This window comes from Anabas testudineus, chromosome 9, assembly GCF_900324465.2.
Source record: "Anabas testudineus chromosome 9, fAnaTes1.2, whole genome shotgun sequence".
NCBI classification, from domain to species: domain Eukaryota; kingdom Metazoa; phylum Chordata; class Actinopteri; order Anabantiformes; family Anabantidae; genus Anabas; species Anabas testudineus.
Window position 1 is genome coordinate 1,079,703 of NC_046618.1, and position 144,179 is coordinate 1,223,881.

General features: G+C 39.6%; 7 protein-coding genes across 11 annotated transcripts in view; 2 read left to right on the plus strand and 5 right to left on the minus strand.

Annotated features, from left to right (window-relative positions):
- Positions 1-23,410: 23,410 nt before the first annotated feature.
- On the minus strand, positions 23,411-25,451 carry rpl35 (ribosomal protein L35). The gene is made up of 4 exons (XM_026342519.1): positions 25,374-25,451; positions 24,745-24,881; positions 24,245-24,326; positions 23,411-23,603 (listed from the first exon to the last, which is right to left on the minus strand). The coding sequence occupies exons 1-4, from the start codon at positions 25,374-25,376 to the stop codon at positions 23,454-23,456; spliced, it is 372 nt and encodes a 123-aa protein (XP_026198304.1). The 5' UTR covers positions 25,377-25,451; the 3' UTR covers positions 23,411-23,453.
- A 519-nt stretch (positions 25,452-25,970) lies between these two features.
- Positions 25,971-48,120, minus strand: golga1 (golgin A1). Of its 2 annotated transcripts, XM_026343499.1 has the most exons (24): positions 47,933-48,120; positions 45,378-45,667; positions 42,055-42,145; positions 41,092-41,166; positions 39,215-39,312; positions 39,101-39,133; positions 37,994-38,122; positions 37,540-37,709; positions 37,139-37,250; positions 36,951-37,034; positions 36,338-36,463; positions 36,070-36,165; positions 35,807-35,902; positions 35,167-35,262; positions 34,319-34,459; positions 34,044-34,118; positions 33,731-33,820; positions 33,475-33,577; positions 32,438-32,598; positions 32,041-32,199; positions 29,627-29,686; positions 29,004-29,228; positions 28,810-28,896; positions 25,971-28,137 (listed from the first exon to the last, which is right to left on the minus strand). In XM_026343499.1, the coding sequence occupies exons 2-24, from the start codon at positions 45,504-45,506 to the stop codon at positions 28,057-28,059; spliced, it is 2,517 nt and encodes an 838-aa protein (XP_026199284.1). In that variant the 5' UTR covers positions 45,507-45,667; positions 47,933-48,120; the 3' UTR covers positions 25,971-28,056. The 2 variants fall into 2 exon arrangements, with proteins under 2 accessions (XP_026199284.1, XP_026199285.1); XM_026343500.1 differs by lacking the exon at positions 37,994-38,122.
- Positions 48,121-48,994: 874 nt separating this feature from the next.
- On the minus strand, positions 48,995-54,817 carry LOC113151127 (serine/threonine-protein phosphatase 6 catalytic subunit). The gene is made up of 7 exons (XM_026343974.1): positions 54,669-54,817; positions 53,735-53,830; positions 53,572-53,637; positions 53,326-53,467; positions 53,138-53,217; positions 52,677-52,886; positions 48,995-49,812 (listed from the first exon to the last, which is right to left on the minus strand). Exons 1-7 carry the CDS (start codon positions 54,741-54,743, stop codon positions 49,564-49,566), a joined length of 918 nt encoding a protein of 305 aa, XP_026199759.1. The 5' UTR covers positions 54,744-54,817; the 3' UTR covers positions 48,995-49,563.
- A 3,806-nt stretch (positions 54,818-58,623) lies between these two features.
- On the plus strand, positions 58,624-82,292 carry si:ch211-158d24.2 (multiple epidermal growth factor-like domains protein 9). The gene is made up of 6 exons (XM_026343784.1): positions 58,624-59,290; positions 63,199-63,403; positions 71,009-71,148; positions 73,995-74,144; positions 78,126-78,395; positions 79,945-82,292. Exons 1-6 carry the CDS (start codon positions 58,753-58,755, stop codon positions 80,454-80,456), a joined length of 1,815 nt encoding a protein of 604 aa, XP_026199569.1. The 5' UTR covers positions 58,624-58,752; the 3' UTR covers positions 80,457-82,292.
- A 1,051-nt stretch (positions 82,293-83,343) lies between these two features.
- Positions 83,344-87,020, plus strand: LOC113151206 (lymphotoxin-alpha-like). Its single transcript, XM_026344096.1, has 4 exons — positions 83,344-83,976; positions 84,813-84,843; positions 84,956-85,012; positions 85,510-87,020. Exons 1-4 carry the CDS (start codon positions 83,722-83,724, stop codon positions 85,935-85,937), a joined length of 771 nt encoding a protein of 256 aa, XP_026199881.1. The 5' UTR covers positions 83,344-83,721; the 3' UTR covers positions 85,938-87,020.
- Positions 87,021-100,545: 13,525 nt separating this feature from the next.
- LOC113150634 (endophilin-B2-like) lies at positions 100,546-123,807 on the minus strand. Of its 2 annotated transcripts, XM_026343220.1 has the most exons (12): positions 123,624-123,807; positions 122,906-123,047; positions 121,758-121,769; positions 116,729-116,857; positions 116,172-116,305; positions 114,665-114,757; positions 112,187-112,249; positions 111,182-111,205; positions 110,930-111,019; positions 109,043-109,143; positions 107,368-107,569; positions 100,546-102,928 (listed from the first exon to the last, which is right to left on the minus strand). In XM_026343220.1, the coding sequence occupies exons 1-12, from the start codon at positions 123,684-123,686 to the stop codon at positions 102,821-102,823; spliced, it is 1,161 nt and encodes a 386-aa protein (XP_026199005.1). In that variant the 5' UTR covers positions 123,687-123,807; the 3' UTR covers positions 100,546-102,820. The 2 variants fall into 2 exon arrangements, with proteins under 2 accessions (XP_026199005.1, XP_026199007.1); XM_026343222.1 differs by lacking the exon at positions 121,758-121,769 and having other exon boundaries at positions 123,624-123,723.
- Positions 123,808-125,669: 1,862 nt separating this feature from the next.
- The window catches only part of zfr (zinc finger RNA binding protein), a 19,681-nt gene continuing 1,171 nt past the window's right edge, over positions 125,670-144,179 (minus strand). Inside the window, exons 3-20 of one of the 3 annotated variants that reach the window (XM_026342682.1) lie at positions 142,551-142,830; positions 142,031-142,169; positions 141,493-141,711; positions 140,498-140,733; positions 139,842-140,045; positions 138,188-138,503; positions 136,631-136,821; positions 136,422-136,541; positions 135,927-136,072; positions 135,145-135,310; positions 134,595-134,797; positions 133,810-133,960; positions 133,279-133,420; positions 131,043-131,140; positions 130,124-130,219; positions 128,224-128,335; positions 127,663-127,760; positions 125,670-126,899 (exon numbers count right to left, since the gene is read on the minus strand). In XM_026342682.1, the coding sequence (XP_026198467.1) occupies positions 126,717-126,899; positions 127,663-127,760; positions 128,224-128,335; positions 130,124-130,219; positions 131,043-131,140; positions 133,279-133,420; positions 133,810-133,960; positions 134,595-134,797; positions 135,145-135,310; positions 135,927-136,072; positions 136,422-136,541; positions 136,631-136,821; positions 138,188-138,503; positions 139,842-140,045; positions 140,498-140,733; positions 141,493-141,711; positions 142,031-142,169; positions 142,551-142,830 (3,100 nt within the window). In that variant the 3' untranslated portion in view covers positions 125,670-126,716. Of the gene's footprint in view, positions 126,900-127,662; positions 127,761-128,223; positions 128,336-130,123; positions 130,220-131,042; positions 131,141-133,278; positions 133,421-133,809; positions 133,961-134,594; positions 134,798-135,144; positions 135,311-135,920; positions 136,073-136,421; positions 136,542-136,630; positions 136,822-138,187; positions 138,504-139,841; positions 140,046-140,497; positions 140,734-141,492; positions 141,712-142,030; positions 142,170-142,550; positions 142,831-144,179 lie in introns of those variants that run through there. The other 2 variants (XM_026342681.1, XM_026342683.1) reach the window with 2 other exon arrangements.

Sequence of the window (144,179 nt, forward strand, 5' to 3'; positions counted from 1 at the left end):
ACATCTGACTGCCCATAAAACAAAATCATAGCTGAGCTGGTAATCCAGCAAAACCAGCTTTAAAAAAGTAGTTGTAGATTTGTGGGTCACCCTCTGCAGTAACCTGTTGCAGTACATCCACACACCCTGAACTTATTGTTTTTTCATACCTTTTGGTCACTGACATCAGGGTAAAAGTATTTTTTACAGTAAAGATAAAAGTCACCCCCACAGGTCCACCGAAGCTACAGATTACCCATTTACCAAGACACACACTTCCCAAGTTGTCACAGCTCCTTTAGATGGTATTGTGAGCATCTTTGCATGCTAACGTTAGCACTTTTCTCTAAACAGGCCTTTATTTATGTATTATTGTCTTACTTAACAAGCTCGTCCCACTACAGGCTACACTAGCTCACTGGGACAATAGGGAGCGAGACCATAATAAAGCGGCTCTGTGCTGATGGTTTTTAAGTAGACACTGAGTTGTATTTTTAGGCACAATGACAGGGAAAGGCAGAGAGCTGGCAGACATGATGTTCTGTGTGTGCAGGAGACAAGGTGAGAGGGGAGGCAAGGCACTGGGAACTGACTGGGAAACCACAGCAGAAGTTATCAGGGAAACAGGTAGGAAGGTGCTAGGTGTGTCATCTGGAAACAGGAAAGAAGGTAAAGACACTTGGTGGTGGAATGAGGAAGTACAGGAATGCGTCCAGAGGAAGAGGTTGGCTAGAAGGAAGTGGGATGTAGAAAGGACTGAGGAAAGTAGACAGGAGTACAAGGAAGCGCAGCGTAGAGTGAAGAGGGAGGTGGCAAAGGCCAAACAGAAAGCTTACAATGAGCTGTATGACAGGTTAGACACAAAGGAAGGAGAGAAGGACTTGTACAGGCTAGCCAGACAGAGAGATAGAGATGGGAAGGATGTGCAACAGGTAAGGGTGATTAAGGACAGAGATGGAAAGGTGCTAACAACCCAGGAGAGTGTGCAGAAAAGATGGAAGGAGTATTTTGAGGATCTGATGAATGAGGAAAATGACAGGGAAAGAAGAGAGGAAGATGTGGATGTTGTGGAGCAGGAAATAGAAGAGATTGGAAAGGATGAGGTTAGGAAGGCTCTGAAAAGGATGAAGAGTGGAAAGGCTGTTGGTCCTGATGACATACCTGTGGAGGTGTGGAAGTGCTTAGGAGAGACAGCAGTGGAGTTTCTAACCAGTTTGTTCAATAGGATTCTAGAGAGTGAGAAGATGCCTGAGGAATGGAGGAGAAGCGTTCTGGTTCCGATCTTTAAGAACAAGGGTGACACGCAGAACTGCAGCAACTATAGAGGAATAAAGTTGATGAGCCACACAATGAAGCTGTGGGAAAGAGTAGTGGAAGCCAGGCTTAGGAAGAAGGTGGAGATTTGTGAGCAGCAGTATGGTTTCATGCCCGTAAGAGCACCACTGATGCCATTTTTGCTTTGAGAATGTTGATGGAAAAGTACAGAGATGGTCAGAAGGAGCTGCATTGTGTCTTTGTAGATTTAGAGAAGGCGTATGACAGGGTGCCGAGGGAGGAGCTGTGGTACTGTATGAGGTCGTCTGGAGTGGCAGAGAAGTACGTCAGAGTAGTTCAGGACATGTATGAGAGAAGTATGACGGTGGTGAGATGTGCTGTAGGTCAGACAGAGGAGTTCAAGGTGGAGGTGGGACTACACCAAGGATCAGCTTTGAGTCCCTTCTTGTTTGCTATGCTGATGGACAGGCTGACAGATGAGGTCAGACTGGAATCTCCATGGACAATGATGTTTGCGGATGATATTGTGATTTGCAGTGAGAGTAGAGAGCAGGTGGAGGAACAGCTGGAAAGGTGGAGGTTTGCTCTGGAAAGAAGAGGCATGAAAGTCAGTCGTAGTAAGACAGAATGCATGTGTCTGAACGAGAGGGATCAAGGTAGAAGCGTTAGGTTACAGGAGGCTGAGGTGAAGAAGGTGCAGGAGTTCTGAACAACAGTTCAGTGTGATGGGGAGTGTGGAAAAGAGGTGAAGAGGTGAGTGCAGGCAGGTTGGAGCGGGTGGAGGAACGTGTCAGGAGTGTTGTGTGACAAAAGAGTGTCAGCAAGACTCAAAGGAAAGGTGTACAAGACAGTGGTGAGACCAGCTCTGCTCTATGGGTTAGAGACGGTAGCAGTGAGACAGAGACAAGAGGCTGAGATGGAGGTAGCAGAGATGAAGATGTTGAGGTTCTCCTTAGGAGTGACCAGGTCAGAAAGAATATGAACGAGCACATCAGAGGGACGGCTCACGTTGCATGTGTTAGCAACAAAGTCAAAGAGGCCAGACTGAGATGGTTTGGACATGTTCAGAGGAGGGATAGTGAATATATTGGTAGAAGGATGTTGGAGATGGAGCTGCCAGGCAGGAGGACAAGAGGACGACCAAAGGAGGATGATAGGACATAATGTATTAATAATGTCCTATATTAAGCAAAGTGTTACCAGAAATGTTTAAATCTACATCATATATCTATATATTTATTATATAATAACAGGAGAAATAATACTTTTAAACTTTACATCCATGTGAGCTGAGCTCACACCCATTCAGTTTGACAGTGAGTGAGTGTACTAGCAGTAACTGCCAGAATACAAATGAAAACAAAAGAACTTCTCCCTACTGACTGTGGAAATAGATTCCCCCCCCCCCCCCCCCCTCCTTACTATGTATCCACCCATATAACAGTCAGGGAATAAACATTTCACATTGACAGTGTGTTACCGAGGTAACGTCTGTTATCTGCATGCATATTGATTTTTTCTCCATTCACTGTGTCTTTACCTAACCTCACTATGTGGTCATTGCACTATTTTCATATTTTAGATAGCTACTTGAGAGTAAAGCCAAGTTCATTGTAATGGTGACACCAACATCCAAAACCCTCAGAGCAAGTTAAAGGATATATTCACTATTTTTCAAATGTGCAACAATGGGTGCCTCTATGAAGACTGAACCAGGTTTTTTTGCTGTAACCATTCCTCCTGTTCATACAGGACACTGAGAGATCCTTTCTAAAGATGCTTCCAGTGTACATGACATAGGTCAGATCCACAGTCCTCCATCAGTGCCAAAACGTAGGAAGTTCATCTGAAGACACTTAAGAGTTACAGCTCTTTTAGAACATTTCCCTTTTTTCTGTTCTTTTCCTTCCACTGCAGCTCAACAGGGAAATGCAATGAAGGAAATCTACTCATTGGAATCATTGGAAAAGATCCACTTGGCCCTTATCAGTTCCATTGAAATGGTTTTAGGAAAAGATCTGTCCATCACAAATATAAACACATGTGCACCTGACTTCTGTGTTTCGACACATTAGAAAATAAAAGTAAGCAGTAACCACCTATCCTATAACCCTTTTTTTGTGTTTTTATAAAGCATTGTGACTGCGTGGTTTGACCTTTGGATGCTGAAAGGGAAGGAACATAAATAGAAACACTGCTGATGTACCCTGTGGTGTAATCTACTATCTAATGGATTCATTAACAGTATAGTTGTTTTTATTTTCCTGATCATATATACCTGCACGTTAAGGCATCCTCATCAATCATGGCTGTGCTGTGTTTTTAGCTGTGTGCTGCTGTCTCTCTCCTGCTCCTCATACCTGTCCTCTCTTTAGCTCTCTGCACTGGACCATCTGCTGCCCATGAACCTTCATCCTTCTCCTGGCTGCTAATGCCTTATTCCAGTTGGACAGATTTTGGTCCTCCAGGACTCTCAGTCCTGGTCGTTCTCTTTCCTTGTGCTCATGTTTTCCTTTTCTCTCCTCTCCTTCATGGTTGAGTTAGATAATATGGCTCAGGTCTGTTGGCAACACCTAGAAGATGCTTGGTGGACTTCCCGATCATATTCTTCATTTAGGTATGTGCTGTAATCTGCACTGTAAAAAAGATTAAGTCGAGAAACCTTTCACATTTCAAAACTAACTTTGAATTTAACTTGATTTTAGCTTGATTTTAGCTTTAAATGTATCTATCTTAGAACTAGTTATGATACACATTGTAGCTCATCACCATGTGTTTGTCACCAGTTTTTGTCTGGAGTCTTATGAGCCACCATCTTCTTTCCTTTTCAGTTTGCGTCTTACATCTCTGCAGTCTCATGCCCTTTTACAGGCGCCAGGGACACTCTTCCCTGCTGAATAGGAACAACTAGAACACACTTTCAACAACAACAAATTCAAGGAAAAACATAGAAAGATATTGGTGAATGCTCTGCTCTGTTGTGCTCTCACTCTTCAGACTGTAGATATATTATATTGCTCTGTTTTGTACACACATCTAGTGCAAATTATTCCATCCTGGAAGACTGATCACGCCTCTGTTGCTCTTCCTGAGGAACCTCTTTTTCCCTTATTAAATGTTTTGTTGGGAGTTTTCCCATTTTAGATTTGTGCATGGTCACTCCAAGAATGAATTTATGAAGGACTGACACACGAGTGAGACAGAGAAGCTTTACCATGATAATATTGCAATAAAGGCAGAGATTGAGTGGGTCAGGGAGTCTGGAGAGAGAGAGCAGTTATTGCAGTGAACCAATGTCCCCACAGGGATCATTAAAGTTTTCTCTTATCATAATAGATCAAACGTGTTAACAGAAATAAGCAGCAGATTGGTGGTTTGAAATCGAATTACCAAGCCGTCTTCAGGTCATTTATCTCAGCTCCACATCCAACTGTCTGTACCAGTTAATAGCACTTTTTTGGTTAATGGGAGCACTGGTGAAAGGTCATGTGAAACTTTGTCCCAAAAGACTTGTAGAAAGTACATACACATGCTTTTGATTCTAATCTTGTAGATTAGAATCAAAAGCAGATTTTCTAATGTGCTAAACATAAACATCCTTATTGAATCAGCTCCAGGACTGCATGCCCTCTGTTTAGTGGTGTATTATTGCTTCTAAAGACCTGCTAACCCCACCACAATGCTACAGTGTTAATTACAGACCACAGTACAACTGATATTTCCACTATATTAACTACTATATTATTCCACTATATTATTTGCAGTTATTTCCAGAAGCTGCAAATACAGTGTAAAGTGATGCTTTAAGAAGTAATGACTCCTTGTGTAAATACCAAAAGATAATACTATATCTGATATCATTTCTAATTGTATCATATACAATAGAATGACCAATAAGGCTCTATAATAAATAACAAGGTAAGGACTTTCTCATCACCAACTTTCACTTTCTTTGTGCCATATCCTCAATTTCGTTCCAGCTACAGTTTGTCTTTGAGATCGTACTGCAGATCATAAAACCTACTCACTCAAACAGTACATTGACTCATACTGTCCATGACAGCATACGACAGTGTTGTTGAGTCCACCACTAGATATTTACAACACAACAACAACAACTACACACTGATGGTTCCCAGAAGGTGATTATTTTTTTATCAGTGCCCTCAGGTCAGATGTTCCATTCCATATGTCCAATACTTTGTTTATGACCAAGTCCCTGCAAAACTAATGACGTCCTCCTTAACCTCAGCTAGAGTATGGATCTGGCCACATTTTTCTGTCTGAACCCAACCCAAGACCAAGGGTGTGGTGGCCAAAACATGCATATTGTATTTCATATCCAAACCCAACCCCAGCCTGAGTTTGAACGGTGCTTTTCTAGTACGGCCTCTGGTGACGACCTACAGGTCCAAACTTCAGTCTCCCATGACCATTACAAAAGCAGACATTAGAGTGCTCCAGTCATCTATTTATTTGTTTGATGTAGCTATACAGTATTTTTAACTTAAAGTGAGTTACACCTAAAAACCTAGTTTGAAGGTTTTACCTGAGTAAGCATGACTACTTTTGGCATCCACCCAGGTCTGCCAATCATAGGATCGGTGGTTCGATTCCCAGCTGCCATGTCACATACCAAAGTGTCCTTGGGCAAAATGCTGAACCCCAAGTTGCTCTCAGTGAGACAGATCAGCTGCATAGCAGCTCTGCCATCGGTGTGTGAATTATATGCAGTGTAAACCATATAATGTTAATTATAATAATGTTAATGAGAGGAAGAACTCCCTTTAGAGGAAGAAACCTCCAGCAGAACCAGGCTCATAGTGGGCAGCCATCTGCCTCGACCGGTTGGGGTGAGTGGAAAGAGAAGAGAGAAAAGAACAGCAGGCAAAAAAAAAAAAACAACAACAAGCAACAAAAACAAGCAGGTGAACTGAATTCTGGAGCCATACAGCTCCAGACTGAGGATACCTGCAGAAAGGTACAGAGAGAGGGAGACAGAGAGGAGGAAACACAACTACAGGAGAGAGAAGACACAAAGTTAATGACATGCAATGGTGGCATTTGAATTGATAGAGAGAATAGGAAAGGAGCTCAGTTTATCAGTGGAGTTCCCCCAGCAGACTAAATCTACATCTATACCTGATCCATCTCTAACTATAAGCTTTATAAAAAAGGAAAGTTTTAAGTCTAGTCTTAAATGTAGAGAGGGTGTCTGCCTCCAGAACCTGAACTGGGAGCTGGTTCCACAGGAGAGGGGCTTGATAGCTAAAGGCTCTGCCTCCCATTCTACATTTGGAAACTGTAGGAACCACAAGTAAACCTGCAGTCTGAGAATGTAGAGTTCTGCTTGGAAGATATGAAACTATGAGGTCTTTAAGATAAGATGGAGCCTGATTATTAAGAGATTTATAAGTGAGGAGAAGAATTTTAAATTCAAATCTGGATTTTACAGGGAGCCAATGGAGAGAAGCTAATGTAGGAGAACTCTGGCTGCAGAGTTTAACATCTTCCACTGGGAAATAATTGCTAGCTTGCAAAGCTATGTATTCTAAGGTACTTCCCCAACACATGACGTAAAGACAGTATATGTACCCATGTCGTCAGGGTTGTATCGATGCAACTTTCAGTAGTTAAATGAGCAGTTTTAAATCGGCAAAGAGCAAATCAGCCCTGTTCCACATCTGTAGCTTTCAGTTTGTCTCCTTCATTCTGACTTATAGTGCCAACATTATCTTTGCAGCTCATCTGGATTTGGCTTGAAAAATAAAATAAAACATGGGCTTTCAAAATGTTTGTAGCCTGTTGAAATTTCAGAGAAAACCCACCAGATCCCAGAATTGTGGTGTTCAAATCAGATAAGAACACATGAAAAGAAACATCAAAGGAAAATGAGTATCTATCCAGACCATCTTATAACTCCTGGCTTGCTTGAGAAACTGCATCTTTCTCCTCATTACCCATAAAACTTTGCATTTGAGGGTAATTAAGTGCAGTTGGCTTTGCATACATTCTTTAACAACCTGTACCACAGCTCTCTTGGCAGACGATTGACAAGCACTGAAATGTGTTTATTGTGCTGCTGTCATGTTCCAGCAAAACTGTTCCCACCAAATGACCCAAAGAAAAGGAGGAAACATTCCAGAGGTCAAGTAACCTACTCTTGCTGGGTGTGAATGCATAGTGACTAAGCCCATCAGCTGTTTTTATCCCCGCTGTCCATCCTGAACTGTGGACAAGAGAGCAGGTTACATTCCCTGAGCGCCTTGTTAAAACATCATCCATGATGCCATTGTGTTACACAAAGCAAAGCTTGTAACTAAGACAGAGGACAACCACGACACCTTACCCACCGCTCAAACACCCCTACCAACCACAAACAAAGCCAGAGAGTGAGCTCATGATCCCTTAGCAACAGCAGAGTGGGTCTACAGCAACAGCCCTGCTGGTAAAATTAGTGTTTGGGTGTGGATCCATATTCAGAGGAACATTACAAAATGGGATTTCATACAACTCTGCAATCTATGATTCCCAGGGGAGCACTGCTGAAAGACTTTGACATGTGAATGAGAGCAGGTAAGAGTTGTCACAGAACTCGTATCAGTGCAGGGGAGTTGCTGACATGAAGCTTAATGAATTGTAACCCTAACCCTCACCACACACAGATGTTTTGTGTTAAAATGCTGTTAATAACCCTGCATGTCCGCTGAAACTAAATGTTCCAATCAGTTCCAGAAGTGGATGCCTTCTGTCTTTCTTTTTCTTGTCAGGTTGTGAAAATGGCCTTCTGAAAAGTGTTGCTGTGTGAACTGTTGTACAGAATTATCCCAGGTTAGCTGACATGTTTGTTTTATCCTTTAAGACTATACACTAAATTTTAATAGAGCTGTCAAACAGTTGGTGCAACTCTGTACTGACTGTTACTAACTCTGTTCAGTGGGACATGCATACAGCATGTGAGCTTTAGTTCAAGGTCAAGATAACTTTGCTGACAATCAGCTGTAGCAGAGAGTATTACCTGCAGTCAGTACAGCCTCTTCAAAGCCTCTTCATTTTATGTCAGTCCGTGTTTACAGTAGCAATGACTCTAAACTCCTCACCACAGCAGATGAGCAGAAATGAAAAGTGACATTGTTTTTTGTAAGAACCCAAATAAAAAGGTTTAAACTGATGACTTTCAGGAGTCTGTGCACAGGCTTTGGAAACTGAGACTTAAGCAAGACACACAGTTAAATTACTGAACTATTGCATACTTATTATGATTGCTCAATACCAACAATTAGGTTGTGTGAAATATAACTTTTATTATTTTCTGGGTAAAATGTTGCTTTTTTTGCAACCAGACAGGGATTTACCAAACACACTCCCACACACAGAAAAACATCTGTTACTAAATGACAAAAATAGTATTTGTTATTATGAAAGTGATAGAAATGATTTGAGCAATTATTCACAGCCCAAACCAAACAGTAGCCTTTGCACACAAAACAATACACAGTAGTCTAAATGCCTTTCAATCATAAGTTTCATTTACCCCTTTTTAGAGGTAAATGAACATTATAGGAAGGACTCCAAGATAACTAAGATAATCAGTCTCTGATGATACACTACGTGGTGCCTGGGTTCAGTGTTGAGCTTTTATATAACCTGTGGTTATCATTAAATTGACCATATGACATTTCATTTAGGTTTACTATTTTGTTTTTCAGTGATATATAATATTGATTGCATGATTTCTTAATTCAAATTACCATGTAGTTAAAGTGCAAATGCATGTTATGCATGTCTTTGGGCAACGGCTCTTTTGGCGTGGGGAATGAAAAGCCCCTTTATCGTGTTATTAAGCCCCTTTATCATATTTTACTCTGTTTTGATTGGCCAGCTTGTAGAAGTTGGAACAGCAACTTAATGGGTGTATTAGCCCAAGACAGATGCTGTGGGCCTATGACTGTGTGTAACATGTGCAGCAAACCCTACAAAAGTATACATTTAAAAACTGAACATGAAAAGTATAAGACATGTATGACCCGTTTAAATTTGAAATCACTTTAACCAACCCATTGACACAGCAAATCAGTTATTTAAACTGTAGTTTGGGTAGATAATCTGATTGAAATGCTTAAAATGAGAAGAGATAGGAATGATATGGTGACTGAATGGTTTCAATGAATGGTTTCACTTTGATGCAAACAATGGCTCTGCGTGTAAATCCAATGCAGATGAGGCATTTGTCTTTATGTAATACATTGATTCCATATTTCAGCCACTTATAAAATATCACCGTCTGACGCTTTGAAATCCCTCTTAGGGTCTTTAAAATGGTCAACACGTCGCCTTTCAGCCCCATTAAATATATGTATGTGAGTGGTGCAGTCATGCTAACTGACCATACAGTGACTGTTCTGTTCATCTGCCTTTGTAGTTTAACGTGTTGGGTGTGTTATGAGTGACAGGAGGAGACAGAGAGGAGCAGGTGAAGCCATGTATGTCCACAGTGAGCAGAGAAGGACCTTTCAGTCCAAACCTTTACATGAGAGCAGAGCATTCTCTCCGCTTCCACCAAGACCACATTCCTACAGAGACACCAGGGTTTCCTCCAGGATCTCCGAGCCTCTTGGTCTTCAAGGTGACCACATGCTGTCTGACACTGTTGAGCCATGGTGTCATTTTATATGCTCCGTCCTAATTCTTCTTGTTATTCTTCCTGTCATAGTGCAGGGGTTTTGCTGTCCCCTCCAGCAGAGGGCTGGCAGTGGGCGTGTGACACACAGGGTGACGCCACAGAGCAGAGGCGGGGGGGATGGGAGGCTGACACTGCTCAGCAGTTTCAAGGGAATACTGGAGAGCAGAGCAAAAGCAAGAGCCAGTGCAGCTAAGGTGACCCCAAAAGGTGGAGGTCCCACCGTGTGCACGCCCGGAGATCCAGCCAGTAAAGCAGCAGGTGAATGTATCATATATGTTCCCATTCACATCCACATATCAGTTATCTACTAACAGTCTGTTTTACAACACTGTTATACTGTGTCTCTGAAACACACACACAACGTTCGTGGTTACATGCACACTAAGAGTTTATTTATTCACAGTTCATCGGCTTTGGTCTTTTATCTAAGTCGGATTCTGAGGAAGTGATTTAATTAAAGAATGTGATTTTTGGACGTCGTATGTGCTACGGTGCCAGAAATGTTTCATTTCCTGCAAATAATCTATTTTTATCCAATTACTGGACCGTGCTCACTTAACAACAAGCAAACTTCAGAAATCCAACCTGCAGACTTATCATCACTACTTTGACAGATAACTGAAGACTTCCCAATGCCATACTGTAAAACAATATTTGGTAATGTCAGACCATCCACACCAAGCCAGAGGAATCTGTTTCCTGTCATCCACCAGTTCACACCAGCTTTTGAAAATGTCACCCTACTGTGTTTGTGTGTTGTGACTTGCATTAAAGATAGGTACATGCAATAGAAATTCACAAATAAGACATGTGGCATAAACATAAACATCAATTCATCTCTTCTTTCAGATAAGAAATCAACACAGTCACACTGCGTCCTGCATAGAAAGCAAGAGGGACCATGGGCTGATATTGGTTCATTTTAGTCAACAACATTGTGTTTTGTGCACCAATGTTGTTTAGCACTGATCCTTAAAGTCTGTTGTTGCACTGTGGTTTCCTGAATGTGTGAATCCTGAATATGACTGTGAGTTAAAAGGTCTGCCACCTCGTCTACATCAGCATCCCCTCAGTTGTTGTATGTGCGTCCACAGTACAAATCTATGTCCATCAGAGGGCGGACAGTGACCACGAACAGGCCTCTAACCACCTCCTGCTGCATCACACAGCTTTTCTCCCTTCCACACACTTGGCCAATCTGTTTAAAGCAGGCGGGACTCTGGGACTGTGTGTGTCAATAAGTTTCCATAGTTCTGCTAATGTTACCATATAGTGTCTCAAACCTGATTCTCACACACTTTAACTTCTTCATCTTTTCTGAAACGGACAATTGAACTCTGTTAATCAAAATAAGTGAGTAATCAGTGCTTGAAGAACAACTTCAGACCTGAGTAGACCTGATATCTTTAAATTTAGCTAAAATCAATTCGGACTCATTGATGACCTGATTAGATTTTGGTTGTGAAAAGTTAAAGGTCACTGTGATCTCATCTATTTGAATTCTTGAGAAAGCGGTGTCACAGGAGCACCTGGAGGGAATTTCATTACATGTGGCACAAATGCCCACTTCAGCCCATGCATACATTTATTAGAATGTGAGTCTGGATAAACCGGTGCAACCTCACTGGTTAGCAGAGGAGTACAACCACAAAGGTTTCTGATCTTTTAACCTGTGTCCACACGTGTTCGTGTTTTCATTTTTTTTTTACAAATGCCTCTAAAACATTGTTTTATCAGACACAGATAGACAAACATGAGTGACAAAAGAAAACCATTCCTAGTTACAGAATCTGAAACAGTCATATTCATAAACTGAATAACCATTTCTACTGTCTGGTAATAATATCCTTTTCCTTTTTTATAATAGGAACTAAAAGCTGCTGTTTTCTGACTGCTAACCATTTAAAAAGCCTTTTTAGCAACACAAACACAGCAGTTTTCATCTGCCTGTAAATCGCCTTAATCGTTGCCAGACAATAAGCATAAAGTTTATGAAGTCTTCTTCTAGCTTTGGGCAGGAACAGCTGTATTCATTGGTGAAGATTCAAACATACTTTCAGTATTATTTGCATCGAGGGCAGAGTGTGTTGCCTGTTGGATATCCTCTAGTGATAAGCAGATGTAGTTCAGTTCAGATGTAGTTAGACCCCGATAATAGCGTGTGGATTGTTGGCAAACTGTAAATGACATCTGCAGCATGGATGTGACTAAATTCAGAGCTGCATCTCTGACCGTGACTCTTCTCCATCCAGAAACCCCCACAATCCCCTGCGCCAACGAGAGGCAGGCTCTCCACATACAGTCTGGCGCCCAAAAGGTTTCACAACTCCATTTGTATCTGCCTTCATCTTTCTGTGAGGATGAGGAGCAGGACGCTGTGGCAGAGGAGCTGAGGTATGGGGTTGTTAGTGCTGGTGTTTGGGGTGCAGAGTAGGTTGTGAGTGATAGGACTGCTCATGAATTGTTCTTGGTTCATATCCTTCACATCACAGCTGTGGTTTTCAGGTTTTCATCCATTCTTTCCAGAAACTGGAGCAGATCTCCAGAACTGGTCTCAGAGGTGTTGTCAGCTGGAGGGTGGAGGGAAATATCATCAAATCATTCCCAGCAAACGAAAAAACAGAGGATAAAGTTACAGGATGCTCTGTGAAACATCAGTGTGGTGATGGCTACAGGATCAGGGATGTATCTGTAGCCATCAGTAGCCACCACACAGATCACACTCATTCAATTCAATTCAATTCAATTCAATTCAATTCAATTCAATTCAATTCAATTCAATTCAATTCAATTCAATTCAATTCAATTCTGTATAGTGCCAAATCAGAAGGCAGAAGACAGGAATCATCTCAACGTACTTTACAGTGTTTAAGGTTTAAGACCTTACAAAATATAACTGTGTACAGAATTATCTAGAAAACCCAACAACTCCACTTGAGCAGCACTAGTTGACAGAACCAGGCTCACGGTGGGCGGCCATCTGCCTGAACTGATGTCACTGTCATCAGTGTGAGTGAGTCCACGGCATACTAGACCCACCTGACCGTCATAGAGCAAAAACTACCAGCTAAGGGAAACATACAGCTGGAAAAAGCCGCGGTGTGTTTTCCTAACATGACCACATGACTGCATGCTCTGTTTCTGTGCTCCTTCAGGCCTTCAGAGGAGAACAAAAGTGTGCAAGAATCCGATGTGAAACCAAAGAAAGCAGGCTCTCCTGTGAACACAGAACCCACCGAGGCACCTTCTGATGACATCACACTGATGAACAGCAGAGACCTGACATACAGTACAGAGGACTGCAGAGCTGAGAGCCTCCCAGAGTCCTAATTAAACAGGCCTGCAGCTGTCCATAGATAGAGGTGGTTAAAAACAGAATGAGATGCTGCAGAGTTTGACATAAGGAATATGTAATGACATGCTTGAGTTTGTTTCTACCTGCAGCCACGCAGTACAGGAACCAAAATAAAAACACTGGGAAAATGTTGGACCACAAATTAGCTGTTAGAGGATGAGACATAATAATCACAAAGTTTACAAACAGTATCACATAAGTCCTTAAAGAGACCCATAGACGTACATTTATTTAAAGTACACAGTGAACTTTAATCTATAGGCGTTAGAACATGAATCAGACACAACAGCAGTAGATGTGGTTTGTTAAAGCTGAAGACACAACAGTGACTTGGTTAGGTTCAGGAATATATAGGTCATAGACTGGCGGACAATTCATTGAGGTTAGCAGCGCGTTGACATTATGGTTACAACAAAAAACACATGTTGATTGCTACAGAATGATCATGGTTAAAATGCAAATGAGCTGCTAGCACACCTGACCTCTGGATGTGTGGTTCTTAAGGGACGACAGGCTCACGTGATGACTCTGAGGATGAGGATGTCTTACTATTACTGGTTTTGGGAGTATAGTCCAAAGGTGGTAGTACACAGTACACAAACTAGTACAAGTAGTATTGTTAGGCCTGTAACATGCTCCACCACAACTAGAAGTACAATGTTATATTCTTTACTCAACTAAAAATATTAAAAATTATGCTCTAAAGATTACTTCATGGGCAAAGTACCATTCCTCGTTTTCTTCACTAAGTAAACTATGTATTATTTTACACAGTGCTGAATGTGATGCTGTTGATAACATGAATGTACAAGTCCAGCTCTGATTTGTTCCACAAACTGTCAAAGGGGGAAATTATAAGAAAGCAAATCATTTCTTTATGCCTGTGTGTATATATACAGTATTGACTGATAAACGAAGTAGGTTTCATTATAAGCAACCGTGTGTAATCAGAAGGCCACTTAGTAGAATTGTTACATCAATTTCTGCACAAAACTAAAATACAAAAATCTAAATACATTTGTTATTTACTGATTGAGTTCATACAATGCTGTGAAAAAGCACAGTGCATGTCTGTCACTTTCACCAAACCATGAAACGAAACCATGCCGATCCTGGCCCTCAATGGGACATGACACCTGCAGGTCAGAAAAGTTGACATGCTGAGAAGTCAGTGTTGCAAAAGGTGTGAGCTGCTTAACGTTCACAGCGTGCCGTGTCTGTTTAACGTCTTCTCGTTGCCCTTCGCTCACTGCAGAGGTAGCAGATCATACACCACACACTGCGCTCCGGAGAGAGCTGCACTCCACTGCTGCTCCGAAATGGCCTGAGTGCACAGGATCCTGTCAGAGCAGTGGAGCACAGAGGCCACAAGTCAGACTGAAAGAAAACATCTGTCTGGTGTGTGTTGTTTAAAACTGGATGAAAGACATGATGAGTTAATTAGATGGGTGCAAATTAGGAGATAATAAAGATAATAATAAAGCAACTGTCATAGAAAATTGTCAATACATTCTAGATCATCATATTAACTACAAGAAGTCGCATTTACTGTGTGTAACTTTTCAGTAAGCACCTTATTTGGACCTATCATCTCCTGGAAGCAACAACATTTTGTTGTGTAAAATAGCTAAGTACAAATACTCAAGTACTGTACTTCTATTTTACTATTAACTAACTATTTCAGTTATTCAACATTTTTCAGAATCTGATTAATAACACTGTAAAATCTAAAGACTTCATTAATCTATGTTTAAATTAATGAAAATCAAAAGTGATTATAAGTCAGTTCCAATCAGCTCCCTCATTACTTTAAATGTATTAATGTATCAATAATTATAACCCAATAATATCCTATTTCTAGATGTAAAATTAGTCTGCATTCTGCATACTTATGCAGTATTTGTTCATTCTACATGTACATGTACACATTCTACATAGTGGTCATCTACCCCAATACTATAAATAATGATGCAACACAATAAAGTCATAAAGTGCAATTAAATGATCATTTAAAATCTCTGCTTTCTGAAAGATGACTTGTGGGTGAGTGATGTGTAGCTATCGAGCATGAGTTTGGTTAGGTAGGCTGGGGGGCACGTCAGTCCACAGTCCCAGTCTCATCTGATCAGTATCCTCCTATAGAAGGTTGTGCAAACAACTCCAAGATAAATGTGAAGCAAATTGATTATAGAACTAGGAACCTGCTTAAATATGCACTAAGTAATGAGCTTTATGTACAGTACAGTGGAGTGAGAGACACAACATTTGAAAGACACACTGAGCTATAACCACTTTGATGACAGTACCATTCAGCAGAGAACATCATAGCTTAACGTGAAACAGAACAAAAATGAACAGAAAGTCTTTCACCAAGGATGAAGTAGGCAGCAGCCGTGAGGGACAGAGTGATAAGGAAGATGGTGCCTAAACCCAGATCTCCCATGGCACAGGCATTTGGACAAGCACAAGGGCTCTCCACCCAGATCTGCAGGGGTTCCTCAGTGCTGAGTTTCTGGTCCAAGATGAAAGAAGAGGACTGATTTGGATTACAGTGGTAATGCACGACTGTCAGAGGCCGCTCGTTGTGAACTGGAATAGGAGAAGAAGAAGAAGAAGAAAAAGAAGAAGAAGAAGAAAAAGAAGAAAAAGATGAAGAAGAAAAAGATGAAGAAGAAAAAGAAGAAGAAGAAGAAGAAAAAGAAGAAGAAGAAAAAGGCTGATGAGCTCATAGCACTGAAATGACAACATGACCAGTGATATGAATCATGTGTAGTGTCTCTACTGAAGCACACCAAAGTATGAGACAGACAGCATCTTCAAGGTGTCGTTGTAGTGGAATTCATTCCCATCATGCCTTCCATAGCTGATACAGTGACTCACGTAGCTGTTGGGCTTGTGATACCTATTGACATAACCAACACATCACATATACTGTCAGTACAGAGGATATAAAAGTGAAGCAGACAGACGGACAGAGTGTAAAACAAACATGAAGCTGATTAGGCTCTGTGCTGAATCCAAGAAGTGTTGAAAACTGTTGCATTGTGCAAAAGTCAAATAGCATTGATGGGGGAAAATGCGCTGTTAAAACAGAATGTCGTACAAAGCTCTGATCTGTGGCACCAACATGCAGGTCTTGACTTTTTGTGTTGGGGGGCCCCCTTGTGGCTCCTCAAAGACTGTATACAGTGTATGTGTACAAGTGAATACATAAAATACATAAAAATGAGACTTATTGTACTGAAGTTGTTCTAGTTCACCAAGATTCCCCAAAACCACTAACAAGCTGATTTTTAAGCCAGTTTCCTCCTGTGTCTTTATCTGAGCTACTACAAACTGTCTCAAATATGAAACCGTCTTCCAGCCCAGTTGAGGTCATCCCAACTAAGTTCTTAATCTCGATTATTGATTCGCTTGCTCCAATCTAGCCACAGGGGTTGCAAACCAGTGACTTCTGTGCCGGTCCCAAGCCCGGATAAATAGAGAGGGTTGCGTCAGGAAGGGCATCCGGCGTAAAAATTGCCAAAATAAGCATGTGAATCATCCACAAGACTTTCATACCGGATCGGTCGAGGCCTGGGTTAACAACGACCGCCACAGATGCTGTTAACTTACAGGGTGTCGGCGGAAATTTGACTACTGTTGGTCGAAGAAAGAGGGGAGGCAGAAGAGTTCGTGGTCAGAGAGAGAAGGGAAAAGGCAGGAGCATAGGTTTGAGAATAGGGACTCTTAACGTTGGCACAATGACAGGGAAAGGCAGAGAACTGGCAGACATGATGGAGAGAAGGAAGGTAGATGTACTGTGTGTGCAGGAGACAAGGTGGAAGGGCAGCAAGGCATATAGCATTGGAGGAGGATACAAACTGTTCTACCATGGTGTGGATAGGAAGAGAAACGGGGTAGGAGTGATCCTGAAGGGGGAGTTTATGAACAATGTCCTAGAGGTGAAAAGAGTCTCAGACAGGGTGATGAGCCTAAAGCTAGAAATTGAAGGGGTGATGGTGAATGTAGTCAGTGGGTATGCGCCACAGGTTGGCTGTGAGTTAGAAGAGAAGGAGAGATTCTGGAGTGAGTTTGATGAGGTCATAGAGAGTATCCCCAGTGGAGAGGGACTAGTTGTTGGAGCAGACTTTAATGAACATGTTCGTGAGGGCAACAGAGGTGATGAGGAGGTGATGGGCAGGTTTGGTGTGAAGGAAAGGAATCTGGAAGGACAGATGGTGGTGGACTTTGCTAAGAGGATGGAAATGGCTGTGGTCAGCACCTACTTCCAGAAGCGAGAGGAACATAGAGTGACATACAGAAGTGGAGGTAGGAGTACGCAGGTGGACTACATCCTATGTAGACGAGGTCATTTGAGAGAGGTTAGTGACTGCAAAGTGGTGGTAGGAGAGAGTGTAGCCAGACAGCACCGCATGGTGGTGTGCAAGATGACTCTGGAGGTCAGGAAGAAGAAGAGAGGGAAAACAGAAAAGAAGACCAAGTGGTGGAAGTTAAAGAATGAAGAAACTTGTGAGGAATTCAGGCAGAAGTTGAGACAGAGATGGAAAGGTGCTAACAACCCAGGAGAGTGTGCAGAAAAGATGGAAGGAGTATTTTGAGGAGCTGATGAACGAGGAAAATGACAGGGAAAGAAAGGAGGAAGATGTGGATGTTGTGGAGCAGGAAATAGCAGAGATTGGAAAGGATGAGGTTAGGAAGGCTCTGAAAAAGGATAAAGATTGGAAAGGCTATTGGTCCTGATGACGTACCTGTGGAGGTGTGGAAGTGCTTAGGAGAGACAGCAGTGGAGTTTCTAACCAGTTTGGTCAATAGGATTCTAGAGAGTGAGAAGATGCCTGAGGAATGGAGGAGAAGTGTTCAGGTTCCGATCTTTAAGAACAAGGGTGACACGCAGAACTGCAGCAACTACAGAAGAATAAAGTTGATGAGCCACACAATGAAGCTGTGGGAAAGAGTAGTGGAAGCCAGGCTTAGGAAGAAGGTGGAGATTTGTGAGCAGCAGCATGGTTTCATGCCCCTGTAAGAGCACCACTGATGCTGTTTTTTTCTTTGAGAATGTTGTAGTGGTACTGTATGAGGTTGTCGGGAGTGGGAGAGAAGTACGTCAGAGTAGTTCAGGACATGTATGAGAGAAGTATGACGGTGGTGAGATGTGCTGTAGGTCAGACAGAGGAGTTCAAGGTGGAGGTGGGACTACACCAAGGATCAGCTTTGAGTCCCTTCTTGTTTGCTATGCTGATGGACAGGCTGACAGATGAGGTCAGACTGGAATCTCCCTGGACAATGATGTTTGCGGATGACATTGTGATTTGCTGTGAGAGTAGAGAGCAGGTAGAGGAACAGCTGGAAAGGTGGAGGTTTGCTCTGGAAAGAAGAGGCATGAAGGTCAGTCGTAGTAAGACAGAATACATGTGTCTGAACGAGAGGGATCAAGGTAGAAGCGTTAGGTTACAGGGGGCTGAGGTGAAGAAGGTGCAGGAGTTTAAGTACTTAGGGTCAACAGTTCAGTGTGATGGGGAGTGTGGAAAAGAGGTGAAGAGGAGAGTGCAGGCAGGTTGGAGCGGGTGGAGGAAAGTGTCAGGAGTGTTGTGTGACAGAAGAGTGTCAGCAAGACTCAAAGGAAAGGTGTACAAGACAGTGGTGAGACCAGCTCTGCTCTATGGGTTAGAGACGGTAGCAGTGAGACAGAGACAAGAGGCTGAGATGGAGGTAGCAGAGATGAAGATGTTGAGGTTCTCCTTAGGAGTGACCAGGTTAGACAGAATAAGGAACGAGTACATCAGAGGGACGGCTCACGTTGCCTGTGTTAGCAACAAAGTCAAAGAGGCCAGACTAAGATGGTTTGGACATGTTCAGAGGAGGGATAGTGAGTATATTGGTAGAAGGATGTTGGAGATGGAGCTGCCAGGCAGGAGGACAAGAGGACGACCAAGGAGGAGATATATGGATGTCTTAACAGAGGACATGAGGTTGGCTAGTGTTAGGGTAGAAGATGCCCATGATAGAGTTAGGTGGAGAAGGATGATTCGCTGTGGCGACCCCTGATGGGAAAAGCTGAAAGAGAAGAAGATTGATTCGCTTGCTCCCTCTCTCCTGAATATTTCCAATACATCTCTGTCCACTGGATATGTGCCAGATTATTTTAAAACTGCACAACCGTTTTTGTAAAAACCTGGACTAGATCCCTCTTTCCCTGAAAACTGCAGACCAATTTCCAAACTACCTTTCATATCTAAGATCTTAGAAAACTATGTGTCTAAACACTTTTTTCTAGCTGCAGAAAAATATAAAATTTTTGACGAATTCCAATCTGGTTTTCGTAACATCATAGCACAGAAACCGCCTTACTAAAGATAACTAATAATATTCTGTTGGCCTCTGACGCTGGTTTGTGCTCTGTTCTTGTTCTCCTTGATCTTAGTGCTGCTTTTGATACAGTAGATCACCACATTTTGTTGGACCAACTAAAGCACTGGGCTGGAATAGAAGGCACTGCACTGGACTGGTTCTCTTCATACGTGTCTAATAGATTGTTTTGTGTTTCCGTTTATCATTGCAAGTCATCCTTTTCTCCTGTAAAATACAGAGTACTTCAAGGTTCAGTGTTAGGGCCAATCTTTTTCTCTCTGTACATTCTCCCTTTAGGATATATTATTCGTAAACACAGTGCTTCTTTCTATTGCTTTGCTGATGACACTCAGCTGTACTGTCCCTCCATCTCTGACCATGGAGTTCCTTACATGAATGTTTAAATTAGATTAAAAAAATTGGATGGATCAAAATTTCTTGCAGCTGAATTCTAACAAAACAGAAATAGTTGTTATCGGTCCACAAGTATAGCCAAGCACATTTTGCCCTGCACTGATCCTCTGTTAGATAATTTTAAGCCCGCTGCAAAAAGTCTTGGTGTTTGGTTTGATAGTAGACTAAACTTCGTGTCACAAAGCTTGTTCAGGCATGTTTTTATCACCTTAGAAATATCTCCAAAATACGTTCAATTCTATCATTTCATGATACAGAAGTAATCTTAAGTCATAAATCTATTGATCGGCTCGAGATTGTTCGGAACTCAGCTGCAAGACTCTTAACTAGAATAAGAACATATGAACACATCACTCCTGTATTAGCTTCCTTGCACTGTCTGTCTGTATGTTTCAGGATTGATTTTAAGATTTTAATAATAACTTTTAAAGCCCTGCACGGCATTTCTCCCTATTTATCCCAGCTTTTAAAGCCTTATGAGCCTGTGCGTAGCCTGAGATCCTCTGGTAGAAATCTTCTGTATGTCCCTGATGTTAGGATGACAATTAGAGGTGGCAGAGTTAGTAAGTTAGAGCTTCCAAAATCTGGAACAACTTACCTGAGGAAATAAGATCAGCTGACTCAGTAACATCTTTTAAATCCCTCCTTAAAACCTACCTCTACCAGCGAGCCTTTTCTGATCTTCTTTCAACAGAGACGACTCTTCATTTCAGAGGAGCTCTATTAACTTAGCTGAATGTCTATTATTTGGAACTGGTTCTCTAAAGGACTGATGTCATAGTTGTTGTAAGTTGTTTGTTTTATTGTTTCCTGCACCCCAAGCGGTCGAGGCAGATGGCCGACTAACCTGAGCCTGGTTCTGCTGGAGGTTTCTTTCTCTTGGGGGAGTTTGTTCCTCTCCACTGTTTGCCTAGTGCTTGCTCAAGGTGGTCTTGTTAGCCTACTTGTGTTTTTGTCTCTTATCTGAAGCACTTTGTAACACATGTTTAGAAAAGTGCTCCATAAATAAATGCATCATTACTATTATAAGTATAATTATTGTTGTTATTGTTATGATTATTGTGATTATTATTATTATTATTATTATTATTATTATTTGCAGTACTATGGCAAAAAAGATCAGATAGATCAAATAACATATGTATCTATGACCACTACAGCTATACCCTATCCCTTTGTTTGACAAATGATTTTGTGTCTTGTGGTTAATTTGTATATATTTTTGTGCCTCTTTTTGTCTCTAGAATCAGTTTAAACAGCACTGAGTGTCAGTGTTCAGCTGTGTGACGTGTAAATTCAATTTGGTATTCTCTTAACTTCAGTTAGAAGTTAAGAGAAGGGTCAAACAGCTACAGAGAGAGGGAAAGAAAGAAGTGCAAATAAGGTGTGGCAGTTTCCAGCCCTAGAGAGTGGTTCTGAAAAAGCCTGTATTATAATCTGTTTAGAATCACAGCACCAAGTCTTGTCTGTTGTACCTGACAATGAGGCTTGCAGCAACGTTGGTGCAGTCATCTCCTGTCAGGTCCTGTGGGTGTGAGAAAAGTTCGCATGGACTGAAGGACAAGAGGAGTTCAGCATTGACAGGGATGTTCTCTGCTGACACAGGCTTCAGGCGCCCCAGGAAACCATCAACGTCCCCCATAGCTTTCAGATTTATCACCCCGCTGCCATCCTTCATGATGCATTTGCAGTTGTTGACTTTGAAGCAGCCGGACTGGTCTGCAGAGCTCGGGTGAGAAAAGAGAGGAGAGGAAAATACACTGAAGCACACTGATAGTGTGAGGAAGATAGTCTGAAGGCTCATTGTGACAGTGATGTGCAGCAGTGCAGAGCATAGCAACAAGTTGTCTGTTGGTGGGTAACTACAGGGCAGCTGACAGCATGGTGATAGTGGCAAAGTAATTAGAATAAAGGTGGGTATCATTCCAGGCATTCTGAAAGCCCACTGTGCTCAAATCAGTGTCTTCCCAAATGCAGCAACACACAGTGCACCTGGTAACAGTCACACACTGGTGAGCGACACAACCCCAGCATCAAATCTACTCAGGAATTATGTTTTGTGTAGAGGGTAGTTCTGCTGAAAACTGTCCTCAGAAAGCAGAACCAAAGTACATTTACTCCAGGTATTGTATATATAAACTGCTCAACTAATAAATGCTTTTATTTTGTTGTGTTATCAACAGCATCAAATTCACTAGTTTGTTTTCTTTGTGAGATATTACTTTTGTACTTAAAGTACATTTTAGAGCATATATTTGATTAAATGAAATGTCATATGGTATTGTTTTATATACTTTATATACTAAGTATATAAAATACTTTTAATGGACTAAAGAGTTTGTATGAGTATACAATTAAATTGTGATCATTAAACCATGATGACGATTAAGGGAATGAAACAAGGCATTACTGAAACTTTGGTACACGGTACATTTCCCTTCCTGTGCAGATACAGGACTCTATTTATAGAAATCCTGATGTGGGCTTGTGAATTTTCAGAGATGTGAGAAATTTTCATCCTTCTCCGTTAGACTGCGATGAAGACTAACGCCTCCTCAAATATCTTTTAAGCTAGATAGAGAAAACCAAAACAATATACATGGTTTCACAAGACAAAGCTATGAATATATGCTTTTGAAATTTTGGTGAACTGGCCCTTTAAATATTTCAGCACATTTCACTTTCACTAAAAATACAGAAATATTTCATGAGGTTCTGGAGGTAATGAGCAGTAGAAAAAGCTGAAATTGTAAAAACGGAGATCTGGATGAAACAGTCCATATGTACACACCAATAAAGGCTGAAGTCATTAAGGACATCACTGACATCATCAGGATTACTGTCACCACAGAAGACATCATGCAACTGTTTTAATGGACACTGGGACCTTTATTCCTGCTACTGGTAAATTTGTGTTAAAACCAGTGGTGTTCCCCTTTGATAATGACTTCTGTGAACTGTACTCAACTCAAATGCTAGCCCTGGCTAAAGATGTTTAAATTAAATACATCAACAGTGCATATATCCACTCTGCCTCCCAGCTCTTCAAATGGAATCATAAATATACCATATTATTCATTTTACCTAACACATCAAGTGCCAGGGTCATAGAATAATCTGGTCATTGTTACCCTGAAGTCCTACGTTTACAAGTGTAATGTCTCCATTCTGAGTGGACATCACTATGAGAGAATACGTACACCTGAACACATCTGAAGAACCAGGCCTTGGTCCAAAATCTATAGGACAAGGAGCTCACTGGTGTGTTAATCAGGAAAATCTATGGACACTGACCCCAGATATCCAGAACGCACACATTTGCAGACTCGGTCTTGGATGAAACACACACACAATTGTCTTTTTCTACAGATTTTATTTTGTCAATAGAAAGAGCCTCTAAGCTTTGACTGCAAATTTGCGGATGGAGTAGAGGAGGTCTTTCCTCTGCTGTTTCTTGGTCCGCAGACTCTCTTCATGCTTGTTGAGCCGGCGGCGCAGAGCTCTGGTCTTCTTGGGTCTCAGGTCCAGGGGCTTGTACTTCTTACCCTAAAACATGTGAAACTGACTTTCAGTACAGCTGAAAAACACTGTGGCAAACTGGAAAACATTCATCTGCAACTGACTGTAATGTCGTGCACTTTGATTTCCCCAAGCAGTGCGCACAAGTGAGGCTTTGCATGTCAATATTCAATGATGTGCTGTTACTACTACTAGTAAGAACATCATGCTCTAAAATGGGGTGCAGCAGTCTTATGTAATTTGTGAATCATTAGGTCTTATCTTTATCTAATCATCCATCAAATATATTTTGATAAAATACAAACTGTGTAAAATGGGAAAATTACATCAAATGGTAGCAATCTGACAGTTGTGGCTGATGTTCCAGGGAAGTTAATGTTAGATCATGAGCCATCGTTACTCATTAACTGAGTGCAAAAACAATTATTAAATATATGTTAACGGCAAACAGTCAAATCAAAAGTAATGTCTTAGAATGAGTAATGGCACGTAAACAGGCAATGGTTAAGAGGGACATTCATCTCAAATCTCAGTCTTTTGGTAAGCTTTTGGAGTGCATCAGCAAAACATCAGCTCAACAAGTATCATCTCAGATCTGAGTGGAAACACCAAGTCCCAGGCATGTGTCTTAGTGCATAGTGACGCTGTTCTAGTAAAATCCAACTCACCTTGTAGAACTTCCTCAAGTTCTCCTTCTGCGTCTGGTTGATTACTGTAAGAACTCTGGCGATGGACTTACGGACAACACGGCTGTGGACCAGCAAAAAAAGAAAACATAGCAAATTCAGCTAAACTCAGTTTAAGATCACAATGAAAGTGTGTGGCAAGTCTGCAGATGCTGATCATTTCAATTCAATTTTGTTTGTATAGCGCCAATTCACAAAAGAAGTTACCTCAAGGCACTTTATAGTGCACGGTTTAAGACCTTACAGAGAATAATTATACACATCTCTCTCACTCACACACACACACACACACACACACAGTAAAACTTGTTAAAACCATCTGCATACAACAGATGACTGATGCCTCTAGCCTTCTGGCTACCACATGACAAGTCTATACAAGCATCCAAAACAGAACGTGCACGTCCTGGTAACTCAGAACCAGGGACAGTCGGGTGAGATGGGCCATGTGTGCTGTTGAGTCACTTTCACACTATACGTACATCTTGGAGAGCTTGGAAGCAGCTCCTCCGGTAACCTTGGCCACACGGAGCTGGGACAGTTCGTTCTTCAGGTCATCCAGCTGCTTGAGCAGCTCTTCCTTCTTCTTGCCCCGCAGATCTCTTGCCTTGATCTTGGCCTAAACCATGACAAAAGAAACATTTGTCGGTGATTTTGCCGCAAGAGTCATCACACGCGTCTCAGGTGGTGTCCGCTTAAAAAGCCTTAGTTCGTTTCAAACACGCACAGGTTAGCTCTTTAGCATTTGCTTTTATTATTATTATCATACTGCTTAATACAGCACATTACACTCAAGCTACCAGTACTTACAAAGCCATACCATATTTAAATGTATCTAATAACATTATACAGTAATGTTAGCTAGCTGTCTTTAGTCGGCCATATTTTCATTAGCTTAACATCACGGTTAGCGACTAGCCACAGAGGCGACGGTCGGTACCAGTGCTCCGTAATATAACATTTTATTCCATTCTGGTAGTATCCAACTCATCAACACATGCATTAACAACTGTCAAATAACCTTATGTATATGTGTACCACATATTTGCTGGGCTACAGTGGTAAAACAGTTGATAAAATGGCAATTAATTGAAGAGTATGCGCTCCTCACCATGTTCCTTCTCGCTGCCCTGTTGGAAAGGCCGGACGTACCGCGTGCTCAGAAAAAAGTAGCTTCCGGGGAATTTCTTCTTCGCCACGTCAATTTTCCGTCGCTGGCAAGCAAACAGCGCCACTTACAGGCGGGGAATAGGAGGAGCAACCGACCCCATGAGCAGGTCACAGGCAAAAAGAAACTAAAACCAAACAAAACGTACATTATGGTTTGTGAAATGTCTGGATAAAATATATTGTGCAGATTATGCAATTACATTTTTTTATTAAAAAAAACTATTATATACTCAGATGTCAGATAATCAGGTACATATAGCTGCAGCAAATTCAGTTAAATCCAACAGTTCTTGAATGAATCCGTCTTCAAAAAGGTGAGATTGCTGAGAAGTGTTCAATTTCAAGCCTTGAACTGTATGATCATTTTTGGCTCCTTAATTGCAACTGAGCTCCAAACTAAAATTCACCAGTGGAGAAACTACTGACTCATTGTGACTGTTCACCGTTTCTAAACTGAGACTTTTCAACAGCTCATGAAAACAAAATGAAGGAAAAGAAACATTTTCTCACCAAATACACATGATCTGGAGCCAGCAGGCATGATTGCATTATTTCAGATTTATTATTAATAAATGTTTGAAAAGGAAACTGTAGTGGTAACAGTTTTTAAATCATAAAAAGCAGAAGACTAAAAAGCAGTAGTGATTGTACAGTTGTGTTTTAGGCTTTAACATAACAGAACTGATCAGGTTAAAAAGTAGATTCATTGATTCTCATGGAGACGGTATACTATATTACCCAGCAGAGTATGGGTAACTACATCAGTCTGCTACCAGTTTGTATTCCTATATCCCAATATACAAAAAAATGATCTCAATAGATACAACTTCAAATACCAGAGAAAAAAATATATGTATGTATATATAACCAATACACTTTTCTGTGACTGATAATGTCCTGCAGATAGCACCCTGATGCATTTCTGCTTCATATTGTATGCATAAGCAAAAATCCAGTATATTCAAAATGAAGAGAATTGCAGAAGACGCTTTAGGGCTGCAACTGTTGAGTTGAAGAGCAGCAGTGCAGATTCCCTGGGCTGCCCACTCATGTAAAAATAAACATTATTTTGTCACTGACATCAGGCGGAGGACTGAGTGACAAGCCGTGTACAAGTTCAGGTCTTAGATGATGACGATAAATACTGCAACTGGCCACATCAAACCATATACATCCACAGATTATAAAGTTCTCAATGCATACAGTATGTACAGATTTCTTTATATAAATAGACATGTGGAATGTAATTTAATTTACATTAGCAAAGGCAGGTAAAAGTCATGTCATGTCCTCCTGTCATTTACGTAGCATTCACTTAATTATAACATTGTTATTATTGTCCAAATACAGTCCATGGTATTCATTTTTGTGTTAAAGGACTAAGGCAGTCTCTATGAACACACTGTATTAGCTGTGGAAGCCAACATAGAAAATGTTTTGTTTTGTTTCCTGCCCTGAACTCTTAACTCACATACAGGTGACATTATATGTGTAAATTTAACTTCAATGGGATAAAATATTCCAAATCCATCCACATTCAATAACCTATAATGACAGAGGGAAAACATGTTTGGAAATTCAACTCATTCATGTTTGTTTTAATTAATAATAGTTATCATCTAGAACTTGAAAGACAAACCTGTGTATATCCCTCTGTCCCCCCACAAGTCACGCTGTATGTCAGGAAAAAGAAACATGACACGATCTCAGTGAACCTCTTTGTAGACCTCCACAACACATTTCGTGGTGAAGAACAGATCAGGACTAGGTTAAAAAATAAATAAATTCTAAAGCGCTGAGTATTTCCAGAAGATTTGGAGTTAAGGTGGTGACCAAGAACCCAGCGGTTTAAAAATGCTTACTTTGTCACCATGGGTCATAGTGAGACATTTGGGGTACCATTTTAATTGAAATGTACAACACAGGAAGGGGCTCTGAATTCTTTCTGAAGCCACTATTTCAACCAAGAAACTGCAGTGTAGAAATACACGTGAGCTGAACCAAAACACCTGTAATGTAATTTGCATTTCATAGTTTGTCCAACCAAGTGGAAGAGATGAAAATGTTTCTTTTCTCTCTGCTAATTGTTTGAAACACAGCCCAGTTAATCACATCTGATCTTGTAGTAACCTTAAGGAACTGGAATTCTGAATCCAGAATTAAACACCTTCAATTCATAGGATTTCACATAGATACACAGTTTAGACTTGATGCGTCCTTTCACAACAATGTGAACGATGGTCATTAAATAAATTCTCACTGGTCATCTTTTCTTACATGCATACTCACATTTTGATGTTTTCAATTACTAGAAAACATCATATTTGTCATATGTCACTTTAAACTCTCAGTTTTACTATATAACATTTGGTCAAAAGCCAGTCTGCCTTATCCACAGACAAGAAAATAGTGTAATTTTAAAATCATCAAATGTGTCTGAATAGGCCTTCCTCTGCCCCTACAGAGAGTCATTCCCACACAGAGCCAGAGAAAACTGTAGGAGGCCGTTTCAAGTTTAAAGCTAGAGTCCTGCTCAGTGGTGGAGTCCACACAGGAAAGAACATGTCCTCCTGGAGGTCCTTTAGTTCCTTTCTCTCCATCGCTTCAGCTTTTTCTGCTGCTCATCAGCTCCAGTGAGTTGAACTGCCTGAGATTGAAGGTCTTATGATACCCTTTGGGGAAGGCTTGGATCCAAACCAGGACATCTACAACACATTTTACAAGGTTAGGCTACAACAAAAGTTGGACAATTCGATTTTTATTTGAAGCCAACTTTTCAAGTCACACTCTTTGACTTTAGCAGAAAAATCAACAAATTGATTAGTGTCAGTGGTATAACTGTAGGCCTATTTCAAATCTGTCTGTGCAGCCTAGAGACTATGTACCGTATCAGTCTGGATTCAGGAAGCAGCACAGTACTATAACTGGAAGTCAGAAGACACAGGAAGCTGAACAGTGCAGCTTTATTTATTAATGTCTCTAAAGTCTTTGATACTGTGGATGGTTGTCTGTCCAAGCAGTAGACTTCACTAAATCTGTTTATGGGCACTGTTCAAAATGGCTTACTGGTATACAGAGTAACCCAGGGTTCTGTGCTTAGCCCTCTCTTATTCCCTCTTTATATAAATAATGTAGGTGTTAATGCAGATGAACCTATACTCAATGTTATGTTGAAAAATCTTAAAATCAGTCCTAATCTCTGGTTTGAGTCCCAAAATGACACTTTTCCATCCTGATGACAGTAACACCCTTAACTCTGGTACCAATTATAGTACATAAGCTTTTAATTTTGTACTGAGACATAGTGGATTGTCAAAGAACACTGGTCTGTTGTGACATTTATTAGAAGCTGTGAGTAAAGTGACTTAAACACTGACCTTGTACTCCAGCGTTTGCTTCAGCATGTCCTCTTCCTCACGAGTGAAGTTCAGCAGCACAGACACAGCTCGTATAAGCTGATATGCCTAACAGAGCACAACACACATAATGGAAACAAATAGGCTTTGTAACAGAGCTGGGGTCTGTCGTCAGATATTACACAGCAAGTGTGTGTTGGAGACAGTGCACTTACCTCGGCCTCTCTTGATGACATAAACTTGAGGACGACATGTTTGAGGTACTCAAAGTTGATTTCCCGTGAGTCATTGAGGTCTGAGGTGTTGGTCACGATGATGTTGGAGGTCCGGGGACTCGGGGTGGCCGCCGGTAGGGGGTCTGGACAAAGCCTCTCCAGTTTTTCTGGTCGGCTTTCTGGCAATTTCTCTTTCCCTTCAGCTTCTGGCTCAGGTTTTAGCTTCTACAGAGTACATCAAAGAAAATGCACAAAAAGTATAATTTTCATTTATATTATGACCCCTTTTTATTAACCCCTTTATAATGTACCACAATCCATTCAAAAAGTCTGGGGATAGTTTAGAGACAGGCAGACAATAAGCACTCGGGCCAGTGTAAAGGAACAGTCACACTTTGGAACCATTGTTGACATTCAAGGGACAACAGAATATCAGAAATTATACAGAAATCCTAATTTAATAATGAGGACAATTACAAATGTCTAAATTAGCAGCAATCTATAGATCCTAAAATGTCAATGACTAATGCTTCAGATCAGATGGCTTTGTTTTGTGCCGTTGTGAGAAACTAATCAACAAATATCAGCATATAGTCATATTTCTACTATACACTGTGTCTTACCAGTTCTTTCTGCAGTGTCCTCTTCAGTTCTGCCAGCCTCTGCTGGAGCTGTTTGATAGTCTGCAAGACAACAACAACTATGATTGAGTGTGTTCACACGCATTTTAGTGCCACAGATGGGTGCCTCTGTGTATTGGTGCGCTTTACTATGTCTCTTTTTGTGTTTTAATTCTGTTTTCTGCCACAGCTCTGGTGGCTCCTACTCCAGAGAAGAGCTCCTAAACATCACAGCTACCACCCCTGTTGAGCTTTTTCCAACTTTTCTGGCTTCTCTAGTGGATTTGGTGGCTATTTTGATCAAGGTCGTGTGAAAGTCAGTGTGAAAGAAAGTGAGGCTCCTCAGTAGAGGTAATTGTTATAGTTGTGCTTCCCAGGTTATTCCTCTCTACTGTTCATTCACTTTGCAACAAAATGGACAAGTTGCCAATGCTTCTAAATAAAAACAGAAACCTTTCTACATCCTGTGTTTTGTGCTTCACAGACACAGGGTTGTGTGATCTTATATTGGACTCTGCACTCCACCTGAGGGGGTTTAACTCTACAGTGCGGACAGACACATGGAGCTTTCCAGCAAAACAAAAGGGGGTGGAATCTTTTTTTATATCAACAGCGGCTGGTGCAATGTCACTGATGTCACTGTACTGTCTCAGCACTGTTCCCTGTATGTGGAGGCCTTCATCATTAACTGTAAACCTTTCTACTTGCGCCATGAGTTCTCCTCATTCATTCTCGTCAGTGTTTACACCCCACCGCGTGCTAATGCACATGAGGCGCAGCATGCACTAGCTGAAGAGATCCTGTTGAATAACTAGTTGGTTATTGTCGTAGGAGACTGCCACAGACTCCCTATATACAAACAGTTTGTCAAGTGTACGACCAGAGAGGGAAATGTACTGGAACACTGTTACACAACCATCATTGGTGCTTATCAAGCTGTCTCTTACGCTGCACTGGGTCAATCAGACCACATCATGGTGCACTTGATCCCAATATACCAGCAGAAATTAAAACTCTGCAAACCTGCTGTAAGAACATCAAACAAATGAAACACTGAGGCTGTTGGGGACCTGAGTGTTTAGACTTTATAAAATATGATGTTTTCAGATCTGACACCAATAGTCTGGATAAGTACAGATACACTGTGGTGTCCTACATTAACTTCAGTGAGGACAGGGTCATTCCATCATGAACCAGGGTGAGTTATAACACTAATGAACCCTGGTTTATTATTGTTATAACATAACTATAACTATAACTATTATTGCTTATATTATTATTAACTCTGTCTGCAAAGATCTTGAGTCAATCACCAAGCCTAGAGCCCCCTACTCTGTGAATGACCTGCGTCTGGCCAACAGCATAAATGCATTTTATTGCTGCTTTGTAAGACAATGGGACAAACCTGTAACCTGTAAATGGTCCGCGCTTTTCTACCTAGCAGGCACTCAAAGCGCTTTACACTGCATCTCATTCACCCATTCACACGCACAAGCACACACACATTCACACACCGATGGCAGAGCTGCTATGCAGCTGACCTGACTCACCGGGGGCAACTAGGGGTTCAGTATGTGCATGTGAGCATGTGACGTGGCAGCCGGGAATCGAACCACCAATCCTATGATTGGCAGTCAACTGCTCTACCTATTGAGCCACAGCCACCCCAACCCTGTACCATGAGTGCCTCGTCTTGTTCCACCTCAAGGACATTACAGACCCCCATTTGCATTCCATGCAGTTCGCCTTTTTGTGTAATGTCTTGCCTTCACTATACCCAGAGACCACTGCCGAAAGTAATTTTAACCAAATGAAAACTGTCTGACACTGTGCTGCATGTGTCAAAGGGTAAACCCAGTCAATGACCAGATCGGAGTTCATTCATTTCCACCATCGTTTTTATAGTACCTCAGATGTAAATTGTACATTTCCGCTACTGGTCGCTGCTGTTTTGTGTTTTTGTGTTCTTTTTTTTTTTTTTTTGCACTGTCTTCAGACGTCTGTCTGCACTTTTTCTTTGTGTTCTTGCACTGTTTGCACTAGGTTGCACAGGATGCACTTTATGTGTTTTGCTAGGACAACTTAGCAGTCCTCAGCTCCATGTATGTCTTGTTGCCGTTTTATGTAGGACCATGGTTCTGGAGAAATGTTGTCTCATTTCACTATGTACTGCTTCAGCTATATGTGGTTGGAATGACAATAAAGCTTCTTGACTTGACTTGACAATAACTTAAGTGAGGTTTTACAACTGAACAAGTGAATAACTGTTAGTCTTGTGAAAAGGAACTGTTTCTCATGTGTCTCTCATGAGTCAATAAGTGACCAGCTCATTTAAGAGCAAGTAAATGCATGCATGATGTAAACTAACTTCAATGTATGTATAGCATTTATTATTTAAGTTTATAAAGGTGACTAACCCGGTTCTTGTCACTCAGCTGCTGTTCCAGCTCTCTGTTAACTTTCTGAATGTGATCCAGATCATCCACCGTCACGCTGCCATTCTGATCCTCCTCACACACTTCAGGGGTGTGAAGCTGCTCTGTCAGGGTTTCCACCTCCACCTCCAGGTACGAGATCTGAACAAGCAACAAACCACACTGACTGTCATGCATGTCTGATTAGAAATTTTAGTTAATTCTTTGTACAACAGATAATTGGTTGTACATAACTGATAACAGAGAACATAAATATAGACGAGGTTAGAGCAACACATTTGTGTTAGAGAATATGTAGTAAATATGTAACAAACAAAGGGCCAGATGTTGATGTATGAGAGCATGAAGTGTATGTTCAGACTTGACAGGAAGTGCTAACCCGTGCCTGGCAGCTGTCAAGCTGCTGTGTCTGACTGAGTAGCTCCTCCCTCAGGATGATCAGCTGAGAGTCTTTCTCCTGTTCTATCTGTTCGTGCTGGGCACGCATCCGCTCGACCTCTTCCTGCAGCTGGACCACTGATGCCTGCCGGCTCTGCACCTCTGCAACACACACACACACACAGTACAAGTAGTACTGAATTTCAGATGTATGAATGTTATTTATTGACAAGAATCCTTTAGAATTTTAACATAAGAAAATACCTTCTGATTTTTAATCTCCACCACAATTGCCGCACATTAGTGTCTATAAAGCTCAGTTACCAGTGTCTCCTGACAAAAGTTAACCATTGGTAGTTTCACAAATTCTTGCATTATAAAAGAAGAAACAAAAAACATAAAAATAATTTGTATGTGGCCACATCTGACTTTACAGTAGAACAGTGAGCTAATAGTCCAATGACTCTAAAATATGGTTCTGGAAATAAAGCTACCACTATTAGGATACTTGAAAGCAAACCACTCCACTCCTGTCACCTCTCCCTCTCCCTGCTGCCTTACACTCATCTAGCCCATGAATCAGCTAATATCAGCTGGAAGCCAGTATTAAACATTTACATTTTGTTATTTGGCAGGTGCTTTTATCCAAAGATTTACGAGACAAAGGGCAGGGTAAGAGTAAGGAGGTCTTGAAGAGGTCCTTAGGAAGCCAGGATTGAAATCCCAGTCTTCCACATGGAAGGCTGCAATTTTACCACTACACTTTCTAGCAATAGAAGACACAGCATGTTCACAAATTGATTGGTGACGATGGCTCTAAAACGTCACTAGGAAATCTCTCTGAATCTCTCTCTTCCAGTACTTTAAACCCATCTCTGTAGCTGATGTTTAGAAGCATATTGGAACAGAAATGAACAACTACTGTTTACACATTGAGAAAAAATATATTAAGAACATAAAACGCAATTACACAAAAAAAGAAGGAACTTCAGGTGGCACTATTTTAGGTATTAAATGTTTGTGTGTGTGTGTGTGTACCATTCTGAAGTGTTGCGATGTCTTGCTCTCTCAGTGCTAACTTCTCAGTGACAGAGGACAGATCCTGCTGTGAACTCTGAAGAGTTGAGGTCAGTTCTCTAACCTGACAATTAAGTACACATTAACACTTCATTACACACCGTACGCTTTCACAATCACTCACAGAATGAGAAACACCGTGATATTCTATATTGTCTTGTGTGAGTGACCATTTAGAGGTGCAGTCAACAATGCGTGATGTCTGTTTACCACAGACCTGTGTTTGCAGCTCCTCCTTCTGTTGTCTGGTGTCTTCCAGAGCTTTGGCGATTTCTGTGCTCACTGTTTGCCGGCTGTCCAGCTCCGCCTGAGGGAACACAGACCACAAATACACCTTGCTCTTCTCTATAATGATCACCCTAACTGATCTAACAGGCATTCTGCTCTTCATCATTACTGCAGTTTTATTTATATTTTACTGAGATCTCTGTTTCAGTACAATATATGATTGTATGCGTTGCATGCATTCAAGTGTTAATCGAATGTGAACAACTGCATTAAAAAAGTAAAGGTGTTGAAGGTGTCTTTACCCTGCACTGCTCGAGCTCTTCTGCCTGCTTCTTCAGTGTAGAGTTCACATCATTCCTCTGCTTCTCCAGACCAGACTAAAACAGAAGGAGCAGGCAACCCGGTAAATGATAAACTCAAGACCATCCCTTTTTACTGCATTGGTTTCAGATTTATATAAGCCATTATTCCACAGCTGATTGGGATGAACACAGGTACACCCCAAGGATGAATTAACAGGACATACTAGCCCAACTGCATCAAAGAGCAAAAGAGCTCAGTGAGAAGCAGAACATACCACCCTGTCCTGCAGCCTCTGTCTGTCTGTCTGTAGAGAGGTGATGCTTTCTTCCAGCTTGCTGGTCTTCTCCTGACTCTGCTGCTGCAGCAGACAAACCTGCTGATCCAGAAAGGCTTTCTGTGCGGTCCACTGTCCTTGCTGAAAACACATATACAATGGCACTGTTTAACATACTGTGTGTGTAAATGCTACACTTCTCTGGGTGTTTAGCATTTTAAAATAGTTAGTTGAACTTAAACTAATATATATAAGTTAATTTTGTTATATTTTTCAATCCGCACACATTATTATCCAACAATTAAATAAATGAAAGTCATAAATAATTTCAATAAAATACGCAAAACCCCTATAAATTTCATATGCTGTTCTGTACATGTGTTCTGTACATTTTCTGTGCAAGTGCATGGGCAGAATAATTAATTCTGAAAGTAGATTTCTTGTGTGGTAAAATCGACCTCGTATATGATACAGAAGCAATTTTGAATGACTGAAGGTTATTTGAAATTAATTTAGCTTGTGTTGTTTTTAAATATGTGTTTTATGTATAAAACTGTAGCAAGTCATCAATAATTAACATGTAAAATATGTAAAATGTGTGAAAGTTAGTTACATTTATTTATTTTCCACCAGAGTATAAATCACCATGCAAAAGTTTGGGGTCATTTAGAAATATCACTAGTTTTGTAAGAAAAGAGATTTAATAACAGAAATGCAGTGTAAAGATGTTAATAGTTAAGAATAAATGACTAAAAAGCTGCAAATAGCTGTTTTTTATGAAACATTTACACAGGTGCACAGAGGGCCATTATCAGCATTAGTTATGTTAGTACTATTGTGCTACTTACCAGTTTATCCATGTGCTGCTGTTTCTCTGTGATCTGCTGCTCTGCACTCTCAAGTTTTTCACTACCCTCTGAGACTTGCTGCTCCAGGTTAGCTATCTGAAACACATTATGGTACAAGACGATTGTGACTAGATTCACACACTATGAGAACATCAACATTGAGTCAACAGAAATCAATAAATAATCAGGCAAAGTGAAGAATGCTTAGAAATTACAAACTTTACTAATGGCATTGATAGTTTATCCATATGTTGATATGAACTATGAATTAAATAAAGAAAAGGACTATACTGTAATGTGTTTGAACATTCACCATTACAACTTAATAGGTCTTTGACGTCATGGCTGTGAAACTGATATGATGTGGTTCTGCTTTCTGCTGATGAAAAGTTGGTTCCAGCTTCATGCAGCTTGAAGCTCTGAGGTTCACTCTTTGTTTCATGATATATTCTGATTGTTATGTTTTATTATTAAAACTGTTTGTTGTTATATAAAGCAATATTATTGCTTTATAATGCTTATCATCTACTTCCACCTACCACTATCACTTTAGAATGTCAGGGCAGCATATAAAAAAAGCAACTGATGTCAGAAGTTGCCGTTATATTTATGTCTTACAGCAATGTGTCTGACTGCTTACCTGTGTGTCTGTTCTCTCTCTGTAGGACCTGGAGGACTCGTCTTTGTGTCGTAGAAGAGTCTGCAGCTCAGTAATACTGCAGCTCATTCTTGATACCTGAGGTCAGACAAGCAAGACACCTGGTAAGCTAAAGAGTTTTATTACTTATTGCACCATCAAGCTGCTATGGAAAACTTTGAGTTTGAAAAATCCAGAATCCAGTTTCAGCCCCAACTGGGGCTGAAACTGGATTCGAAGATCAGGGTTTAACTGAAATTTTTTACCTGTGCCTCTAAAGAGCTGACTGTATCGGCATGGTTTGTCCGAGCAGTCAGCAGTTCTGCTCTGGTCTCTTCCAGATTTTGTTCCAGGCTGGACTTCTGCAAAGGAAACAACATCACTGAAATAGATATATATAGATGCTTCCATTTTCCTCCTCACAAATCGATATAAAGTCTTCATATAAAGACTTTGAAACACAGATAGGACACAGTCATCATGTTTTACTAGCTTTAAAAACATTACATAGTAATTGGATTCAGTAATTTTCACCTCCTGAAGGAACTCCTGTAGATGCTCGTCCTGGCTCAGGTTGCCCTGAAGTCGCCTCTCCAGAGAGGCAACTTTCTTTTGAAGGTCCACCAGCAAGCGCTCCTTGTCCTCCTCTGTCACAGCAGCCTAATGATATAAAAACAGGACATGTCCAAAAACATACAGATATTCCTCATTTAAACTGTTTCTCCAAAAGCTAGATTACTGTCTTGTCCTCTAATTTCAGCAACCACTGCACTGACAAACTATTAGATTCACTTGTGTGTTTACATGAGATTGGAGTCGGCTTTCTTGAGCAAGACGATTTCTTTAGTGTCATGTAAACAGGAAACCTGGGTTCCGTAATCACAGCAGGATTTGAGAAACTGGATTTGAGATATTCCAAGGTAGATTTCTACCTTTCTACCTACCTTTCTACCTTTCTATTTCTAGAACTCAGATCTGCCATGTATTCCCCTAATCAGAGTTCTATGCAGTTAAAAATGCTGAATCATTTGATAATGTGACATGAACCCAGTTAGATGCTATATGTTCACTGTTTGTGGGAGGGAGAGGTGGAGTTCAAAAGGACAATATAATTACTGATAACTTGTGCTACTCGTTATGTTCTGACCTTTTGTTGTTGCAACTTCAGGGCATCATGCTCAGTCTGTAAATCATGGAGAGACTTCTCTAAATTTGAAACCATACTCTGTGACTGAAAAACAAATGTTTAATTCATCAGAAAAACAAAAAACAATGAATCTACAGTTTTAATAACTTCTATAAATTATGATTTTGTACTACAGAACTCTAACTGACCTTCTGGAAGTCTTCAGAGACCTGCTGGATGACTGACTGCAGCTCTTGGCATCGTCCCTCCAGTTCACCGATCTTTTTATCTGCTTCCTCTCTGAGCAGCAGCAGCTCCTCTCTGCACAAATCCAACAATATACACTTTTCCATTTCTTTTTCCATTCCCCTTTCCAGTTTTTTTCCCCCCCGACTTTATTGGGTGAATATGATTTGTGTTTTTTAATTAATATCCAATTACATGGAAAGCTTAGCAGTGAGATGGCTTAGTTGAAAGTCAAAGATATACTGAGCATGACAATACCTCAACTCATACAATTCTTCCTAGATGTTTCCTACATTTAGAAACTCAGTGGAACACCACAAACAAATCAGCCCACCTATACAAACATGAAAAAAAACACTCTTACCGCTCTATTTCCAGCTCAGAGCTGAGTCTGCAGCTCTCCTCATAATGCTGTTGCAGAGCCTGGAGTTTGCCTCGAGTCTCAGACAGCCCTCGCTTTGCTGACTGAGCTTCAGCCTCTTTCTGCTGGAGCTCTCTCTGCCGCTGGCTCAGCTGCTCCTCCTTCCTTAGCAACTGGTAGACATACAGTAAATCAAACAACGCACTGAAGAAAGTGCTTCAATAAACTCAGGTACAAATCACACCCCAAGAAATTAAGTGCTTTCACCTCCATAGACTCTCCCCTTTCCTGAACTAGGATACACAGATTGTATTTGCTCTACAGCTCCTTCTTTAAAGTTACTAAGTTCCAGCTTATCTCAACTTTTCTATTAAATTACCAAATGGAAAAAAAGAAGGTGATAAACTGCATCACTACTTTTATATAAATCCAACCAAATCACTTCACATGTACGCACCATGTGTTTAACTTTAGCAAGTTCCTGTTGCTGAAAGCCCTCCAGTTCATCCAGGTCATCCCTTTTGTGGAAGAGAGCTAAACTTTGCTCCATCATCTCCTCTAGTCGGGCTGACAGGGCAGCCTTCTCCTAAACAAACACAGCAGTTATAATATACCCAGTCCATTGTCCATTTGCGGGACATGTGAAGGTTTTAAGAAGCTAAATTTAAAGCTTTGCTTTGAGTCTGTGTCTTCTAGCAGTGACTTGGAGCTGTTATTCTTATAGTGAGTCACAATTCACACAGTTAAGTCAATACATTTTGTTTAAAACTGTATTAGTGTCCTGTATGAGTTTTAGTATATTAGAATATACTAAGGAGCCAATGGTGATGAGGTGATCACAGAACGATAGAAGCAGAGATCAAAAGGATAGGACATCAACTCAACTTGAACACCGGACTGGCTACACCATATCAAATGGGACATGATGAAAGCACTGTTGGAAGAGCTGGAACATGGCATTGACACTGGTATGGATGGATTTTATTTTAAATGTCTGATTGCAATGTGCTACTGCCATAACATGCTCTAGGCTGTATTGGTTGAAAAACAGTGAAAATAAATGTGTTCTATGATGTCTGGGACTGTACAGTCTATATAAGTCTATACATATGCTTCTGATTCACTGAACATACACAGTACAGGACGCTTAGATTGATTTCATGGGTAAAATCCTCCTCCTTCTACTCCCTTTGATACTCCCTCTCCCTTGTTTCTGTATGTGTTCACACTCAGCAACTTCAACAGCAGTTTAACTTCATTCTTGCAAAAATATTTTTTTTTAAATGACACTAAACTACCAAAAACTCTTTGGAACACAAACAACATGAAGAAAACCCACCTTTCCAGAGGTCTCACTCTGTTTTTTTAGATTGTAGCAGACTTCAACAGACAGCTGCAAAACAGCTGTCTGAAATAATCCAACCTAGCAACCAGCCGCAGCAAACAGGTTCAGTATGAAACCGCCAAAATAGTGTGCTGCGCTGCCTGTGGTTTATAATCAAAACTAAATAACTTATTGCTGAAAGTCACCAAAGAAAGGTTAAATAAAAAAAACAAAACTTACTTTTTCCACACTGGCCATCTTTTCCATCCATTCCTGCAGATAAGGGACATAAAGAGATAAGTACACAAGCCATTAATCAGCACTGTGCTACATGGAGGACAGAAAGGCATTTACCTGATCCTTCTTTTCCAGTGCTAAAGCCATTCCCTCTGCCATCTTGGTTCTGCTGGTCTGGTGTGATTCGTTCTGTTCTTGAAGTTTCTTTATGGATGCTGAGCAATGAGAGAGGGAGAAAGAAATACAAAGGGGGAGGTGGAAACGACACAGTGAAGTTTGTATGCAACCGAAGAGAACAGAAACATTAAATAGCACAAATAGTGGCGTTGTTAGTAGCTGTGAAAAGTTAGAGTCAGATTAAGAAGTGTTTTTATTCCAGAAGCAAGACAGGCAAAGATAAGCAATGCATGGCAGCTGACAAAAGTTTAAATGCTGTTTGTTAATGATCTAATTGCAATATATACTTAAGAAAAAAAAATCCACCCTGAAGTAATTAAACAAACCCTCTAAAACTAGCTGCACTATTAACTGCAGTACTCAAGTACAATATCAACATTCCAATTATTTCAGAGCATTAATACTTGAGGATAAACCTCAGCCTCCTGTCCTTACCATGAGGTAAATTCTTACATGTCATCTGTGTTGCTAAGGGGAAAGTTGTGGACTCATTCAAATAAAAAGGACTGAATTCTTGGCCTAATAGTGATGTTTGAGATGCCATGGAGTAGCTGAATTAGAATCTTCTGGGGAGCAGGAATGTTGTCTGTAAATCTAATGGGAACCTGCAAATAACTTCATGTCCACAGGATGGAGCTGTGTCCCGCTCCACTTGTCCACTGTGCCACAGTCCCACAGTCCCAATAGGGAGGGAGTTCAGAAACTTAGCATCTTCAAGCACATTTCTAATGAGAAACTGTCCGGGGTGTAGCCTTCCTCAAGCACAATAACAGCTGGCATAGGCTCCAGCACCTCTGCAACCTTTGAGAGGAATTGCAGTTAGGATAATGGGTGGATGGACAGGTTCTATGTGCAAAAGATGAAAAAGACCATCCAGACTGCGGTATATGTTTATGTTTATGACTTTTCCTGGAACGTCAGTCAATATATCAACAGAGCAATGTCACACCTCACTCTGTACATGCTACAATAGCGTGACTTTGAAATCACTGAGTTTGTATTTGACAGCCCTGCTTGCAGTCCAGGTCTGCCTCCTATTGAAAAGTCACAGTGGAGAATCAGACATTTTGTATTTACAAAATACAATTAGGTTGGCCAGTAGGTCAACAGTAGTAATCATTTCTTTGCTATTTTGTCAGATAAATGAACAATATTTTAGTTTAGATGTAAAAGCTGGGAAAAGGTGATCTGGTTGTGCATCCAATGGTCACTGGGACAATGGCACGTCATGGAGCAAAAACACAAAGCAGCTGTGTACAGTGAATGTCAAGGATGTTGGGATTCTCTTTCAAGTCCATAACAAGAAACCAAAATGCAAAATAACTTTAAGACGACTTTAAAACAACATTTTAGTTGCAAGTGTAGATGCGATCCTTGACCTGTACAAAACCAAAGCTAGAGTAGCTGGTGAGCTACATTCATGTCACACAGTCAATGTTTCTTTTTACTATACATCTAGCTGAAAAAATTGGTGCACATGAAATCTTTAGGAGGTGTTATCATCCATTGTAGAAAACTGTAATTATAGTAGACATGTGGAGCAAATGGAGGGAAAGTGAGTAAACTAACAAGGTAACACAATGCATAACTCATCATCAATAAAAGCATCAATAAAAAAATGAGGGTGGATTTTATGAATGAAAAGAAAAAGCATCCAAGGCTCCCAAAGCAAACCGCAAGCCCATGATACTAGCATCTAGAATAAAAGAAAAACTGGGAGTAAAGTGAAGCTGTGCTAGGTGATGGGTATTACAGTATATACTGTAGACAGATGAGAGAAAGGAAGCTAATTGGGAAAGGAGAGTAGAGGTACGTACAATCCTGATGCTTTTCTAATGCAATTTCAAGCTTGTCCTTGGTCTTCTGCATAATTCGTAGCTGCTCAGCGTAGTCTAGTGTCGGGAAGTAGGGTGATGGAATGGGGTATCAACAACACATGCACGCACACACACGCCCACACACAACCGAACACACAAGACAACGAGGAGCGACAGATTGAGTAAAGAGAGAGGCAGGAGAGAAAGTCAACAAAAGGAGAGGGGGAAAACAAAAGGGAGAACATGATTGAGAAATAATGGAAGGTAAAACTACTAATGATTTTCTTATCTGAGAAAACCATAGTGGTTAAAAGGTTGCATGACAATGTGCGACCTTTAACCTTTTCTAGTGGTATGAAGTCACATAGGCGACCCAAAGGAAAGGAGCTATTGTGTGAAGAATAGGATTAAAAACACCCTAAAGCTAGAAATATATAAGGACTTTTTCACACTCCATGTAGGCCAAAACAACAATAAGTCAATATATTCCGAAACATTTACATAAATCACCATTAACAAGAAAGGGTGACTAACTTTTGTGCTATATTTTATTAAATCTGATCAGCTTTACTGTTTTACATTCAAAATAGGTGGTCGACAGTGTTCTTCCAGGCAACACAGCACGGCCGTATACTGTATCTATAGAAATGTATAGACCTGCATATAGACAGATTATATATATAGATAGCTGAGGAAGTGAGAGGACACATGATAAATTATTTGACAATGTTAAATGTGATGTTTAAAAAGTGTGTGATCGGTGCTGTAAGTTGATTCCATGATAGAATGTATAGCTTGTTTAACAAATTGAGCTAAAAACTGTTCAAAAGCTAGACTCAAAGTGACATGATTCTGAAAATTTTATATCATTTCTAGCACTGTGCATTACTGGCACAAGCTAAACTTGAGTTTAAATCTCTCCTGAGAGCTACAGGTTGAATATTTGCAGCAGACATGTCCTACCTGAGAGCTTGGCCTCCAGCTTCCGGATCTGATCATTCCTTCTGAGGAGCTGAGCAGGCAGGTCATCCCTGGAGCTGCTGCCATCAGATGCCTAAAGACACAGACACACACAGACATCAGTTGTTGTTGTTGTTGTTGTTGTTTTTGCCGTTGACATTTTCTGAGCTCCTCAGGTATCAAGTCAATGATACCAATCATGTAGTTTTTCCTTAACATTTTTATATCAAACATATTCTATTATCACACTAAACTGGCAGTGGTATTGGTTGAACTAGTGCAGCGGTAAAAAACTAATGCAGAAAGGAAATGTGTCAGCAGACAGCATCATACAAACAAGCTAAGTAAACTGTGGAACCTAAACCTAAAGTTTTCATTGTACCAGAAACACAATGTCCCATATCAGTTGGCAGTATTGATCCTGAGCAACTTCACTAAATTATTTAGCCTTGTGCAACAGAGACATCACTACCTCAGGAGGCTGGCTTCCTCTGTGAGAGATTACACTAGCTATGTGACATGGACTTTATTACAAGTAGTGACAGCAGCATATACATTGAAAACAATATGAAAAAAATCCTGAACCCTGAATACCACTGAGAGCACTGCAAATTCTATAAAAAGGTATGTGAGAAGCCAGAAATGAGAGCACAAATCAGACAAATATCAGTGCTACATCTTACATAAGTTGATTTTAAGACAACACAGCATCCTCCCAACATGCACTCAATACAAAAGAGCCCAGACAACTACACTGTCACTATTCTAAATTAATGTCAGTCACATAAGCTCCATTGTGTGAAACTACCTGACTTTTTCAAAGATCAGCCAAAATTCTATAGTAGCACTGATTTTAAATTATTTCTATACCTTTCTGGAACCAATTGAGTAACAAATGGCATATGATAAATGTTATGAAAAGAAAAATCTATACATGATGAGCTCATCATAATTATTAAATCTATCTTCAATTACAACTGAAAGGGTGTGACTGAAGATAAATTTAACTGAAAAAAAGTTTAAACTGTTCTATTTTAACTACTTGTAATGAAAAACATGTTGTAGAGAATAAAAACTGTGTGTTTTATTACAATGGAGCATATGGAGTATATGTCCCCATTCCAGCTGAGATCTCTAAGTGGATGTTGAGCTGGTGCTAAACTAAAAGCTAGGAGATGGAGATACAGACCTTTCCCATCATCCATCATCATGAGAAATCAACTGTATACTGAACAAAAGAGAGGAATTGGAGGCACTGAGTAGGACCCACAGAATTCCACAAGCATGGCCTGATGTGTTTTTCTGAGACCTGGTTGAATCAAAACCCTGAAGACTCCTGTGTGGATGTGCTGAACTTCACCCTGGTACGAGCAGACAGAGATGCTCAGGCATGTGGCGAGACATGAGGTGGAGGACTTGCTTTATTTTTAAACGAGATGGTGTAACTCCTGTCATGTTACTGTAAATGAGAGGATATGCTGTCAGGATGTTGCTTTTGGCAGTTGGTCTCAGACCGTATTATGTTCCCAGGGAATTCCAGGGAATTCAGTCAAATCATAGCAATACAAGTGCAAATCCAAATGTTGCATGTGAAGTCATCAATGAGACTGTTGCCAGGATACAAACGCAACATTCTGAGGGCTTTTTTATAATTTTATGAGATTTTACCATGTAGCGCTAACCTCAAACCTGACTGAATCTTCCCAGTTTGTCCTACAAGAGAAGATTAAACACTGAATCTACTATCTACAAACATCAAGGAGGTCTCCAACAGAACAACATCAGAGAAGAGAAGTTCAACAACTTTTACAGCTACGAAAAAAGAACAGCCAGGCACCAGTGGGTGATGCTGACAGAGCCAGTTCAACTGAAAATGCAGCCTGTCCCCCCACAACCCTCTCCTCCTCCATCTACTCCAACTCCTTTTCCTATACCTGTGTGCATCTCCATTCCTGCAGCTATGCCCCCTCCGTCCCCTAAGTATGGTCCAGCATCTGTCACAGTAACAGGGGATAGACTGCAATTACAAAGACTGTGCGGTGGTAAGGCAGTGCCCCAATGATGTATGTCCTAGCGGGGTTAAGGACTGTGCTGCTCAATTATGTGATCGTCTCCAGAGGATCTTCAACCTCAGTCTACAAATGGGGAAGGGTCCAGCTCTGTGGGTGTCCAGCTGAACTAAATAACTATAGGCCTGTGTCTCTCACATCCCACAATATGAAGGTCCTGGAGAGGATGATCATCAGACATGCAATGGATCCCCTGCAGTTTGCTTACAGAGAACACACAGTGTATGTGATGCTGTCTTCTACATGTGTTACCGTGTTATGTCTCATCTGGAAGAATCTGCAAGTTATATTCTTGGGTTTTTCAAGTGCATTCAATACCATTCAAACAATCATCCTTAGAGAAAAACTGAAAAGGATGGGGGTTGACCCCTCATTTGTTTCCTGGACCACTAATTACCTGACAGAAAGGCCACAGTTAGTCAGGCTGAGGAACTGCATCTCTGGTAAAGTCCTATGCAGCACTGTGGCTCGACACAGGACTGTTTTGACTCCTGTACACACTGTAAACAGCAGACTTCAAGCACAATTGTGAGTGTTGCCACATTTAGAAGTACTCTGATGATACTGCAATTGTTGCATGTATCAACTGTTTCATTTCCGTTTTCTGCCACAGCTTTGGTGGCTCCTACTCCAGAGGAGAGCTCCTGAATATCACAGCTACTACCCCTGTGGAGCTTTTTCCAACTTTTCTAGCTTCTACTAGTGTGTGCTGCCCTGGGTCAATCAGACCACATCAGGGTGTACTTGATCTCGGCATACCGGCAGAAATTAAAACTCTGCAAACCTGCTGTGAGGACATCAAAGAAATTGACAGCTAAGGCTGTGGGGAAACTGCAGGAATGTTTAGACTGTACAAACTGAAAAGTTTTCAAGTCTGCCACCAATCGTCTGGACAAGTACAGATACACTCGGATGTCCTACATTATCTTCTGTGAGGACAAGGTGAGTCCATCATGACAGACAGCAAACAGACAGACAGACAGTTTGTGAGGCTTGGAAAGCATGTCTCGGAATCCCAGAAGAAGAGTCAAACAAAAGACCCTATCAAGTGGCTCTGTCAAATTTTACACCAGTGATTATATGACATTCATTGTCATGTCATTCATAACATAAAGCTGTTATGTAAAATGTACATAAACATTATTCTAGTAACTGGTTAAGTGTTTGAGATGAAGCAACATCTAGAATCGTCATCTAGAAAAACATGCAAACATTTCAAAGCACTAGGTTAGTGGCCGGTATTTAACAATTACTTACAAAGTCATCTCCAGAGTCTGCTCCGACTGAAGTAATGGACTCCTTGCTGATAGTGCGTGGTATACGAACTCCACTCCGAGGCACAGTGGCGGCCTCCTCTGCAATCTTCTTCTTCAACTTGGCAAACATGTTCGTCCTTTCAATAGCTGTGTTTGGGTGCAACTTTACAGTTTCTGGATAATATGCGACTTTCCGTGACGCATGGAGTTTATGGCTCTGTGTTGTGAGGGCTGAAACAGAGCCGCGTTATGCAGTATGACTGAAACGTTTGCACTCCCATCATGTTACATCTAGAAAAAAGGAACAAAATGGTTATTGAAATGCCAAGGTGGCAACAGAGGTTACTTAACAGCAATATATTATATTGTCTTAATAAGGCCAACAACAAGATCAATACCCACTCTGTTATCATCATTAGCATACAGGTGCATCTCAAAAAAATGTACTATCATCAAAAGGTTTATTTATTTTACTAATTCAGTTCAAAACATGATACTTGCATATTATATAGATTCATGACACACAGAGTTATATTTTCAACCGCTTTCTTTTAATTTTGATGATTAGCTTACAGCAAAGAAAACCCAAAATTCACTATCTCAGAAAATTTGAATATTACATAAGCTCAATTAAAAAAGGGATATTTTATTTAAAAATGGCAGAAATGCATACCCGTGTACAGTATAGGAACTCAATACTTGGTCTGGGCTCCTTTTGCATGAATTGCTGCATCTATGCGGCACGGCATGGAGCCGATCAGCCTGAGACACTGCTGAGGTGTTATGGAAGGCCAGGTTGCTTTGATAGCGGTATTCAGCTCATAGTTTAGGTCAGGCGAGTTCGCTGGCCATTGAAGCACAGTGATAACATGGTCATTAAGCCAGGTATTGGCACTTTTGGCAGTGTGGGCAGGTGTCAAGTCCAGCTGGAAAATAAAATCTGCATCTCCATAAAGCTTGTCAGCAGAGGGAAACATGAAGTGCTCTGGAATTTCCTGGTAGATGGCTGCACTGGGTTTGGACTTGATAAAACACAGTGGACCAACACCAGCACATGACATTACTCCTCAAATCCTCACTGACTGTGGAAACTTTACATTGGACCTAAAGCAACTTGGATTTTGTGCCTCTCCACCACTCTTCCTCCAGACTCTGGGCCCTTGATTTCCAATTCAAATGCAAAATTTACTTTAATCGAGAAAGAGGACTTTGGACAACTGAACAACAGTCCAGTCCTTTTCCTCCTTAGCCCAGGTAAGACGCTTCTGATGTTGTCTCTGGTTCAGGAGTGGCTTAAAACAAGGAATGCGTTGCTGTATCTCCTGGCTAGGTCTGTGTGTGGTGGCTCTTGAAGCACTGACTCCAGCTGCAGTCCACTCCTTGTAAATCTCTCCAAAATTATTGAATGGCCTTCACTACACAATCATCTCAAGGCTGCGGTCAGCCCTATTTGTGTTTCTCTGTCACACCTATTCCTTTCACTCAACTTTCCATTAATATGTTTGCATAAAGCATTCTGTTAACAGGCAGCTTCTTTAGCAATGATCTTTTGTGGCTTACCCTCTTTGTGGAGGGTGTCCATGACTGTCTTCTGGAAAACTGTCAAGTCAGCAGCCATGATTGTGCAGCATCCTGAACCAGACTGAGAGACCATTGAAAGACTCCGGCAACCTTTGCAGGTGTTATTAGTTAATACGCTGTTTAAAGTATGACCCCATTAGTCTACAACATTGAGCTTTTTAATAATAATTATTAGGGTTTTCATTAGCTGTAAGCCACAGTCAGAAAAAAAAATGGAATTCAAAAATTTTAATTAAATTCCTGAAATAAATAAATTGTGATGACATTCTAATTTATTGAGATGCACCTGTATACTATGTGGCACCAGTTATTGTTCTACAGCATATAACAAGCGAGCTAATTTGACATAACCATGATCGACAACTGTAAAATTAAACCGAAAAACTATGCTAAAAAATATTTAACTGTTATGTATTGGACAATTAATATTTAACTTCAAAACTAGATTAGTGCTTGTCGAATTGATTTTACCATGCAATGGGGAAAGTGTTTCTCACAGTTATTAAATACTGTGCTGATAATGTTACTCAAAGCAGATGATAAACAACCGTTTACTACACTATTTAGTAATGCAAACAGCAACAGACCCTTTATTTGCTTCAGTTAGTACAAGACATACAATTTCTAAAGACCCAGAAAATAGTATGCAAAGTAGCCAAGCCAGATTCAGAAATGATTTCCTTAGAGTTTGCAACGTTAACTTAAGCTGCTTCCACGCTTGGGTCACGGTCAGTCTAAATAATTCAGCCTTCTAGCTAATGTGTACATAAGTTAGCTAAGGTCATAAACTGCAGCAAAGTAAAAGAGCTAAGGAACTCCAGTGTTAATCCCAATAGAAATGTAACGTTACAGCTACACAGTCGAACTATGTTTTGACAGGCAGCTAGCCAGCTAACTATTCTAGCCATAACAATGAGAGTTAACGCTAGCGTCACCGGGTGATGTTAGCTTTCGGTGGCTTCTCCTTTCACTTACCATATAAATTTCGAAGTATGTCAGTCCGCTGCTTTGCCAGGAGCTGATTAACTGTACATTCGCGCCTTCTCAAGATACATTCAAAGAACAGCTACTGCTGTGAAAGTCTACATGTACTTGCTGCTTCTGTTTCGCCTGACAAGCTAACTCTTGCTAGCTGGTGAGCTACACGTAATCACCCCAACACAGATGACTGACGACGTCATGGCTGCGCTGTTGCTGATTGGCTGAAAGCAGCGAGAGGCGAGGAAGTGCAACTGTAAACATGCGCCGCCTGTAGGCAAGAAGAGCAATAGCAGCAGCAAGCTTTTCGACATGCAGTCATCAGAGTACAGGACACAATCTGCTTGCAGATCTTTTGCTTTTAAACCATTAATATCCTGATGTTTAAAATATTGAAGATTATGTTATTTATGCATAATTATGTAATATTGGGAATTAATGTTTTTGTCTGGCCACAAAAAAGTCACCACCTGTATTTCACTAAACAAATAGGTAGGAGCCCTTCACTAGGTAATTTTGACAGTGATGAATATGTTTCATATGTTTCAATAATGTAAGCTGACTAGCTGAATGTACTAAACCACCAGGTTTTTCTTCTCTAATGGCACAGACACATTCCAGGATTCATCAGGTTCTCATTGTGAAACAGGGATTCAGGGAGCATGAGACATCAGTTTCACACATGGATTGGCCACCACAGAGTCCACTGAGAATTTCTAGGATGTGCCGGAGAAGACTACTCAGTGGTCCAACACCATTATCAATACAATATGTTAGCATAATTAATGCAGTTCAGAGAAATGTGCTGACATAGCCTAAGCTTACTGAAAAAATGACACAGGTAATGCAATGTGTAATGAAAGAAAAATAAATAGTGTGTGACTTTTCTCTTTTCTGACAGAGTGTGGTCCTGTTTTCTCCCTCACCCCTGTAATGATGTCTGACATTTCACATTTTTACATTTGCTTTTTATTTAAAAACAGTATATTGACACACAGAAAAATAATAATTACAAGTGCTCATTCCAATTCTGGAAATGACTGATTTTTTTTAAGGCAACAGCCTTAATGACACTAAAATTTCTAATGAATATAGTTATTTTCTTTTACAACTCATAGGTTTACATATTTATTCATAAGATCACATACTAACACCAAGTGCTTGACTTCATTAAAACTTGCTAGAACAGGTGCAAGTTTTCCATGTTTGCAGTTTCTTATTATTTTACACCCAGCTCTAATATATTACCATAACAAAATAAAATAAAACATTGTTTATAACACTTCATCTGCAATTTCCTCAGTAGAGTCAATTTTCAATGAGCATTTATAAATATAAACTTGAGTGTCAGTTGTCAGTTTGTGTAATTTGGATCCTTCCTCGCAAATATTTCAGCAGCACAGCAACGCTACTGAGTCAACTGACTTGATGCAACATTTAATTTAAGCTGCAGAATAATGGCATTAAATGCACAGCGGAAAATAACAATTGACAAGTGGCACCAGGAAATTCACTGCAAATACTCATACATTATACAAAATCCTTATGTGTACAAACTGCTGATGCCAGTAATTCGGTCGGTATCTGTGCACTGAACAAATGGCTGCGTTGTTTCCATTTTAATGTGCTTACAGGAAATAAGGTGTGGTCGTTCGGGGAGGAATGACTCTTTCAGAGTCGGGCACTGCTCTGAAGAGCTTTGGCTCTCTTGTGTTAGCATCTTTGAAGACCATAATAGAGGCAATGTTGCCGCAGCGATAGCAGTAGTTAGGAGCCGACCACACTGTGACCAGCTTCTCGTCAAACATAAACTTGTAGCCCTCATGGACAAGCTGATGTGCCCGGCAGATCAGCTTCAGGTTGTTGATGTGAACAAACTGCAGGTTTTTGGAAGACAAGAGCGGGAAAGTGAAAAATATGCTTAAGAAATCACAGATGTGAATACATATCACTTTTCCTTCTGTCTATTTTCTTTAGAGACCCCACCAAGCAGTGAACAGCGGTGGTTTGATCATACATGTGTGCACAAAATTGTTGGTACCCTTTAGTTGAAAAAAGAAAAACCCTCAAAGGTCACTGAAATAACTTATGACTAACAAAAATCAGACGTTGCTTTTGAGTTGTGGCTTAACAGAACCATTTTAAAAAAACTAACTAATGAAACAGGCCTGGACAAAAATGACAGTACCCTTAACTTAATATTTTGTAACACAATCTTTTGAAGCAATCACTGCAATCAATTTCTGCAATTCAATGAGACTTCTGCATTTGATTGGGTGTCTGATTTAAGACACCCTGTGCCAGATGGAGCGAAATAGCCCTAGAACATAACCTCTGTGTTTCACAGTGTATTCCTCTTTGTATGCTTCATTTTTGCATCTGTGAACATAGAGCTGAAGTGACTTGCCAAAACGTTCCAGTTTTGTTGTTATTTAACATCTTTTCTAGGGGCCTGGGTAGTATCCTGTTTGTCCAGGCCAGTTTCATTAGTTTGTTTATTAAAAAAACTTCTGGTGAACCACAACTCATAAGCTATGTCTGATTTTCATGAGTTCATTTTAGTAAATTTTGTTCTATAATTTTGTCAGTTTCAAATTATTTCAGTGAACAGATTTTTTTATGTATTAGGGTTAGGGTTAAAATAAAGTGAATGTAAAACTATACCATGTAAAACATGGGACAAGGACAGAGCACTACACACAGTACAAATCAAATATTGAAAATACACCAAATAGAAGAATAATGCAGTTATTTAAAAAGTGTTTAACAACAACAAAAAAAAATATTTCAAAATAATTGTACACAAAAGGACTGTTATGTATGTGTATGGTGCAAGGCACTGCTTTTTATGATTTCATCTAAAATAAAATACAAGTACAGCAGATATGTACAGTGGCAAGAAAAAGCATGTAAACCTTTTGAAATCTTGTGGTTTTCTGCATTAATTTGTCATAAAACATGATCTTCATCTAAGTCAACAGTATTGACAAATATGATGTACCTAAAATAATACGAAATAAATTCTGATCTTTCATGTCTTTGACACCCGCTTGGCAGCAATAACCTCATCGGGGCGCTTCCTGTAGCTATGGATCAGACCTGCACGTTGTTCAGTGTCTCCATTTGTAGATTGTGTGCCTAACTATGTGCTAATGAATTTTTAAAGCCTTTTAAATCACTTTGTAACCCTTTCCACCTTTAAGTAAGTCATGAATTCAAGTAAGTCAAGGTATTCTGAGGCATTTCGGATCAGAATTTTTGTGTACATTATATTTGGGCACATTATATTTGTTAATACTGTTGACTTAGATGAAGATTGAAGAAAAAGGTTTACATACTTTTTCTTGCCACTGTATGTGTTCTAATTGCAGTATATGCTTGATGCATGTTTTCTATGTAATGTTCCAGTTTCTTTTTATTGCTAACATGCCTCTGTCAAAACCGAAGTCTCATTGCCAAAACACAATCAGCAGCATAATTCCAAAATCCAAATGAGTTAGTTTGGATTACCTTATAAATGCTGTCAAAAACGCATTCAAAATAGAATAATTGCAACTTTCATGCTTTTCTGTACTGAAGTATAAAAATCCGAGGGTCATTCAATAATTATTTTCGGTGTAAGGACTTTTAATACAGATGGAAGCTTACTTTTTTTGTTGTTTTTTGTTTTACTTCTTTTTCACATGGATTTAATTTCTTTTGCAGATTTAAAAAAAAACCTTGAGAGTTTTGGCGATTAACAAAGATGGCTGACCAAGAAGCAGCGGTCAGTTATCAAGGTTTTCGTTGCTGAATGGTGCAAACCTGTTGAAATTCATAGGAGAATGTCAACTGTGTATGGTGCCACATGTTTCAGCCAAAAAAATGTCTACAAGTGGGCTAAATTGTTTAAAGAAGGACGGAGCAGTGTTGAGGATGAACGCAGGCCTGGGAGGCCTACAGAAGTGAGGTCTCCTGAGGTGATCGTATCAGTCAATGACCTCATTCAGTCTGACAGAAGGGTGACAGTGGATGACATTGCAAGGACTTTGAAGAGAAAAGTAAGCTTCCCAGTAAGTAAGCTTCTATCTGTATTAGAAGTCCTTATACCGAAACATTCACCTTATTTATTGAATGAACCTCGTATTTACACAACATTTACAATATTATGTAATAATAACCTTCTTATTGTCTTTTTGTGTCTCTTTTATAACCTTTTTTTTGCAGCAGGAATTTCAGGAATTAGTTTCTTTGTTTCCATGATTCCATCCGTTATTTTTCCACTGTATGTGCAAGTAAAAAGTATATGAAGCAAATTGCTGCATTTCTGATTTGTTGCTGTTTCACTGTATTATGCATATACTACTATACAGCCTTCTACCATAGAGATTTCTGGTCTCTATCATTTTCTAATAAGAGCCTTCTTACTTGGTACTTTCAATACCTTTTTTTTTTTTACCAATGTTGTAGCAGCAATAGGCAATTTCAGAACAGAACACATGATCTTGGTTTGCATTCTGTGCTGACAATGTTTCTGAATGAGAATTGCTGTCAGTGTTTTTCTGTTTGTTTGTTTTTTAAAACAAACTTATTTTGAGACAAGTACAAAGTGTGTTGAGTGATCTTCTGAGGTAAGATGAACTGTTATGCATGCATGCATGTTGATAATGCAGATTGTATAATGAGCTTTGAAAGAGTGGCTTCTGCATTGAGTGATGCTTGTCAATAAAAGTTAACTCAATAAAAGTAAAAGCAACCTTACCTCATTAGTGACCTTTGCACCAAACAGCCAGCCAGCTCCTCTGGGGCTGATCGCCCAAGTGTCCACGTCTTCAGGGTCTGACCACACCAGATCACAAAATGCTCCTTTGTGGGGGATCTCCTGGTTTCGCTCAATGGTGCGGATTTGATCTAGGGTTTTAATGTCTGGGGAGAGGCCTCCATGGACACAGAGGATCTGCTCATCCATCAGCTGACAGAAAATTACACAAAAACATGTTTTAGGACATCACACATACAGTTCACCATATATCTGATGATAGTGTGGGGTGCAGCACTCCGGACTAACACTATCCTCTCAGGGGCAATAAACATAACGTAGACAATAACTTATAGATGGGACTATTGCATATTAGATAATATCATCCATATTCGTAGATAATTTGAAAAACAAAACAAAACAAACAACAACAAATACAATTCACAAGGTGCAACAATACTTACAGCTGCAACTGTTAACATATCAAAGACCTTGGTGCAATAACGCCATGCATTTGCATTTCCATACTTGGTCTGGCACTCATCTGTAGGACATAAAAGTGTTTTGTTTCATGTATTAGTAAATGTGTATTAGTGAGAGTGAAGCTCATAGCTGCACAAAAAACAATGTTTTTCCATGAATTACATCTCACCATAAAAGCCATAAACTTGTGTGATCTGTCTGCTTTCGTGGTTCCCACGTAGGAGTGTGATGCGGTCAGGCCATTTGGCTTTCAGCACCAGCAAGTAGGTGAATGTCTCCAGACTGTAGTACCCCCGGTCAACAAAGTCTCCCTAAAGATAGCAGAGGTTTCTAACCAACACTGTGCTAAACAGTAGTTAAAACAAATCCATTAAGATAAATGCTTCTCAAATTTAAACTGATTAAATATACAAACCATAAATATGTAATTTGTGTCTGGAACCTGGCCACCAGTTCGGAAGAGCTCACAAAGATCATAAAACTGAGATACAAAGAGACACAAGTTCAGATCTTTTATGCTGTGTGGCCTCTCACATTAAAAGTGCTTCTTGTTTCTTGTTTTGAGACTTGGTCCTTACCTGTCCATGTATGTCGCCACATACTGTTACAGGAGTAGAGACAGGCTGAACATTGGATTCCTCCAGCAGAAGATCGCACACATAGTCACATAACCTCTGTACAGATGAAATGCAGCAGTGATTTCTATTAAAAGCTGCGATGTTACTGGATCTCACTAACATCTCAAACACTCAATTGTGAGGACCAGTAAACTATAAGAATTACTTTATTAGTCTATGCTGCAGTGACAGCTTATGACACGATTTATAGCAAAGTATAGTTATCCCTCTTCCAAAGCCTTTGTTTTAGCAGGCTGTTCATGCTTGAACCATGACTACACAATACATGATGTGTGTATATGCCAAAGAATATGATAGAATAATAACAATAACAACAAACAACTATGGAATGACAGCAAGCTAAGTCATATAGTTAATATACTTTAATACACACAAAACACAACTCCAAATACTAAATTATTCTTACAATTACTTATGGGTTAAGCTAACATTTCCTCTTGCTGGACATACTGGACATAACACTACTTATAATTCAAATGTAGCTCTAACGTTAGCCTGGTGGTAGGGTTGTGGTAATAAACAACAACAATCAGCAGCATCACGTCATATTATTATTATTAACATTATCTGGTCCTTTTAACCACAGCACGTAACGACATAACGAAGCAGGTCATTTTCATTCGTGCTTTGATAACACATAACGCCAATAGAACAGTTATACTGTAAGTCCAACTATTTATTTAACTTAATGTTAACGGTTCTGACTTCCTGGCCAAGGAGTGAAACCAGAAAGCTAACACTACGTTATTAGCTAGCTGAAGCTAACTTCAGCTAATTGCCACTTTACAGCGTAGAACTGCAGTGACTTAACGTTCCAGTTCCAGTCTAAGTCGTGTATCTTAGTGAAAAAAGATTTAGATAAAGTAACATTTACCTTGAGGTCATTTTCTGGGAGGTATTTGCACTGTTTTGCAATCTCCGCATATTTATCCAAATCTAGAGGCGCCATTGTACCTTGCTAGACGTCATACGCAACTTCCTGAAACACTTCCATCACAGATGCACTACACATGATTACACTCTGTTGTCATCGAGCGTGTAACAAATACATCCGAAATAGAATTTTATAGTAGCCCGTTTTATAATTTCTCTCCACACTTTTCTGTTATAAATATAGAAATTAAACAGTTTGCCTTTTAAGATGCTGTTCGACTGTAATGAATTTTACAAAGATTTGTTTGTGTTTTATTACTGTGCTCAGGTCGATCCAGTTCTGCGCAGATTCGATCACCGGTGATCGGCGCGCAGTGCATGCCGGTTAGTTTCCTGTCCGCCTTGATGCCGACTTACTCTGACGTCATGCACACGTAAGCAACCATAACCTCGTGAGACCAAGGCGGCCGCAGATGTTGGAGCCAGGCGCTGCAGTCACTAGGCTCGTTCGTACGGAGCACCTTAAGGGTCACGGCAGCTTTTTTTACAGTATAGCCTGTATCAGTAGATACAGGCTATACTGGCTGTGGCCACAGGTTCACCCTCACGTTTGGCTGCTGAGCAGCAAATATCACTGTAACTCAGTTAGTGAGACAGTTAGTCAACGGAGGATGCTGCTGATTGAGACTGACTGTAGCTGGGATTACGGCTGGAGCCGTATCTGTGCTCCAGTTGTTCTAATTCACATTGTCCATATTAGTTCATTGTAGCTAAAAACTATATGAATCACTCAGCAGCGCTATAGGCAGAAAGGAGGTTTACAGTAGGATAACCTGTAGAGATCTTGTCCCTTGGCCCACAGCTGGAATCAGCTCCAGCATCCCGAGTTATTCATATAAATGTTTAGCCATCATGAACTAGCAGGTACAGTCAGAACCATGATAACCATTATAGACCATTAAGACCTGCAAGCTACACTTCCTAGGACAACTAGGATCAGCTCCAGCTGTATGCGTTATTTGCTATAGCTGCAGGTGATCTGCCACTCTGTTTAACACTATTGAGTGGTTCATATAGTGTTTAATTACACGGAGCAAAGACAATAACAACTGGGGCACATATACGGCTACAGTCACAATCAACAGCTCCATCCCAGCCGTAATCCCAGCTATAGTTTGTCTCAATCAGCCTCAGCAGTGCTGATTATATCTTCCTTTAACTGTCTCCATCTCGCTGAGTTACAGTGATAGGCCTACTTGCTGCTTTTGTCCTTTGAGAATATGTCAAACACATCTGGACCAGACTTCTACATTTTAGTTGTCATCATTATTTAAATGTATTTATATATTTAATTAATATATTTATTTATATGTATACTTTTACTTGCAGTGGATTATTTTTGTGGAAAAGAACCTTCACTTTTACTTGAGTACAGTAACAGTTTTATTATACAACAAGTGACAAACTCATGTGCATACAATTAATGTGAACTGTGGATAGATGTTATCAACAATACAGTGTTGATAAAAAAAAATCACCCCCTTGGATGTTTCATCCTTTTATTGACACTATAAATTAATCATGGTCAATACATGTCTTGAAAGTCTTTGAAAAATACCTAATTGTCAAAGTGAAACAAGTTTCTACAAAGTAATGTCAATTAAATAAAAATATATAGGAATCAGTGAAATCAGTGTTTGCATTAATATCCACCCCCTTCAGGTCAGTTTTTAGTAGATCCACCTGTGGCTCTAATCACAGCATGGCGTCTGTGTGGATAGGTCTCAATTAGGCTTGCACATCTGGACACCGGAATTTTATGGCATTCTACTTTGCAAAATGGCTCAAGCTCTGTCAGGCTGCGTGAGGATCAGGTGTGAACAGCCCTATTTAAGCCCATCCACAAATTCTCTTTTGGATTCAGGTTTGGGCTTTGACTCTGCCACTCCAGAACATTCACCTTGTTGTTGTGCTGGAAACCTAATCTTCTTTCAAGCCGTAGTTGTCTTGCAGACTGAATAAGATTGTCCAGGATTGTCCACGATTGCATTCATCTTACCCTCTACCTTAACAAGCCTACCAGGAACGACTGCCACGAAGCATTCCCACAGCATGATGCTGCCACCATGTTTTACAGTGGGAATAGTGTGTTTGTCAGTGTCTTAAGTCTATATTTTTTTACTCTTAATTCTTTTTTGATTTGTTGGGTAAAACCTGTGAAGCATTTTAATTGAGATCTCTTTGTCTTTGTCATTCAATAAAAATGTATGTGGTAAAAGCCAAACTTTAACCCAATTAGTCTCTTCCCACAAAGCTAGACCAATATGAGACAACAAGGTGTATATACAATATATTATATATAATAAATATATTATATATTTATAGCAGACAGATTACTTCATTTTTGTTCTTGATTCGCCCTGAAAAACAAGCTTTCTCAGTAGCTGTCTTTATCACATTGTGACTGTTGTGAAGGGAAATCTCAAATAAAAATTGATTTCCCTTGTCAGACAGGGAGACCGTGGTGTTGAATACATTCAGCATAGTTATAAAGCTGACCAATTGTGTTGAAAGGTTGTCTAATCAAACAAATATTATTAGCAAACCCCTGTTTAAAGTACAGGGTTTTATTTTTATATAGAATTTATGTACAAGGCCCGTCCAAAAACAAGTCACACACTCTAATATTGTTGGACCACCTTTAGATTTGATTGTGGCACACATTCGTCTTGGCATCGTTTCGGTAAGCTTCTGCAATGTCACAACATTTATTCTCATCTAGTGTTGCATTAATTTTTCGCCAAGATCTTGTGTTGATGATGGGCGAGTCGGACTATTGCTCAAAGTCCTCTCCAGCACATCCCAAAGATTCTCAATGGGGTTGAGGTCTGGCCAATCCATGTGTGAAAATGATGTGTCATGCTTCCTGACCACTCTTTCACAATTTGAGCCCAAATTGTGATCTGGCATCGGCATTGTCATCTTCTATTATGCCTGTGACATCAGGGAAGAAAGAAATCCATTGATGGAATAACCTGGTGATTCAGTAAATTAAGGTAGTCAGCTGACTTTAGTCTTTGGGCACATAATGTTGCTGAACCTAGACATGACCAACTGCAGCAACCACAGATCATATCACTGCCCCCACAGGCTTGTTCAGTAGGCACTAGGCATCACTTCACCTGTCTCTCTTCTTACTCTGATGCATCCATCACTCTAGAACAGGGTACATCTGGACTCTGGACAGATTTTGACTGGACAGTTCTTTACCCAGCTTTAATAGTTTCAGCAGTCTCCTTGGATGTTTGTTGCTTACTGAAAAATATTAATTAAAGCATTAAGTATCCAATGCGAGGCTCTTGCCAATTTGCTGAGTTATACCCAGGTGGTGACTCTTTTTTTGGACCGGTAGTGTATGTTGCTCCAAATAAAAAAAAAAAAACCATGTGGAGTGAAGCTACGCTTTAAATAAAACCTTTAAAAACAGACGTCGTTACGCACCGTGACCACTGGATGGGCATAAACGCTCACGACCAAACCTTAAAGTACAAAGCAGTGATCGAATAACTGCTTCAACCTCAACATCCACCCTCTACATGGATGGAGGAACACACTTCTATACAAGATGCACTTCATAACATACTGAAAAGTCTCTGACAGTAAGGTACCATAGGCTACTCGTGGAAACAGTATAAAACTGTTTAATTCTTCACAGAATGTTTTCACAAAATGTTTACACAAATCCAGGTTTAAGTTTATGAATGGATGTAGTTATGTTTTTTTATAATATTCTGAGTAAGAACGTTTAATAATTTCCGTCATCGTAGGGCGTTTCAACGCTGTCCAAACAACGAATGAGCGAGCGCCTTCGAGGCGCCCGTTCAGGGCTCTCATTGGCTTATCAACACGTCAATCTCAGTGGCTCATGGTAGGTTGCAAAGCAGGTGAAGCGTTGACTGTGGTTCATAGGGCAACAAACAGCAGCGTACGTCGTCAGGGGACATCAATGGTGGAGTACGGATCCATTCAGGGAAAGGTCTGAGAGAGACCATTACTGGGGCTTACATGGAGAGCTGAAACTGAATATGCGGTTAATGATGTACATATCTCCGGTTCTGCTATTTATTTTGTATGTATATGTATATATTGGATTTTCTGAAGCTGTACCTCGCATCAGCACCTATGATGCGTCGCCTATCTCCAGGAAGCCCGGCTCTGCCTCCGACACCTGGGAGACCTTCCACACCGATATGCCTCGTACTTTACCCGGGAGCGAACCTGCTCTCGGGCCTCTAACCGCACTCACGCCGTCTCCTGCCGTTGTTTCTCCCGGCCCGTCCACTGCTTCCAGCCCCATCGCGACCACCTTCCAGCCTCCTACAACGGACCCAACCACCACCTCGACTACCACTCGAATCATTTCAGCTATTAAAGAACAAATAACAGGGCCGGTGTCCAGATTAACCGGCACACACAAACGATCCATCGATGCACAAACATCACTTTTTGCTCCGGAGAAAATGCTGCAGACCATGGTGTCCATGGTCTCACAGCGCACAGCAAACGATGCTTGGGCTGCGGATAATACTGACACATCTTTTACCTCAATAGAGAATAATCAAGGTGAGTGAACGGCCACCAGTAACAGACATAACCAAAGCTTTCTGTGTGATAATGTGTGTTCGAAAACATAATGTGCAGGAGAAGATCTTGGAGCTGCATGATTTATCAGCACAGTCTTGTATAAATGTATAAAATAAGAAGCCCAATGTTGTCTGGGTGGTCGCACTGGGGCTTTGACGCAGGAAATAAACCGGATTGCAACAATGGGCAGAACCCTCAGATTGCATGATGCACCCCTTCATCAATCGACAAATCACCAAATCCCAGTTTTATAAAAACATTACTGATGCACAGTTTTTCCAGTGCGGATGTTGCTGTGTGGCCTATATTATATTCCACGGCCTTTTATTAGAGGATGAGTGTACCACACATTACAGTGGGCTGGAAAAGGGGGGTCTGTGAGGGGGTGTAACGTCGATCCTGTTGTTGTTCAGGCAGTCTGTTCAATCCATCAGTGCACATAGCATCATACCTATCCACGATTCATCTTGTGTTAAGCCACACATAGGTGGTATTGGTAGGAAATTGCAAGGAGCTGCTCATATAGCTGCTTCAACATATCTATTGTCTGAATGGCACATACAGAACAAGGCCATCCAACCAAAATGGCCAGGCAGGCTGAAGCCATGAATGAGCAATGACAGTGGAGCCCCTCCTCTTACGCATCCCTGGTCTCCATGTGGATGTGTTGTTCCCCAGCCAACACAGCAGCACAGGCTTGAGGGATCCTGTCCAGCATGTTTTTTTTTTTTTTTTTAATGGATGTCAAAGTCTGCCAAAGCCAAAGGTGTGTGTTATCAGAGCAGATAAGGCAGTGTAGTCTTGTTATTAGGGGATGTAACTTGATAATTCTTCAGCTCTCCATGTTGAATTCACCAAGCCGTTAGAGAATTTAAAGAATATGGAAAAAAAGGCTTCACGCCTTCACAAGATCTCACTTCCCTCACTGGGTCCTTGTTTAGTTTCTCAGAACAAAGTATGTTCCGGTTGTCACTTCACATTTCCCCAAAGCCAGGATCTAAAACCAAACAGTTTTATTTCATGTTGTGTCTGATATTGGCCCCTTACACAAAGGGTCCAGTCGATTCACCCTCTTTACTTTGACCCTTTGTTCTCCACAGTGATTTACATTACTGAAAGCAGGGCGGTTATAAGGCTGATCAAAACAAGTTACTCTCTTAAATGATCTTTATGTTGTTTTCCATTTCATAGAAATGATTTTGGAAGAGAGGTTATGTCGGGGTTCCGACAGGTCTTGTGATGGCGTCCATTGTACGGTAGACTCAGTAGCCTGAAATGTGTAATTCAGTGACCTGATAAAACATTCAATCCTAACTAATGCTTGTGACCAGAATTTGCCCATGTGCTTTATTTGTGCTTTATCCTTCTAGACTGTTATATTTGCTCTTTTTTATGTGTTCATATCATTTCTAAACCTTAGGTGATAAAGCTGATTTGCCTCTGAAGAGTACTACTTTTATACCAGATGTGTTTTATCTTTAGAGCCGCAACAACTAAAATGGAATCAGCAGCCCCCTAAGTCATCATTGAGATATATTAAGACATTCAATGTTTTCAGCTTCTGAGTTTTGAAGATTTGCTTCTTCTCTATGTCTTATGTGATAGTGAAATGAATATGTTATGTAAAAAAATGACTGACTGATTTCTTGATAATGAAAATAGCAAGTTGCCAGTTGCAGACGTGCTATCGATCTATTACCTTATATGTTTGAATCTATTGTCTTGTGCCAGTATTGTCGATGGTTTGAGATAAAATGGTGGTGTGTTTTGCATTTCCATCAGTAAATCCCAGTTGAGGCAGATGGCAGCCCGTCCTGAACCTGGTTTTGCTGGAGGTTTTTACCATTAAAGGGAGTTTTTCCTCTCCAATGTCGCCTAGTCCTGCTCATTGGAATCCAGTGAGATTGAGATTATTTTTATTCACAAATAAGAGTAGAATGAACGCTAGTTTTGCTGATATTTTTACCCGTGAAATACACACGCACCCTACTATGAGTCTAATCAAAGTGTCTATTGGAAGCACACTTGTCATTTTTGTGTAAAGGTTCTATTTAGTATCAACAAGCAGGTTAATGCTCGCCCAGTCAATATACTGTATTAGGTGGGGCTGGAAAAAAGCGAGGTGTTTGTCTTGAAACATCCTGAAATGGTTTTACACAAAATGTGTGATTCGATCAAAACAAAATTCCACATCTGGGGTTGTGCCCCTGCCTGGGGCACAACCCCAGATGTGATTTGCTCTTGTTTTCACTGTACCTGCACAGACAGGTGAAACAAACTGGGCAAACGAGGAGAGACATGACTTATTTTAAACAGTCTTCCACTGCCTGTGACTGAATACCAGCCATGCTGTCACACCACGTTACAGCATTCAGATAGATAGGAAAGAGGTGAACTGTTCCTATGTTTTGTTCCTTGTATTTCCCCTAGACACTGGTCCAGTCCAATCTGCATCAAACATCCTGTGTAGCAGACCACCCACAGTGCCCCTATCCTTGTAGAAGAATGGTGGTAAGAATGAACTGTACAGAGTGTGTGAGGCTATACAGTACGCATTCACTGGCCAAATCTCACACATTTATAGGCATGATCAGGACTGACATCCTTGAGTGGATGTCACAGTAGCAAAGAGTTTGACAGCATACTCCACAGGCTTGCATAACCATAGGCCTGTCTTAGTTACATAAAGCTCCAAGCAACAGTGGAAGAGTAGCATAATCTGAGTGGGACGCCAGGGCAGGAATACATTGATATTCAGCTGTGTTTCTCTCTAAGGCTAACTGAGAACTGAGGTGTTGTGTGCAGTCTGTGTGCATACCACACAGGAAAAACATTTTTTGTTTTGCTCTCTGATCTCATATTTGCCTGTTTTCTTTGTCTGGCTGCTGAGCACGGAGCAAAGGCATACAGTCAAGCTCACAGTCGCCACACCTAACCTGAGATTAGATGAATAATAGATTAGTACTCTGTACTCTACAGGGTCATCCACGCATCTGTTATTAAATCCTCTAGTTTCTCAGAGTGTGCCAGTTTTAACACAAAATCCTTCATCTGCCACTTATCTGAACTCAATTATGACTTCATCATATACAAAACGAAAAGTATTTTTCTGAAAATGACAAGAATATTCTTTATGTGCAGTAGAGAATATACTGTAAAAGCAGATTTGGGACTGATCTATATTAAATTCAGTTCAGTTCACTCTATTTAGTACCAATACACAACAAAAATAAACTCAAGGCTCTTTACAACAAGCAGGTCCTCCTTGAACAGCTTCTAGGAAGTAGGTCAGGGTGAGTGGCCATCTGCCTCAACTGGTTGGGGTGAGTGGAAAGAGGAGAGAATATATAGGGAAAGTGAATTAGCAATTCTCCCTATTTCTTTAGCATTCTGTACTGGGTCAACTCAACAGGGTCAATGATAGAACACTGTGAATGACAGCTATAAAGGAATGATGGTGGAGGGCTCATTGTTCTCTACTGCTCTCTGTGTTCCCGTGTTTATGTATGGTCCCAGTATATATTACAATATTTCCCTGCACTCAAATCATGGTTTCAGTTCCACTAACAAATTATTACTCACCCGTGATTATAAACAATAAGAAATTTTTGGACCAGTGATTAATATGCACCTTAAATTGCTGTGACTAGTGTTACTGTTTCTTTTGTGCAGAAAGGGCAAAGGTAAACTCTGAGCTGGATGTCTGCTGGATCCAGCCAGGAATGTTTGTTGTGAATTAGTTTGTCAGATATTTTTATCATGCATCAAAGTGAAATTATTTACTTTGCTTGAGACCATGGTTAATTGTATTGTGACAGTATATCTCATACAGTAATTTCCATCTCTCCTCCCCTTTCTTGTTCTGACACGCCTGTCCATTCACTCAGAGGGCATCTGTAACTGCAGCACTGGTGGCGAAGGGATTGTGGAACCAGAGGAGTGTGACCCTGTCACAGGTCAGTGTTCGTGTCTGCCTGGCTACACTGGTCTGCAGTGTGAGGACTGCGAGGAAGGATACTTCACCAATGGCACCAGTGGCTGCCTGCCCTGCTCCTGTGACTCCTTTGGGGCAGTGGACCACCTCTGTGACAGGTCAGGCTGCTTTCTGATAATACATGCATGGTGGAGGTGTGTGTTTAAAAACAGGGCAGATTTAGTTTTGTTGCCTTCAGTTCTACTGAGCATTTTAGAGGCCACCTAAACCCATCACTGTTGTGTGTCCTCATCTGTGTCTTTAAAGCATATTGCAGCAAAACTCAAGACACTGGTCGGACTTGGACTTGATTTGCATATAAAAAAAACATGCAAATGGACATGTTTGCATACAGGTGCATGTTTGGACACTGGCCACAACAGCCATGCAGGCACTCAAGTACACAAGCACTGACTGCTCACCTGGCCCTTACTTTAGTTCATGAGTAACTGCTTACCTCAGAGCATAGTAAAACCAAAACAACTCATTGTGCCACTATGATCTAAACTTAGAAACAAATGCTCAGGCTGTTGAGCTTCATTTTGAGTGTTAATGAATGTTTTTAGGTATCTTTCGACAGCCAGACATAGCCTTTGAAAGATGTACAATGTATCTCCGAACTGGTTGCAGTATCATTAAGTACTATCTTTAGCAGCAGAAGTGTTGTGGAATGCCAAACCTGCCTGTCTGCTGTGGATTTGTGTGTGTTTTTTTTTTTTTTTTTTGTATCTTGTAAAGACTCGGACAAGATGTTCTCACGTTCAGTTTTGCTCAGACATTATGTTCATCATAACACCATAGCCCTGCTATATCATTGCTCTGGCCATTGAGTAAGTCCATTGTCCTCATTGTTCCTGAGGGCAGCAGAATGTTCAGACTTTCCTTACTCCTGAAATTCAAAGCCAAAAAAAAAAAAAAAAGCAGCAAACCTTACATGCAGATTCTCCACAAGTCACAAGAACAGTGAGTAGGATAGGGAGCTGCATGTGTGGGTTAGGAACGTGGTAAAAATAGCGGCAGTAAGTTCTGCCTCTGACCATGAAAAGGAATGTAAATGTTTGGAATGTAGTCGCTTTTCGGAAGCTCAAGTCAATGTTCGCAGTGTGTAGAGGATTTGTGTTGTGCTCTGAACAACACGTCAGAGCACAGACTTACATAAGCGAAATCTCAGTAGGAGTACTCCTTTGATGGAATCAAAGAATGTCTAGTTTGTGCTTATGAACCTGAAACACTGTGGTTAAAGCTCAGGTAAGGGGTTGCAGGTGGGAGGGTTACTACAGGGCATGATGCATTCAAAAAGTAACACACACTACAGTTCTTTCCAGAGAGCCTGTGCCTGACCAATGCTAACCCTGTTAGCCTAGCCTTGCCCCCTGCAGAGCTTATCACTGCAAATTACACAGATTAGCTTTCCCACCCCCCAGGAAGCTGCTTTAGGCATCTTCCCCATTAAGTAATGAGTGGAGATAGAGCCAGTTAGTGCTTTAACTGTGTCTGCTGTTACATTAGCACTGCAATGACAGTGAAAACAGAATGATTTGTGTTTAGATTTTGATGCATTAGTTCACAATAATATCCATTATGTTTGCATGTAATATATTCAGAAGCATACAAACAGGGTGCAGAGATAACAGGAGACATTCATCAGCATCTAGTGTTCATCTGTAGTTCATCTGTGGTTTCCTAATAAAAAGAGCTCAGTGAGAGACCGGCTCATTTCTACTCGCATACTGATTTAGCAGATGTGCTCACATGATTACAGTGCAGCATTTGCAGTCATTTAGAGACATTTAAGATGAAATAGGTGTTGACAGACACTTCCACATACAGTAATTGTAGACTGACTGCAGAGCATAATGGAAAGGTCACTCTGGATTGTGTACAGGACACACACACACACACACACACACACACACACACACACACACACACACACACACACACACACACACACACACACACACACAGTCTCACAGGTGCAACAGAATCTGAGCTCTGATGAAGTCTTTGCTATGATGAAACAGTCCCACAGTTTGTCTAAGGGAGCATTACATAACTGCAAAACAATATATAGCTCAGAGCCAGGCAGGGCTGTCTCCTAAAAGCTTCTATTTAATGTGGAATCCTAGGGTCTGGATTCGTGTGTGGCTTCAGTTATGATGTGCTGCAGACTCTCTCTTACATTTAAAATGTCACCTGCATTTATGAGTCACTGTTTTTGTTTGCTGATGCTTTAAACTGGTTTGCTGGCTAAACAAAGACCACATCACATCACAAGGAGATATTTCCAGCTGATAGGACGGATTATAATAGAATATGTCTGAAAACATCTGAAACATCAGTGATACATCAGAATTTCAGTTCCATAGAATCAAAGTGCAAGATCTTATTTCTGGAGCAAATTGCATAGTCATTCAGCAATATCATACCCTAAGATAAGTAGAAACTGCAAGACATGTTGTATTTTGAGTAAAGATCTCTTAGTATCCTGGCACTCTGCAGCTGACTTGATTCCCCTAAAATAAAACCCACATCTCAAGTAGCTTTGTGTTTATTTATCATGACAGTCACGGCGCACAATGTATCTGCTGTCAAGCAGAATCAGTTCACTTGGATCAAAATGCAGTGCAGCCAAACCTAATGTGAACAGGATAAAATGTCCTGGAAGCTTGTCTTCCAGTATTTTGCAATTAGATTCTCTTTCCCCTCAGATGGAACTCATTACTGTCAGTGCTTCAGTTTAAAGTTGAAGAAGCAAAACAACCCCACACTGTGGTGTTGAACAGCACAGTTCCAAGTTGAATGAGGAAGCAGCCATCTATAAAAATAGACAAGCACTGAGATGTTTTTATGACCCCAGGTTGTTGATTAACTCATTTTCAACTGTACTTAGTGACACGGTGTACTCTGCCTCAGTGGTGAAAGTTCTGTGCGCTTACTGTATACGTGGTGTAAATAAATGCATGTAAATCCTAATGGTCTGACCACTGACCACACAAATCAAAATAGTTTAAAACTATACTGTGCAATAATCACTGTGTTAATCCAGCTGTAAAGTTGCAGGACTGGACTGAGGGGACTGTCAAAAATGTTCATGTCTGTAGCAAACACTTCCTATTAGGTGAGGTTGAATATTGTCTCTGGTGTAGGTAGATATGTATCTAAAATGTAGTTTTTTTTTACCTGTGTTAATCAGAAATAGGAAAACTAATAAATAACATGATGGTGATTTCTCTTGTAACTATGCACATTAGTTGCATAACATTAATGTTATGTCCTGACAAGTCAGCTGGCGAGCTACAAGTGAAATCATCGAATTCCTCCTGATGTGAGTTCTGTTAGACACGCATCCATAGCTACAACAGTCTTTAACCGTACCTGAAATGACAAACACAAACATTTCTGATGATCACAGTTGTCTATAATTAGAGGTTTAATAAAAAAAAAACAAAAAAAAAAAAACAAATTAGAGCCATGACTTGTAGTAATGTAACTGGTAGTAAGATGTTCCAGTCTGGATCAAAGCCGAACAATTGTGATTTTCTATAGACCAAAAACATTCTACACCAAAACAACAGTATTAATACTGTTATCAGTCATCAGCTGGAGTTGTACGTGTGCTGATAATTTTTTTTTAAACGAGTTGTTGAATTGAACTTATACTAGAACACTAAACTTCACTTAATCCCAGAGTAATGAAATGTATTCAGGTTTGACAGTTCTTCAAAGCCAGGTAACAAGTCTAACTAGATTATTATTCAATATTCTTCATTTCTTGTTTGCTCATAATGTGTCATTCTGCCTGCACACAGCCCAACATGTTACTTGGATAAGGACATGTCAATATTTGACATGAGAGCTGTACCACTGTGTCATAACAGCTTTAACAGTACTCTATGTGGGTCAGCTCCTCTGGGCGTTGTCTAGAAGGCATTCTGTTTTACAGGACTGTATGGAAGGCATCACAGTCTGGAATTAAATATTGATGGTTGGTGCACATGTTTCCGCCTCTGCGCCCTGTGTCACTCTGGAGTACATGCATCACTGCCATCAATGTAACTTTACTTTGCAGCAGTGGCAGTGACTGTTTGATATCACATTGTTTGCTTGGACAGTGACGTGGACGCTAGATACAGCTACAAGAGGAAATATAGTGGTGTTTTGTTTGTTTTTTATATTTCACCTTGGTGTTTTGCATTGGTTTTAGGAACTAGTTTATAGCTGTAAAATGAAATGTCCCCAAACTTCCAGCATCCTGCTCTCATCAGAAAACAGCAGGTGACTGCAGGACTGCAGGGTTACAGCTGCATGTCATGAGTCCTGACTGATGGCTACACTCAGAGGACCTGCAGTCACTGCTTCACTGCACTGCTCCATCTGTGAAAGAGTGTTTATGCAGTTACACACAGTGCAGTTCAGAGCTGATACGCGTTCTAGAAAGTCTGGTTTTAGAGAGGTGTTCAACTGTCAAATCTAAGTTCTCTTTTGTGTTTTGTCCAGTCAGCTAGTCAGTCAGAATGTGTTAGTCATTGTCAACTCCCTCTAGCCTAACTACACTGTATACATGTAAACCTAAATGCATTTCACACATCCATGATATAATTATAGTAAACAAGCTAGAAAACATTGCAGATCACGTAGAATGAGGGCAGTCTCTTGTCTGAAAACTGAAACACTACATGTGTTTTCTGATCATCTGATAAGACACTGCACTCACCTTTTACATGAAATGCACAAACTCACACACACTAACCAACACCCAGGGCTGTTTTAAATGTGCCAGCACTGGCAGCCTGGCATGAGGACAGAAGTCCTGCTGCCCTGCTGCTCTGTTGATTAACACCCCCTTTCTGGATTTACACACCCCAATGCTACTAAACCTGCTTAGAATGTTTTTTTTGTTTTTTTTACTACAACCCTTCATAATTAAAGCGCCCAACGTTTCCATATTGCAGAGATGTTTGTGACTGTCTGCTCTGACATGTGAAACAGCCTCAGAATGGGGCTAAGCTTAGTCGCCCATGTAACACTGACCTATTTAATGTACAGATCTGACACAGTGGCGGAGGACAGCAAAGTACAGTTGGATCACAGCAAAACAAACATAAACCCCTCCTCCTGATCAAGAGGGCACAAATTAACACCCAGATTACTATTCACTGAGGGAGAAGGTTTTCACTGTCTCACAAGGATCAGATTCATCCCCCTGGCAGTTGGTTTGCAGGCTGCACGTTAGATGAAAAACCTCGTAATTAGTGCCAGTCTTGTATGTAAGCTGCTCGCAGTGTAAGATGAAGGCTCAGGAGACACAGATGACAGATTGCTGCGTTGCCAGGTTGGACAGTGTCTGACTGCCAGCTTATGTTCCAGCATAATTTATATGCTCTTTGTTCATTTCCTGCATTGTTCTACATCATTACAGTAGAATTATTAGATAGTTCCCATTTTCATTTTTTTTACAGTTTATTGAGGGGTTATGCAATAATTATTTGGTGGTATTAGAGAGAATATAAAATTATGGAATAGTTCTTCTAACTAGCCAAACAAGAGTTCATAATTTAATTATGATCATTTGTCATATTTATATCATATTTATATATGATTTCAATAAAAAAAAAATCCAATTTAAGCAGTTTCTTACTAATTATTATTTATGAAGTACAGATCTTTTCAGTATAAGTGACACATCCATATTGGTTATAGTACAGAATACTAAAACAGTATTGCAAATATGCATTACAGAACTTAAGTGTAAATCATCAATTTAGTTTAAAAGACCAGTAGATGATTAGTTACGTCACAGTTTAACATATTCAGGATTCAAATTTCTGATGCCTGATGCCGTCTTTAACGGTACATACCAGAAAACATCGCTTCTCAAGACTCTTGCTGCTTCATACAGTTCACATGACTGAATTTAATTCACAAAATGCATCAGCATTTAAAAATCCATCTGTATGTGTGTGTGTGTGTGTGTGTGTGTGTGTGTGTGTGTGTGTGTGTGTGTGTGTGTGTGTGTGTGTGTGTGTGTGTGTGTGTGTGTGTGTGTGTGTGTGTGTGTGTGTGTTTAGCTGGAGGGAAGAGGACTGTCGATGTCCCAGCCCTAGCCTAGTCAAGTCATCTGTGGCCATGCCCTAGTAAGCATGGCCGTCCATTTACATAAAGTGCAGTTGTTAACAAAGCCCTGATTGTGTGATGACCCACGCACATGCTCACAGAAAGTCCTCCAGTCACTCTTGATTTACGTCAATTGTTTTGAAGGTATTGTCCCCAGATTATGTTTGTGAGCTCATTGTCTGGATTTGAGGACTGATCAGGCTTGGCTTAGCATTGTACTTTTCCTTGGAAATTGCCTTGAGTGTGGGTGGGGTAGATAACCATGGCTGATTCTTCTCTGGGAATAAATAAAGCCTCTCAATGCCTCTTGCACTTGCCTCGTGTATAAATATAATGAGCATACACCTACTATATTTAGTAGCCAGTCACATAAAAGCACATCCAATATCTAACAAACGTCTATTAAAGCTAAGGAGTTCAAACTGAACTGATTTTAACTTTGCCAGGGTGTTTTTACAGGCATTATCCACAGGCTAATTCTACTCACATGAAGTCAGTAAAATGCTGATGCGCAGGGCTCTGACTTTTTTGTATGCACTTCTGTTTATAGCCTGGTCAGTACTGGATCAGTATTTGGAAATTAAAGATGTGATAACCATAATATTTCTCATAAGAATGCAGATGCCACTGGTGTCGTCAGCCCTTGGTCTTTTGATTGTTGCACTAATTTGTTAAAGCTGAACAGTTAATCAGAGTGGTCTCTGTCACCAACAGGGTCTGTCTCTGATTTAACACACTGAATTGCAAAAACTAGGGTGACAGATGTTCACCAATAGCCCAACATTGGCCAACAGCTAATAGTCAGCTTGGTGTCATGGTCACAGATAAAGTGTTCTCTCTTTGATACCAGTGCTCTCTGTTGTAAAAGTATTGCTGATATCTGATCTGATAAACATCACAACAGCACTCTATACTTTCTGTATGATGATATTTGTTTAAAGCCAATGGCACCTTTCTTTCCGCTGCATAATATTTGATAGACTGCTGCTATTATTGCAGCAAAAATTCTATTCAATGACTTACTGACAAAGTGTCTTAGAGAGGTGGATGCATTTACACCTTTTCTCTTGTGGCTCTGCTGTTGCATTTACACGTGTTGACATTTAACCCAAGATGCATGTAGTGGTGCTTGAGTGTGTAAAAATCTGGAGAGAAGAGTCAATGCTTAGATCACGTCTCTCTCTCACTCATCTCCATAGTAGACCAGGCCAAATTAAACTAGGCTACAACACAACTAGGTTAATAATATGACAAATAATGTTTGTTTGTTTATGTTACACACAATATATAGCGCTCAGTGTGACAGTGTACTGACAGTGTCTCCACTCTTAAACTTGACTGCTCTGAACCATAAGGATGCTTCCCACATGCTTTATACCTGGAGCAGAGTTAAAAGCAGATGGCTAGATGACAGAACCTGCAGGAAATCTAGTGTGGAATCACCACAACAGCCTGGATATCAGCTGTCATGAGTGCAATGCAGAAAGTGAACAGAGCTGCTTTCTCGTCTCTGGCTGGCTGAGTGTCCGGTGCATTAAATGAAATGCTGTAGGACTTAATTTTCTGCACTGTTGTGTTGATTTTGTGTTCTGTTCTGTCTCTTTCAGCTCAGGGATATGTGTGTGCAAGACGGGAGTGGATGGACCCAAGTGTGATGAGTGCCACCCGGGTTTCTTCCACTTCAGCAGCACTGGCTGCCGGCCCTGCCAGTGTCACAACCCCACCAGCTACTGCCATCCACAATCTGGTGAGTCTGCTAAGGACAAATGAAACCCTTGAGTCTACAACGGAGTACAGTAATTCTGATTATTTAACAGGCTGCCTGTTTTTCTTGAAAAAATATTTAGACCTGATACTTTTTTAGGGATACTTGAGGTTTTCCTTGCTGTGGGTAGATAGCTATGTAAATCTGTAATCTTTACAAAAACAAAACACAACAGCAGGTTTTTCTCTTATAATTGTCATCATTTTGGGTTCATTCTTCTTTTTCTTTTTTTAGTTTGTGCAGTTGTTAGTTTCAAGATGCTACATTCAGATCCAGAGTGACCACCACCAAAGTCAGTGGTGTTGTAGTATAAGTACTAACACACACAGGCATCTTTTTGAATGATTTCTTTTACATTAGGAATTACATTGTCTTCCTGCCTGCTTTACGTCTTTCCACAATATTTTTATAGGATTAACTTCTGGACTTTGACTTAGCCATTCTAAAACAACGTGTGTTTAGGGTTGTTTTGTCACTTTACAGATGGATGCTTTCACATTTTCCAGTAGAATGTGCTTGTACAGCTCAGAATTCATAACTCCATAAATGATGGCAAGTCCTGGTTCAGAGGTATCAAAGCAGGTCATGATGGAATTATGCTGGAATGCAGACTTTCAGCTTTGGTCTAATTCATCCACAAAACATTGTTTGAAGCGTTCTGCAGTCTGGCTTATCCACTACCAGTGAGCAAAGTGTAGATGGGCAGTAATAGTTAATTCTAGTTCTAGTGGGTTCTAGTGGTTTGCTCCTTATAACTCTTCTATAAACAACATTGTTGTTCAGTGTTGTTCACTGTAGCCACTGCAAGTTAGTTTCTTTTGTGTAAACCATTGCACATGAAATGTATTATTTAAAATGACTAATTTCCACTTTAACAGAACTGATCATTTTAGAGGCTCACATACTTTTGCAACACATGTTTAAAATTGGCTACATTTCTACTCTAAATAATCCAGGGGGATCAATAAAGTATTCATTGTATGTATGAAGTTGTCATTCATGCTATTGTGTATTGTCTCATTTGTTTAATTGGTTTACTTTTGTCTAGTTTTATGACTTGACATGAAAATAATGTTTCTACATGCTTATGCTGAGAGTACTAATGAAACCCTCATTCAGTTCCTCATAAATGTAACTGTAGGCTTTGTGCAGGTTAACACCTTGGTACTGTATGCTGACAGTTAAATATTGTGTTTAATTATAGACCGTTGGCAGTACACACACCACTTAGCTTCTCTTAAGTAAATAGTTACTGTGTGTGTACAGAGGCACAATAATCCATGGGAAAGAACGACTAAGCAACCCGTTTCAATGATGAAAAATAGCACAAATGCATGCATTTCTAGTCTGATTTGTGAGAGATTTAAGGAGGATTCTTCTTCCTCTGTGCCCTTGATAACATGTACAGCAGGATTTCAGCTCACTTCTGAGCAATCAGGCTTAAAGACTTAAAATGCTCAGCTAGTGACAGGCTTGTGACAAGGAGAAAAGGTGGAGGGGGACAGGGTGGTGGTGGTGGGGGGAGTAGTAGCCATATGTTTTGCCATTTTAATGCAGGGCAGATTGAGTGCTGTATCCTTGCTTAGGATCACTATTCATTCTTGTGGATTAACATATCTCAGGTTTGACGGCTCCCTGTGCAGAATGACCGTGGCCTTTCCCCAAGGCCACGTACACGAAAACACAATGTGCAAATGCAAATGATCCAGAATCCCAGATAGGGATCTGCCATTTCCAACAGGACAGAGGCAGATTGTCCCTCTCTGATGTACTGTTTATACTTGTTGTTTTTACTTTACAGTTTTCAATTTGTATAAATACAACTTCTATGAATGCACTTACTATATATCTATTTATTACTATATATACATCATTTTGGCGGCTGTCGTCTACCAGTCATGGGATCGGTGGTCCGATGGTTTAAGTATCCTTGGGTGAGATACTGAACCCCAAGTTGCCCCCCGCGAGTCAGGTCAGCTGCATAGCAGCTCTGTCATCGGTGTCTGAATGTGTGTGTGTGTTCTTGTGTGTGAATGGTGAATGAGAAGCAATGTAAAAGTGCTTTGAGTGCCAGTTAGGTAGAAAAGTGGTATGTAAGTGCAGGCCATCCACCACTTTAACCTCTAATGTGCAGGTTTTCATAGCTCATGTCTGAGAACAGTGTTAAGATATAGAACGCTAGACAGCCTTTAAACAGGTTTAGTCATGTCTGCATAACCACATTCTGTAATCATGATGGTACAACAACCCAACCAAGCTCAACCACAAACAACTGTATGGCGGTAGTCATATATGTATGTATATGTATATGTACACCTGTGTGTGTGTCTGTGTGTGTCTGTGTGTGTGTGTGTGTGTGTGTGTGTGTGTGTGTGTGTGTGTGTGTGTGTGTGTGTGTGTGTGTGTGTGTGTGTGTGTGTGTGTGTGTGTGTAAAAAGAATAAGAAAGAGAATGATAAATATTTAGGAGTAGAATAAGCAGATAATCATCTGCATTTGAGGAGTGCATACAGACCGTTTGATCATGAATTGCCCTTTTTATGGAAGTCTGATCTCTCCCACTATAATTATCCTGACATAACCCCCATGTGGTTTAAATGATGACATGTTCTCTTGGATATAAATGTAGTAGTAGTTATACCAGTTTTATAGACCTTTATCTTAAAACATGTAAGTGACACATCAACCTGGACATACACCAGTCAGTGAAATTATTTGGAAGCCAACAATAGTGAGGGTTATACTGCCCTCAAATGTTCTTTATAGCGGGAAGTAATCAGATCAAGGAAACTCCCCCTCTAATCATGTGGCCTTTGTCCCACCCTCCAGGAGTGTGTCTGGTCTGTGAGGGCAACACCCAGGGATCCAACTGTGAGGAATGTAAGCCAGGTTTCTACCGCAGCCCTGGAAGTGCCCTAACCGAGTCCTGCACACCGTGTCCCTGCTCCAGCTCCAGCTCCACTGGCACCTGTCACATAGGTCAGTCAGTGCTGCTCACACCCACACATCAGGCACTTAACATTTATTCTTATCCTTGGTTTATTGCAGTGAAATAAACAGGATTGGCTTCACTGGCCTACTTTACCCTATTAAATCAGTGTTGTTGGTCTTATTAATGTTGCATGTTAATTTGATTGTTCAAGTCTTCTACAGCACATTCTAAAGATTCTCAATGGGGTTAAGGTCTGGACTCTGTGGTGGCCAAGCCATGTGTGAAGATGATGTGTCATACTCCCTGAACCACTCTTTCACAATTTGAGCCTGATGAATCCCGGCATTGTCATCTTTGAATATGTCTGTGTCATCAAAAACTCTATTGATGGAATTTTTCTGGTCCTTCAGTATATTCAGGTAGTCAGCTGACCTCGTTCTTTAGGCACATAACATTGCTGAACCTGGACCTGACCAACTGCAGCAACCCCAGATCATAGCACTGCCCCCACACGCTTGTACAGTACACACTAGGCATGATGGGTGCATCACATCACCCGCCTCTCTTCTTACCTTGATGTGCCCTTCACTCTATAACAGGGCAAATCAGGACTCATCAGACCACATGACCTTCTTTCGTTGTCTTGAGATTGGAGTTAAACTTTTTCCTAAACCAAAGTTTAATTTTAATATGCATTAGCAAAACGTGAAGGGGTACACCAGGTAAGAAATAAAAGCAGTACACCACCCTAGTGTGTTGGGGAAAGTCAGAAAGATTCCTGGATCGATGTTATTCCAGTCATTCCTGGGCATGTCATAACAGACACTTGAATTCATCAGAAGAAGTTCTTTCCAGTCTAATCTCCTGATCGTGGAAATTCCTATGACTCTCTCTCGCCACTTCATGTGAAATGCTCCTCTGCCCACCAACTGATTGAATTTGTTTTGTCAGAGTCCAAAACCCAAACAATGTAAATTACACGGAACTGAAAAAAGTGACTATTTGTCATGCTGGCAGCACCAAGTTAACTTGAAAAGAATATTGTGTTACCTAGTTTATTTGTGCTAATGGGATGATAAATCAAAAAGAGAATATTCCAAATACTCACAGCTTATCTACGTCAAACTGCACTTAAATGTTTAGTGCAAACGGCCTATCGAGATTTTCATTCAGTGCTGCATCACTGTGTTCACTCAACTCCACTCCACCATCACATTATTGCACCTTACCGTTTTCTTTTCTGGACCAATCACAGACATCATTGCCATGTCCTGGCACCCACTCATTGGTGGTGTCCTGCATGGCAACAGACATGTACTGTATAGATGCACTTAGGCTGTCAGTTTGTTTGCCCTGCCGGGAGTGGCAGCAGAAGTTGTGCAATATGGAAGGGAGGGGAAGGGACACGAACCAGGCCGAGCTGAGCTGGGGCAGCCTGAGCACAGCTGGGTCATTCCGGTGCTAGTCAGGCAGCAAGAGTGTGTGGCTGAGGACGATTATTTAGACTGAACACTGGACCTGGAAAGAGAAGTAGAGGTTGCCCTGGCAACGGTGAGAAATGAGATGATGCCACAATGCAGTATCATGGCTTCACGCTGCAGGATCGATGCTCTCTAAATTTGCTGATGAGGCCTGTTGTGGCGAATGAATATCCCTCCATACTGACAGACAGACAGAGGTATGAAATGGAGCATTGCACCAGTTCAGAATGTAGGTCACACATATTAAATCATCCATGTATGATTGCAGCTTTACACAGTGGTTGAGGATGCCTGTGTTCATTCAGTTTATCCCGAGGTTCATCAAATATTTGTGTTCTTTTAACATTTTCTGTTTGCTCTTAGTGTCTGTGAGACGTTATGCACCTGACCAGTAAGTAAGCAGGCTGCGTGTCCGTAGGTATTTCATAGCAATGTGGGGAATGATGGGTAAACAAGCAGGTCAATGCAGAGCAGCTCGTCTTCTCCTGGTTATATAACCAAGCTGCCTTCGAACCCCCAGCAGAGGTTAAATCAAGCTTAACAGGAGCAGTCTGCTCTATGCTGGAATACAACACAGTCATGTGACCACATTAGATGGAGACCAACATCTAGGCCATTGGAAGCCAGTTATCTGTGTCTAAATCATTCAACACTTAGGGCCTGCTGCTCTGACAACTGCAGTCTAAAAGCAGGGCATCAGTTGATCCACAAGCCCACACAGGAGGCGAGTTAACATGAACTTGTTTTGTTGTCATCATACCACTTAATACATAGCAAGAGTGTATGTGACAGGATTTCCCCTCACCCACTGCACTACGGGCAAAGCACTGCACCTTTTTTCTATTCCTTGTAGTCTGTAAGCTCATACTAAGGCTGTCCCAGCACTGAGCTTCACTAATCAGGTGAGGTGAACTACACAAGTCAGGTTCATGGCAACATGCAACTTAAGCTAAATGTAAAAGCTGAACTCAACAATAATGGCAGTGCAGGATACAATGGCAAGAAAAAGGCATCTAAAATATAGTTTGTCAATCATGCATAATTAGAGATGTTTACCCTTCAGTTATATGATGCTGCTGAGGGTAGTGTAATGTTAGACTGTAGTTCCTGTTTGACCTGCCAGGAGGTGTTATGGCATCATATTACTAAGGACCGGAGGTTGAAGGTGAAACCACACTTTCCAAATAACATAAAGTGACAAGAAAAAGTAAGTGAAATATTAGCAATTCCCTCTCCTTGTGCATAAACTGATCATTGACAAATTATCTCATCTTCACCAAAAACACATAAAAACACGTTGATGTTGTGGAAGGCGTGATGAGAGCTGTTCACACCAAGTGTCTTGAGAATATGTCTGAGCTGAAGCAGGTCTGTAAGTAGGAATGGTCCAAACTTACAAGTCCTGCTGGATGTTCCTCAGCTCTAATCCACAGCTACAGGAGTAAGTGCTGCCAAATGTGGTTCAACCAGTTCATTAAAAACGTTCACTTACTTTTTCACTTTGTATGTTTAACAGGTGTGTTCCATAAAGACATGAAAGATCATGACCGTGTTTCAACTTTGGTACCTTGAAGATCAGATCAGATCACATTTCGTGACTTGCTTGTGCCAAAAAACAGGAAATTATTTAAATTTATTTAAATATTAATTTACTTTTCTTTGCCATTGAGTCTGTGTTCCTGAGTCTGTGTGATTCCTTACAGAGCCATGGATATGTACATACACCATATACAGACGTACAATGTACACATGAACGGCGAATGAAAGAAGAATCATCAAGCGAGGTCATACTAAGGTGTTGTTCCACTGTGAACATTGATTGAACGTTTGGTGTTTGATGGTGGTGGAGATCAATCTAACATGTCGCTCCTACACAGTTGGTGTTCAGTTGAGGTCATCCTGTATCATATCCCATGATAAAGGTGTTCCCTCAGAATGGCTGTGTGTTGGTTTGAGGTGATAATGTATATGTTAATAAACGTGTTGTTGCAGTTGAACAGAGCTATATGCTTCTCCACTTTTCTGTTTGAGTTTTTTTCTTTGAAATTTGACACCCATCTGTACATACTACACCTACATGTCCAACCACTCGTGTTTTTATAAATGGCCCTAACTTTGCCGGTCTAGCTGTTTTTTAGCCACGATTACATATAGTAAAATACCATCATGTGAATTCCTGTGTAACAGTAATGTTCAATTCCACTGACAGAACACAAGCTTGTGGGGAGATTCAAAGGACTACTGAGCTCTCTTTTTATTATGTCTTGTCTTCTTGAGCCATCTAGTGGCATTGTGCTAACTATGTCATTACAGACTGCCTGAAGAGTAGAGCATTTTCTTAATATGTAAACAGAATGCTATAATTAAAATGTAAAACGAAGCATATATTTAATAACCTTGAGAGGTGCATTCTAGAGCTAAATATGAAGGAATTGTACATATTGTAACTTCACAGGATTACAGCAGTAAGCATTTTCTGACGTTCTGAGTATTTGTGGTATATATTTGGGTGGAATCCAGCAAAAATCTTTCTCTGCTCCTGTGCAGATTCCAGTGGCTCCCCAGTGTGTGACCAGTGCTTTCCCCGATACAGTGGCACTCAGTGTGACAAGTGCAGCGCTGGCTTCTACAAATCCTCTGGGGCTTGTGTTCCATGTGACTGCAGTGGGAATGCAGACCCTCAGGGCCCTGCCCAGCTCTGTCACCCTGACACCGGCCACTGCTTCAGCTGCATCAACAACACCACTGGGCCCCAGTGCCAGCTCTGTGTTCCTGGATTTATAGGGGATGCTCGAGCGCATAACTGCACACGACCAAGTAAGACCATATAACAAGCATTTGTTTTCCTTAAAAACTAGATGACTTAGAGTACATATTTATTTTCTTTGTGGGGAGATAGAACTGCCTATGGTTATGGCAACAACTCAGTAAAGTACAAATTACTGGTAGAATAACAGACACTTGACCCTGCGTATGTTTTGTAAAGGAAACTGCATCATTAAAGGAAAATGCATCATCAATGCAGTACGTGATGGTTGGTTTGGTAAGAACGAGTCAGAGGGGTGTTGGTGGTGGTGACATAGTCGGACAACTTGTCATACATCAGTGAGGATGCAAAATAAGTGTAATTGTCAATGTACTGCTCACTAAAGGGTCAACTAAAGAATGGATAGTAAATAAGTTATTTTCAGAAAGTTATTAAATAAGCAAAACTGTTTCTGATATTCTTAAGTTGTTGTTGTTGATTAGCATTGACACAGTATATAATTTCTAAGCACATTTATGCATGTTGTGGGCAGGTAGGATGTAAACAACATCTACAGACTTAATTGAATGTGACAAATGATTTCGACACACTAGCGTGAGTGACTCTTTAGTTCCACTGTTGTTAGCAAAGCTTAGTGTATAAAACCATCAGGGAGCAGCTTCCCATCCTGCTGATCAGTTAAGGGTTAACTGTCCCAGTGTCAGTTAAAAACAATAAAAAGGCCCCATGAGGCCAAAATGAACGGTTGGTAGGTGTGCTCCCGGTGCAAGTTGAGGAGAAAACATATTTAATCTAGATTTGAACTTTGAACTTTTTTATGTCAGATTTATTTTTATTTCTTTTATTTTTAGAGTCTCTAAAAACATTTCTTTGAGGATGAAGTAGGTTTTATGTAAAGGGTGAATATTTATTACTTATCATGTATAGGTTAAGTTTGTTGTTTTAACGTCAAGTTGGTGTTGCCTAATGTCACATTAATTTCTTACTGGTTGTCTCTCTCAACAAAGTAGTGCTAAGTGTTAGCACCTATAAATTTTAAATAGGTCATAACTTGCATTCAACCAGGAATAACAGTCTTACGTTTGACTTGTTGAAACCTGCTGTGGCTGTGGACTGAGCATTAATTAGGCTGCCACTCAACTGTCTCCTTAACTTGTTTTCCATGTTTGAATTATTAATTTCTGTCGTAACTTTGGTAAGTTAAACGCTAACAAAAAAAAGAGGGCAGAAAGGATTCAGAAAAAAAAAGCTGAGAAATCCATTTAGAAATGAAACAGCACCTCTAAAAATGAACACCCTCATTTTTCTAATGAATTCCCTCAGTGGCCACTGTGGGGCTCTGTACTAGCTCCTTCATTTTAAGTTCATGTACTGCTCCTTTGTTTTTAGGTGAGAAAAATGTTTATCCTCTGCTTCATTGGATCTAGAATAAAAGGAGGAATCACACAGTCTTTTCTTCTTTCAGCTGCTAGTTATGCCTCGTCTTTTAGCCACAAGGTGGCACAAGTTACTTTGTCATATATCAGCAGCCAGGCTGGCACCTCTTTAAGGATTTTGAATTTAAGCTGTAAAACGTAACGCGTGCTTTTCTCTCTCCAGCACTTCGACTCCTTCCAACAGCAGCAGCCCCGACATCGACTACATCATCTTCCCCCACCACTACCACCAGCACCACATTGACCTCGGCCACAGCAAGAGCCATCCCAGCCTCCACATCTAGCAGCAGCAATGTGAGCGCAGCCCTGAGCACCGCTGCCACCACGCAGGCCCTGCTTACCAGCCTAGGCAGTCCCACTGACAACACCACAGCAGCTTTGACAGAGGTCTCCTGGACGCAGTTCAACATCATCATCCTGGCTGTCATCATCCTGGTGGTGTTGCTGCTGCTCGGATTTGTTGGAGGAGTGTACTCGTACCGGGAGTACCAGAACCGCAAGCTCAACGCTCCTTTCTGGACCATCGAACTGAAAGAGGACAACATCAGCTTCAGCAGCTACCACGACAGCATCCCCAACGCAGACGTGTCAGGCCTGCTGGAGGACGAGGCCAACGAGGTGGCACCCAATGGCCAGCTGGCGCTCACCACGCAGGGCAACTGCTACAAGGCTTAGCGCTCCGTCAATTTCAAAACTGGACACCTAGATTTGCAGATGACACAAAGCTGCTGGAAAGTACTAAATCCAAAGCTCCTTCATTTGTGACTGCCTGTTGTCACTCTGCCCATCTGCAGCACTTTACACTTGGCAAACTGTGAACAAAGATTTGGAACAGAGATGCAGAGTTTCCACTTGAAATCTGTTCCTTTTAATATGAGTTTGTGTGGAATCAGTAAAAAGGATCCAAAGAAGAAAAAGTGGTTTGTTTGCGTTGTGCTTGCAGAACGCGCTGCTGTGCAGATTACATAGGCAATTGGCACGAGATGGGCGCAAAGCAGTGACCCTGCTACTGGTTAAAGGATTTACAGGACCCTAGCATTTCACCTATTTTTAAAAAGAACTTATGACTGTTTAAGTTATGAGTGGATCATGTGAACAGTGATCTGAGACAATGATTGTTATTTAATTCATTTTTATTCACTTGTTATTTATTGGTTGACGTTTCATTTGGAGGAGAAATGCTGCACATGTATGATGTGTTTAATTCATTGTGTTTTATCTTAACGTGTCGAATTTGAATTGGCCAATAGCTTCTCGTGTATAGTTTATATGCTTTGGAGAGAGTGATAGGGGAAGACGAAGGCTGCTGGCACAAGTATTTCAATGACCTCATTTTGTGTTTCAGGATTCTTGTCTTTTGTTAAAACGTGCCAGCTCACCTGGAGTATCTATGAGGAGTGTTTCTTTCAAAGAAACTACATTCACCATTTATAAACTCTCACTGTTTGGCAGCACTGCAGGACAGTGACTCATGCTAGGCTTGCGTAAACCACTTCGTTATCTGCTCCTAATCTATTCTGCTTTTGCTGCCTACCTCAGCAAAAGCAAAACAAACCATCTGGGGCAAATGTTTCAACACAAACAAATAGAAAAGTTGGGTTCTGTAACTCTCCTGTTTCATACAGGAGAAAATAAACAGTGTTCTACTGTTGTTGTGGATTGAAACCAGCCTGCATGTGGTTTTACATTGTTTTCACCCACAGTTAAGATGCATCAGATGGAACAGTGAGCTGCTGTAAAATCAATCACACCCGATCCTGGACATGGATCTATGTTTACTGTGTGTAGTTTAGCCTGCCATTGGTTGGATGCGCTTCTTTTTACCACAGTGAATGAGTAAAGCTAATTATGGAAATAACTCCTCAGGTACTGGTTCTTTCCCTAATCTAATCACTGTAAATAGGATTATTGTACAGATGAATGTGAATAGTAGCACTATTATTGTACAGGTAGAATACTGTGTGACTTCCACCCTCCCGGGGGGTGTTGTTGCAGTCAGCCCACAGCTTTTTGTATTTTTATTTATTATTATCAGTGGACGTTTGCCATATATGCAGCTACAAAGCACCACCCAGAACCTAGATCACAGGATGAAATGATGTAAATAATATTCCAAAGTCAGAGCTCAACTCTCAAATAAAAAATGGGTTTAACTGTTCTGTGTGTCTGTCACATACATGGTTTCTAAACAAGTTTAGAAACAACACAAGATATTCTGCTTGGAAAGAGAACTGTGTCTCATGGATTTTCAACCAAAAAAAAAAAAAAGAAAATAACTCTAGTTCCTCTCTCTTATTGACAAATACAGAATCTAGTGTGCAAGTTGTCTACTCAGCTATAACGTCATTCCACCGTGTACAGAAACCAAGGGGTTTCAGACTTCCACATTTACTACTAAACTATGACTGGCTTCTGGAATACATGTAGTTGTGATGTTATGAAATCCTGTTGAAATTGAAATGATCATCAAATCAAGGGTGGTAGAAGTGCACAAACTGCTGGGAAGAAATATGTAGTGTTCACGTAAAAAGTGCAAGTGCTTAGCTTGAAATAATGATAATAATAATTAGTAGTAGTAGGATAATTAATAAAAGAAACGACATGTAATGAGATGCTGTTGATAACATCAATTATAAAAGTCTAGTCCCAATTGGTTTGAGAAGTATGCGAGTACATCTACATAATTATTGCGAAATGTGAAAATAAAGTGCACGTAAGTGATTCTGGACATTGTGCACTGGATAAATGTGTAGGAGAGGCTTCAACTTACTTTTTGATGGAACAATGTTTGTCTGCTGTGTGAAGTTTGCCAGTTGCTTAACACACACTTGCGTTTGCTTTAATATGCTGACAGGAGTGATCTCGCACACTTTCCTGCTTCCTAATGGTCAAAATCATCCAGCCACTTTCGCAACTATTTGCTTATTTATATATATTTTTAGGTTGGTTTTATGGGAATTTCCACTAAGTCATATGAATGAGAATGAGTCTCATGGTCACCCTCATGGTTGGTGGATTTTGGATTGAAATAAGTGGACACTCCTCTCTACACAGAGCATATATATATTATATAGAAATGATTCTTACATACATTCTGCAAAGCATCTTAAACAAATGAATCATAGAGGCTGGAGGTTGGTTTGAGTGTGATTAATGTAAGAGAGTCTCTTAAGGTGAGGTTGAAAACGATGCTGTTTGTGGAGGGAGATGAACTCCATCCTGTCACGTCTTCCAGTCTTTGTGGTTTTTGCCATGCAGCTCAGCTCTTTCTTCACTCAGTGCCATTTGACCTTTAACGTAACATCGTGTTTTTTAGGAAATAGAAGCTGCGAAAATGTGCTGCTCTCATGCATTTAATATGATGACTAGTCCAAGTTAGTGGTTTGGATTATTAAAACCAGCACTACTTTTGATGTTTTTTCTTGCATCACTTCAGCAACATGTTGCCTTAGTGTGTTTAAGGAGTTAAAAACTAGCTGGTCTTGACTGACATGGGAATATTTTGGTTATTACGCTGTGCAGTGTCAGCAAACACATCATCACGGTACTGAATCTGATGCTGAGCCCAAACAAAAACAGCAACTGCAAGTAACTAAAGATGTAATGGAGTAGAAAGTCCAATATTTCCGTGTGTTTCTATGTAAGGCAGCTGTTCTTGAGGACGGATGGAAACATGCGAGCGGCTTCTGAGAGCTGATTTATCTTTCAGGAACAAGCTGCCTCATAGAAACAGGAGAAACAACGTGAGCCCAGTATCCTGCTCCGTCGACAGGCTCGGGCTCAGCGGGCGGGGTGGGGGGTCTGTAGCCTGTAGCCTGTGGAAAAGTCTCCTCACAAAGAGGAAGTTCGTGTTTGAGTCCCGACACTCGCTCAGTGAAATCGAGACTCCCAGGCAGCGCTGCGGTTTTCAACGTGGGCGAGCTCACGCTGATATATTGAGATGTTCGACGCGAGCGGGAGACTGATCCGTGAGTGGGACGGCAGCGGCATGGAGGACGACTGGTGCTGCGGCACAGGGCAGACAGGATTACACCGCCACAACTCCGTGCTCCAGCTTCTCCACCAGAGAGAGACGCGGCTACAGCGCGTGGCTCGCTTTTTAGCCTTCGCGTGTGTGCTGCTCGTGTCCGTGGCGCTCGCTCTGCTGGTGTCGTTTGTGCTCGGAGCGCGAGGCCAGCGCGCGGCGGACAGCCAGGTAGAGTTGACCTCCGGGGCTGTGGCTGTGTACTTTATTCAACCGAGCAAGCGGGTCATATCCTTTATGAATGTGCTGCCCAGCACAAGCCCAGCGTAGGCTACTTGTTTGTATGTAATGCCGAGGGAATGGTGTTATGATATTTGGCCCTGTGAGTGGGGCAAAGTGTATTTCCTGATGCGGTGTTTCGGTGTCAGCATTTACACAAAGCAGCTGTTTGCATTAGTACGTGCGCTGCTGCTGGAACTACTGCTTTCTATGTTCATGAAGTTTATCTCAGTGTAGTTTTATTTAAGGAAAGGAAACCCCTGTTTGTACGAACGTAACAGTTTGACGACTTGAACGGGCTTTTTCCCAGTAGTAAATTTGGGCCAGTGACACCTGGTCATTTCTGCTAGTTCCGTTGCTTAGTAACAACACGCGTTTGCCCTTCTTCTTCTTCTCCTGTTGTAATTCTGGCAAACCGTAACCTACACCCGGAGTCCTCCACTCTCCATGACGATTTGTATCTGTCAGTTAAAACTGAGAAAACGTCTCCATCCATCAGCTCTTCTAGATTCTCTCATCGAGACGGGCTGTCGACAAGTTTGCTTATTTACATTTATCTGGCCAAATTCTGAACAGGAAAAAACGATACCCTTTTCAAAACATGTTTTACTTTGCTGTCATTTTAAATTTTATACCAATCTGTGTTTTCACTACAATACAATATTTGTAATGCATGCTCTTAAAGTGTGCATTTATTCTAGTATTTTGATCTATTATTCTAACTTCTTCTATCATAAGAGGTCATTACGCTAACAGTTTGTGTTGTTTTTTGTTTTGTTTTTTTGCAGCCAGCGAAGCAGCATGACAACCTTTCACCTGGTAAATATTGTCTTTAATAATCTAATGAGATTATAGGCAGTGATCATTTGTAGCTTGTGAAAGGATTAATTCATAAATGTGTAAAAAAGCAGGATTTGAATCTCTCCTATAGGTGACACCGGACAGCAGAAGGGTGAAGAAGTCAAGAATCCAAAAGCCATGCTGACAGGTAAAACACAGTTCACTGGTGCAACTTTAAATTCAAGTTTTCCTGTACTTACCTAGAAATGCACTACTGGTTGTTTCCTAGAGGGGCTGCATCAGCTAAAATACATTACATTTTAGTTTTAACTAAGAGGAGAGAGAGAAAACAAAAAATGTTGTTTAGTAAAGTCCCGCAACCAGTGATATCACTTGTATGTCTTGTAAAAGCCTATTGGTTGGAATTAGATTACATGTAGCATATACTGTTATTTGAACTATATAATCAAACAACAGAGACAATGTTAGTTTGCCTATTGTGAATCATCTCAGACAGGAACAGTGATTTTCAGTAACAATGACTCACAGCAGAGCTCTCAAATAAGTAGCATTTTTTGTATTGCCAACAAAAGCACACCTAACAAGATTTTAAGAGTGATCTGTAGATGATTTGCACAGTCAAGGACATCTAGACATCTAATCTACAAATGATACACTCATTCATAATACTATTTTGCCTTTCAGCTCCCACAGAGTTATTCTCTAATTATCTTCCTGCCGATCATCTCAAATGGGAAATTAAGGGCGGGAATGCCTTCTGTCAGGGAGGTTTCAGCTATGCTAATGGATCTCTTGTGGTGCCAAGAGACGGCATCTACAGAGTCTTCCTGCAGATCACCTATGAGAGTAAGGGCATTTGCTCTGATGACAGCTGGCTGAAACTCATCAACACAGTGTATTCTTTCTCGGATGGTTACCAAGATAAAACCAAGCTCCTATCGTCAGTCGACACAGTGAGTTGCAGCTTGAAACAGTGGAGTAAATCCCTCTATACGTCTGGCCTGTTTGAGCTGGAGGCTGATACCAGTCTAAGTGTAATGTCATCCCACCCTGATCTTATTGTTCGAAAAGAAGAACAGGTGTTCTTTGGTGCTGAACTTCTGCCTCCATAATCTGGTCAGTCTAAATTCACCATCGGTATCAGCAATTAGCTACTAGAATCTGCTCGACTGCTCGTTTGCTTTATCTCATGATAAGTTAAAAACCACATTGTTTTTAGCTCATTAATAACAGCTCACTAAGACATTGATTTAACTACACAGTCTCATAAAGCTTGGTTATTTCCCCAACAACTTCACATTGTTGTAACTCGCATTTGTAACTCCCCTGCCTTGTGCCCAAATAGGCTCTGTCAGTTTTATAAAACACACCAGTGTTATGTGGCATGCACATAACCATATGATAGAACAATCAGTTGAAATCCTAGGTTTGTTGTTTGTAAAATAGTGACCAGTGTGGAAAAAGCCTTCACTGAGATGTAGAACTTGTCAATAACTGTCACTTTAAAAAATGGCAAGAGAAAATGGCAGAAATCCATCAGAGGAATAAGGGCAAGTTCTGTATATCTTGTCTAGTCGTTTGGCTAGCCCATAAGTGTTTTTTCTGTTTGGCTGTAGAAGCTGAAGGGTCACAGATTAAGGTGTAGTGGTATGCAGAGTCAATTATCATTTTTACCATGTAACTATAAAAAATAAGCTACCTGTTTGTAATCAGTATGACACAACAATGGTTACCTAGTACACATCATTGCAGTTATCTGAATATTGGCGTGTGTAAGCATCTTAGGATCGAATACCACAATACACCTTTTGCACATTCTGTGTGAGGCGTTGCCTTGGTTAACTCTGTGGGCTGGATGAGTAAGATTTTAAAAGTAGTGAACAGTGTTAGTGGCACACTCTCAGTCATAAACCCAGCCCACGCCCACACAATGCCGCTGCCTTGATAACATTTTTGTGGTGTGTCTAAATGTGTTGTAGTTTTATCACTTCATCAATTTGACTAATGCAGAAGTTTAACAGTACTTTAACCATGACTACACCACTAACAAAACAGTTTGAGCTGTCTGTTCCACTGCCACCATAGAAATGTCAAATATTGCAATTTGTGTTGTGTTGTGAATGATTAATGATTTAAAAGAGTTGTATGTCTATGTGAGCCGTGAGCGGTCACCCGACACAACAAAGTTAAAGGGTTGACTGTAGGAAAAAGGCAATGGGTACACTGAATTAGCTAAAATTACTTATTATTGTCTATTACTCATTACTGCATTGTATGTAATGAGCAATAAATCTTCTTCAACATGGGGGTTGTAAGCAGATAGGAAATGTTTGTTAAGGGTTTTCTCTTTTGGTTTAAGCCTGGTCTGTTTTTTTGTTTGTTTGTTTGTTTGTTTATTTTTGTTTATTTTTTTGTTGTTTTAATTTAATTATTTAATTTGTTGCTTAGCACTTTGTACTCTAAGTTGTGCAATGTAAATGTGTGTTTTTAACTTTTATATCTATGTATTGATATAAAATAACCTAAATAAAAAACAAAAACAACAAAGAGCTAGTAAAAATACATGGGTTTATTTTTGACAAAACTGAAAACATTCTTTCATATGCCAAATGTTTCCCATAACTCACCAATGCCTTAATGCTTATGCTTTATTTCCACTCCTCCACCCTTTCTTCCAGAAAGATATCAGAAGCAGCAGTGAGAGAAGCGGAACAGGAAACCGCTCCATTCTTTTCATGTAACTTAACTTTTGTTGTTATAATAAGAGTAAATACAGTGAATAATCAGCCTGGTAACAGCCATAATATTATCTCAGAGTGGTGTCCTGTTGGCAGGTCATAAATTATGAATGGATAATTGGCTCCCCATGATCACTTTATCATCAGCATGATTCACAATCTGAACATTTATCTTATTACTTGGCTACACCATGCCTGGGAATGTTTTTCAGGATATTCAGGGTGTACGTCTTTCCCAGAGGACTAATTGACAGGATGGCTGGCTGGAAAGAATTTTCAATGCTTTTGCTTAAAATGCAGTGTTATGCAAAGCTTCAATATGGTAAATAAAGAATTGTATTAAATCATTTTTATAATAAATATTCATGAAGTTTAACATTTGTGCTATATATGTGTGATGACTGTGTTGGTCTTCAAACAAGCTTAACACTGAGTCAGTTTAGGTTAAAAAAAAAAGACTCTTTCTGCAGGGAGCGAGGAGAGAAACACCTCCAATGCAATGAGTCTGGGTTTAAAGGAGAGGTTACTATTTTAGGCAAGAACACATGATTTGGTCACTGGGTGGTGTAACTGTGAGTGCATATAGGTCACTCTTTAAGCCAGAGTCAAGGCTTAGATTAGTGCTGTTTTAAATAAAAGAAACTCATCAAAGCACTCAGGTGTTACATGGTAATTTACAGTTTCAATGCACTAAAAAAATGAAAATGCTCAATTCTGGTCTTAATTCAAAGCTTTACACATTGTTGACTGGTTTTCATATGTATCTGATGCTTTAAGCTGCCGTCGTGACCAGGTCTCCTTTAAAAAACATGATGTCAATTGATTAGATATGGTTAAAGTTATTTTTTAACAGAATGACTTTGTAGGGCAGTTGTTTACAAACCCCATGGTTGGTGGTTCGATTCCTGGTTCCCCCTGAGTCCTGGCCACTTGTAGAAGTGTCTTTCGACAAGACACTCAAACCTGAATCCATAGCAGGGGGGCGCCTGTGCACAAGAATTACCCAAGGGGATTAAAAAAGTATCTAGCTAAACATTAGCTGCTATGGCACTGTGACAAATATACACAGTAGCGTTTACGCCTACGGAGTCGTTCACATGATGTTTCAGTAAAGTACCTCAAAATTGCACTTACGTAAATCTACTTAGTTTTGTACCACTTCTGCATTTAAAAGGGTTGTAAATCTATTATGTATCAATTGCTAATTTTATCAATTCAATTCAATTTTATTTGTATAGATCCAAATCACACAGAAGTCATCTTAAGGCACTTTACAGTGTAAGGTTTAAGATATTACAGAGTATAATTGTATAAAAAATGATATAGAAAACCCAACAATCCCATTTGAACAAAGTTTAGGCAACAGTGGAGAGGAAAAACTCCCGTTAGAGGAAGAAACCACCAGCAGAACCAGGCTCATAGTGGGCGGCCATCTGCCTCGACCTCAATCGGTCGAGATTCTCCAGAGAGAAAAGAACAGCAGGAACAAAAACAACAACAAGTAGCAAAAACATTGGGCAGGTCAACTGGATTCTGGAGATATACAGCTCCAAGGCCGAGGATACCTGCAAGTACAGCAAGTACATTTTAGCACACAAGAGTTAACAATAAAGAATCATTTCCTAACAACAAAAATTATGGCCAGTGAATATGCTGAGTGGCTAGTAACTTAAAAAAAACAAACAAAAGCAAAAACAGTAGCCATAGTGGCTGGTGAACGTTGATGTCAAGCCTCGGCCCCAGGGTATGGTGCAATATCTTTTGTGTGCAACTGGAGCCGAAAATAAGGACTTCAACAGAGTGAGAGCATTTAGTTAATTTCAACTTAGAATATCTATCGCTAGGCTTTTAACTTGAAATTATTAGTTGAATGAATTCAATTCACGACATGTGCATTTCAACTTTCTGTGTGTATTTACCGTAACACATGTACACATCATTTATTAAGTCATTTTAGTTTCTCTTTATAATAATAAACCTAATGCTAGCCATTATTAGGTTAGTGAACTACTTCCATACACACAGAACTTAAAGTTACCAGAAACACTTTCACATGTTATCTTTGAACCACAAAGAGAGACAAAGAGGCTGCTGTCGCTGCTGGGCTCTACCTGGTTTAACAAGGGACAACCAGAAGCAAAAAGCTGACAAATGTGCAATGAAAGCAAATGTATCTGTAAAGAGCATCTGTGTGAGTAAACAGCCAAATTTGTTGACATTTTTTTCATATTCAGTTAACAGCGATAGTTTAATGTTTTCTAAACCCATAAAATAAATGCATTAAGTTTATGCAATTTGTTTGTTAGAGGAGCTTTCTTTCTTTTTCTTTTTTGAATCAACGTCAGTGAAACCACAGGCTACGCACAGTTTCTAGTAACTTCTCTTCTTTTTCCGTTCCCTTTAGGGGTCACCACAGTAGATCATTGTTCCATCTCTCTGTGGTCTCTGCATCTTCCCGTCACACCAACCTTTCGCACATCCTCCTTAACCATGTCCATGAACATCCTCTTTGGTTTTCCTCTTCTCCTCCTGTCTGTGAGCTCCACTGCCGGCATTCTTTCTCCCAACATACTCTGCCTCTCTCCTCTGCACATGCCCAAACCATCAAAGTTTTTCTCTTTGTCCCCAAGCTGTTCTACCTACTCTGTCTCTCTAATATACTCATTTCTAACCCTGTCCTTCATTGTCACTCCTAAGTATAAGTCTCTTCATCTTCAAATCTGTCAGCTTCTGCTTTTCTTTTTTTTCGTCAGGCATCCTCGCACTTTCCAAAAATGCAGAGCTAAGCTCACATAAGCAAAGCTGTGATATAAACTTGTAATGGTTTAAAAAGCTAGAACAAAAATAAATAAAAAATGGAAAAAGAAGTGAAGCAAACCTCAGGAGAAGCCACAGAGGATGGGTAAAAGAGATAGGTTTCAGGTTTGTATTTAAAAAGGAAGACACACCAAACACTGTCTCACTGTTTTTTTTTTTGTCCTGCACTCTTGAAGAATTAATAGAGCTGTGCCAGAGGATCTGAGAGAACGTACGGTCATGCCAGACAGATACGGAGGTGCAAGACTGTGAAGTGTTTTAAAAGCAAATTTAGTTTTTAAGTCAATACAGAAACTGAAAGGTAACCAGTCATCTCAATAGTAGTCCCCTAATTTACTAAGATCCCAAATAGCAAGTACTAAATTGCGTCCTTTGTTTGAGGGTGTACTGCAGGTAATCTACTAAGATTGTGAGGTGCAAACACGGTGGATGATAATTTGCCACTAACTTCTTTTATGTTGTTTCACAATCACATTTTTAAAGCAGCTTACGAGGATGTTATATTAAGCATGTCTGGTTAGAGGTAAAGCAGTTAAAGCTAAGCCCATTATCCTGAAAACAAAAACCCACTGCTGAGAAAATACACGCTGGAGCTGGAGTTACTGCTTTTCAAACCACGCATAACATTGTTCAGTGCAACAGATAACATATCAATTATTTCAGATGTTATGAGGTAATAAAGTGCTTTCACTGCCATGAATTGGAGCAGCGGTGATGGCTCCTCAGACAGAGGCAAGGTGCACCTATAGCTATGGCTGGTGATAGGGAGACAAGAAGCAGGTAGAGGCCTGAAGTGATGACAAGTCGTACACGCTTTGTGATGCTGCTCAGCTGATCTATACATTTGTAGTGTTTGTTGTTTGCAATTTCAGCTCTTCTGGATGTAATATTACCTGTCAGTCTTAGCTCGATGCATGGCTGCAGCCTAAGTTAAGACCGATATGTTGAAAACAAATGCCAACCGCTGTGAAAATACACATTCTAGAGTTGAAGTTATACTTTCCAAGCTCCAGATAATAAACAGTGGCAAGAAAAAGTGTTTAAGCCCTTTGTATTTTCATGGTTTTCTGCATTAATTTGTCATAAAATTTGATTTAATCTTTATTTAAGTCAATTCTATTGGCAAATATAATGTGCCAACAATAATAACACAAATAAATTCTGATCTTTCATGTCTTTATTGAGAACAATCATAAAAACCTTTTTTCTGTAGTTCTTCTTTTGTGGACTTGCTTCTGTGTTTTCATTTATTGTCCTATTGCATCAACTAACTTCTACAGAGTTTCAGCTGACGTACAGACATTCTCACAATATCCTGAAGAATCTTTTGAAACCCCTAAAAAATTCTTGTCCCCCAATCACTGCAAGCTGGCCAGACCCTGGTAGTATCAAGGCAGGCCCAAATCATGATGTTTCCTCCACCATACTCATACGATTGTGATGGTGTTTTCATGATGATATACAGTGCCCTTTTTACACCAGATGTAGTGCAGTGTTTTGGCAATGTTCTTTTTAGTAAGCAGCAGCTTCTTTCATCCTGCTATAAACACCCTGCTAGTTCAATGTTTTTCTTACTGTAGACTCATAAACACAGGTGTTAGGCAGTTCCAATGATGCCTTCAAATTTTTGGCTGTCTTTCTCTGTGTTTGTTGTGCTCTTAAGGGTCATTTTGACTGGCCGCCGACTTCTTGGTAGTGTAGTTACAGTCTCAAAGTGTCTCCATTTATAGATTGTAGATAAACTGTAGACTGGTGAGGCCATCTGCTTTGAATGGTTGGGGTGAGTGGAAAGAGGAGAGAGAAAAGAACATCAGGCAATAAGACAACAACAAGCAGCAAGAACATTGGGCAGATGAACTGGATTCTGGAGATGTACAGCTCCAGGCCGAGGATACCTGCAGAAAAGTAGAGAGAGAGGGAGACTGAGAGGAGGAAACACAACTACAGGAGAGAGAAGACACAAAGTTAATGACATGCAATGGTGGCATTTGAATGGATAGAAGTGAGGAGAGAAGCTCAGTGTATGAGTAGAGGTCCCCAGCAGACTAAGCTATATCAGCATAACTAGCTGGACCAACCATTATTTCAGCCCAGATGAAAGGAGCAGCTCAGAAAGAAAGAGAAAGAAAAGCTAATAATGGATGTGGTGAGCGGTCAGTACTCTGACTTACATTATGTTCCCTTGAATCTTCCAACTCAGCTTGACATGTCTGCAATGCAGCTTACTTATTCACAATGATTGGAATGACAACAGTTTCAGTTCAATGCTATACAACTACGCAAACTATGCAACACATGACTGATGCCCATAATTACTGTAGAACCTAACATAACTTAATCATTACAGTAAGTACTCATATTAATATTAACAATTAAAAAAAGGTGCTTAAATCAGCGCAATCATGTTGTATTCAGATAAAATAACCCCAGTGTGGTGAAACAACAAAACAGCATGACATCATATATGTGGACCCTGAAAGTTAAACACGATGCAACTTAACAAAACACAATCAAACAACTTCTCCAACTTGATAGCACAGGCACTCAGATAAAACACAACCAAATACAGAAAAGTGCTGCAAAAAGAGAAAACAAAAGCAAATACAGTAATGTACTGTAGAAAGTGAAAGCACCACAACCACATTCCGAAACCTGGTGCAAAAAGGCAACTGCTGTTTTGAAGAAATTGTAAGGAAAAATGTAATGTCTTCTTCTTCTAATCATTCTAGATCTTAAAATCTTAAAATGATGATTATGTCCAGTAAGCCATTCATATGAGCTTATATTTGGCTCTTCCTCTATTGACCATTGGTCATTTTCAGACAAACAAACAAACAAACAAACAGGTTTCCTCAGAAAGTTGTCAGTCAATATGCTTCCTGAGAAAGGAAGGTTATTTTGGTGTTTTGGGACTCATTTACAACCATTTACTTTTATATAAAGGTATGTCTCCAAATTGCCCTTAGGTGTGAACCTGAGTGTAAATCGTTGTCTGTAGCTACATGTCAGCCCTGTGATAGACTGGTATTCTGCCCACGCTATAACCCTGCCTGTTGTCCAGTGACAGCTAATATTGGCTCCAGCACTCCTGCGAGTGGAAAAAGTGGTTAAGTGATGATGGATAACTGAGTTAATTATAATTTTTTTTATTATGAAAACACAATAGCCTATTTTTTAAATTTGAAATTATGAAATGAAAGTGGGTGAAATTAATGCTAAATTAAAAAAATAAAATCCACAAACTGTTGGGGAAGCACAGTCAAGGGATGCTTTATCAATGTAACTGCAGACTTGCTTCTCAACAAGGTGTAAAATGCTGGTTACACTTAAGAACAGAAAGACCAGATTAGACTGCCAGAAAACACCTAAAAAAAGCCAGACCAGTTCTATAATAAGATTCTCTGGACTGATAAAGCCAAGAATAATGTGAAGAGAAAAGTCAGGAGAAGAAAAGAAGCAGCTCATGATCCAAAGCATATCATATCATCTGTCACTCATAGTGGAGGCAGTGTAATGGCATGGGAATGTATGGCTGCCAGTGGAGCACAGCCACTGCTGTTTATTGATGACCTGACTGCTGATCAAAGTATCTGGATGAATTTCACAGTGTAAATGCTATACTCTACGTTGACATTCAGCCAAACACAGCTAAACTGATAGGACAGTGCTTTATATTGCAGAAGGATGGTGACCCGAATATCGACATACAGTGAAAGCTAACTAAGAGTTTCTCAGGGCAAAGAAATTGGTTCCCCTTCCTAAAATCAACCCAATAGAGCAGCTTTTCACTTACTAAAGACAAAACTGAAGGCAGAAAGACCCACGAACAAATAGAAGCTGTACTGTAGTAAAGTCCTGTCAAAGCATCCCAAGACAACACATAAGAAATATTCATGGATTCCAAACTTTTAGGCTAAGCCCATTATCCTGAATGTCACTGAACAATCCTTCACTACAAGGAACGTTTGTGTTCAAAGTAATTAGGTTAGTTTTATTCTGTGAGCAAGTCCCTAAACTGTGTGTGTGTGTGTGTGTGTGTGCACGTGTGTGGGTTAATGCCACAGTTTTGTCAGACCAATGTCTGCAAAGTTCAGGCAAATGTCTCAAAGAGAGTTTTTCTCTGCATAAGACAGAACTATTTATATAATGACTTAGAACTCAATATAATTCAAAGAATTTAATATGATTAAAGTTTATTCATTCAGCTATGGATACAAAATGAATATGTCATTTTTGATGCATCTTGTTTAAAAAAAGGTGTCAAACATGTTGTAAATCAGACGGTTAAGAGAGAATGATGTTACTTTCTGGAATATTTACATTAGATCAGATGTTTATTTGCTGCTGTCCTAACAACTTTCTAAGATTACTCTAATGGATTTAATAGAATTACATCACCAGTTCAGCCGGTTTTAGATTTAACAGTGGATACTGAAGAGGAATATTCCAGTTTCTATAACTATAAAAAGACTTTTACTGGTGCATTGATACCAATTAAAACCAAGTACAACCAGTAAGATCAGCCTTTCCATCAATAGAGATTAACATGGAATCTAATACAGGTAACTGATCCTGATGACTAGGTTTCACTTGCCACCTACACCTTCTGTAGCAAGTGCCACGCCATTATTTCAGAACTTTACATAACACATGCCTTTGTATGTGGGCTGAGCATCACAATGAACACACAGTGTGTGTGAACAGAAAGCACGAGAAGTTTGACATTGATGACTTCATCTTTTGGGAAACATGTTTTCAGACTCTCATGTCTTCATGCATATAACTGCAGCTCTTTGTGTTCAGCCTCATCTACTAAAGGTCTAAGAAATGTGTTACATTTAAAGCCTCAGAAAGTCGGAAGACTTCCTTGCAATTCCAAACAAACATACAGGATCAGCAGCCAGTTGGTCTCACCAAAACCTGAACCGAGAGTGGGCACTTCTGAGGAAGAAGATCTTTTCCTGATGTTTCTCATTACTTTCTATTCCACCTACACTTTGTGGTAATACAATGTCAGGAATGTGCACAGCTTTGTATGTTGACTGTCATGGATACGTGGGTGTATGCTGCTGAAATAACTTCAATGACTGTTTCATTTGACGTTTGGTCGACTCTGATACGGAACCTTTAAACACGTACAAAGTAAAACTAAATAAGTAGGGCTTCGTTTTAGGTGTGCACATGCTGAAATGCAGTCCACCATTTTTACAAGTGAAGTACATTTAGTTCTGAGGATCCGAGACCCAACCTGGGAGTTGAGTTGGGTCCTTTACGTACTGTTGGGTAGCTTGTGAATATCCCACCACAGAAATCATTTGATATTGTACTCAAGTATGTATGTAACTGTACTTAATTACTTTCCAAAACAAAAACCTCATTGTTATGAACTTGAGTTGTACCTTAAAGAAGGAGCCGTGCTGCTGGTGAACTAATATTCTTACCACTATAATAACAACTATATTCATTGCATCACCACCACCAAGTGTGTAGCATTCCACATGTTCACTTTTTAACAAGAAGTTGTAGAACAGGCTTCATAAAGCAGTTTGTAAATCATCAGCTAATTCTATGTAATGAAACTGAAATATTGGAAATATACATATTTGGGTGGCTGTGGATCAATAGGTAGAGCAGTTATCTGCCAATCACAGGATCGTTGGTTCAATTCCATGGTTCCATGTCACATGCCAAAGTGTCCTTGGGCAAGATACTGAACCCCAAGTTGCCTCCAGTGAGTCAGGTCAGCTGCATAGCAGCTCTGCCATCGGTGTGTGCGTGTGAATGGGTGAATGAGACACAGTGTAAAGCACTTTGAGTACCAGCTAGGTAGAAAAGAGCTACATAAGTACAGAACATTTACATATTTGTTTTCCACAGTCACAGTTTCGCCCCCATGTTTTTTCCTGATTTTGTTTTTGTTTATTTTGGCCATTTTTCTTCCTGCTTTCAGCCTCCAAGCTCTTTACTCCTTCAGTTACTGCTTTACACACACACACACACACACACACACACACACACACACACACACACACACACACACACACACACACGCACATCTCCGCTCTCCTTACCGACACCCGTATTCAGTTCACACACTTTTTCACAAGTCCTTCTTTTTGTGCCAAGTGTCTCTTTCCTGTTCAGTTCCCAGCTTCGTGAAGTTGTTTTTTCTGAATTCATGGACTCTGCTCTAAGTGTCTCTGCTATGTTTAGTGGTATGGTTTTTCCTCTTATGTTTTATTACTTGAACTAATAGTTCACATACTTTTCCCTCTAGCACGATGACGTTTTTATGGTTGTTCTCAATAAAGACATGAAAGAATTCTTTGTTATTATTTTAGGTCCATTATATTTGTTTATAATCTTGATTTAGATGTAAATCAGGTCAAATTTTATCACAAATAAATACAGCAAAAACACAAAACTGCAAAAAGTAGACGCCCTTTTTCCCCTGTACTTATATTCCACTATTTTCTATGCCCGACGGAGGAAACATGTCAGATTCAGGCGTGCTGCACATAGACCAATGTTGAAGCTCACGGTAACAAGCTGAATATAGTTGCAGTAAGTTGGAGAAAGCGTGTGGGTGAGTGCTGACTCATGCTGCAGAGATTCTACCAGTGCTGCAGCTGTCAGGATGTCTTGCAGGCTTCAGCTTGTCATGCTCAATGCGGTTTTGGGAAAATACCAAAAGAAATTTATCACTAGTTAAATCACTTATTTAAAATAATGTTTGAAGTAACCATGCAGCTCAAGTAAGAACATCTGAATCTGCTCAGTGGGACTGGTGCTAAACTGAGCTGCTTTAAAGCTTCTTTGAGGGAATCAGACATTTCCAACTTGAAATCAACTACAATATTGGAAACAGGAAATAAAACTGTTGTGATATATTGTGTACAGTTGAAACTGTTGTGTAAATCTAGTCTCTGTAGCTACAGTAAATGCTGAACTCATCCAAACATCAGAAATCCTTTTAAATGTTGTTTGTCTTTGGAATTCTGGTCACATGAAATGCTGATAATGATGAATGACACTTCGGGTTCAGTCTCACTCCCTCATGGTACAGTAGTAGTAAGCGTACAGTACAAGGTTAATATTTCACCAACACATCCCACATTATGAAGGTGTTGAGCAACATGTTGGTGACCCGGCTGTTCCTGGATCCTCCTGATAATCTATATTTTTCTTACTGTCAATAAATAAAACACAGGAGTCAATAAAGAGGCAACAACAGTCAGTGTGAGTTAACTGCTTTAATGGCTACAAAAATTCATTACAAATAAAGCCTTGTTTTCCACACTCACAGTTTTGCCCTCAGAGTTTTTCTTGATTTAGTTTTTGTGTATTTTGGCATTTTTTCCTCCTGCTTTCAGGCCCCCAGCTCCTTCCTGTCTCATTTACCTGCTTTCCACACCGTTGCACGCGCCCACACAAACACATGTGGTCCCACTCTCTTACCACCAGTAGTTAGTATTTGTATACCTGGGGCTCTTTTCACACTTTTTGCCACTGCCAGTTTGTCTTTTGGGCCATAATGTCTGTGTTCTGATGTCTCAGACTTCTGCTGGCGACGGCAACAGGGCAACTGTAATGCTTCTATTTATACAGTTGTGCACCCAACCCATATTAAATACGGTTAATGTCCAAAATAAAAGGAATTCTAAAATCTCCACAGCCTGTAGTGGGGCAGCTAAGTGTTTAGTTCTTAAACTAATCTTGTTCCTTGGACGTGCCATTCATAAAACCGCATGATCCAGGTATTTGACTTGGAAGATGCAGTACTTGTTCAACTTGAACTTTAAAGCCACCAAAGCCATTCTCTGCAAATACTGTTCAACAGAAGTTGAAAAGATTATGTCATCGCCCAAATATAAATACAATGACTGAAAACTTTGTTCTCCAAATAGTCTTGCTGAAAGTCTTAGGAATGAGATGGAGATGCAGAGAAAAAGGATGTCTTGTGTTGATCTGTTCAGTTACAGAGACCCAATTGTATCCACTGGCCAAATGACTCCTAAGTACTGGGCAGTGAAAATGCATCTGTGTGTGTTTCGGCATTCAGTTAAAATGGAATAAAAACCTAATTTGACAGCAGAGCAAAGAAAAACATATTTGCTGTCTTCAATGAGACCTTCAATGAGTTTTCACACTCCAAAATGTTGGGACAGAGCCAAAAGAAGACCGAGATATTCAAGTAACAGAAATTTAACCTGCAACTCTATTACACAAAAAGGAGCCATCGCTAATATCATAATACTAGCAATGGAAAAATGAATTGTTCCACAACATGGACTTGGTCTGGTCAGGTGAGTCCATGTTTCAGTGGGCTGTTAATGCCAATGATGAGAAAGACCATACAGCTGCAGCACATGGGAGACTGGTACCATCAGTAGGACTGTTGAACAACTGATGTCTCTCATCCAGCGAGAATGCCTGAATATTCCAACTGAAAAAGTGCATCACTTTTCTATACCTTCTTGTCCTCCGCAGCATCCTTTTGACAGCACTGATAAAGTAGTATAACTTTTATTAAAGCGAAGCCAGCAAAGATGCTTACTCCATGCTCACAGTAGTACACAGTATATTCACACATGAAAGCTTCTCAGCACAACCACATAGTGATCCACAAGCTACCGAGTAGCGCCATGATGAAATGTACTGATATGCTATGACTAATGTGGATATGTAGCATGAAACATTAGAATAACATAACTGTCAGCAATGAAAGATCACAGTGGTGGCAGGGGGGAAGATCCCTGAATGACTGTGGAAGGTACAAACTCTAGAGCATAAAAACCTCTCACTATACTGATAAAAGCAGGTTGAATCTGCTCTGGCCCCTGAAATGCCACAACACTGTGGGACAGACCCATGAAAGACTGGACAGGTTGGCTGGTTACAGTCTCACTTGTTCTGGGAACACATGGGGATGCCCAACAAAGAGGAAGTTAGTGAAGATAAGTGTTTCACTGTCTGCCCTCTGTGACACAGGAGCGAGTACTGTATGTGAGGGCTGTCCCACGGTTTGATAGCCCTCACACTTGAAATGTACACCTTTCAGGACAAATGTAGGAAAATCCAAAAATGCCTTCAAATTAAAAACTGCTTTTTGGAAATAGGTTCTGCTCCGTCCTTTTTATCATACTGAATTTGGAGTTTGTGAATTGTTCTTATACATTATGCGCATCTATCTACTGTGCTCCTGTACTATAAATAGCTTGGTGAGGTACTTTATAGGATCACATCAATATTACACTTTGTAAGTCACTTTTCTACTATACTTTATATTTAAAGAGTTGCAACATATCATATGATACGGCAGGAGTTGCTTTGTATCAACCATGTTTTTTTGTTAATGGAAGCAGTGGTGCACATAGTTAATGAGCAGGTGAGTGTGATGAGTGACAGATTATTCACCTGTGTGCAATGCCCAGTAGGAGAATAGGAGGAGAGGAGAACTCTGTCAACTCAACAAAGGACTTTATCAGAGGGAAAAAGTGAATTGGCCAAGTTTTTCATCACACCCTAACCCAACTGAACAGACACTGCAGGGAGAAAGCTACAAGACAAACAACTTAAGGAGACTACAGTGTGGTAACGCAGATCCAAAGGAGAAACCAATGATGTGGTGATGCCAGTGAGTTAATGCTTGATGAAGTTGCTGTGAACATTGGACTTGCAACATGATATTGAGTTTTATTTACTTAAATTGACTTCATCTGTTCCAATACCTTAACACGTCTCTGGGACATACCGACATTCCCAGTGTGTAATTAGACAGAAACTTCTCCTGCAAGTCTAAAGTCTGAAGTTAATGTTTGGCACACCTGTGTAGTATTACTGTACACTTGCAGCTACTTTAAACAAGCCAGCCCAATAAACAAATCAGTCCATCATTGAACTTCAGTCTGTAGTGAATCCAGCAGCCATGATCCTGTCAGAACTCTTTCTGTCACACTCACACACACATTTTTGTATGGCAGTCAGTATGAGGACGCTCATTAACATAATGCATTCCCTAGCCCCTACTGTTGTGTAGGTCATGTTAATATACTTTATTTACTTCCTCATTTTGTAAAAATGTCCTCACTCCAAAGGTTAACAATTTATGCTGGTCCTCACAATGATCCCCCCCCCCTCCCCTTGTATGAGCCCAGCTTCATCAAAAACAAGAAGAAGAGAGACTTGTGTTCATCCATACATCCAACATGTGAGCACTGTCTGTGCTTTGCACTCTGCTGCTACCAGAGAGTCTGCTGTAGCAAGAAAAACTATGGCAGACTGCAAGTTATGTTAACATAAGCTACAAAGATTTATCATCTGGGAACAATGAAAGCAAAAAAGTTGTTGAGATATTTTAGAACCAAAAGGTGGACCAACTGAAATTAATCTGTCATGTTCTTATGGAAAAGAAATCCTCTACTCGTTTCCCCGTTTGTATTTCACAGCCATTTAGGGAAGTTGCACTTTAAAGAACTTCTGCAGTGGCTTAACGTTTTGACCACAGTGGTTTTTTTTACTGGTTTCTATGAGCGATGTGAAAAAGCCATAGAATTTAAATAAATCAGATGTTTTATTAAATCTCATCCATTTTTATTGATTCAGGATGGTTAAGGAACAGGCAATGCATATTTTCGACAAAATAATAATAACGTAAGATGAGGTACAACTAATTCATAACAGCAGTAGTAAAACATTTTTGAAAAAAAAAAAATAACATCCCCCATAAGCGAAATAAACACAAGTGCAGAGCGCAGGAGACACGATGTAGTTGGTCTCATTGTTTGTCAGGTTTGGGATTCTTGTTAATTTCGTGACAGATATTTGCATTTCCCTACAAACACTGTACTCATTGCTCAAAAAGTCCTCAGGGCCTGCTGGCAAAAAGAAAAGAAAGAAAGAAAAACACACACACTGTGCAAACATTCTGGTGTTCCACATCTCAAACAAGCACACTTAACAAAGTCATACACCCGTACACATACATTAATTTTCAGTAAGAGAAGCTACTAGCTGTAGCACATGCAGCAATACAACTGAAGACACTGTAAGGTAGTTACAAAGACACACATAATAAATAGGAACATAGTAAATCCAAAAACACTAAAGGGCAAACAAAAAAACACATGAACCAAAGACACACATGATTAGGAGTTAAGAGTCTTGCATGCTGTAAGTGGTGTACATTAAGATCTAACATTTGGTGTTAAAGAGCACATTCTCTGGTTGGCTGCAAACGGCCTTAGTGTTGGCCTTCCCACTGTTTTAAGGCGGTTTGGATGGGAGAGTTTATGATTTTTGTTGAAAAGGATCTTCAGTCATGTGGTAAAGTGAGAAAAGCAAACAAGCAGAACTGTTCCATCCGGTCATCCACAAAGTGTTACCCAATGCTTAATAAATAAAAAATTGGATTGGCCGTTTTACAGTTACTGGTCTTCAGTGTGGGCATATTTAATGCTTTTATTGAGGATGCATACAGCAAAAGAAAATCTCTTCATGTAGTCTTAGAAGATGAAGAGAAGACTTTACCACTAAAACAAGGAAGCAATTTTTTTAATGTTTTTAAAGTGACCTAAATGGTTTTCCTCATTCGTATCTGGCAATTTGAGACAGACATGTGCACACAACATGCTGTAATGGACTAGGATTAGATCAACAGGTCTGTCATGTTGCAGTCACAAGGATCCATTGTCTGTCAACATATTTTTTCCATTGCAACCTTTAAGGAGTGTTTGTCCATGCAGAGGTCAAATGTGCTTCACTAAAGGATAGAAGCTGTCAACCAGAAGTACCAAGGAGGTGTTGTTATTGTAGGTTTCTTTTATCCATGCTGCTGCTTTCTCAAGAGAAGAGGTGGCATTAGGAGAAAAGACACAAAAAAATAACAAATCAAACAAAATAACAATATTTTGAATGGAAATCCCTCTGGAGTCAGTGTGTGCCACAGTATATCAGAATTCAGCTTATCCAACCAAGCAAATGTTGATCTGGACCTTTGGTGTGCACAACAATAGATAGAAAAACAACATAATCATAATAAACCACACATATCTAAAAGGAATGTTACCCATCCTCTCATTGGACTTTCCTGTAACAATTACTCCATTATTACTTTTGTGTTCTAAGATGTACATTTTTGCTTATGCCTCCTGTGGAGAGCTCTACTGTAAGTTACATGTGAGTGCAAGTGTGAATATAATTTAAGTGAATGAAAAATCCTCATGGCTTTAGTAGTACCCACTCACACACACACACACACACACACTTTGTGTGTTCATGTCTTTCTATAGATGTGTGGACAAAGTTTAGTTTAGAATCAGGTCTAGGTTAGAATTAGGCATCTAGTTTTGGTAGTTAACATTTGGGTAAGGGATTATGGAATGCATTATGTTAATGTACTCGCAACTATTTAAAGACCAATATGTGTGTGTATGTGTTCTTTAGCTGAGAAGTTCCAAGTACGTGACAGGCACTTTGCCTTTCTGGTTTCCTCTCTCTCCGATCAGCCAGTCAGAGTCCATTCCCGGCACTGTGTAAACTGTAATGAGCTGCAACACACAAGAGGAGAGAGACATTCAAAACATGAATAATACACAAAGCCTGACAGGGTAAATCAGGTTTAAAGGCAAACAGAGCTATGTCCAGGTGCAAACAGATCAGAGACCACATGAGCAAAGCTGCTCACCATTATGTGGAAAGGGTGGAACTAGTTAAAGTTATACGCCATATAAAGATTTTTATGGACTCAGTTGTGACACTAAAGTATTTATTGTGTAGATTATTTTTGCAGGTCAAGATGTGAAAGGAAATCAACCTGGAGGAATCTGTGGTCTATCCCCAGACTGAAGAAGCTTCAGGGATGACAAAGGAAAGGTTTCGACCTAACAAAAAGAAAGTCCAGTTGCCCTAACTCAACTTTCAGATAGTTGAGAAGATATAAACTATTGTCTATAAAAAGTCTACAAGAAGTATGGACTATGTTATTAATGAGGAACTCAATTATAATAAATTAACATTCCATTACTCTGAGAAATTCCACTGTAGTCTTTCTCTAGTTGTTTTAGTAACGTGTTACTATATGTGATCTGATCAGCTGACATTTCTGTTGAATCACTACCCTAATAAATCGAGTCCCAGTCACTCTCCACTGTGGAAGTGGAACCGGAGATTTGCAGGAAGTAGGAAGTTATAAACTGTTGTTCACTGTGGGAGGCAGGGCCTTTACATGATTCGACTGCTGCAGTATGCTAGATGTATGTAATAAATTAACAACCACAGTTTATACACTAAGTTGAGCTAAAATGTCTTAATATTGAATTTCCCAAGATTTCTGTCGTGGTTGTTTTCTAACAGCTGTGTGTGTTAATAGTGGAAACAGCTACATTCATTGATTCTAAAAGAGATGAAATTCTGAAATAGATACAACAGATGAATGTACTGGTGTCTCTACAATAAAGCGAAACATACTAAGTTGTTGCAACAGGGATGAGTGCCAGGAATTATTGCAACAGTCTTTCCACACAAGAACTACAAAAGAAAATGTAATAATTCCATCACTGCCTGACTCACTGATAAAGAAATGCCAAAAATGGAATGTAACTACAATAGGGTATTTATATAAGCGACTGGGGTTCGTGGGGAGGTGGCCCACCTCCAGGAGGGGTTCTTGGGCAAAACCCCTTTAAGCTTACCTTGCCTTGTACCTTCTACCTCCCTTATAAGTTGCTTTGGATAAAAGCATCTGCCAAACGACTGAATGTAAATGTAAATACAATAGTAGCATTTTTCATGACTGAGTTGAAAGGCCCTAATCTCTGTGACTGCTTCACAAAGAAGCCGCTCCGAGATACGGCTTTTCTACCTAGCTGGTACTCAAAGCGCTTTACACTGTATTGCATTCACCCATTTGCACACAAGCACACACACTCTCACACACCAATGGCAGAGCTGCTATGCAGCTGATCTGACTCACGGGGGGCAACTAAGGGTTCAATATCTTGCCCAAGGACACCTTGACATGGCAGTCGGGAATCAAACCACCAATCCTATGATTGGCAGACAACTGCTCTACCTATTGAGCCACAGTCACCCAAAAGCCCTAAAGTCCATCCTGGGCTGATTTTGGAAGCATGGTCCATAGATTTGAACTCTTCCCAACTGTTTTTTTCATGCTTTTTTTCTTCTGATACAAGTGTAGAAGGTGACTGAATGCTGTGAGAGACACACACACACCACACCCATACACACCACACACACACCCACCCACACACAGTCACAGCACTTCTTTTTACAGCATCTAGGGGGAACTTTGTGTTGGTTTCAGTTTTAGTTGGATTCTGGACAAACCTGATTTAAAATGAGACAGCATCAATTCATATAATTATTGCTCCTTTAATCCAGCTGCCCTTCTCAGCTGATGGTAGTAGTGGTGAGTGTCTGCAGGCTTTGTTATGCACATGCGCTCTTGTAAAAAGCAGAATATGAACCCGGTTACGTGTTCAATAATAATTACAGGTTTAGTAATTGGAGTTCTCTAAGAGAAATCTACCTCGGGTTTCTCTAATCAGCTCTCTTCAGAAAGCTTACTGTAACCAGGTTACTTTTGTAACTGTTCAGGAGGCAAGGATAAAGGAATTCCACACTGTCCACCTGCCCTTTCATTTTTATTGGAACCAAGTTTGAAATATACAACATGACTAATGGGGGATTTCTAAGCCACTTTTGGGCCAAATGAGAAATTCCCAAACTATTATGCATAAAAAAGTATGTAGGCCTAGACACACCTTTTCCCTGATCACACTTATTGGATTTTCTTGTTTGTTTGATATGTCATGGTATAGCATCAGGAGAAAACAGCTGTAACCTTCCTCAAATAAATATAATTTTTAATTTCACATCTTATGCAATGAGGAGTTACTGCCGTCTTTAATCAACAAACCAACTCTTAGTGGTGGATGGACACATAATTAGCATTTTCAATTCCTGTTCCATTCAGCTGCAGTACGATACAGGATGTGAGTGAGGATTCAAAAAGGCACACATGAAAACCCCATTCTGTTAATAAATGAAATCCTCGTCCTCTTCTAGAACAAACTACAAATCTTGATATTTTTAGTATTACTGTAGGAGGGTGTTAAAGACCACTGTCCGCAGTGAGTGAATCTCTGTCCATAATTCGTCATTTGTCTTACATTGGCCTTAGTCCAACCACTGGCCTAACTATCAATGAGGCAACCAATGAACTACATGACGACCCATAAGGTTGTCAGAGGGCCATGTAAGATGGTGTATATTTGTTGAAATATTACTGCAAGCAGGTCTGTTGTTCTGAGCATTTCATGCGGCCTTAAAACGGACAATTCAACAAACACCACTTACGGATTTTAGCCATTAATATTAAAATGTCCAAAAACATTTAGGTTTTACCAAAACTCAACAGTTGAAACTTTTATTAAGAAGCCAAGTGTTCTTCAGCAGATCCTTAACAATGTTTTGGAAGTAGAAGGAGAAAGAAGGGAAAAACACAATTTTCCCCCAATTATAATTAATAATTTTTAATAATCATAATTTGAGTATCTATGACATTGTGTAATAGCATATCATCTTTATGTTTGAGATGATTTATGATTTTCCCTTTCTAAACTTCAGTAAGTGTTTCATGTTGTACAAACCTGTCTTATTCAATTCATGCTGTCAAAACCAAGTTAATGTTATTTTCTAAAAGAAAAGTAACACCTTCATATACTGCAGATATTGTTACAAGGCAGGATGTGAGAAAAACAGGCCCTAAATATGGTGATTTATTAAACACATGTACAAGCACAAAGTTAAAGCTTGTCATTGTGCTTTTACTGCTTTATATTTCAGCTTTGATACATTGTAACAGTAATGCTGTCTTTTTACCCAGGTCGCCAATGAAAAACAAAAAAGCTGATTTCAAGAAACGTATGATTCATATTTACCAGAATAATGAAAAACTATTTACCCCACCATTATGGACTTATGGGTTCACAATTTCTGATCATGCAATACCCTAATTACAAATGACAGCCTTAGAAAGAAAAGAAACTTAACCTAAAGAAAACGTATTTCCCAGAAACAAGGCTTTTAAAAATAAAACTTTCTTGAAATTCCTTTTTCCAGTTTAAATAAGTATGGGTCACTTGAATGGTTTGATGACTATGAAAATGATGTGACCCAACTATGTGGTTGTAATATGAGATCTCCACCATCATCGAAACAATAAATAAGGGGAGAATTCGGTTCAGTTAAAGTGTAGTAGCAATCAAAACTATGCTCTGTACAAATTCAGTCTCTATCCTTGTTTTTGTTTAGTTCTAGTTTGCTGTTTATTAATAACTTTATTATTGTATTTTTTCTAACCTTAATCATTAATGAAGCATTCACTCAACTTCTCTCTCCACTTACTGTGGTTTTGTATTTGAACTAAATGTCGATTTTCTATGAAATTATTCTCATGTTATGAGAAGAGGCTGTTTAAGCAACTGGGAGTTTCTTTTTTCCCCCCCTCCTGTTTATGTTATGAACTCCATTCACCTCACACACACATCTGCATATGAGGTGATCTCTCACTTAGCTTTTTCCTGTTGGGCTACAAAAAAAAAAAAAAGGTGTGTCTTGTTTTGTAGTATGCAGGTATTTCGCAAAGCAGGACTTAGTTCTAAAATAGAACCAGGCATCAAAACTCATGGCTATATACAAGTCTATATTCCCAACAACTACAACAGTAGTAGAGTGTAACTAGGTTTCAAAGTTGTGCTTGAGGTGGCCCACCAAAACAAAACAATGACTCCACTACTCCCAGACAGGAAATTCCACAATAGCATTTACAGTAAATGACAGAAGTATTTCCTTATGCAACAAATGCCACCTGAATCAGGCTATTGGTCAAACCTAGATTTAGAGAAATTATTATTTCATGGTCAATATCTGAATCACTGGCTGCAGAATAATGACGACATCTCACCTCGTCAGCTAGAAGAGAGAGTTCACTGGAGTCAGCAGCATCGTAATCATAAAGTACTTTGGCTTTGCGGGTTCCCGTGGCTGGTGCCTGAACTTCCTCAATCTTCAGCGTATCTGTGTCTACAGGGCTGCTGATGCCCTCTGCTTCAGAGCCAACAGTAGCCATCGACTGAGTGGAGTTCAGTGTAAAAGCATTTGGAAGCCTGAGGGGAGAGAAAGTTATGAGTGAAGAGTGAAGTTATGATCTGTCACCAAAAGTGGCTCCAAGGACTGACTTGGAAAAAAGATGAAATGACACACACCTAAATCACACTTCAGTATGGAAACGACACAGCACACAGCACGTTTTTAAAAGTTAAATAGCAAATTGGCAACAAGAAACAGTTTATATAACTTTATCCACCAACAACTTTTCTTGTCTTATAATGTGTTGTGAAACTGTATAACGCACAAAAATAAAGCATGAAAAAACAAACAAACAAAGAGAGGTCCCAACACAGTATTACTGATCTCCAGTACTGAGTTTTAATCAGCCTGTCTGATGTAGCTGAATTTACCTATACCAGCATGGTCAGTGAACTCAACCCCATTATCTTCCTAAAGAATGAATACAACTCAGTGTAACATTTTCCAATTTGCTGCAGTTGTCAATTTATTTTATTGTGGACAGTGTTAGGGAGACACAAGTATAGGTCAGAACAGGTGCACAAAAAGAAAAATAAATCTCAGCTGCACACAAGTGTATCAGAGGTCATACTCACACGTCCTCATTAGAACTGAAGGCATATGACAGTGAAAATGATTTGCCATTATGAAAACAACAACAAGACCTGACTGGAGCTGACACAAGTCTATTTTAATAAATTTTAATAAAACAAAGTACTGAATTGTGGAGTTAGACCATGAAACAGTTTTTTACCAATTTGGAGATCAGGGAAAAAGAAAGCTTAATGACACACTGAAGTGAACCTGGAACCGCTGAAAACCTCATCAAAAATCCCACTGACATTTGAACAGCACTAATAATTAAAACACCAGCCTTGGTAGCATTTTTATAACAGTATGTGTGTGGCTAATAGCACATTTTCCTGACATGTAACAAACTCAGAACACATATTTATTACTGTTTAAATTTGACAATACATTTAAAAAGTATTAAAATACAGTGGTCACAAATATAATCAATGTCTAATCTGAAAAAAACACGTGGTATGGCCAGCTCTTCATGTCATTCCAGAACATCTCTATTGGTGTGATGTCTAGGCTTTGACTGGGCCACCCCAAAAGTCTAAACAAATATATAATTTTGTATCCACGGAGTTCTGCACTAGATATACTTTGATGCACTCTACTGCCAACAATTCAACCTAGGGGTGCAAACCAGAATTTATGTGCCATAAATGAATGAAAGTTAATTAAACCACGAAAACTGAACTCTTCCAAATATTTCTCACAGGTGTTTACTGCAGTGTGGATGAACTCAAACAACACCTTATATTGTGCCCCCTATTTCTGTCTCGGTTGTTCGTGTTGACCCAATGTGAGTATCCTTATGGTGCAGTAGTTGTTCATTACCATCATTCACTGAAAACTACAAGTTACAAAATTGCAACACAGTCATATAGCAGTTTGATTAACTGTATAAAGACAAGTGGTTACAGTGAAGCTTGTCTCACCTGGCCAGTTCTTTCTGTAGGTCTTGCATGTGGAGATGACACTGCTTATAGTAAGATGCTTGGGCCTCCACAAACTCATGCAGACAGCGCAGGTGGTTCACCTGAAGATGGGCAACAACAAAGTCACTTTGCAGTTGTGGAAGAAGTACTCAGATCATTTACTAAAGTAAAAGTTGCACCCCACCCAGAAGTCCCCACCATGTAGAAATACCTTAAATGTGACCTACTGGAATGGATTATTTCACATCACCTTGTGGGATACATTAATGTGTTCATCGCTTTAATGTTGTAGCCGTGAACTTATTTCTCCACCTTATATGCCGTTCTGAATCTAATGATTATAACCTGAAAGACTGACTGCTCTCTGTAACTGCCCGCATCAGGTTCAAAGCCCTGACCCTCGCCTACAAAGTGGCCAACTCATCAGCACCTGTCTACCTGAACTCCCTCATCTGGGTCTACAATCCCTTCCGTTCGCTGCACTCTGCCAGCGAATGATGTCTTGTGGTCCCCTCACTTCACCTAAAAAGATTACCAGGTTAAACCTTTTAGCTCAACAATTCCACGATGGTGGAAGGAGCTGCTAGCAACTTTCTCTGCACTTGCGAAAAAAAAAATATCTCGCACCTACACCTCATGAAGTGTAAACAGGTCTCTAGAGCACTTTACTTTTACGTTTTTCCTTGACATAGACATTATGCTTGCCTTGTATCTCACTTGTAAGTCGCTTTGGAAAAAAACATCTGCCAAATTAATTTTAATTGATAATTTTAATTAAGGCAAAAAAACAAACCTGCCTGGCCCAATGTCAAAAAGTGCCAAACCCAGGTCGGATTACTCCCAGACCCACTGAGCCAAGGAATCACTTTGTACTTTACTTAAATAGAAGCTGTATTACAAAGTAATTTATATGTATCAGTTTTTTGCTTTTGGCTGTACCCTTTCAGAGTCATCACAGCAAATCACCTGCCTCCATTTCATCCTATGCTCTGCATCTTCTTCTCTCACACCAACTACATTCCTGCTTTGTCTCACTAGATCCATAAATCGCCTCGTGGCTCTTCCTCTAGACCTCCTGCCTGGAAGCTCCAACCTCATCATCTGTTTACTGATATGTTCACAATCTCTCCTCTGAATATGTTCAAACCACCTCAATCTGGCCTCTAAGACTTTGAAACTCTAGAAAGGGTTTCAATGCCATTTCTAAGGTTTTAGGACTCAAGCAAACCATGGTGAGAGCCATTATCCACAAATGAAGAAAATTTGGAACAGTAGTGAAGAAGTGGCCAGGCTACAAAGTTAACAGCACAAAGACGATTCATCCAGAAGGTCATAAAAGAACCCAGAACAACATCTCAAGATCAGTGTGCATGATTCAACAATAAGAAAGAGACAGGGCAAAATGGCATCCAAGGAGGAGTTCCAGGGCAAAAGTCAAACAGAACACAAAGGCTTGTCTCATATTTGCCAAAAAACATCTTAATTGATGCTTTTGGCATGATCTTAAAGGCTGTTCATGCTCAAAAACCCTTCACTGTGGTTAAATAGAAACAATCCTGCAAAGAACAGTCGGTCAAAATGTGGATGATCTGATACAAAAAGATATCAGTGTGAGAGAGTGTGCTTGTGTGTGCAAATGGCTAAGTGAGAAGCAAACTGTGCTTTAGGTGCTAGTTAGCTACAAAAGTGTTTTATAAGTGCAGACTATTTACAATGTACATCAGTAAAGATAACTTTAATAATTTGTTGTTTGAGATCCAATGTGTGATTCAAGTTTTCCCTTGATTTTTCTGATCAGTGTATAAACATACATACTGTAGATCCACCAGTGCACATTTATACACATCTTTATTTAGCAAAACTGTATGTGTATATGTAATGACATACATGTGTGCTACTGATTCCCTCCAGAAGAAGTCGTGTAACCTCTGCTTGGCGATCAAACTCTGTTTGAGCCACTCGAAGTTCATGTTCAGCCTGAAACAAAAGAAGAATAATAGTATTTCCTTCCTAACCATTACAAATGAATGAATTCATGGAACAAGAATACAATAGCTATAGTAATAATAATAGATTAGTCTTGAAGAACTAGTGATGCAACTGTTGTATAGGTCAGGAATCCAACATTGCTGTACTCACTTTTTCCACTTCCTCACTCCATAGCTGACCAGCAAGGCCAAAGAAAAGAATAGAAAAACCACAAGTTATAACAATCATTTCTCAAAGATTATTCATTTGTGAAATACAGAACCAGTGCCTCTATTACTAAATTCTAAAAACTAATTGCTTAATCTCTAGCACACATCCTATCAGAAGGATCTATAGAATGTATTTTGCTGGTGTATGTGATGCAAGTAATGTAGGCAATGGTTGCCTACATTAAATTCTACATTAACCAAAAAATATAATAATCTATATATAATCTAAACTATATAAAATATAATGTAATCTAATGAAAAACTAACTTCACTTTAACAACGGTTCTAATGCTGAAAAGTGCACAGTAATGAGAGACATACAAAAGACAAGTTAATATATCACTTCCTTAAGGGCGTTAGACACTGGTTTATTGGTGAGATGCCATTTCATCATTACAGCATATTTTCAGAGATGACAAACAAGTCTGGCATGCAACTCTGGCCTTACAATCACTGATTTTACAGGAAGGAAAGTCCTCCTGTGTAAACATTAATAAAATAGATCTGCCAGCCTAGTCTTGCAGTACTACGTTAAGCCAAAAAAAAAAAAAAAAAAATCTTCTATGTTTGTGCAGTTGAAAATAGTGGTATACTGCTATATACATACATGTATACGTATATTTTTGATAGACATTTTATTTATATATTTATATATTTATATGACTGACTGTAGGTATGACTTTTAGAAAAATATGCCTTCCGACTGGGCATGCAACTGAAAATAGGCACAGGAAGACCTTTGTCTATGGGCTAGATTTTTGTAGGCATACAGACATGGGTACTGTACAATCAGTGAAATTCAGGCCATAAAGTTAATAATTTAGCCAAGGGCAGGGTAATTTGGCCTTCAATTACATAGAACACCAAATATTTTTGGAATGTGTATTATTGTTATTATTATCTTTAAAACAAATGAGTGTACATATCCAATTATGCGCCTCCTTACCGCAGAGGCACTGGCAGAAAGCACATAGTTGCGGGGTCTGGTTTCCTGAAAATCTGGAGCCATCTACAGAAACAGTAGAGTTAGTTAACATTTGTGCTATTGGGCTATTATTGTACACATGGCAGCCATGCTTCAGCAAATACCATAGTAATAATGCAGACAAAACAATCAGAACCAGCAGCAGAACTAAAACCATGACCATGATGAGTTACAGTGCCTATAAAAAGTATTCACCCCATTAGATGATTCATCCTTTTATTGACATAAATCAGTCATGTTCAATAAAAGGTGGCGACTTTGACAAATAAAATGAAAAATAAAAGAAACATACAGTATATATCACTGCCTACCATTACACCATGAAAAAGAATAAACAAACAAAACAAAAGAACTCTCCCAGCAACTCAGATAACAGGTCATTAAAATGCACAAGTCAGGGGATGGATAAAAAAAAAAATCTCCAAGGCACTGAACATCCCCCAGAGTTCAGTAAAATCCCTCACCAAGAAACAGAAGGAATATGGCACATGTCTAAATCTGCCTAGAACAAGCTGTACACACAAACTGAGTGACCGTGACCGTGCATAAAGAAGACAAGTGAGAGAGGCCACTAATACACCGATGACTACTCTGAGGGAGTTACAAGGTTCAGCAACTGAGATAGGAGAGATTGTACATATGTAACTGTTGCCTGTGTTCTTCACCAGTCAAAGCTTTATGGGAGAGTGGCAAGGAGAAAGCCACTGTTGAACAAAACTCATGTTAAATTATGATTTGAGTTCACAAAGAGGCATGTGAAAGACTTCATGGTCCAGTGGAAACACTGCACATCACCACAAACACACAATCCCTACTGTGAAACACAGTGGTGGCAGCATCATGCTGTGGGGATGCTTCTTGGCAGCCAGCTCTAGAAGGCTTGATAAGGTAGAGGGTAAGATGAATGTGGCAAAATATAGGACAATCCTGGACAATCTTATTCAGTCGGCAAAACAACTACAGCTTGGGAGAAGATTTGTTTTCCAGCAAGACAATGGCATAATAGTCCAGTGTCCAGATGTCCAAGCCTAACTGAGACCTGTCTACACAGACTCCATGCTGTAATTGCAGCCAAAGGTGCATCTACTAAATACTGACCTGAAGGGGGTGGATATTAATGCAAACAATGATTTCACCTTATATATTTTTATTTAATTAACATTACTTTGTAGAAACCAGTTTTTAACTTTGACAATAATGAGGTAGTGAATTAGTCAGGTCATGATTGATTTATAATGTCAATAAAAGGATGAAACTTTCAAAAGGGTGAATACTTTTTATCAGCACTGTACACTTCAAACAATAAGAAATAGAAACAGAAATATGAAATATGTGAATCCGCCAGTAGGTGCTTTAATGTTACTAGTGGGTGATAATTTAGTTTTGTGAACGTATTAACACATCAGGCTACACATTAATATAATATGAGCATAATATATCATTTATTAAAACTGTTTTTATTTAATTTATGTAATCAACTGCAAACTGGAAAAACCTAAACAGAAAAATAATGACCCTCAGTTTAATATTCTTTGCCTTTTCAATTTAAAATGGTTTAACACGTTGTGGTATCAAATCTAAATTTGATTAGATTGGGTGTGTCTCAAACCCATAAAAAGAAAGGTGCAGACAGATGATGCAACACAACTGTGTGTAAACAAACTCTCTAACATCACTGAAACTAGTGACTAATTTTCTCACTGACCTGACTAATTCACTTTAAATGAGACTAATTTGAAGGATACTCAGTAGTAGTTTACCATGCACATGCTACCATGCATAGAGGTTGCAAAAGCCTGACTGTGCCAGTCAGCAGAATGTATGGCTTTGTCAGCATCATACTGAAAGTTCTGATAAAGCCAGGCTTTTTCTGTGAAACAACAAGACCGTGACAAAAAAGAAGCATGAATAAAAGCAGAATGGGTTCTTACATTAATTCCTAAATTGTTGTAGTTAATGGGGGACCATTATCAATTAGGACCTTCTTTTACAACAACAGGACCTGATTTATATGGTACTTTTTTGCAAAAAAAAAAAAAGTAATGTAAAAACATACTCAGGCGTCGGTACAGAATCTTTCTGCCAATGGCTGTCAGTGCTGCACATCCATCTAAACTGAACTTCTAGGGCCAATGAATGAGTGCCCATATCATGCCTTCTCTGCTGCCTTTAGTTAGCAAAAAGCCTTGCTTTGTAGTTTCTTGCCACCAATAACTCTTTGCTAATGAAAATAAACTCAAAGCAAGTAAGCCAGGAAAAATAACCAGAGTGCATCAAACTGAAAGTCTTAAGTCTTTAATACTCACTTCACCCTCGCACTGCAAAGGTTGTGATTGTACAATTAGTCATGGTTAATACCTGATGAACCCAAAGTTTTATTACATACATGTAAGAATGATTATGAGAATGGGTGTGGGTGTGTGGCAATGAACGACTCACTGCAGCTTTAGCCTCAGCCACCTTGGCCTTCTTCAGGCGTGTTTTACAGGCATCCAGGTCCAAGCGAAGATTTTCCAGAAGGCGCCGTTCTTTCTGGAGTACATACACACAACAACAGTGAATGAGCACTTGTGCTGTTCTGTGAATCACCACAACCATTCACGTTGTGCTGGTTTGGCACAATTCATTGCAGTGTCATAGAGGATTAAAGCAACTATGCTGACCTCTGGTGGCTAGGTACATATTTACATATATTTACATATCTGTATACATATTTATTTGTCAGTAAAAGATTTTCAGTTGTGGCAGTTAATGGTGACATTAAACATATTTTAGGTACTGTTTTCTAACCATATCTTTTTAAATGTCAAAAGCTGCATTTAAACTCAAATGTATTTGTGATTAAGTTAGAAACAAAATAAGAAAAAGCTTCTACACTCCACTTGCTATCTCTGTAAATGCCAGCACTTGTATAAACGCATATGTTTTTTTGATACAAAATGCCACAAACTCCACACGTGGACAAAATTGTTACCCCTCTGTTAAAGAAAGAAAAACCCAGAAAGGTCACTGAAATAACTTGAAACTGACCAAAGACAAAACTTACAAAGTATTAACTGAACACATCTACTGATGATCATTTTGGGGTGGCAGTTGCTCAGCTGGCAAAGTGGTTGCCCATCACATATATCTTATTCTGGGTGCATGTCCCAAGCCAAATAAACCAAATAAATGTGCACTCTAAATACATTTGTTAAGAGTGGCCACCATAATAACCATATCTTACGCTCAGTAAACATAAATTTCAACTGCTGAAGAGGAAAATCATGGAAGAAATGCCTTAAAATCAACTAAAACTGAAGGAGCCTGCAGTAAAAGCTTGGAAAAGCATATTTTGCAGTTATTGCAAAATAGAGATTTACAACATAAGTTTTATTAACTTTAAACTATTTGTTCAAAGTCTTCTGCTCACTTAAAATTGTGAGGCTCTGATAAAAAAGATGTTGAATTTATCTAGATAACTTGGAACTGAATTAACCTTGTGCTAGCAATAATTTTCCAGAGGACTGTATACTGTGGGAAATGTGTATATAAAAATCTCCTGACATACAGATTAGTCAGTGGTCCACCCACTAATTTTGTCACGAATTGCAACCTTAATACAACTACTTCATAACTACTGTCTACATAAAATCAGTTGTTAGTCACTCTTAGCAAGTTAATCCTTTTCATTCATGCCTTGGAAACACTCTGAGCTTTAACTAACAACAGCTGCCATAGATCTGTCTGCTGGGCAGTAATGATGATAAAGATTTGCACACTGAACGAAATCATTAGGTATTGTTCCGGTCAGAGAGTCAACTGGGAGCCGTTTATCTTTTCTTCCAAAATATGACAATAATTCTCACAAGATATGTCAGTATTCAGCTGTAAATTCTATATAACAAGTTGAATACTTAAATGAACAGGCATTCAGCTAGTAATAGTAGAGTTGTTTCAGACTCACTGAAATGGTCCTCCAGTCTCCTTCAAGAAAGTTCCTGAGGGGGGTAAGAAAGCTGATTGCTGATGTTTGGAGGAACTCTCTCTCTGCTGCACCTAATCTTTTCTCACATTCCCCCACCTTCATCAAAGTGTTCCCTGAAGAGAAACATTTTGGATTCACTCTTAAAATAAGTGACTACTAAAGCTAAGCTAAATCTATCTTATTCTTATTTAACAGCTTAACAGACGACAAGATTTTAGCATTCAGCTGAGTTCATCTTTTGTGTATGTTGATTGAACTTTATGACCAGTTTGGAAGCTATACTACATTGTATTGTATTACATATACTGTCTGAGGTTTATAATATTTCTATTTCATTTTTATATTTACTGATTTATATAAGTGTGGCAGATAATTAACATTTACGTTCACATGCATTTACACTGTGTGTTAATTTATTTTTTGATCTAAACACAAATCACATACTAATACAAGGGGTAAACAGATTCATGATGTACCTTAATTATTATAATTATTATTACACTGAATTTTGTTTTTAATTGATTATACATACTCACCATATGGAGTTCCAAGATCAAATTCCTTTGCTGCATCCTCCATATGCTGACCAAGCAGCTCTGCATTGGTAATTCTGTTTGGTGCTTTTCTGTCCAACTTTTCATAGAGAAACTCCTCAATTCTGGCACCTGCAGAGAAAGTTAAGAAGGGTTTCATTTATGAGACTGCTGAAACACCACACAACCTTAAAAACGTTTAGTTTCTCAGTTTGAGTGCCTGCATTCTCCTCACGCTGATTAAACGAATACTCCACCTAAAAATATTAATATACTGTATGCATTATTGTGGAGCAGTGGTTAGTGAATGAATCAGCACATTTGTCAGCAACTATTTTGATAACTGATCATTTTTAGTCATGTCAAACAGGAATGCCAAATTCTCTGGTTCTAGTTTCTCCACTGTGAAAACCTTATGGTTTCCATGGTTTTGTACTGTTTAAATATGTATTCTCTGTAAGGAGGGTATAAGGGAAAACTTTGAGGCATTGCAAGGTATGATATAATAATAGACTGAAAATTATTTAGGTGTAGTGTTAATTTAGTCAGAACGTGAGAGGCTTCTTTGTCTATCTGCTGCACCTATAAATAAAAAAAAAAAAAAAAGAAAAAAGACGTCCTTCTGCCCCCTGACAGAAAGAAATCAGGGGCCAAAATAACACAGAAAACTAACAATACATGGGAGTTGATTAAGTGCTGCTTGTGACAATGATCACCATACAACAATGAGCTGCTTTAAAAATAATTCAGTCCCCCAAAATTATAGCTGAATTAAGGCATTACTCCTGACACTCTAAAGAGACATGTATTGTAATGTTTCTGTTCCATTTGGTCCACTGCTTGTAATGTAATAAGTAAATCAACACCACACACACTAAAGAAACAGAAATGTTGTACAGAGTTGAGACACACTGCATTGTATAAGAACACAGGTGTCTGAAATGTCTCATTACATGACTGATGTCTGTTAGGCTTGGGTGGTATCCTTATTTCATAACAAAAATATCATCATACATATCCAATGCAGTACTGTGCAGTTTTACTAGATGCTCCTCAATCACACAACACCATCAAAAAGACTTTTATCAGGGCTACATTTGTTCTGCAGCATGACAACAGCTACAACATACCAAGAGAGTCATAAAGAACTACGTTCACACACATGAATATGTCATAGATTCTGATTGTCTGGATTATGTGAAGAGACAGAAAAAACTGAGACTGACTAAATCAACAGAGGAACTGTGGAAAGTTGATGCTTGGAGAAAGTATACACTACAAGTCTACATATGATTTTAAAGGGTGGTTACTGCAAATATTGGTTTGATATAGTCTAATCTGTTTACAACATATGAAGTTAATTAATTAATACACACTTTTGTTTTTCACAGTACTGTGTTACCACATGTGGTGTAACAAATGCTGAACACATAATTATTGTTGCTTTACACACACTTTACATGACTACTGTTTATACTGTGTGCTTAAGCTTACATCAAAGCAGAGGTAAAATTTCAAAACACACTGGATTACAATAGTCAGGTATAACCTGACCACAGCATATCTTCCTGCATGCTGCTGGTCAAAAGTGAATTAATGCAGTTTAGAGCATCTATAATTTAAACTATAGTCATTTTTAAAAAAGGTTGCACAGTACTTCACATGATGTTAAAACTAACTGTATTTACTCTTACCAAACCACCACCCAAGTCTAATGTTTGTTATGTAGGATAAATAAATAAAAATATTGTGTATGTTGATTGAACTTTATGACCAGTTTGGAAGCTATACTACATTGTATTGTATTACATATACTGTCTGAGGTTTATAATATTTCTATTTCATTTGTATATTTAATGATTTATATAAGTGTGGCAGATAATTAACATTTACGTTCACATGCATTTACACTGTGTGTTAATTTATTTTTTGATCTAAACACAAATCACATACTAATACAAGGGTAATAAATAAAAATACCAGTCACTCCACAGAGATCTTTTTACTTTACTCAAATGTATTTTTCTCTATCGATCTACATAATAATCCATGACAAACTAAAACATATTTCCTAAATATTTAGCAAACTAATACAAATTGAAAGAATAATAATTTATTTTCTTTTTAGAATGTAGTAAAATGTGCCGCAAGTGAAGGGCTCTGAATACTTTTTGTTTTGACTGAACAGGTTTTCCTCAAATACACTATGAAGCTAATAAGTAAAAGTACAAACAGAATGCGCAAATAGATGTTATACAGAAGCCCTTTTTCGGCAGTGGGACATCTTTGAAGACAATTTATCAATAGTTCAATCAACAGCCACCTCATGGTTACACAGGCCTTCTTCAGATCCATAATATTTATAATAATACAACTTTTAACTATTTAATCTGTGAATTCTGACTTTCTTCAATCATGTATTGCTCACATGCTTGTCATTCAATAAAAGAGATAATGTGAAGAAACAAACAGGCTGACTAGGAATGCTAAATGGTAGAAATGAATGCAACAATTAAATAATGTTCGTTTATAAGATTAATTAGCTCATGGTAATCTCACACTGAGGGTGTCTTTCATCAGGCTTACTGTCCATATTTTCCACTAAACACCTGGATTAGCTATTATAAACACCTTAACATAAAAAATTAAGACATTATATTAGCATTTAACTACCGTACATTAATACGAGACTTTGGTGGCACATTTGTAGATAAGACTTGTAGTTAGACACATATTTACTTTTCCAACAATTTCTAACTTGTCTTTTACAAGTCTCACAACTTCTATCAATTCTAATTCAATATAAATTAAACATAAATCATCGTAATTAATTTGTATCAGCATCACTTATTTGTTACATTAATACTTTAATATTCTTACACCTTGTTTTTTCTGTATCTGTTGCTGAATTCAACGTGATTGAATAATTTTTAGTTCTGGTGTAGTGTTTTTAATTGACTTACAATCAGCATCCCTGAGTATAAAATCGCCATGCAGTGACCTGTTGCAGTTGCTCTCTTCCTTGTGATGGCTTTTCCTTAATGTCTTTTCTTTCATTTTTTCATGTAGATAAGTAACTAGTTTAGGAAATTAAATTATACCCTCTCAGATCATGTTGTTCAAGAGAGTTTTTACCTTTGGGAACATATGTTTATTCATCCAAAAGACTGGTGCGCAGCAGTGGCTCCATCACCATGGAGCCCACTCCTTTGTTTACACCTGGGAGCAGCTGATCTTACTGAAAACGGGCAGCATAAAAGATCTAACTTTGTCCAGAACTTTATACATTCCTGATGAAATCAGAAGGAGGACAATGAGGGACTTGCAGGGGATGCACAGAGAGCAGGTGAGATGATTTAACATAAGATGACCTCACAGCTCTGGTTCGGTAAGATAACATCTTTGGTGAGTGTAGTCTGATGTTTTTCACAGAGACATTAATATACACAGACAGGAGGTGAGTGGAGAGCGGCAAGAAGAGAAGGGGGGTGTGTGTGTGTGTGTGTGCCGGGGGGGGGCATCCTAGTCATGCAACTGTGAAAGAGCACGTCTGTAGCCCTGACATTGAACTGCTGGCAGTGGGAGTCCATATTATTTGCCCAGTTTTCAGTTTGCCCAGAGTTTTCACATGCCGCTGTTTACGTTCCTCCATCTGCTGCATGTGACATCATTCAGACGATCACAGCCAGTTTTAATCACGTCACCCTCAGTAAGACACTTCCAACATTTACCCAGTCTGTGAGCTGTACCACAAAGGGCGAGAGGACACTGGATCTTTTGTATGCTAATCTTAAAAAAGGCCTACAGCTCCACTGCCCTCCCTCCTCTGGGAAAGTCAGATCACAACCTGGTACATCTCCTCCCACAGTACTCACCTTTGGTTCAGAGGCAGCCTGCCACCATTAAAAATGTAAAAAGGTGAACAGAGGGGACACACTCTGCCTTGCAGTGATGCTTTGGAAGACTCTCTGTGAACCACATGGTAAGGACACTGATGGACTGACAGACTGCATCTCTGACTACATCAATTTCTGTGTGGACACCCACGTACCTACTAAAACTATTTGCTGCTTTCACAACAACAAGCTCTGGGTCATCAAGGACATCAAAGCCACCCTGAATGACAAAAAGAAAGCATTCAGGTCAGGAGACAGGGAGGCAGCGAGGAGGGTCCAGAGACTGCTGTCTGTCAGGAAACTGGAACAAAGCCTTCAACATAACAACACCAGGGAGGTGTGTAGGGGCATGAGGACCATCACTGGCTACAAGTCCAGCAGCCAGGCGACTGAGAGGAAAAAAGTCGTGCTTAAGTCGTGCTGTGAAGAAGCAGTCACATCTCAGTGTCCTCAGTGACTACAGAACAGTGACTCTTCCTTCACATATTATGAATGCTTTTGAAAGGCTGATCCTGAAGTCTCCCGGCCTGACCCTGTACAAAAAGGCTCAGAGTCCGATGTATTTTCTAAAGAGGCTCAAGTCCTTTAAAGTCTGTAACATCATGCTGCGGATGTTCTAGGGGTCTGTGGTGGCCAGTGTTTTCTTCTATGCTGTGGTCTGCTGGGGCAGCAACATGAAGGAGGTAGACACTAACAGGCTGAACAAACTGATCAGAAGGGCTGCCTCTGTTCTGGGGGTGAAGCTGGACCCTCTACATGTTATAGCTGAGAGGAGGATGCTCTTCAATTTCCTCTCAATCCAACAGGTGATCCTTTCTACCATTATTATATGATTTATGTCTATATTTGTTGTTATTCTACCCTGGACTATTATTATTGACCCATTTCATCCATCTTTTGATATTCTGTGTATATATAGAGTTTTTTTGTATTGATGTCATTTTATATTAGTGTTGGTGTAGATCTTTTATGGTTGTGTTTTTTACCTTCTTGAATCATTGAAAATATATTTTACAGACATTTTTAAAATAATTGTGAGGTGGTTTTATCTTATTATTATCAATTCTCTGTACCAACTTCAGAAATATGAAAGGTTTCCACAGCAGGGCACTAGAATCATGAGGCAGAATACTCACCAGTGTGATCAACTGTAGCATGAAGAATCAAAAAGTCACATGTTAGAGCTCCCTATTCTCCAATATGACATTCCATATCACTCTAAACATCTAATGTCAAGAGGCTACAATATATACATGTTAAAGATTTCTCTGAAATGAAATGAAAAGAAAATATGCCGATGTGATTGTATTACAGATTGTTTCTGTAGTAACAGGTGTATCTTAATAGGTTAAGTGTGGGCATAGAAACAGGGCATAGACAGAAATTATATTCTTCTTTATTAATCAAAATATCACTGCAAGGACCAGTGGTGCATGTTTCAGCTTTTTAAATTTGCCTATGGTCTCCTGTTATAGTCACATATCCAAGCTGGACCAATTTTACAGTACCTTGTTGAGTTGAATAAGCGCTATAAAGCAATATTTTTATGGGTGGATCCCCAGTGTTTGTATTGCATGCATCTGCATGAGAACAATGTGCCAAGAAAAATATATCATTTAAACCAAATCTATTAAACATGGATGTAAACAAATGATAATAGGAAATATTTAATTGGCTTTGTCATATATATAAATATTTTTTACAATGGCAGTGTTCACTGGTCTTTGAAATATACTGTAACTCCTACAGTTAAGTATGAAAGGAAAATAAGCAGGTTGAATATCTGTCATTTTGCAGGCCATTAGTAGCGTCAGAGGCACTGGTTTTGCACAGCTTGATAACAGGAGATGTATTACCCACTTCCAACTATTCTAGGCTTTAACTACAGGCCTAAACATTGATTTAAAGATTTAAAAGAGCTCAATAGATCAAAACATACCTGTCATGTCGTATTATATAACATTGTGTCACCTCACTGTGTTGCAGGTGTTCTTTGAGGTAAACAGCCTATGACCATGATTTAATGAATCCAAATAGTGTTGTTTCATTTTCCATCAGAGCTCTGCTTTGTTGGACTTCACTTGAGTAGTTCTTATTGATATCTAAATGACAAAAATCTGATATCTATTTTTGATAAAACCAGTATCCTTCACTAAGGTAACTTTAGAAATGAGTTGGCCATGGCCTTGTTTTGCTTTTTACAACAATCTGCAGAACAGTATTTTCGGATAATATGTACTCTACAATAGTCCTTAATAACAGGGTTGCTACATTGATGTCATACTTGGGTTGGGCTGCAGCAGGACCTCAGTCTGTCTGTAGATTTTCTCAGTCCAGTTTTTGGTGCAGTCTGCACGGCTCATCAGGTTCTCAAAGTGAGCGTCCAGCTCAGTCTTCTCCGCCTGGCCCAGTTTCTCCTCTGTGAACTGGAGCAGAGCAAACACACAAATCAAACTCGGAACACAGGAGAGGGTTCATCAATTCTTACCAAAAGCTAACGTTACGCCATGTCGTGACGTCACACGGGTCCGGTTCACGACCTGCTCTGGCTCAGCTGACGTCCTTTACCCGTCCGCTCTACCCCTGTCACCCTTATCCAAACGAATACAAGGTAACACACAACATACATCCCGAGTCCGTTGTTAATTACCCGGCATTAGTAAGCGAGCTTACCCTAAAAGCTAACGTTACATTAGCTGATAGTGTTAGCAGCACTATCAGCACTAGCATCTGGACAGCGCTGTTTGACGCTAATTTATATATATATGTATAGGCCTAAACCATTCGCAATACATAGCAGAAAAAAGTGAAAGCACGTGTTTCCTCTGCTACTATTACGTTAACTCACGTTAAGCAATACAACGCTGCAAAGTCAGTAAACCGTGAAGTTGCTAGCGCTGTGTAACAGTTTCAGCTGACTGTCAAAATGACAGGAAGCGTCAGCAGAACCACAGCAACGGTAACATAACGCTGCCTGAGCTTCAGCACGACCGCTTCCTTACCTGGACAGCTCGGGTGAAGAACAGCCCGGCACCCGACGCTAATTTCTTCACATTGAAATCCATGATGTTTGTGCGGGCTCGCTGCAGAGGTCGGACTACAGACTACTCACTACCCGACAGCAGCGGCTGGATGTTGTGGACACAGAAGTCACGTGACTACCACGAACGAGGCCTAGTCCTCCAGACCGACATGAAGCCTGGGACTGAGAGAAGCAACGCGTCGGTCTCTCTGTCAAATAAATACACACACACACACACACACACACACATATATATTTACAGAACAGCATGCAAAGGTTCAACAGGAACTACCTGGACAAACGTTTCAACGTGTTCTCGGATTTCATTTTTCCATTCATTAATTAATAACAATGATTGGTCGCCATCTTTGGTTGTGTTGAATGCTTCAAACAGCTGAGGAACCACAAGGTCGACGACTGATGGTCTAAAGCACATTAACACAAGAAGTCACAAATAAACAAGACCTCAAAAATCTTTTGAGAGAATGCAATGAGGATGTCCCTGATACATAAATTTACAGTTTGACACGTGGACAAAATTGTTGGTACCCTTTAGTTAAAGAAAGAAAAACCCTCAAAGGTCACTGAAATAACTTGAAACTGTCAAAAGTAATAATAAATAAAAATTTACAAAAAATTAACTCATGAAAATCAGACATTGCTTTGGAGTTGTGGCTTAACAGAATAATAATAATAAAAAAAAAAGATGTTCAATGTGATTTGTTCTTAGCCATTCTTGGGTGTTTTTAGCTGTGATGGGTTATTATCCTGTTGGAGGACTATGACCTGTGACAAAGACCAAGCTTTCTGACACTGGGCAGCACGTTTTGCTCCAGAAGGCCTTAAAAGCCTTGAGATTTCATTGTACCCTGCACAGATTTCAGAATCCCTGTGCAAGATAGAGCAAAGCAGCCCCAGAACATAACAGAGCCTCCTCTGTTTAACAGTAGGTGGAGTGTACTTTTCTTTGTATGCTTCGTTTTTGTGTCTGTGAACATAGAGCTGATGTGACAGTAAACAAAAGACATTTTCTAAAAAGCTTTGTGGTTGGTCAATATGTGTTTTCTGTTTTTCTTTACGATTTGCTTTCATCAGTGGATTCCTCCTCGGTCCTCTTCTATTAAGTCTTCTTTGGCTTAAACAGTGACTTGTAGTGTGATCCGATTCTGATGTACCTTGACCTTGCATTTCACATCTAATCTCTATGGAAGTTGTTTTGGGTTCTTTAGTTGCCATTTGTCATCAATTTTCCTCTTATGGTCACGACCTGGGAAGTTGGCTACAGTCCCATGGACCTTAAACTTCTGAGTAATATGTGCAACTGTAGTCAGAACATCAAGCTGCTTGGAGATGGTCTACAGCCTTTTTCTTTAACATGTTTGTCAATCATTTTTATTTCTTTTCTCCTGAGACAACTCTGTCCTTAGCTTTCTGTGGTTCATGTTGAGTGTGGTACATGAACAGCACAGTGACCACTTTTCACCCTTTAAATAGACAGACTGACTGCTTAAAAGTTTGAAGACACCTGTGAAGCTAATTACAGGACACACATTAGTTATCATGTCCCTATGGTCAAATTATTTAACATCTTTTCTAGGCGTACCATCATTTTTGTCCAGGCCAGTTTGTTTTCTTAAAACCTTCTGTTGAACCACAACTCAAAAGCAATGTCTGACTCTGAGTTTAAAGTTATTTTGTGACCTTTGTGGGTTTTCTTTCTTTGCCAGAGGGGTACCAACAATTTTGTCCACGTGTGTATATTGAAGACAATTGAGGAGACAGGATGCAGCTGATCACAATTTGCACCTATAGCAAGTTGTCTGAATAGTTATGTGAATAGGAAACTTGTATCATGTTATATTGTCATTGGTCTGAGAACACCATAAATAGACAATTTCAAAACCACATGCACAATCCAACAATGTTACAAATCAAATGTCTATAGTTTGAGCTGAGGTCAAATTGTCAATTTTTAAATGTCCTTTTAAATATTTAATGGTTAAAATATGACAAATATGAAACATGTTGGAAACATGATAAAAGTTTTAATATTAGGTAACAAAGAGGATTTGCTTTCCCTAAGAAAATGACAAAAGACAATTCTTTTATCTGGAAATGTTTTTATTCTGCTAGTGGAACAGTAAAGCAGAATATAGAGCATGGCAACCATTCACAACAGGACCAAAGCTGAAAGGTACTTACATTCCTATCCCTACCATCCCCAGTCATTTTTAGTATTTCCAGTATTTAATTTAGCACCTAACCAAGTTAAAAGGCAAGTGATCCAATTAACCTCTTTTTTTAACCAGGAAAATAAATTTAAAAGTTAAAACTGTATGTAACGTAAACCTGGTCATGTTTACCACAAACCAAAATGCTAATACCCATTTAAAGTATATACAAATACTTTTATATATATGAAAATGAAGAGACAAAACTACATTAGGGCTGACAACTTCACTACTAACAAAAATCTATTAACAATTAAAGTTCTTCTGAGTCTTTGTGCAATGCCCTGTAGGTCTTAATCTTAGATGTAGCCTAGCATTGAGACATAACAAGACCACAGCATCAAACATCACTTGCATTAAGCACAGTAATTCGCATTCAAAATGAAAATTTGAAAATTCAGTTGGCCAAATTAATACTTCACAATAACAACAATCCACACTTGAATGCAACTATACAAATGAATGAAGGCATTGACTTTTATTCTTGCATTTCCTCTTGAATGTTCAGTTTTTGATGCCATGATCTCCAGCTTCAGATCAAACAAACAGGTGAGATGGGAGCAGCAGCAGAAGCTTAAATAGCCACTTTCGTTAACACTTCTATTGAAGAAGCACACCAGGTAAAACAGCTTAGCACAGAGAGGTCTGAAAGCTACAACTAAAACAGTCCACAAATTGACATTTGTTTGTGTAACACAGAATGAGGCTGCAGTTACACTGGTATGTCTTTAATTTCAAAAGAAAAAAAAGAAAAAAAAGAAGTACACAGGAAAAAGCGCATACAACATGTTAGTACATTTCTGTATGTAGATTCCTTTAAATTAATAATGGTTTAAACTAGTTTAGAAACTGTCATAATCTTTCTTGTCTTTTTTGCCTTCGCCCTCAAAGCTGTCTGTCCCGTCACTGTTGTCTCGACGACGTTTGCGGCTGTTGCGGACGTTGAAGCGAGCGTTCATTTGCGGCAGAGGGTCCATTCCCAAAACTTTATGGATCTGACGAAATGCCAGCAGCCTCAGAGCAAACTAGGAAAATGCAGACAGAGCAATGTAAATGTGTTTCAAAACTTCATTAGCCAAGCAAAGTTTTCAGCTGAGTGAAGCCCCTTTTACACCATACATTCAAGGTGGGTTTACTGCACCAATACGCTGCTTTGCCATTCTATCGAAAAGGCACCATAATGGTGTGGGGGGTTATTGTCGTTCCTTTAAATAGCCTCAAGAGGAAGTATCAGAGGCATCTGCAGCACTGTCTGTGTAAAACATTACCATTGATTGTTGGGGAAAGAGAAGTTTCAATGACATTTTATTTATTTTTGAGAGATTCCCGCCCACACTGTGCAACAGCAGGAACAACATTATTTGGACTCATGCAGATTTGGCTGAAAGCATGGAAATGAAAATCTTTCGTCAGCAGCCACACTTTGGTTTGTACTTTGTGTTGTCTACATTACATTCAGCATTATTTGAGTGATCACACAACTCAGTGTTTTGAAAGCGATGTACAGTATATCCAACATTCTTGTTTTGCGTAAATATGTAAGTGGCTTAAAGAAGGGCTACATTAACACCAATAAAGTGGGGTTTTTGTATAAAAAGGTCTTATGTCTCATCTATATAAATAAAGAGATTAAACTAAATCGCATAAATCACAAATCTTAAAGAAGCAACATACCCCAAAAAGACAGCCGCACATCCCAACAACCCCAGACAACAGAACGTTTCAACAAATTATTTCTTCATGTCTCAACGGCTTCACTTTATGTATATGTTCATTTGTAGTTTGTACCTGGGCACTTGAGGTAATATCCTCTCTCTGTTGCTCTCCCATAGGTGTTAGTGTATCTATAGGCTTCTTCTCACAAGGGTCTATCAATCCTGGCCCACCTGTTATTACAAAAAATAAATAAATATACACGTCATTAGGTGACATAGTTTAATTTTTTATCATGTTTTCATATTTCAGATCAACTGGATCAGTACACCAGAGGTCTAAGAGAATTAATGTAGATATAGATAGATACAACTCTAACACACACCTTTTGATCAATAATCAAACTGTGTTGCCTGATATTGTCAAGAGCCACATATTAGACTAGTTGGAACATGTTTGTACAATGCTCGCTGATGCTTGTAAATTGGTTCATAACAATATGTATCTTAAGGTCGGATACCTAAAGGTATCCTAAGGTATCTTAGACGCAGAAAAAAAAGTGTACATAAGCACTGAAATATGTTTCAACAGTTCAATTTATGGAACTTCATTTAAGAGTTTTTCCTCCTGTCTACAAATGAAGCTACATTAGTTTTCTCTAAAGTAAGAGAGCTTGAGAATGAAACAGTAACTTACCAGGTAGCAAAATTCCAGAAGAAATACATTCAAAGACACGTCTCAGTGCATCACCTGGGCTGAGGGGGGCAGACGCGCTACTGATTGCCTTCTCAACTAGCAGCTCCATGGCCTTGACAGAGTGAAAAGTGCACATAGCTTAGATGCATGGAAAATGCACACAACCTCTGCTTGTATTTAACACTAAACCACAACTCTTTAAAAGGTGGACTGCAATATTCCTACAAGAATACTATGTAACACCATACACAGCTGTACCCTCATCTCACTGAGACAAAGTGGTCTAGGAAGGTAAAGAGTTCGAGTCAGACAGCACATAAAATTTCCTCCAGTATTCAATGGAATATTGGATCAGCCAAGGAACATAATCACTCTAGCCAGAACTGTATTGTCATGACACATAGTTCATGCTAACGAGCTAGCTAAAGCTAACTAAGGCTAACATTAACAATCAAAATGGTCAGTTATTTTAAGGAGGTGAATATTAATGCAAACACTGATTTCACCTTGTATATTTGTATTTATTGACATTACTTTATAGAAACCTGTTTTCACTTTGACATTAATGAGGTATGTTTCTGCCATTTCTTTGTCAAAGTCTCTTATTTACCATGATTGATTTATATTTCAATGAAAGGATGAAACATCCAAAGGGGTGAAAACTTTCTATAGGCACTGTATACCTATAAGTGTTAGAACTGACTTTGTAAACCTATACTTGCACCCAAATAGGCCTGATCCAATACATCTGTGCAGCTTGTTGTGATCAGTATATTTGATAAGATATTTAATTATTTAAGAAAACATTTTGATTTGCTGAACATAGGATGTTTTTATCTTTAAAACAATTCTTTAGTCAAACTGTTGATGCCACACTGGAGCCACTTATTCTTGCCCGAGAATGTTCCTTGGCTGTTGAAATGCAAATAACTCATTCTTAATTATACCTCCCATATTATGCAAAATCCAATGTTGGGTCACATATGATTGAGGTACACACACAAGTATGTTAGAAGTGCATTCCCTTCTTTACCCAAAAAAACTAAATCAAACAAAAAAGACTGAAGCTTAATTTTTAAACTGATTTTAACTGTCTGTGACCTAAGCCTGGGTGTCAGTTAAAGGTTAAAGCTGTACGTGTTACAAAGTGTTTTGTCTTCTTTGTAAACTGGGTTAGCTTGTTAAATGTAGCCACATTAGCTGCACAGTAATGCTACACAGCTTATGTGGTAGCTTCTCTCAGACTCCGAAGCAGGAGAAGTTATTGTGCCAACTGCACAAGCAGGGCAAGATATCGTAGAGACATTGTGGGAAAGTATTAAAACAATTTTAATGGCAGCAGTAGATTGGATGATGTTAAAGTTTATCTAATACCATACTAACTTAGTGCAGCTTAGCTTTGTCTGCTGCTACCACTGAATCTCCATGGTGCTGCTGGTGTGCCCTTGTAACTTGTAGTGCATCCATGTTTTTCCCAAAACGTCAGTCATGGTTCAGAAACATCACAAAAGCAGCTGCACAATATGAATTAGGTTTTTCAGCATAAAAAAAAATCATGTTTTGGGGACTACTGGTTTAAGCCCTAAAATGGGCATATGACCAAAAAAAAAACAAAAGACCTAGAATTGATACACAGAAATGTATACATTACTCAATTCATGTTTTAAACGTGTTGCAGGAGTTGTGAAACCGTGATCTGAGTAGATCAGGGTCAATAAGAACAACAGCTTAGACACTGGTACCAGCTTGTAGACACATTTGCATATGTTCTAATGCATTTAAAAAGCTTCTGTCAAAGGTTACAGAAGGGACTATCATATACAATTTAATAACCAAAGATTTCACACCATTCAGAGAGGTTTTTCAATGTTTAACTGGTGTGTTTCAATTACACACTTACCCATCCTGGGAAAGGTGACCATGTGGGGACTCGCTGACAGAGGTCTCGCAGGATTCTGATGATGATGACACAAGACTGAAGTCCATTGGCCCTAGCCTTTTAATGCAATAAAGTTAGTTTGATGGAGTGATCAAGAGTGAAAACAGATGGCCCAAACAAGAAAATCAGTTCCGTCATCGAGGTCCAAACACTACTGTGCATAATGGAAGCTTGAGTATGGTTTGAAGTGCATATGAGCCATTTAAGTCTGCAATCAGCTGCCATTCCCAGTAGTCTTGTACCTCATAGTTAGTAAGGGAGTTCAAAGTTTGCAAGATGCACAAGAAAGGAGAACCTTTCTTGCCATCTTCTAAACCCTGACCCCAAGTTTATCAAGGTTTCTCACAAACAGGTACTTAAAAGTACAAGAGTCCACCTGAGAGGAGAGTATAGGGACTGAAAGAGCCAAGGAAATCTGCTTTACTTTGTCTGTGCTTCTGCTCAGGTAGCAGAATCACAGGAAACTACTCAGATATTCCTTTTTCCTCTCAATCCCCATTCTACAAAAACATATAGAATAAAACAATACAAATGCACACAACTTTGTGCAAGTTATTGTGCAGCCTTATGGAATCACATGTAACTACAATGCAATAGCTGAAAAATTGAAATGGAAATACAAGGATGCCAGAGTATGTGTTAAACATATGTGAGCTTCAGATTTAGAATCAATACATATGATGGACATTAAACAGATCCTAGTTCTAATAAGTGGCATCCTTGAATATATATATATATTTATTTTTTGGATTCAAATATTATTGTTTCCCCCCCATTATTTAGAATAAGTAAACCAAATGAGTAAAACACAAATAAATTGATAAACAAATCAAAGGCATCTCATAAGGCTACAATAAGAAAGAAAAATGATGTTCCGAACCTGGAACCACTTAGCGTGGCGCAGAGCAGCCAGAGCGTCAAGGCATTTTTGCCTGTCCAAGACGTCCGCTGGGTCTTTCACCATACCCGAGGTTACATCTAAAAATGGATTTCAAGTGTCAAAATGGTGATGAGGAATGGGTGTTTGACCAGGTCAGCGAAGCTGGCAGAGAACAAACACATTGCCACACATACTACAGTTTTTTCCATAACAAACTTGATTGGAATTAAAAAACTGACTACACAAACCTAACTTTATCGCACTGCCAGAGTAAGTGGACAGATACGGATTTCCTACAGTATGTTAAGCCATAATATTCTCTAAAGTGGTATAAATTTACTGACTCAACATTGAAGACAAATTGATGACTGTATTTGGGAAGCATGCATCTAGCTACTTCACGTGGGTTTAGGTTCCCACATGTTATGAAGCCAATACCATTTTATCAGGTAATTGTGTTTTTTAGTTGATTACCACCTGCTTAACTACAACAGGAACTGTCAATTTGGGACAGAAAAGGGATTTCATGAGTAATGATGGATGGTATGAACAGAGAAACATAGGGCAAATGCTAGTAGATTGTGACCTGATAAAAATATGGCATGGCAAGAGTAGGTGTGGCAAAGTTTTTGGGATGTGAGAAAACCTTGGTCAAAAATCCTTCCGAAGCTGTTGGGCCTTACTAAACCTCTGACGGGAGACAAATTGCTGAATTGTTTAAAAAGGTCTTTGTGCTGGACTTTTAAATATTACTACAAATATAAAAAGGGGGAAGCAATGGATGCTGAGGAAGAGAAAAAAAACAACAAAATAATAAAATAATAATAATAATAAAAACAAACATGAGAACTACCAGCAAACAAAGGCGTTAGGATATCACTGCATGCACTTATCAGTAGGTTGGAATAAGACCCCAACAACATCATTGTATACCAAAGGCTATACTCAGGTCCAACCAAAGATTCCTCTGTCTTACCCTCAACTTTTAACAATACTCCCCTAAGAATAATTTTAAATAGATTTCAAAACCATATATGGCTCAGTTTTTAATCTTCACATTTCCACTGTCAATTCAGAAAGAAAATGATCCATCTTCAAATAATTTGTCCTGATCTTTTTTGTCAGTGAAAATGAAAATAAATAAATAAATAAAATTAGCTGAATGTTTCTAAAAACAATATTATATTGAAGCCAATTTTGACTCCTGTGTGTGTGTGTGTGTGTGTGTGTGTGTGTGTGTGTGTGTGTGTGTGTGTGTGTGTGTGTGTGTGTGTGTGTGTGTGAGAGGGAAGATGTCAATCAACTCAGGGGAGCACTTCAGAACAGGGGACCTCAGCATGGTGAACTGTTCACCAGTACACAAAGGAAGATTTGTTTCCTGTGGGAAAATAACATCCAATTTCCTCTAACTTAGGCCAAATCTTGATTTGAGAAAGGGTTGCAAAACTCAAACATGTTTGTACATTTCATTTGAAATGAATCTTGAGGAACAGCAGCGCCTCCTGTTGTCCATTTGTTGATCTTCTGCAGAAATTGCTTTTTTTTTTTATCTCATCAAGAAAATTTGGACAAACAATACTGTAATGCACATCTCCCATTGATTGTAGCTAACATTAAAATGGAAACTCCTGGAACACAGGAAACAAAATAGAATCTCACCTGGGAATAACTAGACTTAACACAATGCAAACACTGATCATGCTTTGTTTAAAGGATAAAGATAGCATTTGAGAGGTAAGAGTTACAGAGCAAAAAGCATTAGAGCAATACTGCTGGCACTTGCCTCTTTTACAAATTTTTCCTGTTATATCTCACGTCACTGGAGTATTAACTGAGAAAAATAACCAAGTTGGGGGTCTCTCGTGGGCTTCCACTTAAGATCAATAAAATCTAAATCTAATATTAAACGAAAAAGGCAAAAGAAATATAGTGGTTTTAGTTGTTTAGACAAAGACATTTTTGCACATAATAGAATATAAAGCCTAAGAGAAAGAGACCACAACTGAAGTTATCAATACGATGAGCTTGCACTACAATCGTCATTTCATTTCCGATATCCAAATGCATGAGGTGCAAGTTGTTAGAATATGATCTAAAGCCCAACAAAACAATCTGTAGAGTGCCAGCAGGAGAGTGCTCTTCAAGGTGTCAACCAACATATTGAAATTGATTTCATATAGAGATAGAAAGACAAGAAAAGAGGTACAATGGGAAAAGCTGTGGTGGGTTTCCCAACCTCCATCCCGGCCATTTTCCTCTCTGATGACAGGTGAAGTCAGTGTGATTGTCACTTGCATCTTTGGTTCGGTACAGGACGTTAGAATGATTGCTGCTTCCTGGATAGATCCTTTGACCTCGTATTTTTCTGGTGTTACCATCTGAAAGAAATGGTGTAGATGCAAACACACTGACATTATTACATTTGGTTTAAACCCATTATGAACACAACTAGTTGGCTAGTTCACTCTTAACCGAACCCCTCGGTGCAACGATTACACAGTCTGACATTACAGCCATCATATATTATGGAAATATAGGCATCTCCACACAGGTAACATTCCAATGCACACTAAAATATGAACCCTTTGTTTAAGGGTTAAGATTTACTTACTGCAAGCTCATTAGCAGCTCCAGCAATTGTCCCCAATTACAATGTAAACATTTTAAGTATTTCTAAACTAATAAGAAATTGAAACATGAGGCAGGTGCCTTATTAAAAAGGCCACTAAAGAAATTAATTTTGGTGCAATACTGGTAAAGACAGTACTGTTAGCTGTTTGGGAAGATGCTCCACAATGCGGGTGAGGAGGTTCTTGGTGGGCTTCTCAGAGCAGAGCAGGACTAGGTTGACATTTTTGTCCCCACGAAGAAGCAAGCCTTTGGCCAGGACTCCAACTCTCATCACACCCTTCAGGGCCCTACACAGTTACAAGCAAGATGGGAAGAAGAAAGATAAATGTTAGAATTTTAAGTAAGTAAATTACATGGGACTACAGCCTTATAGAAAAATACTGGCACATCCTCTTTGAAAGAAAGGTGACGTGAGTGGGGTAAATGGGTGGTTAGGGGGCAGCCAATGACCTTATGAATGTTCACAGCTATGTGCTGCTGCTGCCGTCAGACTTTTTGATGGTTCTATGAGTTCCACTTCCCAACAAAGCTTATTTATGACTTGAAAAGGATTTCCTCTTCTCAAGAAATTACCATTTTCAGCAACATACAGTAAATATGATAAGTCGCAAATTCTTTGAGCAGCATGTCAACATACAGTAAACAGCCAGAGTTATGAGGAAGCATCTCCAGAGACATGATTGATGATGGAACAACAGCCTGCTAGATAAGACTGTGAAAGTGTATTGGAAAAGACAAGACAAAGGTTTGTTACTCAATTTATATTAAGTGAGATTTTTTTTTTTTTTTAAATATAAAAAAAGGTCTGTTGTATTTTTTGTGCGAACAACAAACCAAGCTGGACAGCAAATGTGGGAGGATAGAGAAAGCATACAATATGCAACAAAGGTCTCCAATGTGTTAACAGCCCAGACAACACACCTGTCTTTAGTGGGTTCTTTCTTTTCTTTGTCCTCTTCCTTGGATTTGTCTTGATCTGTAATTATGTCCGAGACCAGTTTGAGTGCACGTTCAGTGATGGATACAATCTTCTGGATAGACTGGAGCTCATCTTCTGAGGGGTAGATGGCTGCATGCTTGGTCATGACATAGCGATCGTCTGAAGAATCAGGGCGACGTGGAGGCTGGAACACACAAAAGGTACAAAAATGTTTTTTAAATTAGTCATTTCTGCTGAATTATAAACTTGGAATATTTGTCAAAGAGATTTATATCATTAACACTCAAAGAGTTGCTGTATTTTAAAACTAGTTTAAACCCAATTTAAAGTTATTCTTAATATTAAAAGTAATCTTGACCTACCCGTGTATGTATAAAGTATATAGAATTAAATATTAGTGGGAGGTAATTTAATAATATGACTGATGTGAGGTTTGGAGGCCAATCACCATTAACATACAGTATTAGATTCCTGTCTCAGCAGATACTCAATATTAAAAAAGATACTACACAGACATAACTGTAGCCCTACCACAGGACCCTGGGGCTGCAGGCCAGGCATCCCAGGCCGTATTCCAAGTAGACCCGGAGGGCCAGGAGGCCCCTGTGGATACCCCCCATCTGGTATTCGACGTCGCTCATCCCAGTGGTGCTGTTCCTCCTCCATGCGTCTCCAGTACATGTCTTCTTCATATCGCCTGAAAATATAAACCACAACACATACATTTTATTTACATGTGTAGTGTACATAAGAGACAGTTTGTTGAAGAATTGAAGAAAATAAAATAGTACTGCATGACAATGAGTCTCCAAGTTGTACAATCTGTAAAGACTCAGTAATCTACGTCATGTCAGATCTACTAATTCAAAAAGGTGAATTATCCAAAAATCAGTTTTGATTAACTGGTCATAAAATGTGGCCTGATAGAAGCACATATGCATGTAGGGCCAATCACTAACCATGAACTGGCCTTTGCTGGTGGAGCATCCAGCATTAAACCTTCTCACTGCCATTCACTTAAGAAAGCAGATAAATAAGTCTGTGCTACAGGAGAAAAGGGATCTTATCTGGTTTCTTAAGTGCATCAGATCTTGGTTTCTCCTCTATAGGTGTGCGAGTCACAACATTCTCTAACCATTGTTCTTAACCTTTTCAGAAACCTAGACACTTAGTTCAGCTTTGAGTTTGATGGCCATTGTATAGTTCCACCAAAGTGTACCTGCTTCTGAGGCAATACTTAAAGTGTGAATCCAACATTGCTTATTATCTGCATTTCTCCTCAAACCATTGGTAAAAAACGTCCATACCCATACCGCATTTCCATTCTCCAGCGCTCCTCCTCCTCTCTTCTTCTCCAGTACTCCTCTTTCTGCATTTGTTTTCTCATCTTCTCTTCCTGAATCTTTCTGGCTCGGATGCTGGGCTTTACCTCTACCTGTAGATCTGGATTCACCTTTTTCTACAAAACAAACGTTAAAAATATTACCTACATGGAAAGTAAATTAAAAAAAAAAAAACTTTTAATTTCTAATGAGTTTAAATTTATGTATGAAGCAAAGGTTGTTTTTGTTTTTAACTGACCCTAACCCTAACCCTAACCCATAATAATCCCAGACCATCTCAAAGTCCAGTCTGGGAATTTAGAACGACAACTGACTGGGACTCCTACCTCGGTTGAACATTATGAGAGACGCTTCTTACACTTACAATCTACAAAGTAGAATTCTTCTTGAAAATAAATACCTGCTCTGAGACAACAAAATAATGTGTTTTCAAATAGAGTAGTACAAGAAATGTCAGCTACAAACCTTGTATTGAAGACGATGCCTGCGCCCTTTTAAATGCATTTCCTTTGCATTTGGATCATTGAAACTACATTCACACAGTTTGCAGTGGAAGCGGATGACTTTGCCTTCATCATTTCGAACCTAGAAATTAGTTCCGCATATTATATTTAATATATACATACAGTATTACTATTCTATATATGCCTGTTTGCTCTAAACTGTGCACTTACTTCCTCAACATAGTCATGACCGACAGGCTGGACATCATTCTGCAGCGCAGCCAGGGCTGATGTGGACAGAGAATCAGAAACTTCAGTCTTGGGATCCTGACTACCCGATGAGGGTGTTGGAGGCTTAGTTTCCACTTTGGCCTCAACTCTGACCTCTTCCATCTTTGCTGTGGTCTGCAATTTATTTCCACCTGCATTTCATAGGTTACAGTGTTAAATCATTAACCACCTAGAGTACCATCATTAAACATTGGTCTAAACAGTCCTAAATAAACTTGAGAACTACCAAGTACACTCTTACTGCTTCCAAAGGAATTAAAAGGGTAAATTACAGAGAGCTGCATCTGATCATCAGCCCTTGATAAACTGATCATCAGCAGATGTGCAGAACTTTATAAAGCTGGTCTGGAGCATTCAGGAGTTTTACCACAATAGCAACAGGGACAGACATAAGTATTGGGCTTAGAGAAACAATTGTAGATGCACATCAGTCTGGAACTCCAAACAATTGAAAATGTAACATTCTACAGTGAGAACAAAAAAGAATATTCTAAGTGGAAAGCCTTAAAGACACTTGCCAATTGTGGAGTGGACGTATCAGCACATTAACCCAAGGTCAGATTAAGCAATGGTCAGAGGGAAGAAATAAATAAAAAAAGGTGAGTTACAACATGCTGTTTCAACAGACCCTTCTAACATTGCTAGGAGCAAGCCTCCTTTGTCTGAAAATAACACAAAAGCGCGACTCATGTTCACAAAACTGCCTCTGAATAAACCACAAGACCAAAGTATTCTACAGGTAAATATGAAGACTTCTGTCAGACAGCTAGAGCTTGGTTGATATTGAGTAATTCAACAGGACAATGAAGCACACTGACTGAAGCACAATAGTAAATCTACACCAGAACACCTGAAAGATAAAATAATCAAGATTTGCGAATGACCTAATCAAAGTCCAGACCACAACCCAACTGAAATGATGTGGTGAGACCACATAAGTGTAAACCCAAAAACCTCAATGAACTGAGGCAATGTCATAAAGAACGAATTGGCCAAAAATCTTCCACAAACATGTGAGAGACTGTCAATTTTTTTTTTTTTTTTTCTTTTTTTTAAACACACACAGCCACATATAATAAGAAAGAGGTACTAACTTTTGCAGGACTGAAAAAGATGATTCCAAAGGACCAGATTCTAGTTAGATGTACAGAACCGCAGTATACAAATATTTAAAGGTTCAATCAATCAATCAGAATAATGATTGCATCTCCGGCTTCTTCTCAAATATTTATCAGATTTGCATGTATGTTCATTTTGAAAGCACAGTGAAGGTATAATGTGTTCTGACAAAATAATTGTAACAACAAATCTTTCTTGAACACTAGCAGCAGGCCTATTAATATCTACTGGTTTCTGATGAGTGGTGGTGTTGTTTCTGAATAATAAAAGTGGTAGAATAATGCTTTTGCTAAATGGTTGTTCCAAACATATAATTTCATAAAAAGGATCAAGTGAAACACCTCAAGAAGTGCGGCAACTTAATCTGTGCTTACTAACCAACAAAATTGATCTTGGGGGCATTAACTTTCTTCCCAGCTGAGGCTGAACTCCCAACAGAGAGGCCGGTTGTTAATGGGTTCTTGACGCCTGCCACAGTACTGCCAACTATGTTGACGGGTTTTAGGTAGGGGGGGCTGGAACTGGTGGCAGGAGAGGAGGAGGAAGCCACACATGGGGAGCTGGTGGAGCTGGAGCTGCTTAGTGTGGTCGTGGTCTTGCTGGGGGCAGCTGTGGTGGAGGACGATGTCTGAGTGACCATACTGGGCTCAGTTGAAGGAATGGGCTTACCAAGTTTGGTATGGAGCTTCACAACCTGAAAAAGTGAATGCAGAACGAGCGTTTTAGCAGATTTTCATTTAATTCCACAGATTATATCCACAGATTCAATGATTTACTAAAAGATTTTTTGATTTGACCTTCAGTTTTATTAGTTCCCCTCATCTAAATGGTCTGTATATGTGAAATATGTGGATTTTCTATAAATGCTTCAATGTTATATTAAAGACTGAAGATGCTCAGTTAATTATTAACCTTTAATTCTAAGTGTGAATGTGAAAAGTTGCCTTTATCTCATGATATGTAAGCTGTGCTTGAGCCCCCAATGGACAAAGTGTTCTAGGAAATGGGTGCTGTGGGACTTGTGTTTTGCAATCACCATATTGACTGCATAGCAAAAAGAACAAAAAAAAAAAAAACAAAAACAAAAAAAAACAAAAAAACAAAAACAAACTTAAATTCTGAACTTGGCACTGCAGACCATTCAAGAGAGCTCTGATAAAGCACATCTAAAATTCAAAGAGAGCAGAAGCTGCAACAGTGTTTTATCTTACTACCATCTAACAGGGGCTTACACCACCTTTAAGTTCCTGTTCTCTTTTTCCTAGCTAGACCTTCAATACAATGCAACATCAGCATCACCACAGGGTCTTCAGAGACTGTCCCCACTAAGTCTTCCAAAAACCTGCAGGTGATCATTGATGATCAAATCAACTAAGCTTTACCGACCACATCTCCTCTGTCTCAAGGGCATGCAGATTTGCCCTTTTCAACATCAGAAAGACTAGATCCTACCTTTTGGATTATGCAACAAAACTCATTGTGCAGGCTCTGGTCATAGTTCATCTTGACGACTGCAATGTTTTACTGATGGGGTTACCAGCATGCATTATCAAATCCCTCAAGATGATCGGAAATGCAGCAACATGTCTAATTTCTGATCAGCCAAAAATTACATATATTAGACCACTCTTTAGATATCTGCACTGGCTTTCTGTAGCTGCCTGTATCATGTTCAAAGCCCTGACCCTTGCCTACAAAGTGGTCAACTCAATGGCACCTGCTTTCCTGAACCAATCATCCTCATCCAGGTCTACAATTCCATCCATCCACTGAGCTCTGCTAGCGAACAACATGAAAACGCTGTTGAAAACAGAACTCTTCCACAACTTTTGCTACACTTTAATATTTAAAACAAACAAACAAACAAACAAACAAAAAAAAGATCTCGCAATTACAACTCATAAAGCAGTAACGGCTCTTCCTAGAGCACTTTAAGTTTTTTTTTTTTTTTCCATCTGCCGAATGAGTAAATGTAAAAGTTAAGTTATAACTGATTCAAGGTTAATATGTAATGCTTAACCCCTACTCATACCTTCTGGTGCTTGGCTCCACGGATATGGGCAGCATAAGCATCGGCTCCAGTGCAGGAAACATCACAAAGTTCACACCGGAGCTGGTTCTGAGCATTGCGTGCCAACACACCTCCACCACTAGAACTGCTGCTGCTATTCTGGGAAACCTTCAGTGCCGCTTCCTTCTTTTTGTGTTTCTGGCCTTCCAGGTGCTCCTTGTAAGTCTTATGCAGTCCATGGTGGGAGGGAGAGGGACAATAATTACTTTTACTATTTATTGTAATTAATATTTGTGAAGACTTCAATGAGGTTGTTTCTTTGTGATATTTAATCTACAAATCTAAAAACATCAGTTTATCTACATTCAAAGAGTTTCATCTGCAGAAAAAAAGAAAAAAAAAGGCTCTGTTACATAACTTTTCAAATCTTTAAAACTATCTAAAAGGTCAATCATTTACAGGTCATACACTGCCCACACGTTAGGAGAGAGAGAAACAGAGCACAAAGAGGCTTTTTTATGCCACTGATGTAGAATGATTACAAGTCAGTCAAGCTGTATGTATTTTATACTGAACCTCTAAAATATGCAGCATGAACATGTTCAAAATCTAAATTCACTATTTGAAAACTGCTGCTTACTGTGTGTGTATAATGCTCACTACATTTTAGAACTTACCTGAGGGCCGGCACAGCTGATCTTACAGACATCGCAATAGTGGATCTGAGGAGGTTTGGGTGGCTGCTTAGGCCGAAGCTGCTTGCTCTGAAAGGGTGGTTTCTTGGTAAAAGTGTTCCCTGTCCATGCTGCAGTTGCTGCTACAGCTGCCACTGCCTGCTTCTGCTGCTGTTGCTGCTGGTAGTAGCTAGAGGCTGCAGAGTAAACTGCTGCTTCATAGCCCGAGTATGAGGTTCCTGAAAAGAGGCACCAAGACCACAGTATACCACAGTCAAACATTATATTCTGTTGAAAGGGTGTATGAAAATGCAAAAGGTAAAAATGTAGAGGTTAACCCATTCACCATCTTAATGTAGCACATAAACACGGTAACAAAGAACATTAAAAATCAGGTATAGGTGAGCCACAGAAGAGTGCTAGGGGACAAAAGTACAATGCACTGATGATACTTATGTGTATCTGTAATGAACTGCAGCTTTCATCTTTGTGCCTTTCTGCAATTTGTTTTAGATTAGTCAGTAAATGTTACATTTAGATTTATAAGACATTCGGCAGGACTTACTTAAATTTTAATGAATGTGACTTATGGGCAACAAATTGTAAGCCATGTAACGAGTGAATTTACACTTGAAGTCAGTTGATTTTGACAATGCAATCAATTATTTTCACATTATATATAAATAATTAAATTAAATAATTTATTTTAGTGTTTGTGGCTAGTACTATACAAAGAAAATGAGAAATTTACCCCACACTCTTGTAAATAAGATGAGATTAATTGGATATTGGTATATGACATGTATAAGTGACCTCAAAAGAAATATGGTGACAATATACATTCCTCACCAAAGGAGAATACAATCAAAAAAAAAAAAAACTTTTGACACAGATCTTACCCTTTTTTTCCCCTCAATGAAAGACAGGAATGCTTCAATTATTATTATTTTTTTTCTTAAAATAAAAGACAAAATCTCACACCAACTATTAAAATTTACCAGAGTAGGTGACGGCATTTGTGCTATATGTTGGGCTTTGGGAGTAAGATGGGACCACAGAGGCAGCAGCTGCCACAGGCTGGACAGTAGAGGTCACTGGGTAGATGGAGAAAGTGGATGAGGCAGGACTGGGAGCAGCTGGCTTTATCACAGTCACCTGACGAGTCTGCTGGCTCTGAGTGTAGGATGTTACCCCCTGGCTATATCCTGGTTTAGGGGCTGGAAAACACAAAAGTGGATTTAAACCTCTCAATAGTTGTCATCAATTTCCAGAATCATGTCTAGTTAAATAACTTTAGTAATGTTTCCTACTAGGCACACGGGGAGCCTCAAGTCTCGTCAGGTTTATAGGCAGAAATCTAACCCTTTTTTTGTATAACACACTGGAGTTTAAGTCACCGAGGGGAGTACTTTAAGATGACACTTGATTTGATCAAATATTACTTTCTACTTACCCTAATGCTATCCACTGCAAGTGTTGCATGGATACATTCAACACCTGCACACTACAAAATATGGATGTATGCATTTAGCGTACCTGTCTGATAGTAGGAATCTGCCACGGTGGGTTGTGGCTGTGCAGCAGCAACAGCTGCAGTAGCAGTGGGCTGCTGGTAGTACTGCTTACTGTCATAAGCTACAGCAGGAGCTGAGGACCTAACATAGGAGTAGGAGTCCTGTAAAGGAAGACATTTAAAATCGACAGTCAGGTAACTTGATGTTATATTGTGATCGATCTCAAAGGTGTTCACAGTCTCTCATTTCATATGACTCAGCTGATGATAGAATTTTACATTATAAAATACACAGATATGAGGATTGGACAAACTGCTTGCCTCACAGGTTGTTTCGAGTCTGGCTTTACAATGTAATTAAGACTGGATTGTCATAATGAGAAGATAAAGTAATTTATCTATGTATGTATTTACTCATTTTAATCAGCAAGGATGGATGTATAAAGTTTAGGGTGTTAATATCAGTTAATGAACAGCACAAATACACCTTGAACAAAACTACATTTTCTGTCATCTGCTGTAGCTTAGAGTGACAAAATGTACCTGGTAGTTCTGGGAGGTGACTGGTGGTGGAGGAGGAGGAACTTCAGGCTGACGTTGAGGGTAGCCATAGTCAGTGGTAGCATGGGTTGGCTGATATCCTCCATAAGCTGCAGCAGTAGCAGCTGCCACTGCAACTGGCGCAGGCCTAGCAACAGCAACTGTAGCTGCAGTAGGAGCGTACGCTGCCGCCACAGTGTGTGCTGCCACAGGCGCTTGATGAACTGTGTAACTGGCCACTGTGGTAGGGTGTGTGTATGCTAACCCAGCAGCTGGCTGCTGACTGGTTGGGCAAAACAAAATAAATGTCAAAGATTAGCTGGTCAGTCACAACCTAAGGGCATTTGTTCTATTTCAGTGTGTGTTGTGTGTGGCAACAATGGCATAATACAAAATTTTACTAACAGCAGGCATGGGCATCCACTCTTAACATACTGCTAGCCCTGTAGCAAACAACTATAAATCAAGTAGGAGTAGGAATCTCAGGCTAATGATTGGCCTCGAAATCTTGTCACCATCATTCTATTAAGAAATTATTCTCAGATCAGGTGATCCTCATTTCACTAACTGTGGGACTACTAGCACCAAATATCTGGATCTTTATCTGTTGGATTAGGTCAGTCATTTTAAAGGGGGTGAATATTAATTCAAACACTGATTTCATCTTACATATTTTTATTTAATTGACATTACTTTGTAGAAACCTGTTTTCACTTTGACATTAATTATTAAGTATTTTTCTAAAATTGTTTTGTCAAAGTCACCAACTTTTATTGACTATGAATGATTTATAATGTCAATAAAAGGATGAAACATCCAAGGGGGTGAATACTTTTTATAGGCACTGTGTATATATATATATATATATATATATATATATATATATTGCATTTAACAATACTGTGATTCCTCACATTGTAGTTAATCAGTAGTTGTCTAAAAGAAATACACAATGAAAAGTGACTTATGAGATGTCTAATAACACATGCATTCTTGTAAGAGGTTCATTAGGAACCTGGCAGAGAACCGTGTTCTTTGGGACAAATCTACATTATTAAAAAAAAAAAAAAAAAACAAGAACACAGCTAATGTCTATCCCCTACCTCAATTACAGAAATCAGGTTTCCCATTTACATGACAACTCCTGGTCTCCCTATTCAAGACACTGAACTGCAATGAATGCAACTTTATGTCCACAAGTACCTCCCCAAGGGAATTGCTAAAGTATCATTTATTATCATTATTACAATGCTAGCACATCACACCACAAGTTAAGCTACTTTAGTTGTCTACAAATGCATTACTGAAGTAAAAAATGTTACATGTTAAAACAGCACCAGGACTTATTTTTTTAAATCACAGACACCACCAGCCTTGCAATGAATGTCATCAAATTCAACATCTAGAGATCATGCTCACTCACAAATGAACAAGGGAACATGGATGTGTCTCTGAAGACAGCAAATAAACGGTTTAACCATGCCCAAGCTAAACCACCGCATGTACTACAAATATGTAAAGTTCTGAGAATTGGCTGTCCAAGACAAGCCTGGAGGCATCAGCACAAAAACACAAACTTCAGCAGAATATTTCAGAAAAGAATAAAGTTCCAACAGAAAAAGCTGGAGATGA

Coding starts and splice junctions, on each gene's coding strand:
- rpl35 (XM_026342519.1), bottom strand. Junction 24,327..24,744: donor GCTTCCAAGCTCTCCAAGAT/GTACGTATAGTG, acceptor GCTGGTCCACAG/CCGTGTTGTCCGTAAGTCCA. Junction 23,604..24,244: donor ACTTGAGGAAGTTCTACAAG/GTGAGTTGGATT, acceptor CACATGTTTTAG/GGTAAGAAGTACAAGCCCCT.
- golga1 (XM_026343499.1), bottom strand. CDS start 45,506: ATGTTTGCCAAGTTGAAGAAGAAGATTGCAGAGGAGGCCGCCACTGTG. Junction 37,035..37,138: donor TCTCTGAAGACTTCCAGAAG/GTCAGTTAGAGT, acceptor TTTGTTTTTCAG/TCACAGAGTATGGTTTCAAA. Junction 28,897..29,003: donor TGTCATCAAGAGAGGCCGAG/GTAAGTGCACTG, acceptor GTGCTCTGTTAG/GCATATCAGCTTATACGAGC.
- LOC113151127 (XM_026343974.1), bottom strand. CDS start 54,743: ATGGCGCCTCTAGATTTGGATAAATATGCGGAGATTGCAAAACAGTGC. Junction 53,638..53,734: donor GTGGCGACATACATGGACAG/GTAAGGACCAAG, acceptor TTTGTATCTCAG/TTTTATGATCTTTGTGAGCT. Junction 49,813..52,676: donor GTGCAAAGGTCACTAATGAG/GTAAGGTTGCTT, acceptor AAAAACCTGCAG/TTTGTTCACATCAACAACCT.
- si:ch211-158d24.2 (XM_026343784.1), top strand. CDS start 58,753: ATGCGGTTAATGATGTACATATCTCCGGTTCTGCTATTTATTTTGTAT. Junction 59,291..63,198: donor CTCAATAGAGAATAATCAAG/GTGAGTGAACGG, acceptor CCATTCACTCAG/AGGGCATCTGTAACTGCAGC. Junction 71,149..73,994: donor CTACTGCCATCCACAATCTG/GTGAGTCTGCTA, acceptor CCCACCCTCCAG/GAGTGTGTCTGGTCTGTGAG.
- LOC113151206 (XM_026344096.1), top strand. CDS start 83,722: ATGTTCGACGCGAGCGGGAGACTGATCCGTGAGTGGGACGGCAGCGGC. Junction 83,977..84,812: donor AGCGCGCGGCGGACAGCCAG/GTAGAGTTGACC, acceptor GTTTTTTTGCAG/CCAGCGAAGCAGCATGACAA. Junction 84,844..84,955: donor GCATGACAACCTTTCACCTG/GTAAATATTGTC, acceptor TCTCTCCTATAG/GTGACACCGGACAGCAGAAG.
- LOC113150634 (XM_026343220.1), bottom strand. CDS start 123,686: ATGGATTTCAATGTGAAGAAATTAGCGTCGGGTGCCGGGCTGTTCTTC. Junction 123,048..123,623: donor TCTTCACCCGAGCTGTCCAG/GTAAGGAAGCGG, acceptor GCTCTGCTCCAG/TTCACAGAGGAGAAACTGGG. Junction 114,758..116,171: donor GAGACTGGAGGACCATTTCA/GTGAGTCTGAAA, acceptor TATGTACTCCAG/AAAGAACGGCGCCTTCTGGA.